The sequence below is a fragment of the Pelodiscus sinensis genome, chromosome 21, assembly GCF_052426305.1.
Source record: "Pelodiscus sinensis isolate ZL-2025 chromosome 21, ASM5242630v1, whole genome shotgun sequence".
Lineage (NCBI taxonomy): Eukaryota > Metazoa > Chordata > Testudines > Trionychidae > Pelodiscus > Pelodiscus sinensis.
In genome coordinates, this window is record NC_143072.1 from 18,096,220 (window position 1) to 18,205,834 (window position 109,615).

Sequence of the window (109,615 nt, forward strand, 5' to 3'; positions counted from 1 at the left end):
ACAAATTAATTAACATGAAGGGAAACACAAGGAGACAGTGAGCCATTTTTAGCTCTTCCAAGGAAGTGACTCAGATACCAGTGATGACTGAAGAAGGAGGCTTTGAGGAGGATGCCCGGACACTGTGAGGTACCTCGGACAGAAAGATTTAAACAGAGGAGCATATGTCCAGTTGTTAAAGGAGACTGAATCAGCGAATCCACCAGCCCAGAAGAGGACATGAAGTGAAGTGTTCTTTCCAAACTGGAGATGGGTGGGGGGAAAGGATGGGAGCTCCTTTATTTTGATACCCTCTGAATATTCCTGCTAGTCAGGGTATCACGTGCACTAGGGCAAAGTGGATTATTGTAATAACCTCGCCAACTGTGCAGTGAAAGGCTACGTCTACACGATGAGTTTTCTTGGCAAAAAATATGCTAATGAGGGACTCATTTGCATGAGTCATTATCTCATTTGCATATTTTCTGCCAATCCGTTTTTGCGCTGAGGTTTTTGCACAAAAACAAGCAGTGTGGACATTTTTTGTGCAAAACCCCCACAAGATCCTTATGCCCCCCAAAAGGAGGTATACCGATAGCATATTTTTTGCCGAGAACACTCGTAGTGTAGACGTAGCCTCAGAGCGCACACTAGCGTCCAAGTTCCCTCCAAGTCAGGGGTCTCAATCTCAATTTACCTTAGGGCCAGTGCCAGGCCTCAAATTCTCCTAGTGTGCCGGTGGGCACTTCTCTCTGGCAGGGCTCTGAGCGGGGGGGAGTGTCTCCTCGTGTTCACCCCCACACACACATCTCCTAGCCCTGCCTGCCAGCCCAGGCACTCCCCTCTCCCCCCCCCCGGTGTGTCCCCCAACCCCACTTGCTGCCCCCAAGTGATTTTAACATCCCACCAGGGACTCCCAGCACCACCCCCAGTAGGGCAAGAGCAGGTTCCAGTCACGAGCTCTGCCCCACATCCCTGTGTCCCGGGGGAGGTGTGTGCAGAACCATCCATAGGATGGTTGGGCATGGTCACTTTGGGGAGCCCGGCCGTGGCCACCCCAACCTATGAATGGGATGGTTCCCCATTCTCGGGTGAGGCGCTCTGCTTCCTGCCGCCGCTGGCCTGGGGGATGGCAGCGGAGCAGAGCCGAGGCTGCTGCGTCGCTCCACTTCCCCGCAGCTCCTGTTGCCATGGTGAGTGCGGGGGGCCCAATCCCTGCTGCTACCCCGCGCCAGGCCTCCTGTGATCCCCGAGGCCGCGTTCCTTAGGGGAGGAGGTTGGGGGAGAAGGAGCAAGGGTGGGAAGAGGCCTCGTGGGGGGTGAAGCAGAGACTGGACTTGAGGGAAAGGCTTGGACATTCTCTTCAGGGCTGCAGGGACTCACGTGCCAGCAGCCGTGTGAGGGCCAGGCCGTGGTACTGCTCGGGCCCCTGGGCCGTGAGTCCGAGCCCCCTGTTCTAAGCTGTGCAGCTGCCTATTAAATGACACACGGACATTCGCCTCGGACCTGCTGCTATGCGCCTTCCCCAGCCCTGCCATGGCAGGTGTGTGTGTAGGGCAACAGGCGCCCCTCCACCGACTCCATCCCTACTGTAACCAGGGGACAGGCACCCTGACCATGACCCAGCCCAAACCTGTTGTAGCCAGGGGAGGGGTCCCCTCCTCCCCGTCAGCCCCAGTCCTGCTACAAGGAGAGTTAGAGTGTGTGTGTCTTTACTCCCCACTGTAGCCTCAGGGCAGCCTGCACCCCAAACCTCTTCTCCCTAGCACCACTCAGCCTGCACCCTGAGCCAGAACCCTCCCCCCTGCACTCCAGTCCTCTGCCCCAGCCCTTCATCCCTGGCTCCACCTTGAATCCATAACCCTCCCCCCCCCTCACCCCGGCCAGAGCCATCACATTCCCCTCAACCAACATGCTGAATGCCTATTAAATGCCCCCCCCCCCTCCACAGGAATATTTTTAAGTGCACCAATATGGAGACGATGTGTCACACCATATTGGTGCACATAACAAAATTCATTCCTCATGTGGGTGGGAAAAATGAGAGGGAACACTTAGAGTGTCCACCCAGCCATCCGGCTGGGGCTAATTCCCAGCTCAAGGAGACGGACTGCTGCTGTCCTCCAGCTACTGCACTCAAAATAGAACATAGCCCTGGTCTGCCCTGGCAGCACCAGCTGTGGGATGGTCACGGGTCTCCCCAGGGCACATAGTACTTGAGAGGCTCAGGAGCTCAGCCCAGGGGTCTGGGTGAGTGATGGGGGGAGAGGAAGGGAGGTGTATATTGCCAAGATCTGGTGCCAGAATGGGGCATAAATTTCAGAACTCACGATGCAACTGGCACCCCCCCCTTCAGCTTGGTTTCTATCATATGCACCAGGGGTGGGGAATCTTTTTTGGGTCGAGGGGGCGGGGGCTGACCCACAGAAAAATCAGTCGGGGGCCACACACAAGTGAAAAGTGAAGCGGGTGCCACCCAGCTGATGAGCAGAGCACCCACAACGACCCGCAGCCAGCAGCATGTTGTTACTACTTGTAGTGCACATCCACGCGTGCCCTGGTGCACAGAACAAAATTTATTCCACGCATGGATCGGAAACAACTCAGAGGGCACATTGGTGGGAGATCGGGGCAAGGGATGGGGGGTTCAGAGGGGCAGGTCAGGGGTGGGGGCGGGGCGGAAGGTGAGGAGGGGCAGAGGGTGGGGGCCGGGTGCAGGAGCACAGACTCCACGTGCTCTCCCCTGTGCTGTACCCTTGGGGGAAAGGCGTGTCCCACAGGCGCATGCGCAGCTGCTTCCCGCTCCCCCTCCCCCACCGCCGCCAAGTAAGTCGGGGCCGGCTGAATGGCACTCGCCGGCAGGTCTCGCGAGATGTGGCTGCCTCGCGCCGGGGGGCGGGGCGTGCGGGCCTTAGTGTAGCGGTTGAATGTCTCAGTGTTCGGACGGGCCCGGTCGGGCAGCACGTGGGGGCAGCGCGGCTGGCGGGGAGCGGCCGGGGTGGGGGCAGGGCACGGCGCGCACGAGGGCTCTGCACCGGGGGCGGCGAGCACCGGACGGATCGTGAGTACCGGGGCCGGGCCGCGTTCTCCGGGGGGCGGCAGCCGGGCGTGGAGCCGCCGCCTTGTGTGGGCTGAGCGCCGGGGAGCAGGCGCCAGCGTGGTAGGGCAGCTGTCAGCTCTCGAGGGGCAGCCCCCTCCCTCCTGCGCCCTGTGCTGCCCGGCTGCTACCCCCGCCCGCCCGGGGTCACCCCTGCCCCCTGGGCTGCCAGACTGCCAGCCCCCCCTTGCCCGCCCGGGGTCACCCCTGCCCCCTGGGCTGCCAGACTGCCAGCCCCCCCTTGCCCGCCCGGGGTCACCCCTGCCCCCTGGGCTGCCAGACTGCCAGCCCCCCCTCGCCCGCCCGGGGTCACCCCTGCCCCCTGGGCTGCCAGACTGCCAGCCCCCCCTCGCCCGCCCGGGGTCACCCCTGCCCCCTGTGCTGCCAGACTGCCAGCCCCCCCTCGCCCGCCCGGGGTCACCCCTGCCCCCTGGGCTGCCAGACTGCCAGCCCCCCCTCGCCCGCCCGGGGTCACCCCTGCCCCCTGGGCTGCCAGACTGCCAGCCCCCCCTCGCCCGCCCGGGGTCACCCCTGCCCCCTGGGCTGCCAGACTGCCAGCCCCCCCTCGCCCGCCCGGGGTCACCCCTGCCCCCTGGGCTGCCAGACTGCCAGCCCCCCCCTTGCCCGCCCGGGGTCACCCCTGCCCCCTGGGCTGCCAGACTGCCAGCCCCCCCCTTGCCCGCCCGGGGTCACCCCTGCCCCCTGGGCTGCCAGACTGCCAGCCCCCCCCTTGCCCGCCCGGGGTCACCCCTGCCCCCTGGGCTGCCAGACTGCCAGCCCCCCCTTGCCCGCCCGGGGTCACCCCTGCCCCCTGGGCTGCCAGACTGCCAGCCCCCCCCTTGCCCGCCCGGGGTCACCCCTGCCCCCTGGGCTGCCAGACTGCCAGCCCCCCCCTTGCCCGCCCGGGGTCACCCCTGCCCCCTGGGCTGCCAGACTGCCAGCCCCCCCTTGCCCGCCCGGGGTCACCCCTGCCCCCTGGGCTGCCAGACTGCCAGCCCCCCCTTGCCCGCCCGGGGTCACCCCTGCCCTCTGTGCTGCCAGACTGCCCACGTGGTGTCACCCCAGCCCTCCCCCTTGCCCGCCCGGGGTCACCCCTGCCCCCTGGGCTGCCAGACTGCCCACGTGGTGTCACCCCAGCCCTCCCCCTTGCCCGTCCGGGGTCACCCCTGCCCCGTGTGCTGCTTGACTGCCCACGTGATGTCACCCCCGCGCCCCCCCCTTGCTCGCCCGGGGTCACCCCAGCCACGTGTGCTGCCAAACAGACTGCCCACCCCTGCCTGGAGTCACCTTTTCCCTGCTGCCCTGGGTGGTGCGACAAGATAGCCCCTTTGTCTTTGCTGCCTCATGTGCTGTCAGACTTTCCCTTCCCTTCTGCCCTGGGGCTGGCTCCTATCCAGCTGCCCTTTCTTAACTCCCCTCTCCCTGTCTGATTCTGCTGCGTACCCCCCCACTCCTAGGAGTGCAGCCCCCCTGGAGCTCCAGGCACTGGCTTGTTGCTCATGTGTCCCTTGTTGGTTTGGGGAACTTTTTCCCCACTCGCTTCTTGGCAGAGGTGCGATCAGCCCAGTATGGCCAGCGTGGTGCTTGTCATGGAATTACAGAACTGGAAGGAACCTTGGGAGGTCATTGAGGGGCCATTGAATGGTTCTTTTGCCCCATTTGTATCCCCTTTCCTAACTATCTGTAGCAGGTAGTGGCTTTGCTACTGTGAATGGGATAGCGTGCACAGTATACTGGTGCTGTGAGTTAATGGCACAGTATGTGTCCCGCTCAGGCAGCAAGTCTGGCATTGTTGTGCCAAGGGTGTATTATTAAGAGTCTTTTCTTTACCCTAAGAGGGTGACGGTGGTGTCAGCTTTGAACAGTCACAAGGTTGTGTGTGTAGTGACTCCCTGACCCTTGATACGGAGGCACCTATTAGTGGGATTGCATACCTGCAACAGGGCTGGCTGTGCCACTTGAAAAGAGTATGAGATGAGCTGTCCTTTATCTCTGGCAGTTAGAAGGTGTCAAGATGCTTTCTGTCCTGTTGGCATTTGCAGAGAAATGACCTGAGCTGCTTTTTCTCAAGGTCACTCACACTCCTATGGATTTATTCTTTCAAAGGTCATGTATACCCAGACTGAACAGGTAGTGTGCTGCAGGAAGCAACCTGAGCACCACATCAGGCCTAGCTCGAGGAGGGCTGGGGAGTTTGCTTCTTGTTCTAACTACTAGCATAGGTCACCCCTTTCTGCTCCGGAGCTGGTGGGTGAAATGGGAACTTCACCCATCTTCGTGCTGCCAAGTCTGTACACTTGGCTCCTTTGAGCTCAGATCACCTCCCTGTACTTGTTTCAACTAGAAAAGAAGTGCTTCTGGGCCTCTGGGTGCAGCCTTATTTAGGGAAAGTGAGTGACGGGGCAGGCATGTACCTGCTGCTGTTGCCGATGTGACATGGCAAACTAACCCACGCTGTCTGGCTTGATGGCGCTTACATGAGACGAGCTAATCAGTGTGCAATCTCAGTCAGGTCTTGTTCAGCGTGGCTTTGATGGCTCTTGAACCGCGGCTTTTGGACTTGCCCCTTGGAGAAAAAGAAGCCAGTCTTCCCTCCTAAGAGTTGCAGTGTTTGAGACATGCAGTAGCCCAGAGCAGGCAGAGTTGCTTTCCACGGAAAGTCCCTCCCTCAATAAAAACCCCTCAAAGCCCAACGTTCTTTAAACCGATTAAGGCCAAAAAGAAACCAGCAATGAAATCCTGACCCCGTTGAAGTTGGTGATAAAATTCCCATTGGATTCCACAGTCAGGATTTACCCTCTTGTCTGCTTGAACTGATCCATAGGTGAGCAAATTAAGTGAAGACACTCTTTTAAACCATTGCAGAGCTCTTACAACTCGTTAAAAGGCAGCTGGAAGACTGGTCTAAATTACATTAGCTGCTCAGCTGTAAAATTAATGGGTAGGTAGATGAGAATCAGTTGGTGTCAGTTGTCGTATATGCTGATTCAGAGTTTCCTACCAGTGTGTAGATCTATTTCTGTAATAGAAAGTGAATCTGTAATTTTTCAATATCTGCGTGTGTTAGCCACTATCTAACTGGCTTAACTCCACTGAAGTCTTAGCTCTCGATGTTTTGTTGGGGAAATACTAGCTGTTGGCTCTCAGAAATACGCTGTTGGGCAGACTGACAGTCTGTGGTTGATGTGATTTCAGGTTCGTTGGGAGCCGTGTTGCAACAATTTAAAACCGAAAGTGAGGGTTGACGTAAGTATTAGTTGTGGAATTGCTAGTGTAGTCTAGCCTATCTCTTCTGTTTGTACAGCACCTAGCATAATGGGGCCCTCCAGGCGCTACCAGAGAGTAAACAAACTATAATTAGCTGACTCTTCTCTCACTTGTGCAATCTAATGTTTATAGGTCTAATATATAGCTAGAGGATGCAGCGAGCAAGGGAGGAATTATGTTGTAGCATAATCCAGCAGTATTTTATTAGCCTGCATGCCGTGTTTCTTTCAACTCAAGTAAAAAATGTGAACGGGAGTTTTTCCAGTATCTGCATGAGCTTTGAACAAGTAGACTTGTGCCTGGAATGGTAAACAATCATGGCAGTTTTGCTAGGAGGCGGCTGCCATTCTCCATAGAGAACACAGGGTATCTGTAGGATGTATAATAGGGGAGTCTCTATCTTACTGCCCCCTCTTTTCCCCCCACTTCACTGGACACCTTTACAGCAACCAATCCATAGTACTATGAAATAGTAAAGGATAGGTGCGCTGTACCACAGGTCATATTGTTAAGGAAGAGTCAAGGACAGCTGAACAAAAGTGACTTACATGCTTTTGACTTTGTGTATCTAGGGCTTGGGTGACTTATGCTGCTGCTCCAACACCTACCAGGTGTTATCAGAATGCTGTGAACTTTGTCTTAGGGGAAAAGAAAGGACTTGTGGCTGAGGAAGGTGGTAGCAAGAGACGCTAACTTCACGTTTCTCCTGTTTGTTTTGTGCCAGTGAATGATCTACAGAGTTACAGCCAGGCAAGTGCCCAGAGTGGAATGGGAAAGAAAGCATATGACCTGGCAGAGCTTGGCACGGTGACTGCAGGATGATAGCTGGGAATTCTGAGGACCCGGCTGCAGCATTGCCCATCTTGTAGTGTTGGAGAGCCTGTATTGCATATGTTTCTTATTGCAATGGAAAGGTTTTTTCTGTTGCTGTGGATAATCCCCCTCCCCAAGTGGCAATGGAGTTCTTCCATCGAACTAGCTGCGCTACGTCAGGGGGATTGTGTTTTCACACCCCTAGCGCTGTAGCTATTTTGACCTAACTTTTAAATATAGGCCAGGCCATAGTTCTGTTCACAGCTCTGTCACTTGGTCACTGTGATCCTTGAGCAAATCACTCTGCTTTTTCCTCTGAGCTGTCTGCAGAATGGGCAAAATACTTACCAAACAGGCTCTGGCTGAATCCATGTTTGCTTTCAGTGCCGTTCATGAAATGGGCTTAAAATACTTCAGTGTTACTTTATTCTTAAATGGCTAGGGACCAGCCTGACGCCTGTTTATACGTTCGTTGACCATGGCTTAATTCTTAAGACTGGCACTTAAATGCCAGTTAGTCATGTTCTTGGTACTGTACAAAATTAAAAATGTTTTAGGTCATAAGGATCAAAACCCAGACCTCAACGCACGCAACGGGCTGCATTCCGAGCTTGCGACGGTGATAGGTTCGTACTGCTGGAAGTGTGATAACTGAATTGGGGAGTATAAGTATGTGTGCTAAGAAATCTTGGATGTTTGTCTGTTTCCTTGTTATAAAGTGCCGGGCCCCACGTTGGTCCATGTTTACTGCTCAGTACATGCCTGGAATATTGGTTGTATTAATCAGTATAGGGCATCTACGCTCCTCCATGGTCTCTTAAGGATGCCCGCTGTAGGCTCCTGGCCAGTCACCTCTCCTCTTGGGTAGGGATGTAACAGGTTAACTGGTAAGCCTCATCCTTGCTGGTTGAATCTTACCGGTTCTAGTTAATCGGTATGTCTGGAGCAGCTCTCGGCCTGCCCTGGGCAAGGGGATGCTCCGGGGCTGTTCTGGCCAGCTGGCGCATCCCCTGTCTGTGGTGGGCCAAGCGTGTGCCCTCCTCCCCCGCAGGTTACATGCTGTGGCTCTCCAGGAGCAGGGCCCGGAGCGGTTGCCAGACTTCTCTGGGAGAGGCTTCACTTGCAGGCTCTGTGGTATAAAGCGAGCGACTTTACATCCCTACTCTCAGGCAGAGACCTGCATCTCTCTCCCTTCTGTCTATTTTTCAGGCTGCTCAGTTCACTGCCTACACACAGATATCGTAGGCAGGCAGACTTGCTAAACAGGCCCCTTTCTTTCTCTCCAAAGGCTTATGAACAGCACGATTGCCAGCAGCTCTGAGACCCCACCGCCCTTTCTAAGCAAACAGGTTGAGTCTCACGGTGACAGCATTGTACAGAAAACCTATTCAAAACAGAAGAAACATGCAGGCTCAAAGGCTTACCAGAGGTCAGCCCACTTCCGACTTTGGGCTCAGGCAGGCCAGTCCCTACGAAGTGATCACAGGCACTACAGAAAGTTCTGCTTGTTTTCTGGATCAGAAGAAGGGCCCTGAAGCAGATTAAATTTAGGCTGTTGACCCTGTCTCTGTAGACTCTAGTTTGAACCAATGTATGTTACAACCTTGGTGGATTCCCTCCCCCCCCCCAGTATTACAGTAACGCCTCCCAAAGAGATTGCAAGACATTCCTCTATTTATCCCACTATCATCTCCTGGCTGCAGATTTTAAAATACCACTTCCTGTCCCCGCACCAGCTCTTCCAGGCAGCTCATCAATCTCTAGATGGGCAAAGAACATTTTCCATTTCCTGTGTTGTTGTGTTGCTTTTCTTCATCAGACTTTAAAAAAAAAATCCTCTCGTGATTCTAAAGCTTGTGACTGGGCCAAGTTTACAGCCCTGGGGACAAATGTTTAATCTGAACATAGGCAGGTTTCTTCCCAACCAATCGTCATTGTCAATGCCTTGCCCCTCTCGGCTTTTATTAGTGGGACAATGTCTGACTTCCATGTCCATTCAGTTTCTGGTGTCTGCTGCAGGTGGCCAGTTTGGTTGTATAAACTTTCGTGGGCTGGGACTGTTTCTAATATTTGTACAGCACCTAGCACAATAAGATGTTGGCCTGTGCATTCTACTACATTATAGCTATTATCCCAGTGAAAAACACAAACCCATTATTTTAGGTTCTGAGCAGACACATACAAGAAACAGTAACAGGCCTTTCAGGGCATCCTTATTTCTTTAATGCTTTGATTCTGTAGCCAGTGTCTCTCTCAGATTTCTATTCTGATTCTATTAGAAACCATTACAAAGGACTGGAAAGGACCTCGATAGATCTCGTACTCAGGTCCACTGCATTCACGACAAAGTATTACCTAAACCAGCTCTGACTGGTGTTTGTTAAAAATAGGTTAAACCATCTCCAATGATGGAGATTCCATAGCCTCCCTAGGCAATTTATTCACGTGCTTAACCACCCAGTTAGGAAGTTTTTCCTTATATCCAACCTAAAGCTCCCTTGCTGCAACTTAAGCTTGTTTTGTCTTGTCTTATCCTCTGAGGTTAAAGAGCAATTTTTCTCTTTCTTGTACCAATCTTTATGTACTTGAAAACTGAGAGAGGATAGAAGAGTTTTCTCTTCTCTGGACTGAAACCTAACCCTTTTCGATCTTCCCTCGTACGTCATGTTTCCTAGGCCTTTAATTCACTTTTGTTGCTGGACTTTCTCCAATTTGGCCGCATCTTTCCTGCAACACACTACTCCAGTTGAGGCCTAATTAGAAGAATTACTACTTGTGTCTTGCTTACAACACTGCTGCTGATATATCCCAGAATGTTTGCTTTTTTTGCAGTGGTCTTACACTGTTGACTCATATTTAGTTTGTGATCCATTCTGACTCCTCCTCCCAGATCCCTTTCTTCAGTACTCCTTCCTTGGCATTCATTTCCCATTGTGCATGTGTGCAACTGAGTGTTTCTTCCTAAGTGGAGTACTTTGCATTTGTCCTTACTGAATGTCATCCTATATTTACTTTAGACCATTCCAGTTGATTTAGAAGGATACAACTTTCAGAAGCGTCTAAGACTGAGGCACTTCTGAAAACATTAACCCTGAGGTGCTTTATTCATGTGAAGTGACTTAAACATTCTTTTAAATGACCCCATGTATCTGCAGCTCTCATCCTCCTGTGTTTTCTCTGACATGTGCCACTTACTTATCAAGGTATTTTTGACCATTGATCTCTCAAACTCCTGGATAAACAGGCTTGTACTATACCCTGAAGGACTCTTAATCTCAAGTAGTAATGAAATGATTAGACTTCAAGTACTACTTTCTAGACTTAACAGTAAGTCTTGTTCTAACTCGGGGTGAGGGATCTCTTTTGGGCTGGGGGCTGCTGACCCACAGAAAAATCAGTCGGGGGCCGATCCCACCCTCACTCCCAACTGGAAAGGAGAAAGATACTCTCCCCTCACACACCATAGCCTGGGCAGCCCAGGCTAGTAGATCTTGTGTGCTCCAGCCCTGCAGTGTGACATTGGCACACCAGCACGGTTTTCCCCAGTACTTGCCAAGGAGGAGAGAGCCTTGAGGGCCAAATCTGGCCCCTGGGCCTGAGCGTCTTTCCCCCCTCCTCCCCCGGTCTCACTGTAAGCATTCTAGGACACTTCTCCGTAATCCATCCAATTAAAAATTTAAGTGACTTGTGATATTAGGTGCCCATCTCAAGCTATGTCACAACCTGGCTTCCAGTGTGAGGCCCTTTAATCGTCATGTGGGAAAGCCAGGACTTGAGATACCAACTCACTACAGGTTGGACCTGCCTGGTCTGGCACCCTTAGGAGCTGAGCGGTACTGAACAAGTGAGTCGCTTGGACCAGGGAGGTCAAGGCTCCTTTCCCATGGTCAGCCCTGGGGTGTCTGGTCCCACAAAGTCCATTGTCCTACCCAGATCAGAGTGTGTCCGATTTCAGAGTTCGACCTGTAGTTGCTTCTAAAATCTTATGCTACCTTCTGTTTGCATTTCTGACAGCGATTAAGGAAAACAACAACAAAAACAACCACCCAGGGCCTCCATTTTGTAGGTTCTCTTTAATTTTTCACTGTCACAGCCAAATTTCTTAACCTTCATAGAAGATGGAAGCGCCATCTATAGGACCATGCGTCCTCATTAGCAAGATTAGAAGTTGCCTTTCGGTGAGCGATCCAAACAGTTCCTCAAAAAGCTGGTGAGAGAGGAGACTGTCTTTAACTTCTGCATCCTCCACTGTGTCCCGGCTGTGCAGCTAAGACGGGTCGGCAACCTATGGCGCGCGAGCCAAATATGGCTCAGCGCTCGAGCGCAGCCCTCTGCCCCCAAAACGTGGAGCCTGCGCTGGCGCTCCAGACTCGCGTCTCCTGCAAGATTGGAGCCAGCACTGACTTCCTGTGGGGGTTGAGATCCCTGCGTGATCAAGGAAGACGCATACACGCTCCCCTCCCTCCACCCCAGCTGGGGGAGCAGCTGTGCACAGATGCACTGCCTGGAAGTGTTTCGCACTGCTCCATTGGCCAGAACTCGGCCAGTGGAGCGCCAGGATACCATGCCTCAGGGTAGCGCAGGATGCAAAAGCAAGTAAGTGTCTCCCAGACACTGCACCCGCCCTGTGCTGAGACCCTTCCCCCCCCCCCAGCAAGAGACCCTACCCCCCAGTCTGTACCCTAACTTCCACCCAGATCCTTCACTCCTATCCCTAGCCCACTCATTGGCAGCTCTGTCCCACACACTAGACCGACCCCCTTATTGTTGGCACCACCTCTGAGCCTAGGGGCCCAAAATTTCACTAACTCTGGAACCCCAGAATCTGGCCTGAGGCCTTGAACCTCAGTCCTCCCTAGTGTCTTCCTTCCTTCCCCCCCCCCCCCCGCCCCTCCCAATATGGGCTGGAGCACCAGGGGGAGTGAGTTGTCTCAGGTGGGGGCCACACAAGTGAGGGTTGGGGAGTTTTGTAGAGGTGAGTTTCTTTGGGTTTTTTTGCTTCTCCCGTGTGGTCCCAGACTAATTTTTTTTTGAGGGTCACTGGTCCTCTGACCCCCAAAAATTCTCTCCCTTCCCCCTTGCCATAAATACGGTGTTGAAATCTGTTGTGTTGGTCATAATATTTTACTTAGTTTACAAACTTTAAAACAAACATGAGAAAGCAAAAGTGCCCAGCCCCCGTCTGGCTGCAGGCCCCATGGTTTGGCCCCCAACTGGCTGTAGGAAGGGCTGTTGCAGCACGGGTAGGAGGGGAGGCCACAATCCAGCTGTGGTGATCCTGGTCCGGCCATTGTCCAGTTACTGCTGCCCAAGTGCAGCAGCCCAGCCCTGGCCAGGTTCGTTAATCCAGCCCCAGGGCATCTTCTCTCCCCTACCCCCCCCCCCCATACTCTACTTCCTACCCCCAGCATGCTGCACCTCACACACCCCAACTCCCTGCCCATAGCCCCTCATGCCCTCCAGCCCTGATGCCTGCACCCCCAGCCACAAACTGCACCCCCAAGCAGCAGTCCCATTACATAAAGTCTGAGTGCAAAGTTTCATTCATGCTATTAATGTTCACCATGTCAGTTATCAGTAATATTGTGTATTTTCACTCATGCAAATGGGCATTTTTATACTTGCTTTCTCTGACCAGTTGTTCTGCATTTGGATGTAGTTTGGCTTAGGGATGTAAGTGACTAATCAATGAGCAAAAGCTTATCGGATAGTCAACGCACTAGTCAAGTAGTCACTTCCCCCCCCCCCCCCTTGCTCCATCTGTCTCAGAGGGGGCTAGCAACTTGTCCACAACGTCAGAGATGGATGTTTTTGTGGGCTTGTAAACAGTGACTTTTTCCCAAGCGAGGAGGGTGTGAAGGATGTCTTATGGCTAACGCACTGGCTGGGATGCAAGAAATCTGGGTCCAAGTCTTGGGGCTGCCACAGGCTTCCTGTGTGGTCCTAGGCATTGCTTCATGCCTCCCATTTTCTGTCTGTCAAATGGGTCTGGTGATGCTCTTTCTCCCTGCCTTCTCAGGGTAGGCAGTGTCTGTACACTACTGAGTACAGTGGACTCCCAATCTGGAACAGGGCCCTGTATCTGCTACCACAATACAAGTAATACGCGCAGAGCCTGTCCCTTGCTAATTCGTTCTCTGAAGCATGGAGCGTGGAGCTCTTGCAGGGAAGTGGTTTGCTCCATCAGTTGTCATCCCCTCTGGTGTTCAGTCATTGTAAGGTACTGTGGTTCTGGCTTCCTCTTCCTAGCCCGCGTGAATACAGCCTGCTTGCATTTATGCTACGTTTTTCCAGAAGCACTTGGCGGTGTTGTCTTTGTCCTCTTTGCGCTTTTCTGTGGCGCGGCGGCTTTCCAAGAACAAAATGCTGCTGCTGGTTGTGTCTCTTCTGAGTGGCCTCCATTCAGCCTTTGTCTCAAATGGCTGTTTGTTGAGGGTCTTGTTATCGGGCCGTGCATCTACTCAGTGGCTCTTGAGCAGGGCTACTCCACTTTGGAAGCTCCAGGGGCCACAGTGTTACAGCACATGCCGAGGGCCGCAACTGAAGTGTGGTTGCATATGCATGCAAATATGTATGCCAATAGCTTCTTTCACACTGACAGGCATGAACACAAGATTAAGGCAAGACTATACAACACACAGGCCCCGTTTAAGTCAGTTCTGTTGATATGAACAAAATGTAATATTTTCCCAACTTCCACCCATATGCCAGCACTTTCAATGAGCAATGACAGTCCAGAAATTAAACTGGTAAAACACATGTCAACAGAAGACAATCATATTGACTAGTTTTTTTTTTTTTTTTTTTTTTTTGATTCCCACCTGCGGGCTGTGTGCTGAGCCCTGTGTAAACCTAAACTGCACCGTGGGCTCAAGCAAATGGGCCGCATGTTGAGTAGCCCTGCTCTTGAGGCTGCTCCTGGCGGACCCCGGTTTGTCCAGCAGGGTTGCCGTTTGTGATCAAGGCCTCCTGCGGCACCTTTTCTCAACCATCTGTGTGTGTGTGTGTGTGTGTGTGTCTGGGGGCATCTTCTGCCGGGGCTCCGCCCCTTGCGTGTTGTGCTGTGTGCTTTCCTCTTCCTAGGGCACGTCTCTTCTGCAGGCTTTATGGGCACAAGAGGGCAAAGCACCCTACGGAGACAGCGAAAGTCTCTCCACATTCGGGAGGAGTGTGCCTGTCCCCCACGCAGACCCACATTCTGTTGATGGGAACTGATTCAGCCGACAGATGTTTGACTTCCTTGAAGTTGTTTGTTTATGCTGTTCTCGTGTTTATGAACTAAACAGTGTGGCACATGGAGTGCCTGCCCAAACCAGCATCCAGCAGAGTCAACGGAAGAGCCATGGTGGGGGAGGAGCAAGCCGAGGGCATCAATACTGGGAGTTGACTCGTAGCTGAATGGAAGTGCCCAAAAGAAGGCAGGAGCGGTGGATTGTAGAAATAGTTTCAGTCTAAAGACTTGTTCATAATACTGGTAAAAGTGTTTTTTTTTTTTTGTTTTTTTTTTTAAAGCAACTTTTTTTTTTAACCTCAGAGCGTAGCTCTGTTACTCGGTGACTTTAAAAGTGAGTAGTCCTGTAGCATCTTGGAGACTAACAAAGCTATGTAGACTCATGAGCTTTCATGGGCAAAACCCACTTCCTCAGATGAGCGAGGGGAGACCCTCCCAATGTGTAACAGAATAAGAAGGAAGTGGGTTTTGCCCACAAAAGCTCACAATACTGTCTATAATTCTTTTTTGTTAGTCTCTATGGGTATGTCTAGACTACATCCATCCCTCTGTTGCCAGAGGGATGTAAATTAGACATACCGATACTGCAAATGAAACAGGGATTGAAAGAGAGTCTTTGTTGGCCGATCCTGTAAGCCTCATTTTACGAGGCATAAGGGATCTGCCGACAGGCTTTCTTTGTCACCTGATCCCCGTCTTGACAGCTGCTTTTTGCCAACAAACAGCTGACTCGGCAAAACGTGGTGACCATTTTTATTCAAATGAAGCGCAGGAGATTTAAATCCCTGCTTTATTTGCAATGTCGGTATGTCTAATGTACCTCCCTTTGGTGACAGAGGGATGTAGTCTAGACATACCCTATGATGCTACAGTACTACTCAGGTTTTTTTAACCTGTGTAAGATGCTAGGTGCCATGCACAATGCTGCCGCCTTAATCTCTTACAAAACACTGTTAATATGGAGTCAAACTGTGATTCGTGGGTTAGGTCTACACTAGAGACCGGCATCGGTATAACTACATTGCTCAGGGGTGTGAAAAATCCATGTAGACAGCACTATGTTGAAGGGAAACAACTATGGCATCTCAGAGATGAAGTAACTACACCGACAGGAGACCGCCTCCTGGTAGCGTCCTTGTGAAAGTGATGCAGCTGCAACGCTGTACGTGAAGACAAGCCCCGAATGCCAGTGTTATCTGCTCATGGCTGTGGCAGGAGATGGACTTTGAAAGAGAGCAACAGTTTAGACTAGCCAGGAAATTATTTATACAAGAAATCCCGGCAATAAAGAAATAAAATATCTCTAAAGTCACTCTGACCATCTTGGGCTTTCCACTTCACGCCACTTCAGCCTTAGGAGCGCAAACTGCGTAAATCCTCTGCTCTACCAGTTTAGTTCTGTGTCCCCAGCCAGGGGAGGTCTCTGAAACCGTGTGATGTAACGTCTCCCTTCATTGATTGATGCCAGAGGCCATGGCATCCAGTCCCGAGTGAGGCTCAGGTGGTAGCGAGCGGTCACTGCTGCGAAGTAGTCTGGCTCATCCCCATGAGCCCCAGGGCCCTTCCCAGAAGGCTGACCGTGATCTTGAGTCGGAACAGCTGTGTCCAGAGCCTTTGTGAAGTCGTCCTTCTCCGTATAGGTTCCAGCTCTGCTGGCGGCGAAGAGCGGATGGGGAGTAGGGATGTTAAATTTAGATTAACGAATCGAATAGTTGATGGGATTTCCATCGGCTATTCAATTAGTGTATAAGGGCACTGGCAGATACTAGGAAGGCTGGGCTCTTGCTACAGTTCAAAAGTGCAGGGCTGGTGCAAGCAGAGACTGCTTCAGTCCCCACTCCCGCCGTTTCCCACTGCCTTGCTCTCCCCTGCATTGGCTCCTGCTCCCCTCCTTGCTGTCCCTTTCTGATGGAGGCAGCAAAGAGGGGGTGTGTGTGTGTGTGGCAAGTTGCATCACTAGTCAACTATCCAATAAGCTTCTGCTTATCGGATAGTCAACAAGTTGCTTACATCCCTAATGGAGAGGGAGCCTTTTGGACTCCGATGAGGAGTGGCACCAGCGCACAGTTAATGGTGCAAAGGGATGACTTTCCTTCCCCATTCAAGTCATCTACTCCTAGAGTACTTTGGATTCAAGCATTTCCCCCGCTCCCCCCGGGAAGTTGCAAACTCCAAAGAGAGGATGGTTTGTGTCTGGCTGCGCTCAGCTTCCTTACAGCAAGTCTACACTACAAACATGGCGTCCGCAGAGCTACACAGAAGCAGCTGAGCTGCTGTTGCGCTTTGAGACTCTAAGCGGATGACTTCCCCTCCAGGAGAGGCAGTAGCCATGTGCGGTGGCGGATGCTCTCCTGCAGATACAGTGCTGGCTGCAAAGGGGATTAAGTCTCAGAGGGGGGATCTGTGCTCGTCTCTAACGTAAGAATTAGGGGTCACCAAATGAAATCCATAGGTGGCAGGTTTAAAACAAAAGGAAGCTTTTCTTCATGCAGTGCACAGTCATCGTGTGGAACTCCTTATTGTGAAGACCGGGACTTGAACAGGGTTTAGAAAAGAGCTAGATAAATTCATGGAGGTTAGGTCCATTAATGCCTGTTAGCCAGGATGGGTAGGAATGGTGTCCCGAGCCTCTGTTTTAGAGGCTGGAAATGGATGACAGGAGAGAGATCGCTGGGTGATACCTGTTATAAGAATGGCCGTACTGGGTCAGACCAAAGGTCCATCTAGCCCAGTATCCTGTCTGCCGACAGTGGCCAGCACCAGGTGCCCCAGAGAGGGTGGACCAAAGACAAGGATCAAGCAATTTGTCTCCTGTCATCCTTCTCCAGCCTCTGACAGAGACCAAGGACACCAGGGACACTGTTCTGCTCACTCCCTCTGGGGCATGTGGCACTGGCCACTGTCAGAAGGCAGGATACTGGGCTAGGTGGGCCTTTGGTCTGACTCAGTGTGGCCGCCCTTAATTTACTGATTCTCGTTAACTGATGGGAGTTGGAGCAGCTCCCCACCTGCAGGGGGCCTGTGTTGGGGGGGTGGGGAGAGGGTTTCTTCAGCCTGGTTAACCAATTAAATTGGATTTCACATCCTTACTCCCGTGGCACCTTAAAGACTAACATTTATTTGGGCATAATAAAGCATATGCCTAAATAAATCTGTGGCTCTTTGAAGTGCCACAGGATTCCTCTTTGTTTTTCAGCAGTAGTTCTCAAAGCGTGGACCAGGAGCGGTTCATGACCATCTTGCAAGTGGGCTGTGGGCTAAGGACTGCCCCCCCCTTTCCGGGAGTCTGAGCTGGTGCTCCAGTTCCCTCTCCCCGAGGTCAGCTTCCTGCTGTGAGGGTGGGGGGATGGAGCCCCAAACCTTGTGGCCTGGATTTAGTTTGGGGGGTCAGGAAGCGGCTCTGCATGTTGCTCCCCCCCCCCCCCCCCCCCCCAAGCTGGGAAAATGGCAGTGCAGGAAACTGCTCATCTGGAGGCTTTTTCAGATGCTCCCATTTGGCCGGAATCCTGTCCAGACCTCCTTCCCCCCCAGCCTGCTCCTGCACCCAACCTCTCCCCCACCCCCCCAACCCCATTCCTACATGCTTTTTGTCGTCCTGGCTGGCTGATAGTTTGCAGAAAGGTCTGCATTGAGCAGGGTGGGCCTGCGGGCCAAAAAAATGTGAGAACCCCTGTTTTAGGGGGTTAAGATCTGTATAACTCTTCCTTAAGTGTGTGGCGCTTTCACCCAAGTAATTGTGTAGTAGACCTGGCCTTAGCCAAGTTAACTCCCCGCAGGGCTTTTGTACTAGGTGTGTCCTGCATACTTTCTAAACAGTCGCTGGCAAGCGAATGCCCGCTCATGTTGGGTGTGGCGGAGGGAGGTGTGTGAGCTTTTACTAACGTATTTTTTTTGGATTCTGTAAAAGTAACTGCCACAATAGCGCTGGCTAAAGCATCGAGGAATTATCTGTGTTGCCTGCTCCTGTGACTGCCAGTGGCTCTGAGTCAGGAGCGGAGGGAGGGAGCTGTAAATAATGAAGCAGTGTGTTGAGAGAGGAGGAAACAGGGACCTGTCTGTATAGGGCTAGGACAGTAATACAGTGAGCAGAGCAGGGGGAGTCTGTTGGTAGGACGGGGTTAACGATCGCTGGTGTGTGCATAGCGGGAGGAGTTGACTCATTGTGCAGGCAACCCCATCAAAGGAGCAGCACCTGCTACCAAGAGAGCAGTGAAAGAGTTAATGCTCTTGGGGTGCTGTTTGCATAGGTGGAAGCTTTGCAGCTGGCTGCGGCTGCAACTGGGCTGCTGCCTCGCTTTAAAGTCTCACTTTCATGTGTTGATAAAGGAACTGCTCTGAGCCCATCTGCTCTGGCCTGAAATCGGTGAGCGCGCAGCCCGAATTCAGAGAGGCTGCCGCTCGCCTCCCTAGCGCCCTGTCTGTTCGGCGGGTGCCAGAGCAGCTCTGCTACCACGTTGTCGCTGTTGTGTAGACGCTGCCGGAGTGACGGAAGGGGTTTGTCCATCACTAGTGACTCCACCTCCTCTGTGCGGTGGTAGGTAGGTGGCTAGACACATTCTCCCATCAGACTGCTTGTCTACCCTGCGGGTTAGGTTGGTATAACAGTGGCTGTCGGGATGAATTTTTTTTCCACACTCCTGAGCACTTGCCTATGTTTTAACTTATGTGCAGTCTGGGGACATAAGAGTGTAACCGCGTCAACGGTTAAGCAGTAAGCATCGGCTTATCAGTTTGTTATGGTCACATGCCAGCTCCCAGCCCTGTTCCTGGGAAATTGGGTGCTGCACCCTCTGCAGTATGAAGTTTATATACTATATTCTAAGCCAGCTCCTGGCCGCTGCACTGCAAAGCCTGCAGTGCAAGTTTTATACTGCAGAGCCTGCTGCACATGTAATCGTGGAACTGCTAGGATTTTTTTTTACCACTTTTTTTTTTTCCCCTGGTGTAGCCCAGGCCGAACTCCCAAATGGGAGGGAGAGATCCTTCTGAAGCATGATAGGCTGTGAAATGAAATGTGTATAGCGCCAAACCTAAGCGTGGCAGGTTTAAATGCAGAAGTGGGGAATGAGGTGAAAGTGTTGTCCACACTTTCAACTTTTAAGTGCAGTCAAGGCAGGAGGGCTGGGTTGGCGCTCTCCCAGCACTCTAGGTAAACCACTCTTGCCAGGGGAGGCGCTGACAGCGCTGTGGCCTGATTCACTCCAGGGATGTTAGAGTAACCGACTAACGTTTAGCTGATAAGCTCCTGGGGAGGAGGCTTCCCTGCAGGCTGTGTAGTATAAAGCTTATTTATACTTCATGCTGCAGAGCCCACTGTGTCTGGCCACAAAGATTCAGTGATTGCACAGTTACCTGTTTGTCTGACTTCTAACATCCCTAGTACACAGGAGTGCTTCACACCACTGATTTGCTGTGCTGGGGTATGAATGGGGGGTTTTTCTCCCACACCCCTGAGGATAGCAAGATACAGTGCTGTAAAGCGCCACTGTCGACATAGCTGTAGTACGAGCTTGTTGCATGGGATGAGAGAAGGACTTTCAGCTGCATCAGTGGTGTTGCTAAACACAGGACCACCCTGGTACCTGTGCAGCCCAGTTTCAGCTCCTGGATGCTGGTTTAGTGTTACACTTAGGTCAAGTCCCTTTACTTCTCTGTGCCTCTGTTTCTGCCCCCTGGAAAACATTTTTGCCTACTTCGAAGGCTCTGGGATGTTCTCTTCGCAGCACATGCTGGCTGAGGGGTGAAAGGTGCTGAGACAGGTTGATTATTCTTCATATGCTGAGCCCCCTTGTTGGCTTTGCTATAGGGCGCCAGGCTCTTCGTGTTAATGAGGTTTTGGCAGAGAAGAGCTGACGCCCATCAGGAATGGTAAGGGAGTGTTGCTTGCAGCCCTTTTCTGCTAGCCCTTAAGTTTGGGGATTAATGTGTACATGACGCAGGAATCTTTGCTTTGTGGGGATTTCAGTTCTGATTCCCACTCTTGCATTCCCATCATTCAGAGGTTGGTTTGATTTAGGGATGCGATAGTGTAGTCGATTAACTGATAAGCAAAAGCTTTTTAGGTGAATGCTGTAGACTACACGCATTACACATTCCCCACCCCCACCAGTAAAGTTTTTAGCTCTGCATTTGAAGTGTATTGGGGGCAGGCAGTCCAGCTTAGTTGCAGCTCACACTGGGTTCAGGAGCTCAGACCCCTGCCTCCAGGCAGGGTCTGCTGCTGCCTCTTCATCAGAAGCAGCAGCAGCACAGGTCTGCAGGCAGCTAGTCGGAGAGGGGAGCTGATTTTTAAACTGGCTCCCCTCCCGGACCAGCTTCCACCTGGCACCCCACGCTGCTGCCTCTGATACAGAGGCAGCAGCACGGAGTGGTGGGGGCTCCTTAGGAGTGAGGCCAGTGTGCACTGGCTGTTGGCCCCGCCCCTGGGGAGTATAAGCACGTCCATAGTGGGTCAGACTAATGGTCCATCTTCAGCCCAGTATCCTGTCTGCCAACAGTGGCCAATGCCAGATGCCCCAGAGGGAGGGAACACAACAGGCAATCATCACATGATCCTTCTCCTGTCACCCATTTCCGGACAAATAGAATAGTCGAGTAACCGATAACTCGTGAGGTTACTTGACAATTCAGTTTACCGATTTTTAACATCCCTAGTCTGACCATTTCATTTTTAAATCCCTCAGGCTGAGGTTTTGTCTGCCTGGATCTTTCATCTCCCGGAATTTTAATAGCTCTCTAGTCAACTCGTGTTTGAACTCACAACCCTGGGTGTCCTTTCATTTTAACTGTGTGTCGTAGGATGCACAGTGGGCAGGCAGGATGAGGAGAGGAGCCCTACCTGGGATGGGCATTTTGCAATGGAGTCTATTGTCTGGGGTTGAGGGGGAAAACCTAATTCGCGGTAGCGTTGCAGCCCGAACCCCAGGAGGCTACGGATCCCCATGCTAGCACCTCATCCTTCCTTGATTGCTCCGCGTGCTGCCTGCCAGTGTAGGACTGCTCGCCCCTCAATGGCTAGCCTCCCTTAGCAAGGCTCTGGGTCTGTGCCGCTGAAAGCAGAGGTTAGGCAGCAATTCCTGTGAGAAGTTGAATACAGCTGGTCCCTGTCAGCCATACACCTACCCTGGCTACCCCGAGAAAGGGTTGGAACAAATGCCTAGCTCCGTCGCTTGCTTTGATCTCTCAGGCGAATGGTGACTGTCGGACACTAGGGATGTAAAATCCTGTTTCTTAGCTGGTTAAGTTTTAAGTTAAAAAGTCGGGCTGGAGCAGCCTCCCCTGGTGGACCATGTCCCCTGCCACAAGTGGAGCTACTCCGGCCCGGTCTTGTCTTCGGCCGGTCCCCTATGGGACTGAAGTAGCCCCCTGCTCCAGCCTCTGCTGGTTAACTGGAATGGGTCAACCTTACCCATGAAGGATGAGGCTGATGGCTTAACTGGTTTCACACCCCTAGCTGACACTGAAGTGGGATGGGGCTGTTACCCCAAAAATTCCCACTGGAGACCACCCAGGGTTACACTAGCATGGGTTTATTGAATGAGGCATTAACACTCCACTGTATGGTTAAACTTAAGAGGGTAGAGCTGCCCCTAAAGGTTTAAACTAAAGGGGGAACTGGCTCTCTCTTTGTGTGTCTCTCTCACCTTCTTGCCCTCAGGCACTTACACAGGCATATGGGTTGCAGAAGGAGCCAGGGCATGTTGCCGCTGGGGGACCTGTCTGCTGATCATGGCTGTGGAGCTGGTCAGGAAAGAAACTGGCTGCAGAAAGAAGAACTTCTCAGAGGGCTTCTGCCACCTGCTCTCTCCTTTTATTGCCTCTGTACAACCCTTGTGACTCGTCCGCATTCATCACCAGGGAGCATGCCCAGACTTCCCTCCATCCAGCCAAGCAGCAGTGTCTCCTTTGTTGGCTCAGCCTTGATTGGTCTGACTCATCACCTGGCTCCCTGTGCTCAGCAATCGTTGACACACTCAGTGGTATCCAGGGGAGAATGCGGTTTAGGTCAGGTTACAAGCAGAGTGGATGGAAGTTCCGAAAAGATGACAAAGATGCAAGGCTCAATAATCACCAAGCTTACAGTAGGTTTCTGAATTTATACAGCCGAGAGTTACAGAGATGCAAAGTTGCCAAGAGTTACAGAGATGCAAGGTTTACCAGTTGCAGCGTTTAAAAGGCAATGCAGCTGAAACCATTACAGAGCTTCAGAGAATCATTTACAAAGCGTAATGATTAAGTGATTTAGAAAAAAACTCCTCTCTCTTCTCCCCCCCCCCCCCCAGCAATGCAGTCAGCAGGTTTTTGTCAGTCTCTAAATCATGTGTTGGCAGGACCTTACTGTTTAGTGTATTTCCAGAAAATCCATGTGTAAAATCAAGTAATTGCTTGGGCGGAGGCTTTAAGCAACAAGCTGAAGTTTTTCTTTGGACTAGTCCTTCTTGTCTTAATTTACTCTTAGCAACTGTGTGGGGGACTGAAGGCCCCTCCATCAGATTTGGTCATCTGCTGTTTCCATGTGGTGTGTGTAAGGCAGAGCATGTGCTATTGGCTATTTTTAGTGTGGAAAATTTCAAGAGTTCATGTGAGCCAGTTTAGTATAACTCTGCCAATCCTACCCAGCACTGTGGAACTAGGCAATAATGTAATTAAAGATTTGATAGGGAGGCAGCGTTGCCTAGTGAATGAGGCATGGGATTCGGTTGGGAGATCTGGGATCTATTTCCAGCTCTGTGGATGACTTGCTTTGTTTCCTAGGTCAGTCGCTTAGCTGCTCCATGCCTCAGTTTCCTTGCTTCCGCGTTCTGGAACATTGTCCATAAAATGCCATGAAGGAAAGAACTCAGTCCAAAGTGTGGTGTGAATGAACACACAGTAGCTGCGCTCTCTAATCTTATTCCCAAGTTTGCTGCTCTTGAGTCTCTTGAGTGATGCGTTTTAAAAACAAACCGTGATCGTAAAGTTGAAGGAGGCAGGCGTAGGGAAGTTTTGAAACACAGCAGGGGTAAACTTTTCCCCTAGGTTTCTCCTTCTCTAACCTTAAGACTGAATTCTCTGCTATGCCTGTAAACCTCATTCTGTTAACATTTTCAAGCCATATAAGGATGTGCATATCTAGGATTTTGTTCTGGCTGGGAAGCAGGCTGATGTAAAATGAGGATCATGTCAGAGACCATACCCCAAGCAAGGGGGATGAGTTTGTGGTCCTCAACTTGTTTTACACATGCAGTGCCCACACTCCATAGTGCTAACTCCAGCAAACCTACTTTTCTGTGGATGGGTTAAAGTTAGCCAGGCTGGGTAGGAATGGTACCTGTAGCCTCTGTTTGTCAGAAGCTGGGAATGGATCACTTCATGATTACCTATTCGGTTCATTACCTCTGGGGCACCTGGAGTTGTGCGCTGTTTGATACGGGATACTAGACTAGATGGATTTTTGGTCTGACCCAATATGGCCATTCCTGTGTTCTTATGTGGATTGCTTGGGCATCACAGCTGGCATACTAAATTCAGGGTACCACATGGTTCCTTCGCAGTCTGTTTGAGGGGACATCTGTTGGTGTCACACTGTCCCCTGGCCAGCTCTGTGTTTACATGCCTGTTTCCGTCTTGTGGTGTTATAAAAGCCCTGGCTTTTATATAATTTCTCAACTAGGAAAACTTGGAGGTGGGTCCTCTACTCTTATTTAAGCCTAGTGCCAACCAACAGTTCTCACTAAGCAGAAGACCCTAACCATTAAACTGCACATGTTCACAAGCAGTGTTCCCTGTAATCTGAGCGCTTGGACGGCCACCCAGGAGAGATTCATATGCTGCCCAGATAATTAACTGGCAGCATGTGTGTCTACTGGTGGTGCACATCCACACATGGCTCAGTGCACATAACACAATTTATTCCACATTAGATAGAACTCCGTTCACAAGGAACATTTGCTAAAGCAATAGTCCCGCCGTGAATGAAAAAATCACCGCAGAGTTAAGTTCCCGAGCAACTGAAATGATGGAACCATCAAGGGACTGGACCATAGCACTTGTATTTTTAGCTGCCTTGGGCTCAGGATACTGTCCGTGCAGCTATTGCTGCTGTCACAAAGCAGAGCAGAATGGAAGGGGGCTATTTGGTGCTTGGGCAGTTGGTGTCGCAGCCCAGGGAATGGACTGATGGGAGCCTTTAATCGGGAAGGCTCACTGGGGAGGTACTTATGCAAGCACATGTAATAGCGCTGTCGTGTAGGTTTGTGGTACACCCATGAGGCAGTTTGTGTGGTGGTTCTGCATTAATTATAATGCATAATTTAAGCACAGTGAATGAACTTCCGAGGCAGATTGCAGAGCACTACTGTCCTGTAGGGTGGAAGGCTAAGCTTTTCCTAAGGTGGAGGCTTTAATCCTTCCCACCTAAAAGGTGCCTTGGGGGCAAAGGGGAGGAACTAAAAACCTTCAACTTATTTTTTTCAAAAATTCTTTGAGCCTGCAAAATATGAATCTGTAGCTTGAAAAAAAATTTCATCCAGAGTAGGAATTTGTGATGTGAACGGCTAACTGGTAAGCATCACCGGCTCCCCACATGGACCGCCTGCTGCCCTGCGCTGCAGCCTCTGTGCGCTCTTTATTAAAAACTCGGACCGGTGGGCTGGGACTGAGCTAGCATTCCAGTCTGAGTTTTAAATGCAGAGCATGCAGCGGAGGGAGTGTTGTGGTTAACCGGGATGTTAGCCAATAACCATTTACCAGATAAGCTACAGGCAGTCCCCGACTTACGCGGATCCGACTTATGTCGGATCCGCACTTATGAACGGGGCTTTCTCGCCCCGGAGGTCGAGGTAGCGGATTGCTACCTGCGAGCTCCGGGGCGAGAGAGCCCCGTTCGTAAGCTGCTCTGGTGCCCCTGGTCTGCTGGAGACCGTCTCCAGCAGACCAGGGACACCGGGCGGGTTCCCGCGCTTCTGAGGCTTTGCCAGATCAAAGCCTCAGAAGCGCGGGAACCGCTGCTGCTGCCGCTTGAGACCCGGTGCCTGTGGTCTGCTGGAGACCGTCCCCAGCAGACCACAGGCACCGGGACTGAAGCCGCAGCCGCGGGGGGGAGGGGTCCCGCGCCTCTGAGACTTTGCCAGAGCAAAGCCTCAGAGGCGTGGCACCCCGCTGCCGCTGCTGCTCTGCTCCCCATGTCCCTGGTCTGCTGGGGGGGGGGGGGGCGTGGATAGTGTGGCCCCCCCCCTCCCCAGCAGACCAGGCTTTTGTTTTGGACCCTGGAGCAGAGCAGCTGGGGCGCTGCGGATTGGTCCTGCAGCACCCGCTCTGGGCACTACTGGACCAACCCGGCAGCACCCCAGCTGCTCTGCCCCAGGTCCTGATTCAGCCGCTGCTGGTCAGTTTCAGCAGTGGCTGAATCAGGACGCCTGGGGCAGAGCAGCTGGGATGCTGCTGGGTTGGTCCAGTAGCGCCAAGGGGTGCTACTGGAGCAACCCAGCAGCACCCCAGCTGCTCTGCCCCAGGCGTCCCCAAGTCAGCCGCTGCTGAAACTGACCAGTGCTGACTACAGGAAGCCCAGGCAGAGTTGCTCTGCCCCAGGCTTCCTGGAATCAGCGCTCATCAGTTTCAGCAGCAGCTGACTTGGGGAAGCTTGGGGTTCTTAAGTTGAATCTGTATGTAAGTCAGAACTGGCGGTCAGTTTCAGCAGCGGCTGAATCTGGACGCCGGTTCCGACTTACATACAGATTCAACTTAAGAACAAACCTACAGTCCCTATCTTGTACGTAACCCGGGGACTGCCTGTATTGCTTATCCGGCTAGTCATAGACATCCCTAGTAGAGACAGGCTTGGTGTTTTCCTCTTCAAGTTCAATAAATCCTGTGCTCTGAAAAACAAGATCTCACACCCGTTAAGCAATCCCAAACTCTTCTCCAGCGAGCTGTTCCCACTGGAGTGAAATTTACAGTCCCTGTAAAACAGTTAACTTCAGAGACGTGTGCAGCTAGGTAAAAGTTCTTAATGGATAAGGGTGTCGCCGAAGACACCCTGTCTTGCTTTAAATTCTGCTCGGTGCCAAGTGAAGTGTGAGAACTCTGTGCAGCTAGTCTATATAGTTGTAATGCACAATGGCTTAGCCAGTCCCATGTGGCAGCTGCAAGGCTGTAGATTTTTGTCTGTTAAGGAAAGGCATGTCCGCCCTGCCTTTTTATAACTCAGACAACGCTGGCAGAGCAACGCTGTGACAGTGAAGCACGTGGCGAGAGTTTCTCTACAGATTGTAAGTGTCTTTTGGCACGAGGGCCTTGAATCAGAAAGTGGAGCGAAGGAGAAAGTAGAGATTCAAATTTCCAGATTAATTCAAGTGAATGTTACCAACGAACACTGGGCTCCCCTTGTAGTCTCTAACTTGACATGCTAACTTGTGTGAAAACTACAGACCACCTTGTCTTTCATTTATGACCTCCAGTCATAAGCTGCATTTCAGGGTATGTCTAAACAACATCCCTTTTTCACTAAAGGGATATAAATTAGACATATCAAAATTGCAAATGAAGCCGGGATTTGAATTTTCCTGCTTCATTTGCATAATTGCAGCTGTGGCTTTTTTTCAAAGCTGCTTTTTTGGGGAAAAACCACGGTCAAGATGGGGATCTTTTAACAGAAATGCCCCGTTTCAAAAGATCCTGTAAACCTCATTTTTTGAGGGTTACAGGATCTTTTAAAATGGGGCATTTGTCAAAAGATCCCCGTCTTGATGACTTTTTCCCAAAAAGCGGCTTTTTGGGGGAAAAGCCGCAGCCACCATTATGCAAATGAAGCACAGGAAATTCAAATCCCCGCTTCATTTACAATTTCGATATGTCTAGTTTACATCCCTTTAGCGAAAAAGGGATGTCGTTTAGACATACCCACAGAGGGGTGTTTGGAAGCAGAGGTTAGGAAGCGCAAACAAATGTTTTAGGGGGTAGCATTGTGGGCTGCCCTTCCAGGGACTTGCCAGACCCAGGCAGCATGAAGTAGTTAGAAAGCAATTGTCTGAACTAGGGATGTAAAATCCCGTTTAATTGGTTAACCAGTTAAAGTGGGGAAGGTGTGTGGGGTGGGGCTAGAGTAGCCCCCCCCCCCCCCCCCCCGCAGAGAAGTACGGACTGAGCCATGAACTGTCTCTGCCTGCAGCATGCAGGCTGGGCCGGGCTTGCCACAGACAGGAGCTTGCATGGGCCTGGGAGGAACAGCTGCTCTAGGCCCTACCGGTTACTAAGAATCGGTAAGCCTCGCCCACTTACCGGTTACCCTTCACATCCCTCGTCCAAATCGTTCTCCAGTCTCTCCTCTTGGCAGGCCACCCAGCCATATTGCATGTGAAGGAAGCAGTCTCCCTGCCAAGCTGCTGAAGGAATTGGAAAGAGGAGGGCTGGTTTACACACAACGCCCTGCTTAAGCCAGGAAGAATGGCCCCGCTTTCTGTATCCTTGTATAAGTGAACACCCTGTGGGGAGAAGGCATGGCAGGCCTGTTACGCGGGGGGGGCTTGCGGGTTTTGCAGGCCTAATGCGGCAAGTCGCTAGGAATTCCAAAGCTGCTTATGTCAATTGAAGTTTACGCCGATGAATGTAAATAACAGCGCGGGAGGGAGCGGCTCTGTCTAGAGCTCAGAAGGAAGGGGGACTCCTTTCCCAAGAATATCTGACAGAGTTCTGCATGTCACGGACTAAGCTGAGGGCCTTTCCGTCTCCCCCGGGTACTCCTGTTGTGGTCCCAATTCAGCCACCGGTCTGCCTCAATAGCAGGTTGTGGCGGGGTGTGCGTGCCGCAGCCCTGCTATGCGTGTGGCGTGCATTCGCAGCTCTCGTGCCCTTGAAATGTGCTCGTGTGCTGAACTTAATCCATAGCGGAATCTGCCTTTCTCCAAGTAGCTCTCTGGTGTAGGGAATAGGAGACAAGCAGCCCTCCCTGTGCCACCATCCTACCAGCTTCTCTTGCCAGACATGAAAGCACACGCCTACTCTTCTCCCGTGTCTCCAGAGTAACCATTTAAAAAAAAAAAAAAAAAAGCTCTGCAATTAACTGGAGCTATATCTAGCTCAGCAGAAATCGTTTCCTTGTCCCGGATTCCAGACAGTCCTGGTGTGTGCATGCACAATATCCGCACGCTGCACTGTGGAAACAGCCTCATGCAGTGTGCGGATGCTGGGGAAAGACTGGCCCTGGTGGCTGATGTCTTGGGTCCCTTCTGAAAGAACAGGGTGACTTTCGCGGTAGTGCCCTGTCCATTCATTGCACTTTAAATTTCACCTGGAAGCACTACCTCTCTGGCTGGCTGCTTTCCCAGACACAGGCCTCCTCTGACGCTTCCCACGAGGATGCTGTCTTGGTCGGTATCCTGGGTGTCTCTTTAACGCTTGTCTTCTGGCTCGCCTTTCTTATTTCATTGAATGTTAATCGTGCTTCCATGGGTTCAGCTTTGGCTTCATGGCCAAATAACATAACGCCCATACTGGGTCAGACCAACGGTCTATCCAGCCCAGTATCCTGTCTGCCAACAGTGACCAATACCAGATGCTCCAGAGGGAGGGAACACAACAGATAATCCTCATGTGATCTCTCCCCTGTTTACCCCCATCCCAGAGAAACAGAGGCCAGGGACACCATTCCTACCCATCCTGGCTAATAGCCATTGATTGGACCTAACCTCCATGAATCTATATAGCTCTTTTTTTGAACCTGTTAAAGTCCTACCCTTTACCACATCCTCTGGCAAGGAGTTCCACAGGTTGATTGTGCACTGAGTGAAGAAAAAAACCCTCCATGTACAAGAGCATCTGTCTTTGAGTAGTTTTATTAGTTACCAATAAAGTGATAAATGGCACAGTGTGTACAATTCCTCAGGATCAGTACCATATGCCAGTTATACCTATGGACATCCTCCCTCTTAGATGGTGATAAGACTCTGTTGGTCTTCTAATGGATTGATCATCAACTTGGGAGTGATTCCTGCTGGAGTTTTGCAGAGGAAGCTCAAATTTCCTGTTCTGGGTGTGCACACCCCTTTTTTTGTATACTGAGTCTACCTGTACCTACATTCTGTGCGTGAACATAAGAGGGAGGACACTTTCTTGTATTAGTCTGTCCCCTGGAAACACAAGGGACCCCAAATGCTGAGTAGGTTCTTGCCGCCTTTGTCTTGCACGTGTTAGAAACCGTGTTTGTTACAGCATTTTATAATTTGAAATCTTCTAGCTATCCTTCTGCAATATTACCAGTGGGTACCTCTTCCTCTAATATTTTGGGTTATTTCTCTGTCATTAACTTACACCATCATTCTTGTCTCCAAGGCCTAAAATAGCTAAACTAACATCTTATAGGCCCTCAGCCCACAGTATCTTGCATTTCAGCTTGTTGTCTCATGTCTATACATAGTTCCTCTGAGTCTAAATGCTGATGAATTTTATACTTTTATAGTCTTACAAATTCACTCTGATTAACATACAATGGATATATAAATTGTGTGCGCGCACACATACACACAAACATTGCGCAAACCTACTATCACTCAATAAATGGATACTAAACTGAAATCACTGGCTGAATCAGGAAGCAGGCTGAGGCCTCCAATTCGTGAAACTTTGGGGCCACCAAACAGCTGCCAGCTAGCAACAGTTCTTGGCTGCTTCTGATTTTAAACCAGTGACCCAGAGACAAGAGACTGTGCATCCCATTGCCAGAACTCGGAGCCAGCTGGCTTGTAGACTGGTGATCTTGGTGGTCGCCCTGGCTGGAGAAATCCCAGCTACACTTAATTCTCCTTCCAGAGTCCCTTGTTAATGTGGCAAAGGCTGTAACTTAGAGACAAGCTAGGAATTGCAGAAATCTTACCATTGCTTTAGCCTCAGCACACTTCATTAGGGCCGGAATTCTGTGCTTATACCTGCTCCGATGCTCAGGGGGTGAATTAGGGACACTGGAAGTTGCCTTGATTTTTCTTTTTTTGGGGGGTCCCTTTAAATCAGTCTCATGACACAAATGTAACTATATATAGCTGGTAATTTTAAAAAAATCACAGTAATGTCCCCAGGCTAATCTCAGTCCCTGTTGAGACCAGGTGATGAAACTTTCATGTTCCCTGCTCCCCATCTCACTGCCTTCAAGTGTTAACCTCCAAAGCATCAGTTCTCCCTCAAGGCAGGAAGAGGGAGAGAGACTCTTACCTGCTAATTTATTCATAAACCAAGCAGTAACCTGATTTGTAGAGGAGCGTATCCTAGTGACAAAGGAAATCGCCTTTGGTTTTGCCACTAGGGCCTTGCAGTGATTCATCGCCATGCAAGCCAGTCCCATGGGAACCCCGGCATGTTTTGTTTTGGGTTTTTTAAACGGCCACAGCGTCCACTCTTGCTGTGGCCGGGAGAACCCAGCGTGAGAGATGAGGATTCCTGCTGTATGTTGATTCCTAAAGTAATGGTCTGATAGGAGGCTGAAATGATGGGGTGAGGGCAGATACTTGTGGCTCAAATAAAAACTCTTCTAGGACGTAAAGAGTGTTTCCTTCTCTAGTTAAATAATCTGTTTTGGGTTTGAATGCCAGTGAACTTGCAGTCTGTGGAAAATACTTTGGTCTGATGCAGCATCGAGATCCCTCTGTTCCCGTTGGCTCCTGGTACCCGATGCTCCAGACAGATGTGCGTGTAGCCCACGTTACGGAATGACCTGCCCTTAGGAAGCCCTGAACTGCACTGGAGACTGGTTTGAATTGGGCATGTTAAGTAGCGGTTAATTAGCTAATCGAATAGTCGATAGAAATTCCATCGACTACTTGATATGGAGGGGGGCGCTCGCAACCCCCGCTGTGGCTCTGTAGTTTAAAAGTAGTAGGAACCAGGCACGCAGGCAGCCCAGCTCTTACTATATTTTAACGCCAGAGCCACAGCGGGGTTAACTTCTGGGGGCGGCGCGAGTCGGGACTGAGCAGTCCCAGCTTGTCCCGGCTCCTGGACCACTGTGGCTCTGCATCCTCTGCCCTTCTCCCAAGCACTGCAGAGATAGCTCCTTCTTTCCCAGTGCACCCCCGCCTTCCCCACTGGCTCTGATAAATAGCTGGCACCCTCTCAAGCCGTCCTACCTTCTACGTTTTATTTGCATTACAAGCTGCCCCTGGAGTCCCAGTCTGAGACGACAGACCCTGTCGTGCTAGGTTCAGTGGAGGCTCCTAGCAAGACAGGCCCTCTACTGACGGGCTTGTGTCTTAAATAGAGGAGAGATGAAGGGTGTTAAGTGATTTGCCCAAGGTAATTAAGCCAGCCTGTGGCAGAGGCTGAAATAGAGCCCAGGTCTCCAAGCGCCTTGTGCTAGACTGTGCCAATGTAGCAGAGGGGCTCATGTAGTGAAACAGAAGTGCTTTTCATCAAAGTAGCCAGTGACTTGGGAAGACAGAGGTTAGTACATCTAGCTAGATTTGGCAAATCATTTAAAAAAAAAAAAAAGAGGACTCTGCAAAATCTTGACTTCTCCCTCATCTCCCATCCCCATGCAATTCCCCACTATCACTTCTCTGTCTTAAAAACCCCCCCAATACAGTTCCTAATGCTAGTTGCATCTTTCTCTCTCTCTCCTTCTCTCTAGGTATAACTGCTGAGGCTCCCTAAAATGGCTTTACGCTTCCGCACTTTCTTCCCATACGCCTTACCAGGAGTGCTGGCACTGATCGGCTGGTGGTGGTTTTTCTCTCGTAAAAAGGAGCGTGCAAGCAATCATGACAGACAAACGTTAGCTGGCGTGGAAGATCAGAGGTTTGAGCCTCCCATAAAGAAACCTCTGTCCAGAGAAGAAGCAAACGCTAATCAAGACCTGCCTGTGACGTCAGAAGAGGACTGTCCAGAGAATGAAACTGTAACTTCTCAGCTGTCCGTAGGGTTAACGACACCATCTCTAGCATGGGAAGCTCCACCAAGATTAGTTCCCTCCAGGGACCTTCCAGCCACAGCAGTAACGACCGTCGAATCGGGCACGTTTGAGGACGACGACAGTGAAAAACTGGAAGGTGCAGCGTCTGAAGATGAAACCGGGTCCCTTGCACAAGTATCTCCCCCTCCAGCCCCGAAGAGCGAAGGGTGCTGTGACAACTCTGTGGTTAGCGCCAAACCGGAGTCGACTTTCAGTGGAATCCCAGACCAGCAGCTGCTGAGTTCAGTGGTAGAGTCAGAACGAGAGTCTCTGGGAAAGACCAGGGAAAATAGTGCAGTAGAAATGACACACGACTCTTCGGAGAATCCGTCTAGGGAAATCCAGTGCCCAGAAGCGACATCCTCAGAGACTGACTGCTTGCCAGCCCTTGGCTCTGGACCAGAGAACTCGGCCACTGCCCAGCCTACTGTACTAGATGAAGATGATAGAGAGGACGTTGAAGGCACTGTCCCAGGGCAGGGAGAGTTGATAGTTGAGAAATCACCGAGTAATTGCGTAGAGTCTGCCTGCTCGGATCTATCTGGGGAAGAAGAGATATCAGAGATGACCATCAGTACTGTGCTTAAATGTCAGGGAAGAGAAGAGAAGTGCTACAGGGATACGCAAGCAAAAGGGGATAGTTTGGAAAGAGAGAGAATTGAAGGAGTGAGTTTGGACAAAAACGAAGTGGAGAAAATCGAGCAAGTAGCCATACAGATTATTTCCAAAGTAATTTTAGCAGCCACTGAGGAAGTGCTGTCTAATTCAGTCAGCGAGGTGTCTGGTAGGCTGTGTCAAGTCACAGCGAGCCGGGTTGAGACCCCGCTGGACAGAGTGAGCATTTCATCCAATGAGATGCTTGTCGTGGAATCGAGCCAAGGGAACAAAACTGTTCCCACCGAGAACGTTGCAGTGATGCCAGAAGAGAAACTCAATCGCTACGCGTCGTATTCCAGCTGTTTGAAATACGGGCGCTTATCTAACCCGGTGCCGGGAGACCCGAAAGACCGTCGGCCACAGAAATCTGCGCAGAGTGAAAGCCAAGGAGACAACCGGACTTTGGTGACAAACCACGGAGAGGCATTGGAAGAATCGCACGTGGCGACGGAGGATTCCGGGTGCAGCGCATGTACGTCTGAAGATGGGACGAGCGTCGAGGATCCTTTGCAAAGCACGTCGCTGTCTCGGCTCTCGAGCCAGCGTTCAGACTTGCTGAGCACGTCTGGGATCCAGGATGCTTCTATGGAGCAGGATATGGCACAGAGCGAGGAACTCCAGACCCCTATATTAGGGGACGAGGAAGTGCCATACAGCAATGGGATGCTGAAAGGGGACAGTGCCGATCTGAGACACGAAAAGCCCTGGACAGCAGAGACAGATGCAGACCACTCAGGAGGTAAGGGTTCAGATCTCTTTAAGAGCCTCACCGAAAACACAATGGGTGGGAGGTACGTTAGTACAGCACTGGGCAGGTTCTGCTTGGAGGACGCAGATTTGGATCTCCTCACAGTTTAGTAGGCCTGCTCATTGGTAGAGAGGTGAATGGTTAACCTCTCATTCGTATTAGAGAGGTGAATGGTTAACCTGTTAAGGGTGAGGCTTGCCAGTTAACCTGGAGCAGCTCCCTGCTTCAGAACCACAGGGCCCAGCCATGAGTCAGGGATGTTCTGACCAGAATACCAGAGCAGCCCCTGCACTGTGGGGTACCATGACCCGCCACTGGCAGTGGCTGCTCCAGTCCAACCAATGTAGCCCCTGCTTGCAGCGGGGGAGGGCACACCAGCCCAGCAGCAGTGGGGGATTGCACCAACCGGCCTGGAGTGCCCCTTCCCCCATCAGTTAAACAACATGTTTAACTGGTTAACCAATTAAATAGGATTTTACATCCCTAGTGGTTACCTGTTCCCAGGAAAGAGAACTCTGCCAAGTTAAGTGACCAGTTGTATGCTCAGCGGGGTAGAATGATGCCCCAGGGTTGCACTCCAGGGTGAGGGGAGGGCTAAGATAAGCTGTAGCTGGCCATGTGGTATCCCAGAACCTCGGCAAGGCACCGAGCATGCTGGCCCCCCTCCAGCAAGGCCTTACGCGCGTGATTCGTGTAAAGCACGAAAAGCCGTCCCATTGAAATCAGTGTGTGTTGGGTCGGAGAGCCCAGCACCCGGCAGGCAGGGGCCCCCAAAGCACAAGCCTGTTACGGCTGAGCAGCGGCCTGCTGGAGGTCCAGCAGCAAGCACTGGGCTCTTGCTTTTGGCTGAAGGGCTGTGCTAGGGCTGGTTTCTGAGGGGTGGGTGGGTGTGCGCGCGAAAGGCTGGAGCAGGGCAGCTGCATAAGACCCGCGGCGTTGCTGTCTGCACGGACCCTACGGATGTAAGCGCCTAGTCGCCCCGAGCATATTGGGCAGTCAAGTCACTACTCGCTAGTTGCTCCCCCCGCCCTCTTGCTGCCTCTGTGTCACAGGTGCCAAGGGGGAGGAGCTGGTGTTGGGGGGAGCTGGCTTAAAAGCAGGTTCCCTCCAGCACTGTCTTCGCAGCGGGGGAAATGATGCAAGCAGGGACCAAAGTAGTCCCCGCTCGTACCGATTTCCTGCTGCACCTCTCCCTCAGAAACATCCAAGAGCCGTAGAAATTCCATCAACTACTCGATTGGTTGAAATGTAACCTCTTTGACTCGGTCTGCCCGCTTGGAGAGTGGGTGCACGATGGAACCTCTCAGCCGCCCGTGTCCACACGTGTGTGGCTAGTGAGGGTTCTTCTCTTTCTTTGCTGCAACACCTCTCGCTAGCTGCTGAGTCGTGTTAAAGCCAGAGGTAGCTATTTCTTGTTAGTCTAGGGATGGGCAAAATATGGCCTGATGCCTCAGAGCAGCCCCGCACCTCTTTCAGCATCGGACTGCTCTGCTGCACTCCTACCCTCTGCTGGACCCTGCACCCCAATCCCCTGCCCCACGTCACAAACCCCCCCTTCGCCCTCAGACTCCATGCCCTCTCTTCCGTCTGTCCCCTACCCCGCGCCCCCTTCTGCACTCAACCTCCGTCCCAGACCCTGCGCCCCCTCCATAGAAAAGCGTGGCCCTTGACCACTTTCCGAAATCGTGGAGTGCCCTGTCAGCAAAAATTGTGGCCCCGGTTCCCTGTGTATTAGGCTAACAGGGTGTGGAGACACGCCCCTGAGCCGTAAAAGCTGCGTGTAGACATTCTTCATACAACCCTCTGGTGCAACCAGCTCCTCTAGGCAGGCTGCATTCTGCAGCTGCTACGGAGTAACAGGAGTGCTGCCCGCTGCTGACGAGCAGGCTTGGCAGCTTTTAATAAGACGCCTGGATTAGCCATTTTCCAGATGTCCCGTCTATAAGAAACGCTGCTTACTACTGTGGGCGGGAAGGAAGCAATTACGCCTGCCTTGCCACGTTTGCTTCTCCACACGACTAGCTGGAAAAACAAACACGTCGATACGGGGGGACTGAATTGAGACCTCACAATGAAGAGGCAACTCTCAGGCCAGAACAGACTGAGGAGCAGGGGTTCTCGCCTTTCTCTCGTTTTATTGAGTCCCTCCCCTCCCAAACAGGCTATAAATGCTCCATGGCCCTCCTGTGTCATACAAACTGGTTTTCTGCATATAAAAGACACAGGGCCGGTCTTGGGGGGTTATAAGCAGGCCTGTTGCCTGGGCCCCCATAAAGCTCCATTGTTTCAGCTTCAGTCCCAGGTGGCAAAACTCAGGACTGAGCTTCCTGTTCTATGATTCCACCCCAGGAGGCAGGGCTTTGGCTTTCTGCCCTAGGCCCCAGCGAGTCTAGTGCTGGCCCTGCTGGGTGACGTCCCTGAAACCTCTTCCCGGACCCCCACAGGGGCCTTGGGCCCCAGGTTGAGAACCACTGATGTACAGGGAGATGGAGGTTGCTTGGCACGTGCCCATAGCATGCTGAAGGGAAGGAAGGGGTTTAATAGGCGAAGCCGGTAGGGGGAGAGCGGATTAAAAAGTGTCCCCCACTCGTCACAGCTGAGTCTGGCTCAGAAAGCCTAAGTGGGGACTAAGACTGTGAAAGGGCACGAGCTCATCGGTTATCATAAGTTACACACCTGCTCCCGACCCGCTCACAGGGAGCCGGCTGCCACCCCGTGCTGCTGGCCCTGTATCCGAGCCAGCCTCAGGGCCGGGAGCTGGCTGCCACCCTGTACTGATGACTCTGTATCGGAGCCTCTGCAGGGGTAGGAGCCATCTTAAAAGCTGGCTCTTTGGGATCCGGCTGCCACCCTGTGCTGCTTGCTCTGTATCCGAGCCGCCGCAGGGCCGGGAAAGGAGCAGGAGCCGTCTTAAAAGCCAGCTCCCAGCATGCACTGGCTCCCAAGGAGCCAGCTGCCACGCCATGCCGCGGGTTCTGCCATTGATAAAGCTTGTACTGCAGAGCGCACAGTGGAGCCGGCTCCTGGCGCTCACTGGCTGCTGGCCATGCTCCTGGGAAGTGTGTAACCACTAGGATTTTTAGCAGTTAGGTGGTTACTAACTAACTACTCTTTAATATCCTGAGTTGGGTTCTGGCCACCTGGCTCCAATAGGTGAGGGCAGGTGAGGACTCTTAGAACCTTATCCCAGTAATGTATTAATAGGCTCTTTGCTTTTATTGTCCTTTTAATGCTCTCCTGGGCCTCTCCCTCATGCTGCCTCCTCAACTTGTAATTAGAAGTGTTGACTGAACGGAGTCTCGCTCTTCCCTTGCCTGATCGATTGATACGTAGCATTCGGATTACATGCGGGCTCCCAGTCAACGCTCTGAGGTTGGGTACCAGGCCCAGGAGTTGTTACAAGTACTGTTCGTTTGGGAGCTCCCTTATGCGGGTTCGCAACACACAGGTGGGGGGGGGGGGGGAAGCTTCTGAATTTGCCATGGTTTGTTAACCCAGGAAACACTAGGGATGTAAAAGATTAACCAGTAGGGGCTGGAACAGCGCCCCACCTGTCCTGGGCAGGGAACTGCTCCATCCCTACAGGGCCCACCTGAGTAGCCCCTGTCCATGGCCAGCCTGGCTTTGTCCCCTCCGGCTGCAGGTTCCACAAGCCGGCTGCAAAGCACTGGAGTCTCTGCTAGCCTCACCCCCACTGCAGCGCATGTAACCACGGTGACTTAGCAGTTACACGGTTATGTTTTTAACCACACTCTTACATCCTTAGTAAACACACCAACCAATCCAACCCAAACAGGTGGGCCTCAACAAGCTAGGCTGTGGTTAGCCCTGCTATGGGGTCTGGTAGCCACTGTGCATGTTCAGTCTCCTTTGTCCATAACTAAATCCCTCCCACCTAATAATGTTGGGGTCTCCTGATGCTGTAGGTCAGTATATTAATTCTCTCTGACTTGCAACCATCAGTCGGTTGCAGCAACATTCATGCAGTTGAAGGCGTGCTGGTGTTACGATCCTAAGATATCCCAACTGGTGTCAGCTGCATTCTTGTGGCTACAAGTCGATGGATTTGTTCATCAGAGTGGTCTTATGGTATTTTTGGGACATGAGGTCGCTGCTGGCTGACCTATGTATGGTAAAGCTTGTCGGCCACATAGTTTGTGTAAAGTGATTAAGCTAATTTCTTCCCTTGGGCCTGTAGATTTCTTGCATTACTGCTTGATAGACCTTGTAATGCTCATCCCTACAACTTACATCTGTAGGCTATCCTTCCCAGGTAGAAGATGCTACCTTAGTTTTGGGCCTCTGGGAGGCGAGGTTGCCTGACCAGGGGAATCATAACCCGGAATTGTAACCCTCAAAATTGCATCTGTTGGGCTGACAGGTGCTAAGCACCAGGTACCTCTGGATTCCCCATTCAAAAGTCAGGGCCCTCGACCTCTTGCATTCTAGGTAACTCCCTGTGCTAACTGCTAGGCTGCATGCCCGGCTCAGGAGTACCAAGGGAAGATCTGCTCTGGTGGCATGAATCCGATTTCCATGGAAGGAACGGCTCCTCTGAACATCAGCACGCTTAGAAGTTTTCAAACTAAACGCAGCTCAAAAAAAGAGGGCCTGTGTTTCTCTCTCTTGGAAGCTTACTTTTATTAAATCGCATGTGCCCAGATGAATCTCTGCTAGGAACTTGCATGGGAGAGATTTGTGGCTTGCATGCATCTCTTCCTTGGGTTCCCCCCAAATCCCATCCCTAAGGGTACGTCTAGACTAGAGGCTTTTGTGGACAAAGCTTCTGTTGACAGAGCATCTAGACTACATCCAGTTCTGTCGACAAAGCAAGCCGTTTTGTCGACATGACCATGTAGATGCAATAACACCTTCTGTCGACAGAACTCTGTCGACAAAAGGCGTTATTCCTTGTCGAATGAGGTTTACAGCCATCGACAAAACTGCTGAGTTCTGTCGATGTTATGTCAACAGAACTCAGCGGCAGAGTAGACCCAGGTATAGTTTTGTCGACAAAAGTCCACTTTTGTCGACAAAACCCTGTAGTCTAGGCACACCCTAAATGACTAACCTCTTCCTCCCCTTGGCCATTCGAGGCTTCCTCAACCCTAATAGCTGGAATGAGGAGCAGCATGCCTTAGCCTCAGCAGGACTCTGCCTCATGCAGTGGCTTGGGAGGTGCCTAGTTCGTGCTACACGGAAGCCCTTTCAGGAGAGTTTTCTTTGCAGCTGGAACGTTCCATGCGTCTTTGGAGGTGGTCCCTTGGATTGCTCTAAAGATGTCCTCCCCCTTCCAGCCACAGTGGGGAGGACTCAGGAGCGTCACAACCATGCCACATCCAGTTTACGCTGAGAGAAGGGTCTGTACTTTGCATCAAAGCGGCCAAAACTGCCCATAAAGAGCTTTCAGTCTGTCATCTGTTGATGTTTGTGGGGGGTGTCTCATTGATGTTTCCAAGCCCTATCTGCTGAATAGAGGGCTCTGAAGGGCTTGGGTGCTTCTCAGTAGGACACGTGTGGCCTGCAGCAAAGCCGTGGCTCTTCGGAGGTGGCTTATTCCTCTCTCTGCTTCTGTCCTGGTCCATGGCAGCCATAATGTGATGACAGGAGGCCTCCAATAAGAAAGACTCCATTTCCCTTTTCCCCCATAACCCGTAGGGAGTTTCAAGTTTGAAGAAGTCTCCTCACAGCTCGTATTCCAGCACCAGCCCTATTAATTCCAAGGGGACATAATTCAGATACTTCGGCTGTATGGGGTTTGTGTTCTACCAGTAATAACCCAGGGCTTCTGTATCTGACTCCGCACAAACTCTTGGGGTCTTGCCCTCAGCCCCTCGCATTACAGCGTATGCTTGTGCTTCCTAATTAGGTTCCAATTTCTTCTCACGTGGAATTCTTCTGGAGGTGTTAGGGCAGTGGTCTCCAACCTTTTTACACCCAAGATCACTTTTTAAGTCTCAGAACAGGCGAAGATCTACTGCCCCGCCCCTTCCTTGAAGCCCCGCCTACATTACATGAGGCAATCTAATGTAAATGTACTGCGCAGGTGTGCAGTTCAGCGAGGGCTCAAGAGCTACTCTTAGAGCCCCTGAGATCTACCGGTAGATCGCGATCTACTGGTTGGTGACCACGGTGTTAGGGGGATCACGAAATGGGTTTCTAGTGGCCTGTTCCCACAACTAGCTCAGAGCTAGTTTTTCCTCGAAGAGCTGAGAATGAATAGCAGACCCACAAGGTAGAGTACGAAGTGTGAACATGTATTAGGGATTCTGTTTGGGCATGTATGTGAAATGGGAGTTTTGACAGATTTCGTGTGGAGTCTGAGCTGGGTGATCCAGACTGTGTGAAAACTGGCGTGGTTTGTTTTCTTGTAGGTTCAGATGTAAATAGCATGGATTCTGTGGACAGTGGATGTGCCCTTGGGAAGACTGAAAGTTGCCTGAACTCCAAGCCAGGAGGAGAGTCCCATAAGTCTGAGCTCACTATCTGGGAGATAGAAGTGCCAAAGGTAACGAGCCAAATACTCTGCATCCGTAGCCCCCTGCACTGACCTTAGAGAGTGTTGGCTAGGTTAGAGGAAGATTGGGAACAGTAAGCTGAGTGCTTGGGTGACCACTCAGGAAAGATCAGGTGCTGCCTAGCTGATTAGCTGAGCACCCACAGCTGGCAGTATGTGTTTCTACTGGTGGTGCACACCCACACTGGGTGCACATAACCAGGGCTTGACAAATAATACAATCTACTCGCCCGGATTGTAACCCGGAAGAGCCGGGTTCGGGCAATCTGCGCATGCACAGAACGCTGGACAGCGCAACTGGCGAGCGGGTGTTGCCGCAGTTCAGCGAGCCCTGCACATAACAATGTCATCCCCCAAGGGATGGAAGAAATGAGAGGGAACGCTGACTGGGATGCATCTCCTGGATTGTAGTCTGTTACAGTATAGAGAGCGCCCCCCCCCGATATTAAAACGTGCACAGAACTAAACATTGCTAAAAATCCCCATCTCCAAATGAATAAGCCCTGAAAAACAGATACCATGATCCTTGGTAGAGCGTGTGGTTTGGCTTTTCTTGCATACAGGGGCTGTCCAAGTGGTTTTCCGTATGCTCTGCTGAGATTCTGAATGTCTAAGGGGCCAATTCCCATTAATGAGCTGAGAACTCCTCTCCAGAAAGAGAAACTTTCCCTGGGGCTGGGAAGGATGCTCTGTGTTGCCTCCAGTGCCAACAGCTTCCATGGGCCCCTGAGGGGGAATCTAGTGCTGCATTCCCGGAAGGGGAAGAGCCTCAAGTAGATGGTTGGCTGCTCCTGGCCCTCCCCCTAACTTCTGCACCACCTGGAGCGTGGTGCCCTCCACACCTCACACTCAAAGCTGCCCAGAACAGGCGTCATGGTGCTCTGGTCACCATAGGAATTAGCTCTGTAGTACAAGAATCCATATCCCTGGCCAGTGAGGGCAGGCTGTTAGTGTTTCTCCGAAGAAACTTGTAATTAGTTTTAGTTAGAGCACGAACTCAGGGAATTTTTTTAATGAAAAGCACAATGGCATAAGAAGAAATGGGGCCAGATTTACAGAAGGTGCCGTTCTATTCATGTCTGGAGTTGCGCTCACTGAATGGGCTGTTTCTGCAGACTGGAAAGATGGACTTAACAAAATGTGGGTAAATTGGAAACTGCTTTGGGTTGCTAAACAAGATCTCCCTAAGCTGTGCTGGGACAAAGTCCTGTTATGTTTGGTAGAAGCTCGCTCTGCACTGTGTTCTGATGGATTCCCCACTTGTTGCTTCTAGGAAAATGTTCATAGTAGCATCTCACATGTAGTTTAGATAATCAGAGGGGGAGTTATGAATATTAACTATAATAAATGGGGTTACACATGTTCCTGAAATAATTCACACTGACAGAAGTTAGAGGAATTCTGATGACATCCTCCTCTTATGTTCTCCCTTCTGAAGTTTCTGCATTTTAGAGCAGGGGTTGGGGCTTTTTTGGTCGACCAAGTGAGGTGGCTGGGGCTGCTTTTTGTTGTTGTCGTTGTTCTCGACAACTTTTTTCCCCCTCAGCTCTTTACGCTATGTGTCTCACTATTTTGGCTCTTTGCCTGTGATGAGTTGGCCACCCCTGCAGTAGAGACATTCCTTGTTTTGTGGGGAGATTTTACCACCTTTATAGAAGATAGCCTCTGAAGGACAGCACTGACAGTAGCTCACATTACTATTGATACAGGTCACCTTTCTAGTTTAAGTACTGAATGACGCTTGCTTAAAGAGTTGAGCTGGGTTGAATGCAGGGATTATCACACCAGCAAGTAGACTTTACCCACAGAAGTTCTGCCTAACTACAGGCAGATAAGGTTCTGTACAAGTAAACTGAAATCTATTCTAATAAATAATTGGGAAGAATTAAGACACTGCAGCTGGTTTCCTGCCTTTGTCCATCAGACCACTACGTTTGAGCCACTTGTGATCGCTATTCAGGCATCTAGTTCTGCCCCTTTTCATAAAGGGTACGATCGGTTGCGTTGCTTGTCAGTGCCATGGATGATTTAAAAATCCAACTGCTGGTCTCGCTCCTAATGGTGACTTTTCTCCATCTTTCCATCAAGCATTTGGTTGGCCGGCTGATTGGGAAGCAGGGGAGGTATGTGAGTTTTCTGAAGCAAACTTCGGGTGCCAAAATTTACATTTCAACACTACCTTACACCCAGGACGTCCAGATTTGTCACATAGAAGGTGAGCGAAATGATTGCAAGTTGTGTGTGGGTGTCTTGGGGTTTTTTGTGTTCGTTTTGTGGTGTTGGTCTGTTGTCTGACATCTAACCTCTGGGCGTTTAGATCTGTGAGCTGACTGCAACTTGGACATGGAACCTGTTCTCAAATTGCGACTGCTAATGCTTCCAATAGTATCAATACGAGGCCATCTCTGTGCTAGGAAGCTGAATTTTTAACACACTACAGTTGTGGGGGAGAGCATCTAGCTTACCTCAACCAGCTAATGGGCATTGTACAATGCCCACCTTTCCCTATTGCAGACAAGATTTACAGGATACCGTTTTCCCAAACCCTTCTACCACAAACGTGTACACACCTCAGGATATTAGTATTCTTTTCCTAATCATGTGTCTGCCCCAGGAGTGCCTCGGAGGTTACCGCTACACCAGTGTTTCTCAACCTTTTTTTATGAAGTATCCCTCTTTCAAAAGTACCCCCCTACAGTTTTCTCTCTCACACATTTTTTTTTTCTACCATTGCAACACATTTGTTTCAACAACTTAATCGGAGCCGGGCAGGCGACGAAGTTTTTGGGTGTAAAAAGTACAAAAATAATAAAGCGCTGTAAAATTTAAAACAAAAATTCAGTTTTCTCCAAAATTCAGTTGTTGACATCACCCCCTTCCCTCTCGACTTCTCTCGAGTATCCCTGAGGGTACTCACAGCACTGGTTGGGGGAGACTGGTCTACACTGCGGCTGGGGCTGTGATTTGCAGCACACGCAGGCATACCCACACAAGTTATAAGCTGGCTTGTCGGCTACGAAATAGCCATGAGGACACCTAGGTGAGTGCTTCAGCGCCAGCTGCATGAGCTTTCCCGACACTCTCACCTCGGATACGTACTGTCTTTAGTTGCTGTTTTTAGAAGCTAGCTAGAGCACTAGTGCAGGAATGTAGCCTACAATGTGTTAGAACCTAGCTAATCCCCTGCTGACAGGATTTAGGTGAAGACAAAGTGAAATGACTGTTTGCAGCCGTTGGGTCGTTCACTTCGCCTATATTTTATATCCCTTTTTGCCGTATAGGTTTAGACTCTTAGTCCCTGCCCTAGGGAGCTTATCTCCAGCATGGCCTATGCTGGAAGGTTATCCTGGCCTAAGTGCATCAGGCAGGCATGTATTTAAAAACAGAAACCGCCATGCTCCTGATGGGAAGAATCCTCTCTGACCAAACGTCTACACTGCAGGCTTTTTGCGCAAGAACTGCTTTGTGCAAGAGTTCTTGAGCAAAAGGTCTTGCACAAGAGCGCGTCCACACTGTCATGTGCTTTTGCGCAAGAGCATCCATGGCAGTGTGGACGCTCTCGCACAAGAAAGCTCTCATTGCCATTTTAGCCATAGGGGTTTCTTGCGCAAGAAACCCCTGTTGCCCGTCCACACTGCCTTCTCGCGCAAGAGCTCTTGTGCAACAGGGCTTATTCCTCATGGGGAGAGGAATAACTCTTGCGCAAGAAGCCCTTTTTTTCCTGATGTTTCACTGTACATTTACTTGCGCAAGAACACGCGTGCAGTGTAGACGCTCTGCAAATTTTTGCGCAAAAGCGGCCGTTCTTGTGCAAAAAGCCTGTAGTGTAGACGTAGCCTGGGGGTTTGGTCAGAGTAGATTTGTCCCGTCAGGAGCGTGGCGGTTTACATGCCTGCCTGATGCACTTATGCCAGGATAGCCTTCCAGCATAGGCCATGCCTGAAAGAGGTGTTGGTGGAAGAGGGCTTTGCTCATATACTTGATTCCAGGAGGCGCTGTTCCACTCTGCAAGGCCCTGCTGTGTCCACATAATCTCCACAGCGTAGGCATAGCCTTATGCTGCATTTGGACAGCCAACGGCAGAGCGGAACCCATTCTTAGCTGTGAACTCATCACCCCCGTAATACCTGTTAAGTTGCGTAGATTTGGACAAGAGAAACCACTGCAAATAAATGTGCTAAAATACTTTTGTAAATGATTGGGGGTGCTGAGAAGATTTTCCATTTACTGGAATCCTTGAAGGGCCACTCTACAAAGAAATATCACTTTAAAAAGTCTTGGTTACTTAGGCGCTGTATTAAAACGAAATTGTTTTTAAGAAACTTGTTGCCCTTTATGCTCGGTTCCTCTCTGCGCTGGGTTCATTGTGGACAGAGGCTGCGCTGGTCGGTGAAGCTTCCTCAGTGGAAAGGATGTTCCTTACGCTAGCACAATGCTGTTTTCGGTTTGGGTTGAGACTTTCAGAGCAGGATCCTAACCATGTCTCTTATTAAAGTTAATGGAAGGGATGTGGCTGGCTCTCCTGCGTGGCTTCACGAAATTAGCCGTCAGGATTTCACCACTGACATTTAAACACACAACAGAACCACTCCACTCTGGGGTTTCTGTAAAACTTTTCTAGCTTCCTAAATGGCCGCCTTTAGTGAAGCAGAAACCAGCGCACAGGGATCCCATGACAGCGAGTATTTTGGCCTAAGTTTTCCCTTGGCCACGCAGGGAACTGGGCTGCAGGGGGGATCTCTCCCCAAGCCCTGGAGGTGCTGGGGCTGGCAGAGGGGAGCCCCTCCGGTTGGCCCCAGCACTAAGCTTCTGCAGCCGGTGGAGGGGAGCCTTTTCCAGCCAGCCCCAGCAGGGAGCAATCCAGCTAAGACAAGCCCCAATCCCCTACTCCACCTTGAGCACCCCTTGCACCCCAAGTCCACAACTCCATCACAGAGCCTGTATACCCCACATCTTGACCCCGTCCCAGAGCCCTTGCACCTCTGCCCCAGCCCTGAACCCCTCACTCCTGCACCCCAACCCTCTGCCCCAGCCGTAAGTCCCCTCCTGCACGCTGAACCCCCTGGCTCCACTCCTGCCATGTGAATTTTACGTGCTCCAATAGGACAGTGGTGTGTTGCGCAGCCGCACCAGTGCGCGTAAGAAAATGGGAGCACTGATCTTCACCCTGTTTTATGTACTGCTTTGCATCCAGGCTCTTACCCACACACTATTTTTTGGTACAGACAGGAAATGTTTGTATTTACTCCCTTGGCTCAGAAGGGGTTCCAAGGTACTGCCAGTTGGGGGGGCTGGAACAGTTTGTATAGTGGGGGGGCTGAGAGTTGAACCCCTTTGTAAGCCCTGTGTAGGGGGGAAACCACTTGAAGCCAGAGGGTGGAGGAGCGCCCCTCGTTCCTGCCCCCATGCTGCAGGAGGGCACCCCGTGCACCCTCCTCCTTTGACTCTCAACTTATCTTTCAGGCTCTCAGCATCACGTCGACAAGGCGCTGAGTCTGATCGGGAAGAAGTTCAAGGAATTGAGCCTCACCAACATTTACGCTCCTCCCGCCCCGTCTCTGATGCTGCATTCCCTCCCTATGACTTCCTGGGTAAGCCCGTGGCAACGTGCTGGCAGGGTTAAGCGGCGTGGCTGTGCATCGGAGAGGTTTCCATAGAGTCATGTTGCGTTCTCCCTTCGTGTCGACTGTCCTATTTCCAGGAGCTTTTTTTTCCCCTATTAAGCAAATGCTAATGATGGCCTCAATGAGCAGGCCTTTTCCGCACTTACTGGACATCCTGAAAAATCCATCCTGTAGCTCTAGTGCCTGCTCAGCACAGACTAAATGGTGCCCTGGCCTCAGACCAAGAACCCTTTCTTGATCCATAGCAGTAAGCATACAACCATCTAGCCCCACTGAGATTCCTTCAAGAAGGCCTCTTACCAATGTGGTTGTTGCATGCCTGACTGATCCATCCGTCGTTGTGCTGCCCTGAGTTTAAGGTCCTGGAACACACTCCAGAAAATGGGCCTGCAGCCCAAACATGTTTAAACGCCAGCAAGCACCCCTTTGACGTCACTGACGTTTGCCGGCAGGCTCCAGGAAGTAGCTTTTGGTTTGTGGCTGCAGTGATATTCTGAGTCAGTTCTTACGAAAGATCTGCTATTGAGAGGATTGAATTCTGTGCCTGTTGAGTGCCATGTGACTTTTAGAATCATGCTGAGTTATTGCGTTCCAGTGGAATCACTTTCCCTCATACGCAGAGCCCTGTGCGGCTACAAAATTTGTATCCACATCTATAGCCACAAAAATGAGCCACGGATAGCTGCTTTTATATCCGTGGATATCCTCATCCATGGATGTCAAGTGGATATCCACGAATTTGCAGGGTTCTAGATACAGAATTTATATTTGCATCCATATCAGCAAAAATACTCTGTGGATGTCCACATCCGTGGATGCAGATACTCCTGGATGTAAAGCAGATCTCTGTAGATTTGCAGTTCAAATCTGGCATCAAAATTAACCTCAGCATTTTCTTCACATTATTTTACACCTTTCTCTTTTTCCAGATGTCTGTAAATAACAGTCCTCTTGATTATAGATCCTACCGGTTACGTGGTAGACTCTGACTTTGGAACAGCCACTATGTAGCCATCAGGCTTTTGAAGGCGTACTATAACTCAACAAAATTGAATGCACCTATCACAACCTGAGCTACAGGGAGTTTCTCTTTAAGGTTATAACCAGAGGCAGCAAGGAGGATGTTGCATGTTTCTCATTCTTGGCGCCTTCCCTTTTAGGCTTGTTATAACCTTAAAGAGAAACTCCTTGCGTCTCAGGTTGTGATGGGGTGTTTGATTTTGTTGAGTTACAGTAGGCCATCAAAAGCCGGATGGCTACACGGTGGCCTGCGTGAACTGACTTGGCAGGGAAACCAAGCGAAAGTGCCTTCATCGCAGAAACCTCCCTCACAAACTGCGGCTGCTACTTTGGCCATCTCTGTAGAGAGGCCAGGTGCTCAGACGAGCATGGAATTAAGCTATTTGACAAGAAGGGAACCTGCTAGATAAGGGCTGAGGGTCTTTTGTCGGGATGGCCCGAAAGGAGCGTGCGTTGTCGTTCCCTGCCTTGTGGATAAATAGCACCGACATTACACTTGCAGCTGCACACGGTGCTCAGTCGCTGCCCTACAAAAGAAACGCTGGGCATGGGTTTCTCAAGCTGTGGGTCGGGGCCCCAAAGTGGATGGGGACCTCATTTTAATGGGGGTGCCAGAGCTGGCTTAGGACGAACTGAAGCATGAACCCTGGGCAACAGGGCTGAGGTTATAGGCTCCCTGCCCAGGGTAGTGGGTCTCAGGCTTTGCCCTGGCTCCTGTGGGGCTTGGGCAGTCTTAGGCTTCACCTCTTTCTCTCCAGCCCCCCCCCCCCCCCAAAGGTCGTGGGTCATGGTTTCAGGGGCAGTCCAAGGCGGGCAGCTGGCACCCCAGGTGGAACACGCGATCAGCGCCCCCGCCTGCACAGCCCTCAATGGCGTGACGTCATCATTGGGAGCCCCGTTGAAGGAGACGGCCGAGTTGGCCTATACGCATGTGCTGCCCTGTGTGGTTTTTGTCCTCAAAAGAGGGGTGTGATGGAATGAAGTTTGAAACCCCCCCCACCCCGCCACACTCCAATCCAGTCCCCTTCATTGGGACATATGTCAACAATGACTCCCCCTGAGCCAGTGCTAAGTTCCAGTTGAGGCAAAGCTCTACAGATCCTGCTGCTAAACTCCTGAGCCATTCAGGCCCCTTGCTTTGTGTAAGGAGGAGGAGGGGGTATCCAAGGAACCAAGTTCTGTGCTAGCCTTTGGAAGGTGTGACACTCACCCTCTCGCTCTCTCTCCCTGTGGCAGCTCATGCTTCCAGACGGAGTCACCGTAGAAGTCATCGTCGTGAACCAAGTCAACGCAGGACACATGTTTGTGCAGCAACACACGCACCCCACCTTCCACGTGCTGCGCAGCCTGGACCAGCAGATGTTCGTCTGCTATTCGCAGCCTGGCATCCCAACGCTGCCGACTCCAGTAGAAGGCAAGTCCCGTCATTCCTCGTGCATCATCAGGCCGCAAGGCTCCTCCTGGGGTCTGTCCCTGATCTCTCCTAGTAGCAGCTAGCAGACTTTCTCTTCTGTGCTTCATGGTAACTTGAGTCCGGAGTGCCCAGGAAGGATTTTTTGGTGGTGGTGGTGGTGTTTTGTTTTTTACTGCCTCTTCTCTGCACTCCCTAATAAGTCAAACTACAGGTTGAACCTCTCTAGTCCGGCACCTCAGGAGCTGATCGGTGCTGAACCAGAAAATTTGCCGAACCACAGGGGTCAATATTGTCTCGCAGCATTACTGCTTTCCAGGCTCTTCGAAGACATTTAGGGGTAAATTAGAGCTAAAGAACAGCACAGAACACAGAGCCAGGACTGGGGGAAACTTGGCCACATCCATGAGACATGGACTTTCAGCTCACTAGAAGCCGGACCATGGATGTTGCCGGATTAGAGAGGTTCAAGCTGTACAAGTTTTCTCAAGTTTGCTCCCATTCAGCAGCGAAGCCAGAACCAGCCAGGGGTGAGACAACAGAGAACTTGTATAAAAATGGGACGTAATTATTTTTGCATAGCTTAATTCGTGTGTAAATAGCGTTTCTTCGAGGCATGTCCCTGTGCTTGGAATCGGAGATTGGTGGTAGCAGTGCCTAGTGTGGTTGTGCATGGGTGACCAGTCAGCCCTTGGTTCCTTATCTACTGCCTTTGGCTTGAGTTAAAGTGCCTAGCAGTGCCTCATTTACCTCTAGAAAACATACTTTATAGTAGTTATCAGACCAAGTTTTTAGATAACTATTATTCCCTGTACTGCTTAATTCAAAAAAAATAAGGCTTCTCTTCCCCCCCCCATTCCCTTAGAGTGGGTAGATAAGTTTTTACGTTCCTTTAGAGTTTACTGCTACCTTCTGCTGGCGATGGTCTCTCCGGCACCCCTGCACTGCTTGGCTCCAAACAGGATCCGACTTATTCGGAAAAGTAACGTGAAATAAACAGATTTTGCGGTGCCTACACATGGGTTAGAGGGCAGTGGAAGATGCGTTTTAAAAGCCGCGTTTAAAACGTCTAGCCAGGACCCTTATAGACTTTGTGGAAGGGGTCTCAAAGCTCCGGTTTCAGGACCTCATCAAATATCAGAACAGTAGGTCAGGTGGGCGGCAGCAGACAATGCCCCATCTGGCTACTGCAGGGCTTTCATGCTTCCCTTTTGAAGCCTCTGCTGATGGCCAGTCTCAGATGGGACACTGAACTAGATGCAGCTCTGTTCTGATCCGGTCTAGGGGTTTTGATCTTCCTCCCAAGGAAAATTGAAACCAGAACGCCTCTGGCCAATTCTAAACTACTCCACGAGCTTGGAACATGAAGCATGAATTAGGCTTCTCTGTAGGGACAGACGGGGCGTGTTTTATTTGCCTTTCCCATTGCGGGTGTTTTCATCTTGCCTTGTCAGTCAGGGAACTGCATTGCTGTGCGTTCCCGAGGATGTTTGCTGCCGGCCCCTTAATTATAACATCAGGATTATTTTCTTTGCTATCAGACACTGTCATTTTCTCCTATGTAGAGGTATAATTTCTGGCAATGCCTCCAGATTGTTGGCGTGCAGGGTAGGGTGGGGGAGAAGATTTCCCGACATAGCTGTTTCTGCTGTCGGGTGTAGGGGCTCAGCATGAGATATCCACCTTAAAATAAGGGGCTGTTTAGTGGAGCAAGAGGGCAGCGTGGGTGGGTCTGGATGGTTTCTTGGTGGTTCAGAAAAGTGCCAACTCATTTGGGTTTTTTTCCCTTGGAGGGCAGCTTCCAGAGAATAGATGCTCGTCCGCTTCCTAGAGCAGCACTGAGACTCGGCGTGCTCCCGTACGGGGCTGCTCGGCCGTTCGCTAAAGCTCTGAGGGCTCGTCAAGACTGCAGCCCTCTTCCGAAAGGGCCAATTGAAAGCCCAAATGAAGCGCAGTTTTAAATATCCCGTGCTTCATTTGCATATTTGTGTCCGGTCGCTGTTTCAAAAAAGGGTATTTCTAAAGTGAAACCGCAGTCTAAATGCAGTTCTTTTTTGGGGGAACCCCCTTTTTCGAAAGAACCCGTACTCATTTTTTCTGGAGTATGGGATCTTTCGAAAAAGGGTTTTTTTCTAAAGAACCGTGTCTAGACTACGGTTTCGCTTTCGAAATACCCTTTTTTGAAACAGCAACCGGACGCAAATATGCAAACGAAGTGCGGGATATTTAAATCTATGCTTCATTTGTGCTTTCGATCCAGGCTCATTTACATCCCTCTTTTGAAAGGGGGATGTAGTCTAGGCATAGCCTGAGTGTTTCTCTTGCCCAAGCTACTCGTGTTGAGCTACTTAAAAAAAAAAAAAAAAAAAAAAAACAGGTGAAATGCAGACGGTGTAGAGTGTGTTTAAAAGCGTCTTATTACTACAGGCAGGGTTAGTCCTACATATGCTTAACTTCACCGCGCAGAGCGGCGGAGATAGAGGTGTTACCACAGCTGCTAGTGGCTCTGGCCATACTTGTGCTAGGCCCAGTACACTCTCACAGTGAGAGACAGCCCTTCTCTGAAGACTTTGAGGTGAGAACACGAGACACAAGATGGGAGAGGAAACTGAGGCACAAAGGTTCACTGACTTGCCTATTCACCCAGTAGGTCATTGGCAGAGCTAGCAAGAGAAACCAGGACTCCTGAATTCCAGTCCAGTGCTCTGCTATATCGTGCCACCTCCTTGCTGCGGGTCCCCAAGGTGTCTCGTCCAAAAGCAGCACAGGCATCAGGGTGTCCTCCCTTGGGCAGCGCTTGTTCCGTTGTCTCCGTTGATCCAGTGGGATTTTGGGAACTGGGCACTAACGTTGGATCTTCTCCCTCTGCCTTGCTGTGCTTTGCAGTTGGCGTGATCTGTGCCGCTCCGGGCTTGGATGGCGCTTGGTGGCGGGCTCAGGTCGTCGGCTACTTCAAAGAGAACAGCGAAGTGGAGATCAGATACGTGGACTACGGCGGGTACGAGAGAGTTAAAATCGACACGCTCAGGCAAATCAGGTCAGGAGCTCTGTTTTTTCCTCCCTTGAGGGAACACAAATGGTTGAATTTTGATAACTGAGGCTACGTCTACACAGGGAAGGTTTGGCAACAAGTGATGTCGACATGCAGAAGTCGCCAGAAGTGAAAACTGGTCAAACCAGTTTTTCTGCCTCCCATTGTCGACATTTCCTGGCCATGTTGCGAACGCCCCTGTCGACAGATAGAGCGAAGCAGTGTGGGTAAACATCCCACAGGGCAGTGTTGTGGGAAGGCAAAGCTGATCCCTGTGCTTCTTGAGATTCCCTTGTAGCTCTTTGGATTCTTCGTGCTGAGTAATGTCCAAGCAGCACAGCCGTCTCTCCAGCCCTACCGTTGCAGCAGCACCCTGCCTGCCGCTGTGTTGCTAGCAGGGCAGAACAGGTGCTTCGCAATGATTTGTTCTCCGTTTGATCCCCAAACAGAGCAGCTCACTCAGCTGTCACGTTTCCTGGAGCTTTGGAAGGGCAGGGGAGGGAGGCAGCAGAGATCACAAAACACTGAGCAGAGCCCTCAGGCAAGGCATTGTTGGATACTGGCGGAAGCCAGTTCTCTCGACAACACAAACGGGAGTCCATGCTCCTTCCTTTGTCGACAGTAGAAGGAGTGGAAAAGACAAACGTCTCTTGCAGGGATGGAAATTTTTTATCGCCAGAAATGGGGGTGTGTTCCCAACAAAAGTCTCATTGGCGTGTAAACACTCTATTAGAGGCAGCAGGAGTGAGGTGGGAACTGGCACCAGCTACCATGGAGCACGCCCCCTCCCCCTGCTGCACGGTACTGCCTCTGTTGAGGGGGTTTGCATGTAACCGTGAAGATTAACCAATGGACCCAGGCTCATTGCTTAACCATTTACATGTTTACCCTATCACATCTCTGCTGTTTTGCTGCCAACAGGCAGGTTTGGGTAACACAAGCCAATGCAGACAAGACCTGAGGGTAATGGCTTAATAGGTGGATGTGTTTCTGCAGTATAAGGAAAGCATTGGGGGGATGGTTCTCTCTACAAGGTACAACTATGTGGGACACCACCTGGCTTCCTTACTGATGCGCCTAGCTCTTACGTAGTGCTATCCTCAGAAGTGTCTCAACACTCCCCAGAGAAGGGCAGATCAGTCGTGGGTAAACTGAGGAACAGAACAGTGACTTGTCTAATGGCACCCGTCAGCAAAACTAGGACTAGACCTTCCACCTACCTGCTGCTTCCAGTACCCAGTCCTCTGGGCCGGGCTGTTCTCCCATAAGCTGTGTCCCACTGAAGAGACATGCTGGGTGTATTGGGAGAGCGACTCACTTGTTCTCTGCCTGGTGGGGGACGATGGTGCGCAGAACATGTGGACAGCTGGAGCAGGGAGAGACATCGCCCTTTCAGAGAGCATTCTCCCCCTTCCCAGGGGGCACTGCTTGCCTGCTGACTTGTGGCCTGCCAGAGGAGATGGTACAGAGCCAGGGCAGGGGAAGACAACGGGGGAGAGCAAACAAATGGAGAAGCACTTGCGGGGGGGGGGGGGGTCCTTTATCTTCAGCTTCCTACCTCAGCAAGGGCAAGGTTTTCTAGCCTGTCTGGCCGTTGCTTGGCTGCTGCTAGACGAGGTGCCAGCGACTGTCGACTATTAGCAGTAGGGACGCACGATCCTGTTTGGTTTAACCAGTTAACTGATTGAAGGAGGCTTGGGGCGGGAGTTCCATCCCAGACAGCTGGAGCGGCTCTGCCTGCCACAGCCAGGCTGGAGCAGTCCATGGCCATGTCGGGCCAGAAACAGCAAGAGGAGTCGGGGGGAGGGCTACTGGCTTCCCTGCCTCACGAGGCTGCCGACTCCCAGTCCAGGTGGGCTAGGAACCAGCAACTCCATGGGGCTGGAGCAGACCTCCACCAGCAGCGGGCCATAGGCGGGAGGCTGCTCCCATGTAACCGCTACCCAGTAAGCATCATCCATTAAGGGTGATGCTTACTGGTTATCCGTCCCTGTCCCTATTTAACAGTGCTCGTCAGTGTGCCAAACATTGGTGCCTGGTCTGTGCTCCAGCTGCCAGTGGAGAAGCTGATAAGGTGGTAGGGAGACTGAGAATTCTCTGACACTGCATGTCGTAGGCCCTGGCTGAGACGAGGCAGCAATTTCAATATTGTGGTGATGCTGAGAGGGGCCCGGATGAGCTCAGGGCCCAGCGTGCCGGGCACTCAGTGTAACAAGCCCATTGTAAGCCATGTCCCTTCCTCAGAGTTGACCAAGGATGGGAGAAACCGAGCACTCCCTTTTCACATGGTGAATTGAGCTGAAGTGAAAGAACCCAGATCTCTCGTTCCCACGCCTTAGCACAAGAGGATCCTGTCCCCCTCGTATGCATTGTGCTCAAACTCCAGGGACGGGTACCGCATTGATTCGTCTGGCTGTCACTGATCGGAAGCAAATAATTCCTGTCCTAGCAGCCTTCACTGGTTTAAAAAGGAGTGAGAATTAGGGCAGAAGTGTGGTCTTCTACTCAAGTTGATTCTTTTTCTCTTTTAAGGTCTGATTTTGTAACACTACCTTTCCAAGGAGCAGAAGTTTTATTAGACAACGTGGTGCCGCTTCCAGGTAACGTCGATCACTGAAGAGAAACTAATAAGAGGAGCTCATGGTACTGAGTTAAACAAGGTGCTCTTAGTTTAGAAGCCAACCCTACTGGCCCCATGGTCCCCGCAGCACTTTCACAATTTGCATCGACTATTCAATTAGTCAGTTAATTTAAATGTAACATCCCTACAACAACACAGGTTACTAGAAAGTGGAGCTGAATTATTTTTTTTCTTGCTTTGTGTTTGCTTTTGCCAACACTGTGGGGACTAGTGACACTATCTTTCGTGTCTCCTGTGTGTGTCTTTTTTAGCTGTGCATGGAAAGCTAGGAAAAATAAGAGAATGTAACTTAAAACCACAAACTGGCAGAATTACCAGAGGGCAGCTGGGGAACTAGAACTACTTGATAAACTCCACTTTGCCAATGAACTAGATAACTAGATGCACTGTCCCTTTTAAAGTAACTGTAAATAAATGCAAGCAGATTAATTCTTCAGTCTCTAGAAAACCTCCTATATTTCCATACAGTCGCTTACATGGTGTTCAGCTAGTGCCTAAAAGGCTTTTCAGTTCTTGAGACTGACGGTTGTTACCCCTACCCATTCGTAGTGCCTTTTGATGTCAGCACTCTGGAAACCCAGCACTGGCAGTAAGCACAAGGTTTGCCTCTGCCAAGGCTGTAGAGCAGTGGTGGGCAACCCAGGGCCTGCGGGCCTCCTGTACCCCATTGGGGCTCCATTTGTGGCCTGCAAGACATTTTATTTACTGCTGCCCTCGCACAGGGTTGCCAGATTTGTCATACCTGTACAGTAATTCCTCATTTAACACATGCCCGCTTAACAAGTTTTTGCGATAGCATGGTTGTTTTTTTTAGGGAATGTTTTTGAATTACACGACCGTCCCCGGAATAACACGATTTCCCCAGCTGGCCTGTTGCCAGCGGCTGCATGGGGCTTCCCCTGCAAAGCGGCAGGGGGTTCGCCCCTCACTGCTCTGTTCCCTGCTGACTCCCCCTCGCCGGACGCCTTGCCCCCGCTTGCAGGCCGGTGGCTGGGTTTCCCCGGCCGGCCCATCGCTGGCAGCTGTGTGGGGTTTCCCCCGCCTCCCTGCAAAGCAGTGGAGAATTTGCCGTTCGCTGCGTCGTTCCCTGGCAACCCCTCGCCAGCTGCAGTGCAGGTCCAGGCAGACCCGTCACGGGCATACTCCCACCCCAGTCCCCCTCTCTTCCCCTCTCCTCTCCTCCCCTTCCCCAGAGCCAAACACCTCCCCTTCCTGCTGTAACCCAGTCCCCTTTCTCTCCCAACCTTATGTCCCGGTCCCAACAGACACCACCGCTTGAAACGCAACCCCCAATTTTCAATGGGAAAATTGACCCCGCAAACACGTTTTCACTTAACACAATCATTTTCTGAAACCTATTTATAGTGTTAAATGAGGAATTACTGTATTCAGGTGACACACCCATAATGCAGGGGCATGTGAGGTGCGTGCTGACTCCACACAACACTGACGGTCAGAGCTGTGCGCACCCTCTGCATCCAATGAAAGCGCTGCCCCGGTCCTCTTGCGCACCCTGCAAATTCTAGGTACGGAAATGCCACTAGCAAAACTACCCCATCCCAGGAGACCATCTTGGTTGTGACCATCTTGCAGCCCACTCGCTAGTCTAGATTGCCTGCTTCAGGGGGATGGCAGAAGCTGAACTTCTTTCCATCCCTAGCTGCCAGCAACAGAGTTCATGGTTTGCATGCACTCTGCAATAAGAGAACTCTTGCCACATCCTCAGCAGCATGGGGAGCGTCTTGGCCGATGATGCTGGAGATGTCTCAGGAGGGTGGATCAAAAGGGTAGGTGGACAAAAACCAAAGTTCATTTGGAAACAACTTGATCTTGCCACGTAAAGGCCCCAGGTAGTCTAAGCCCAAAACACAGAATTTTGTTTGTCCCACTTCCTCAAAACAGTGTTTTCCACGTCATGCCTGGAAATCTGACACATCCGTGTTCAGACATCCTTCAGCTTGGACAATGAAAAGTACGCAGACCATGTTAATGAAGAGCACCGCTTGCAATGTTAAAATTCCACCCACCCTGCAAGGGATTTCTTTACATTCCATTGACTAGTGCTGAGTTTCTGTTCAGATATTAAACTCCCCACAGGACGAGTGAGGTCCTGGAGCTTCCTGAACGTACAGCTGCCTGGTTAAAAACTGAAACATGAATGTAATTGATCGTATGTAAAGACACAATTGTCCTTAGGAATTCCTTTCACTCCCTTTATGCACATGTGGCTGCTGAGCCAGGATCCTTTTAAAAAGAGAACTTGTTCATCGTCTCCCCTTTGAGAAACATTTCTGCGTGATCTTGTTGGGCTTCATAGAGTGTATAGTCCTGTAGCGCCCATGAGTGAGGTTCTTGGGCTTGACTTATGCAGGAGACCAGACTAGATAATTGCAATAGGTTTTAAGGCCAGACGAAACAGAGCCAGTGAACGTCTGACTTGCCTTTTCTCTTTCTTTCCAAAGATGAGGATCACTTTTCATCAGAAGCTGACACATCTGTGAGTGAGATGACCAGAGGCACACCCCTGCTTGCACAGGTATGTCAGTCACTCTGGTTTTGGGACGAGTGCAGTGGCTGCTGCAATGCCGTGTCCAGTGGGGGCGTTAGTAATTCAGGACGGATGTTGATAAATCGGAGAGGGGTCAGAGAAAAGTCATGACGATCATAGAACACTAGAACGGGAAGGAACCTCAAGAGATCAAATCTAGTCCCCTGCGCGCATGGCAGAACCACGCACCTTCTAGATCATCCCTGATAGGTGTTTAACCTGCTCTTAAAAAATCTCCCATGATGGAGATTCCACAACCTCCCTAGGCAATTTATTCCAATGTTTAACCACCCTGACAATTAAGGTTTTCCTAATGTCCAACCTAACCACCCTCCTTGCTGCAATTTAAGCCCATTGCTTCTTGTCCTAGCATCAGAGGTCAAGGAGAACAATCTTTCTCCTTCCTCCTTGTAACACCCTTTTAGATGCTTGAAAACTGCTATCCTATCCCCTCTGTCTTCTCTTTTCTAAATTAAACAAGCCCAATTCTTTCATGAGTCTTCCCTCATAGCTCATGTTTTTTAGACCTTTATTCGTTTTTTGTTGCTTTTCTCTGGATCGTCTCCAATTTGTCCAGATTGTTTCTGAAATGTGGTGCCCAGAACTGGACCCAGTACTTTAAGATCTGGTTTCCAATTGTTTAAATCTTTAGAGTAACAGACTCAAGGAACTCTTGTGCTTATAAGAGAGGGTAAGGGGTGATTTGATCACCGTCTGTAAGCCCCAAGGTGGGAGAACAGATTTAATAGCAGGCTCTTTGATCTAGCAGAAGCAGGCATAACAAGATCCAACAGCTGGAAGTTGAAACTAAACAAATTCAGCCTAGAAATAGGCTTATATTTTTAGTGCAGAGGGCAAGTGAGCCTTACACCACTTTACTAATGGTTGTGGTGTATTCTTCATCACTGACAAAGCTGAACTCAAGATGGATCGCTTCTCTAAAAGTTGCACTTCTGTTCAAACTGGAATGAGTCCAGGGAAATGCTCTGTTAGATGATCACAAGTCACTTCATGTATTTAATAAGTTATAATGTTAGAATAGGAGATGTCAGAAAACCACCAATGCTGCTTATTCTGGGCCATGGGAGGCTCTTACCCTAAAGTAGCATAACTTCTGTAGTATTGTGATGAATCAAAAGTTAAATTAACCCCTCTGGAGACTCGAAACACTCAGCTAATACCTGCTCATGGAGCTTGTACAGGTGAAATCTTCTCTCCCAAGAACAGACCAAGTGTTCTTGAGGGGTAATACTTAGCTCTCATCTGTACTCTTAAAACAGTATACAGAGGAGACAAGTACAGGTTGAACCTTTCTAGTCCAGCACTTGCTGATCTGGCAACATCTTTGGTCCAGCATGACTTTACTTAGCCGGATGTCGTTTATAGGTGTGACCAAGTTTCCTAAAGTCCCGTAAAGTTAGTTTACAGCCGTCAGTCCTGGCTCTGTTCTGTGCTGTTGTTTAGCTCTAATTTACCCCAAATGTCTCCCTAAGAGCCCAGTGAGCAGTGGAAACGTTGGTAATGCTGCTAGACAATATTGACCTCCTGTGGTCCGGCAAATTCTCTGGTTCAGCACCGGTCAGGTTCCGCGGATGCCAGACTAGAGAGGTTCACCTTGTATCTTATTTTATAGGGGAGAGACTGCCCCACTGGTAACCCCCTTGTCCTCAGGAAGCGAGACTTGCTGTTGCTGAGCTGTCCTCAGCTCACTGTTATGCATATTTGTCTGCTGTGCCATATGCTAACACGCGTGTCTGCATTTTTCCAGGTCACAAACTATGACGGTGCAACAGGTCTGCCTCTTATCCAGCTGTGGAGTATGATGGGAGATGAGGTGCGTACACTTGCAAAAAGATGTAGAGTTCTGGTTTGTATAGACTCAGAAGTGGGTTGGAAAACTTGAGTCCTGGGGACTTCTTCCTGAAGTAAGATCCCAGCATTTTATGTTGCTCTCAGGTTGGTATTTCCTTCATGTGTCTTTTTTTATCGATTTTTCCTTAGGTGGTGTCAATAAACAGAGCTCTGGTGGAAAGAGGATTTGCTCAGTGGATTGACAGTTATTAATCAACTCTGAGAGGCCCTGGGTGACCCATTTTTCTAAAAAAAGAAAAAAAAAAAAGAAAGAAAACTTTAAAAATCCCTTTTTTTGCACTGTATTAGAATTGGGTTTGGCAATCCCATAGGGAAGACCTGTTTGTTTACACCACTGTGCAAACCTCCTGTGGTCCATTGAGATTTGTTTGCTTGACTGTTACCATTTCACTCGGAATACATACCTCATTTCAGTGAAAGGCAGGGACTTACTAAAAGCCATAAAAAAAAAATACTGTAGCTTTAAAACAAAACCCATCCCTGGCCTAGTTCTAAGTTACTTTTTTTAAAAAAAGTGGGGTTTGCTTGAAGCTAACAAAACCCCCCTCCCATGTGTTTAACTGTAGCTGCATGTCTATTGCGCAGATTTCCCTGGAGGTTCAATGACTGCTTTTTCTGAAAGCGATGTTGGCTGTTTCTTTAAAAAAATAAATTTGCTGAATAAACAAGCCAACACAAAATACGTAAAGGACTTGAAGTTCACTTGCGTGTTGACTTTTTCCATATTGTGCCACCAACTTGGCACAGGCTTCATGAATCTGATCTGTTACTGATGCTGGAGAAGAAATGCATTGCATTCATGGCACTTAACCCGGCATACATCCCATGGCAGAAATGTTTTAATCTTGTGCTGCATGGGAAGAAAACTGCATCTGTGGAGACCTTGAAAACGTAGGATGAATTACCACTACAACCATAGACGGTCAATCTATGTTCCAGATTATGTATTTAAAAAGAAAAAAAAGATTGCCAAGCCTAATTGTAATTTGTAATTTTCTAGCTGTGCAAGTCTGTGTAAATATATATAAAATCATTGTAATATTTTGTATAAGAGAAACACTGGAAATCATAAAGGGAACTTAAAAGATTTTTTTTCCACACCAAAATGTCCTCTGTAAGTAGAAACGGTTTGGAGGCTGTCACTACAGCTGACCAGCTTGGAGCATCCGAACGTCGGAGTGTTTCTGCTCTGCTGTGTACAGAATTAGCGTTCCTCTAGATCGCTGTATGGTATGATTTGTGATCACTGAATTCTTTGCTACTTTGCTGTACAGATCTGTTTAAAAAAAAAGTAACAATTTGGAATTGATATTGCAGTGGTGTTCTTTCTCTCGATTTATGTTGGTCCCTTTTAGATTGATATCAAATGTGGAATTTAAAATTTTGTTCAAATAATTTAAGATAACTTAATACTATTAAAAAAATATTGTAATGTACCTGCATTTAGACATGTGTATTGAGTTGGGATTTGTGGCTGGCTGGGAAGACACTTAACAGGAAAGCGCTGGTATAATCAACCCTTGGAAAATGAGAATCTTTCAGACCAATCCAGAGACTTTTTTTTTTTACTTCTGATGAACTGATATGCTGGTCCACCATGCAGATATGAATGTACCTGCCTACACCAGGACTCTTATCAGATCCATTCAGATATGGTTTGATTGTATTCTCTTTTATATGAATTCTCTCTATTTGGGGCGTACGGTTTAATGTTAGCAATAATGATGTCCAATGAAAACTAAATTGATAACTTGGTTAAATCTAAAAAAACCAAAAAATCCTCTTGGAATGTTTCCCATTTCAATTAAAGCTCAAATTTTAAGCCATCTTAATCAAAATGTGATGACTAAGAGCCTTCATTTCCAGGCCACTTGTGGTATGGGGGGGTGGTGGTAAGAGATCTTCAATTAAGAGTGGCAGGTGAGACCAAACAGTGAGGTTTTAAATGGGACACAAAACAATGACAAAAGCCCTGTTAGCTTGGTCTGATCGCTCCCTCAGGTTTTGAGAGAGACCTTGGACATTGCATTTCTACTCTCCTTTTTAAAAAATAAATTCTTTACAAAAAAACTTGCAGTGCAGTCTAGTAAGCAATGGTGCATGGGGGTGGGGGAGTATATTATGTACGGCTGCAATATGAGCTACGTTGTAGTTTGAAAGCGGTGACCTCCTGTGACAGCAAAGGTGTTCCTTACCTTCCGTTTTGTGCCTCTTCAAGTCAAATCCTATTGGATCGCGATTTGCAAGCTGTGTGGTTTCTTCTGAGGTTAGCAGGTATTCTTGTGTGATGAGCGATACAATGAGGTGCACTGGCACCTGTCCTTCATGGTCTAGGTCCTTGCATGGGCCTTGTCCCCCATCTCAGCACTGTACGGTTGTTAGTGGATTTTATCCCTGCAATGCCCCATTGAAGTAAGGCGATGCCTTTAGCACCATTTTACAGATGCACATTTGAGGCATGGAATAAGTGACTAGGGATCGCCAAATGAAATTAATAGGTAGTATAAAACAGGAGGAAGTACTTCAGGCAATGCATTGTCCACCTGTGGAACTCCTTGCCAGAGGATATTGTAAAGGCCAGGACTATAACTGGGTTAAAAAAAGAGCTAGATAAGTTAACTGAGGACAGGTCCATCAATACTTACTAGCCAGGATGGGCAGGGCCCTAGCCTGTTTGTCAGAAGCTGGGAATGGGCAAGAAGGGATGGATCACTTGATTCCCTATTCCAGTGGTCCCCAACCAGTTGGGGTTGCTGGGCGCCAGGGGGCGTGGCTGTTCGCCTGCCGGGGGGCGGGGCCCCGCCATAGCCGCATTCCTGGGGCTGGCGCTCTCCCCTCAAGCGCCGCGCACCCGGTGCTGGCGCTCTCTCCCCCCCCTCCCCTCTTGTCGTCGCCCCCCCCCCCCAAGCGCCGCGCGCCCGGGGCTGGCGCTCTCTCCCCCCCCTCCCCTCCCCTCCCAGCGCGCCCGGGGACGGCGCTGGCGCTCCCTCCCCTCCCCCATGCGCTGCGGGCGGTCAATCCATGGCGCCCCCGGGCCCGGCGCTCACCGTGCGCCACGCGCCCAGGGCCGGCACCGCGCATGCGCCACGTGCCCGGGGCCAGGCCAGCCCTGAGCACTTGGCGGGCGCAGACAAATGCCATGGCGCCCGCGGGCACCGTGTTGGGGACCACGGCCCTATTCTATTCATTCCTCTGGGGCATCTGGCATTGGTCACTGTCAGAAGACAGGACAGTGGGCTAGATGGACCTGTGGTCTGACCCAGTCTGGCCTTCCTTATGCTTATGGAGAAGTCGGACTGAGCTGGTACCTGAACTCTGATATCTTGGAGTCCCCTAGTAGCCTGTCCTCTAGGCCAGTCTTTCCTTCTCCAAGACCGATCTGTCCCGTGGAAAGCTGCCTGATCTACTGCATCTCAGCGGGATGAAGCTGGGTGTGGTCCATGCTGAGGGACTGGCCATACCTCTCAGACAGGTGGTAGTTTGGGTCCCTGCAGCTATGATCGCACAGTTTCTCTTCCCTGAGAGGGGAAATAACCCCCCGCCAGCCCTTCGTGTGTGCTGCACCTGTCTGCTCTGCTGCCCATCATCCATCCATAGGTGCCTTCTCAACCCTCACTGAGTTTGCCCAGAAGTAGCTGCTTTTAACTGAATAGCTAATCTTTTGAGGTACATGAGGAAATCCTGCCTGCTTTCTCAGGTCTGCCAGTTTCCCATTGCTTCATGGTCAGGGGAGCTATGAAAAACACAGTTGCTGAAAGCAGCTGCCCTCAGGCCTGAATCATCTTGGGTACAAACCCCCCCAGTGATGGTATGTCTACGTTTTAAGTGCTGCAGGGGCCTAGGCCTAGTGTAAACACGTATTACTGTGAGGAAGGGGCTCTTCCGTCGCTGTAGTAAATCCACCTCTGCAACACGCAGTAGCTAGGTCAAAGGGATGAAATATTCCATTGACCTCACCATGTCTACTCTGGGGCTGAGGGTAGCTTAAGGCTGTGACATTCTTCACAGCCCTGAGCAATGTACTCAAGCTGACGTAACTTTGGAGTGCAGGCCGGTCCTCTTCAAACTTCTCATGACCCACTTGATGAAAATGATCGATGCCTGCGACCCAGCATAATTTGACTAGTGTGTGGGCTCCGGGGTGGGGCTGAGGGTTTGAGCTTTGGAGTGTAGGAGGGGGCTCTGGCTTCAGGGTGGGAGAGACATGTCAGGGCTGGGGCAGGAGGGGTTCACCTTGAGTGGCTCCCAGTGAGTGGTGCAGTGCGGGGAGGTGCCTAAGGCAACTTCCGGCCTCTCTTGGCACCACAGACCATACTGCCCCCAGCAGCAGGTTCCCAGCCAGTGGGAGGGTGGAGCTAGTGCTCAGAGCAGGGGCAGTGCATGGAGCCCTGTGCACGCTCCTCCTCCCTCCATCTAGGAGCCAGGCCTGCTGCCAGCCACTTCTGAAGCGCAGCACAGTCTGTGGTGCCAGGACAGGCAGGGAGCTCCCTTAGCGCCCTGTAGTGAGTCAGCATGGCCCCCTGCTGACCCAGAGGAGGAAACTTCCACAAAAACACCTTGGTGGGCGGTGCCAAACCACCCAGCCCCGCCCACAGGAAACAGGAAGTGAGAGCTGGGGGTATAAGAAGGGAAGCTCCCAGCTCAGTCAGAGCCCAGCTGCTGAGTAGGGCAGAGGCTCTTTTCTAGCCCCAGCATAGGCAGGCCTTGCCATGCGGTGATCCGCTGGATGATTGGGTTGGACCGCCCTGGCCGCTACCAGGCCCTGGTCCCGGGCCTAGACTGCCCTGGCCACTGCTGGACCTGGATCCTAGGACACATCTGCGGAGGCCACCACCCAGGCCCACCAATCTACCCGGACTAGGCTTACTAGGTAGGTTTAGAAAAAATACTTGACACTCTTGAGGGGGCGGGGTGGGGGCAGTATGCCTAAGGGAGATTGGAGGGGCGAGTCGGGGGCAGCGTGGCTGGCTGGGAGAGATAGGGAGGAGGACTGACCCAGGCACATGCAGATCCTGGGGCACTGTCAGTCCCGCGCATGGTCCCGGTGAAGCGCAAGTGAGTTTGGCTGCAGCTCCACCACGCGCTCAGGAGCCGGGACAGGGCTTCTCCTCCTCCCCAAGGCATCAGATGCAGCCAGGGCTCCTAGCACTGATCACGCCCCACCTCCCAGCCACTCCTCCACCTGGCTTCCCTCTGGCGCCCAGCCAGAGAACCAGGAAATACCAGACATTGCACATGTCCGGTATTTTCTGAAATTTTCTACTGGACAGAGGGCCTGAAAACCAGACTGTTCAGTAGAAAACTGGACACCTGGCAAACCTAACCTGGACCCTCCAGACCTGTGGGAGGCCCAGCCAAGTGGACTGGACCTGTACCTGTCCCAGACCTCAAGCCTGTGGACATGCTGCTAGTGCCACCATCCACAGGTGACACCGAGGAGCAGCACCCGAGCCAGGTAGACCCCCAAGGGGAGAAGGGAAGTGGACCAGGGACAGCGAACCCCGGGATGGCTGAGGACATAGAGGTCAGCTGGGCAGCGCGCTGAGGCTTAGAGCTCCGCTGACCCAGATGGCACAGTACGGCTTGGAGTCCCGCTAATCCAGTGGCTGCGGCACTGCCACTAATAGGGCCCTGGGTTGGAATGTGGTGGAGTAGGGAGGTCCCGTGTCCCTCCCCGCCACCCTTTCCTTTGGGTGGCAGGTTCCCCCTGTGGGGCAAAAACCCCTGTGCTTGTCAGCTCTCTGCCACCAAGGAGACCCGACCCCTAGCCCCGTTGGCATAGAGGCTGGTGCCATTAACCCTTGTAGATTTACTGTTTGTTATTTATCTTGTGGACTACTTGCTAGACTGTTTATTGCCCCGCCCCAGGGCCGGGGCATATAGAGTGGCGACCGGCTTATTCAGACTGCTTGATTGCTTGTTTGTTTGCCCTGCCCTACACAAGGGCAAGGCCTTTACAACTGAGATTCGGCCTGGAGCCCCGGACTCCAGAGACCCATAGTGAGTCAATGTGGCCCCCCCATTGACCCAAACTACTACATGCTCCCACTGCTCACCGGATCCCCCTGCAGCAAGGAGACCCAGCACCTGATGTTCCAGCACCTGGTACTGGGTCACAACCCGTAGTTTGAAAACCGCTGGTGTCGACCAAGCACGAGAAGGTGCCAGTTCTCCTTAGCGACACTCAAGATTCCATCAGAGCACGCACACAATGCAGCCTCCTTCTCTATACATTACTGTGCCCTGCCAGGACAGCTTGGCTGTGTCTAGACTGGCCAGTTTTTCCGGAAAATCAGCCGCTTTTCTGGAAAAACTTGCCAGCTGTCTACACTGGCCGCTTGAATTTCCGCAAAAGCACTGACTTCCTCCTGTAAGAATCAGTGCTTCTTGGGGAAATGCTATGCTGCTCCCGTTCAGGCAAAAGTCGCTTTTGCGCAAAAGGGCCAGTGTAGACAGTTCAGATTTGTTTTCTGCAAAAAAAGCCCCAATCGTGAAAATGGCGATCGGGGCTTTTTTGCACAAAAGCGCGTCTAGATTGGCACGGACGCTTTTCCGCAAAAAGTGCTTTTGTGGAAAAGCGTCCGTGCCAATCTAGACGCTCTGTTCCGAAAATGCTTTTAACGGAAAACTTTTCTGTTAAAAGCATTTCCGGAAAATCATGCCAGTCTAGACGCAGCCCTCTTGTGCGCATTTTCTCCTCTGACCCCCAGCAGCACCGCCCAGATGGGAGAGTTCCACACACAGATTCCACACCCCTCAAAACACCTCTGCTTTTCAAACTTGCTTCCTTGTGTCAGTCTGAAAAATGTTGACGAGTCCTCCTTGTACTTGAGCCAGTGTGGTGCCCAGCAGTATGTGTCTGGGTTAAAGATGCATTGTAACAACTGCTGTCCTGAAACCATTGGTGGCTGGCTTGCTCTTGAAGTAACTTAGTTGCATGCACGTTCATTCTGTTGTGTCTGTGCCTGATGAGACTTGACTCCCCAGGAGGTGGGAGGTGCAGCAGTCTCTAGATCAGGGCTGCTCAACTTTGGAAGCCCCGGGGCCACAATGATACTCAGAGCACAAGCCAGGGGCCGTCACTTAAGTGTGGTTGCATATACATGCAAATATATGCAAATAGCTTTTCATGCTGACGGGCATGAGTACAAAGATTAAGGCAAGACTACACAACACACAGGTCCCATTTAAGTCAGTTCTGCTGATATTAATAAAATGCAATATTTACCCCATTTCCACCCATAGGACAGCACTTTTAATGAGCAATGACAGTCGAGGATTTTAACTACTGCAACACGTAAAAGAAGACCATTATATTGACTACTTTTTTTGGTTTGGCTCCCACCCACGGGCCGCGTGATGAACCCCATGTAAACCCAAACTGCACCGCAGGCCGCAAACAAGCAAACCACGGGTTGCGTAGCCCTGATCTAGGAACTGGAAATATAAGGCAGAGGAGGCTGGCTTGAGAAGCTGCAGCAAAACTAAAGTAAACATAATTGAGGTTGATAAAAGTGCACCAAAGGTGGGAGCTGACTTTTTTTTTTTTTTAAAAACAAGCTGGATGTTTAATTATTTATAAGAAAAACTTTGCTCTGGAGGGGACATGGTTTTTTTTTTTTCTCTCTCCTCTTTCCCAAAATCCAGTTCATTGTCATCAGCACCTTGTCAAACAAGCTAGTTGGTGATGTTTAGTTCTAAAAGCCCAGGGTCGATCCCCGTGTTCCTAGCATGCCTCTCCCGGGAGGAACTTGTTCTTCACTGTAATTGTTCATTACCAAGCTTAGTCATTCGTCTTAATGCCCATGTTTTCCCTGGCTACTGCAATAATGGGCTAAAAGTTTACAGCTACCAACAGCTATTGGCAGCTTAATAGGGGGAAAACGTCCTGTCTGGTGGTGTATCCCTTGTTACCTGGGAGAGAGAACCATAGGGGAGGGATTCCTCCTTTCCCTTAACTGGAAAGTGGGTGGGGGAATTCCCACCATTTACAGCTGTTGTCCTGTGTGTGAGAGGGTACGTCTACACTACAGCGCTAGTTCGAACTAACTTAGTTCGAATTAGTTCGAACTAGCTTAGTTCGAATTAACTAACGCATCTAGAACTAAAAACTAGTTCGAACTAGCGTTTTGCTAGTTCGAACTAGTAAGTCCACATTGAGTGGACTCTGAACAGGGCTTAAGGATGGCCGGAAGCAGTGCCGGCAGGGCATAAAAGGAGGACTTAGAGCATGGAGATACTGTCTCAGGCTAGCCGAGGGCTGCGCTTAAAGGGTCCCGACCCCCACTCCGGACACACAGTTCTAAGGGGTGCCCCGCTTGCAAAGAAGTTCTGGCTTGGAGTGCCCTGAGTGCCCACACTGGGCACATCACACCACTCGGCCATCAGCCCGGCTGCACTTGCCGCAGGCTGCCATCTGGGGAGAGGGAGTAATTGGGGGGCTGCAGGAGAGCTTCCACCCCCAGAAGCCCGCAGAGCCAGCCCAGTCCTCCCCATCGGGGGCTCGTACCCCATTCCTCCCTCACCTCCTTCCACTTACCCTTCCTTAGCCCCCCTTCTTCTTGATGTACAAAATAAAGATAACGTTTCTTCCAACATTGACTCTGTCTTTATTGAAAAAAACTGGGGGAGACTGGGAAAAGGAGGTGGGAGAGGGGAAGAGAAAGGCTGGGAGAGGGGAGGGCAACTAACATGATCAGGGGTTGGGAACAGGTCCCAGATGAAGAGAGGCTACAGAGACTGGGACTGTTCAGCTTAGAAAAGAGGAGACGGAGGGGGGACAGGATAGAAGTCTGTAAAAGCAGGGGTTGGGTGGAGAGGGTGCATTCAGAAAAGTTCTTCCTGAGATCCCATAAAGAAGGACTAGAGGACAGCAAAGGAAAGGAATGGGTAGCAGGCTTGAAACTAGTAAGAGAAAGTGGTTCTTGACAAAGCAAATAGTTAACCTGTGGAACTCCTTGCTGCAGGAGGCTGTGAAGGCTAGAACTAGAACAGAGTTTAAAGGGAAGTGAGATCAAGTCATGGAGGTTGGGTCCATGGAGTCCTATTAGCCAGAGGGTAGGAGTGGTGTCCCTGCCCAAAGTTTGTGGAAGGCTGGAGAGGGATGACACGAGACAAATGGCTTGGTCATTGTCTTCGGTCCATCCCCTCCAGGGTCCCTAGGGTTGGCCGCTGTGGGCAGACAGGCTACTGGGCTAGATGGACCTTTGGTCTGACCCAGGACGGCCATTGTAAGCTCAGGGCTCAGTGTCGGGGGTCTCAGTGGACCCCCTTGATTTTCATGCACACCTGGTCCTGGGTGGCCAGGCTGGCAGCTCTCCTGCCCTAGACGGCCACTTTCCTGTGCCTAGTGCGGAGATCGTGGACAAGGTCCATGATGTCCGCACTAGCCCAGGAAGGTGCCCGCCTCTTGCGGTCCAGGGCAAGCTCCCGGGAGCCGCCAGCCTGGTCCCGGCAAGAGGGGGTGGGCTGGGGGGCATCGGGTGGGTGGCTCTGTGCCGTGCCAGGTGCAGGGTCTGCTAGCTGGGTGCTGGCAGGCTTGCACCTGGCACGGGCACCGTAGCCAGCCCGTGCCCCTTTAAGGGGTCCGGGGCCGGGAGGGGGGCATAGAGTTTCCCTGGTGTTGGCCAGAGTGGCCACCAGGGAAACCTGGGGAGGGCTAGCCTCCCACTAGTTCGAACTAAAGGGCTACACAGCCCTTAGTTCGAACTAGCTAGTTCGAACTAGGCGTTAGTCCTCGTAAAATGAGGTTTACCTAGTTCGAACTAAGCGCTCCGCTAGTTCGATTCAAATTCAAGTTCGAACTAACTTTCTAGTGTAGACATACCCCTAGTTACAAAACTAAACATCTCAATGTTGGTGAAGTACAGAGAGGAAGATGGAGAAATGCTTTTAAGAAAAAAAAGTTGGCTTTATATAGGGGCTTTAGGAAGGCTTCTGCCACACCGGTTTGGACCTCCCGGGGATGGCACCCTGGGGACGTGACCAGTCCCAAATGAGGGAGTTTGCTAGACCAAGGAAGGTCAATTCTGGCCCCCTGCTGATGGCCTCCAGGCTTTCTTGGATCGCCAGCCTGGCAGCTGGCCCCAACTGTGCTTCAGGGCTCAAGGATCTAGCAACATACATGGCCCATGTTGCCGGACCAGAGTCCTGGACCAGAGAGGTCCTACCGATCTTAGAAATTGCTTTCTGAGCTGTTTAGATGCCAGCTGATTAACATGTAGCCCTTGCATGGTAGTCAACCCCTTTCTTTATGTGCATGTGCAGCTGCCTTCCAGTGCCTGGACTAGGCCCCTAAATATAGTACATGTCACAGCAGCCTGCTCAATACGTGCACTGCCCAGAAGGACCGTTGGGTCCCCTGCTGTGCACCTGGAACTCAGGAGCATTAGACTGAAAGCAGGGCTTGAGCCCAGCACAGCTACCATTGAGAAGCAATGTCCTCTCCCCTTGCTGGGCGGGGAAGCAGTAAGGGGAGGTAGCTGCAAAGAGGGTCAGTAAGTGGGGGGAGCTGCCACCTTTCCCACTGCTTGCAAGTTATTTACTTGGTCCCATAATACAAGAACTAGGGGCCACCAAATGAAATTAATGGGCAGCAGGTTTAAAACAAAAGGAAGTTCTTCACACAGCATGTTGTCAATCTGTGGAACTCCTTGCCTGAGGAGGTTGTGAAGGCTAAGACTATAACAGGGTTTAAAAGAGAACTAGATAAATTCATGGAGGTTAAGTCATTAATGTCTATTAGCCAGGATGGGTAAGGAATGGTGTCCCTGGCCTCTGTTTGTCAGAGGGTGGAGATGGATGGCAGGAGAGAGATGGCTTGATCATTACCTGTTCAGTTCATTCCCTCTGGGGCACCTGGTATTGGCCGCTGTCGACAGACAGGATACTGGGCTTGATGGACCTTTGGTCTGACCCAGTATGGCCATTATGTAATCCGAAAGCAGTTGGGAGGAGGGGAGCCCAGCCACGCCCCAGAAGGGGGGGGGCCTTGAGAAGGGTGGGAAGGGAGATGGGGAGGGAGCAGTTGCTAGATAGTGTAGACAACTGAGGTGCACAGAGACACACCCTGCAAATGGAGGGATAGAAAGGCTGAGATGTGCCCCGGATGGAAGAAGGAGAAGCCTGAGGAGTGGAAAAGGACGGTAAAGGAGCAGAATTCAGGGAAGGAAGCTGAGTGAGTACTTTGCCTCGGCGGTCTGAACATGAGCCTGTTCCAGTAATGCAAGCCATGCTGTGGAAACATCCTGCTAAGCCTTGAGCTGTAAGTGAATAGGGGCTTGACTAATTGCTCTGTGAGGGACCCCATGTTTTGGTTGCTAATAGGGACATTAAAGCTACGGTCTAGTTCTTGGCTTACAAACCTGGGCCTGAGCCTATTACCTGGGCCTTTGCCGAGGTTTAGACTGCAGAGCCATGCCACTCAGGTTACTTTGACTGTCCCTTCAAAGGGCTTCCCCTTTAAGGAGAAGTGGTGTTTTCTATTACGGGTAAAACGAGTGAGGCCTCTGGAGAGACCTAATTTTATAACTTCCGTCTGGATAGCTTCATACTCATAGCAAGGGAAACAGGGTGGGCTCTGGCTTTCCTCTGCCCATCAGCTGTCGCTGTCTGCAGCGAGACCAGAATGCAGCGCTCTGGGCTTTTCTTTAGAAGGGGGCAGTTTTTCTGTCAGCTCTCCTGCCCGACGCGCTTGCTGCAAGTTGTTGTGACAGACTCAGATCCCACTGTTCTTTCTGTTGCCGTTCATTCTGCCCACGTGTAGCTCTTGACTCCTGCGAAGTCACAACGGGGAGAAGTTTGGCTCTCTCTCAAACCCTCCATTCTTAGCCAAAGTGGCAGGATTGGTAGGGTCAGACTCCTGGGGCAGGGTTAAAAATAAAGTAAAATCTTGAGTGTTACTAGTAGCACACAATATCCCCCTCTTTGATATTAGCTTTCTGGGATGTGACCCCAGAGTTAGAAACTATATGCACAAAGAGCATTTCAACTTGTTCGCCTGCCGCGGCTACATCCAGAGCATCAGAAAACCGAAACCTCAGGTTGGAGGTGGAAACTTTTTATAAACAGACTTTGTTTCTCAAAAAAATTCCACCCCCGTGAGACACAATAGATGCACATAATATGCCTCCCCAGTGATGCCGATGAGTGCACCTAAATCCTTTCCCACAGCTACTCACTGCCTTCTGTCAAAAAAGCCCTTTCATCTTAGCTGCAGCTGGTTGTGGAAACACAGACAGTAGTTACACCAGTGCCCTTGCAGTCTGGCTTGTGCAGATGTGGGTGGAGGTAGAATTTGGTGCAGTTTCTTTGAAAGTCATCCAGGGGACTAGACAAAATACCAGATTAGGAAAAATATGTCCCAGTAAGGAAGCAAAATACAGCTGGTGCCAATACATCTACCCCTTCCTCCCTGCTCCTGCCAGCACTAGAGCGATCACCGACCCAGCTGTTGGGAGTGAGGCGGTTTCAAACTAAAGAACATGTTGAAAAGAAGGTGAGTGCCCTGTCCTGCCCGTATCGCCACAAGGAGTTCAGCTTCTGTCACCACTTCTCTAAGGGCAAAAGCAGAACGCCTTTGACTGTGTCTAGACTGACCAGTTTTTCCGGAAAATCAGCTGCTTTTCTGGAAAAACTTGCCAGCTGTCTTCACTGGCCGCTTGAATTTCCGCAAAAGCACTGACGATCTCATGTAAGATTGTCAGTGTTCTTACAGAAATACTATGCTGCTCCTGTTCGGGCAAAAGTCCTTTTGTGCAAAACTTTTGCGCAAAAGGGTCAGTGTAGACAGCTGAGATTTGTTTTGCGCAAAAAAGCCCCGATCGCGAAAATGGCGATCGGGGCTTTTTTGCGCAAAAGCGCGTCTAGATTGGCCACGGACGCTTTTCCGCAAAAAGTGCTTTTGCAGAAAAGCGTCCTGCCAATCTAGACGCTCTTTTGCGCAAATGCTTTTAACGGAAAACTTTTCCGTTGAAAGCATTTCCGGAAAATCATGCCAGTCTAGACGTAGCCCTTTTGAGAGCTGTGGGGCGTTTGGCTTGGAAAAAGGAAGACTAAATAGAAGCCTGGGAGTGGTATCTGGCATAAGCAATACAGGGAAGGCAGCTGTACAATAGGAGTGCTTGATGGCCCAATGAACACGCTATTTTGCAAAAACACTGGAAACACAGTGTGACGGGGGGCGGTCACAGACGACCTCTCGGAGTGCTGACATGGCCACTGCCGCTCGCCTTCCTGCTCTCTGGGGCTCCTCACGGCGTGGTCCTGCTGGGCCAGCTCTGCTGGTCTCCTCCAGCCAAGGCCCCGAGCTGAAGTCCCGGCCCCCACCGAGAAGTAGTATAGATACTGAACCACTCCGGGTCCAAGGAGAGTGCCCTTTAGGGCCCAGCCTCCTGAGAGAGCACTCCCCAGATGGGATCAAACCCCAAAGAATTAGGTAAGCCCCTTTAGCAATGAAAGGGGGAATGTGCACACCGGTTACCCCCCCCCCCCCCATAGCAATCACTTACACTGGGTTTGATAGAAAATAAAAATGGTTTTATTAACTTTGGAGCAGTAGGATTTAAGTAGCAATAAGTGAAAGCAGGCAAAGCAAAGTAGGTTACAAATCAAAAGAGACAAAACCGCTTGACTAATTCTACATGGACACCTCAGTACCAACTTAATCAAACTCACCCTAACATCTCTTTTCCAGCTGCCCCTCTAAACCAGGCCTCTCTTCCCCACCCTGGGCTCTCAGGCTCCTTGCTTCAGGTGCAGCCAGGCCAAAAGACCCAGGCCTCTGCTTTCCCATTCCTCTTGTCAAGGAGTTGAGGCCACTCCCTACCAGCCCTTGCTCAGACTGAAGGACAAAAGATTGTTTAACAGTGGCTCATCTATAAGTTGCAGGAAACACCCGCCATGTCTCCCCTTCACACACCTGAAACTCACCAAGTATTCCCCACTCCACGTGTCCAGTTCTACACACGCAAATTATACAGACAACAGAATATGATAAACAGAACCAGCAGACCATGCCATAACGATCGATGGGTTACATGAAATAATTCGCTTAAACCACCTTTGAGTTATGTATATTCATGTCCATGAGTCCATTTCATAAACCATGAGGGGGGGAGCGTCCATCACACACGGAGCCAGGGCCGGCGTTAGGCCAATTCGCCCGATTCTCCCGAATCGAGCCCCGTGCCTAAAATGTCCCTGCGCCCTAAAGCCAGAGGGCTCCATGCCCTAAACCCAGAAGTGTGCTGGCATGCCAGGCGCGCTGGGGGTGGGGGCGTCAGCCCTGGAGAAGGAGCACAGTGGCTTCTGGGTGCCGCGGGAGGGGGAGTCGGGCCCTAGGTTTGGCCAGAAGGCAGGACTCTGCCTTGTAGCTGGGGAATTAAAGGGGCTGTGACTTTTTTCTGTGTGTGCTGGTTTGTTTTTGGGTTTTTTTTGGTCAACAAAAATACCTTGGCTGCTGGGGCCCCGTCGAAATGGTTCGAATTGGGCCCCGCACTTCCTAAAGCCGACCCTGCATGGAGCATATGCTTTAAAGTCAGACGCGTCGTGCAAAGTGCCATGATGGCTCAAACACAAGGGGGGGGGGGGCTCGTAGACACCCTTCACACTGGCATAAGTTAAAAGGAAACATTCAAAATACCTAATGCCGCGCCTTCCTTCTGCAGAGGGTGGAATCGGGGTGTGGAACTCGCTCGTCCAGCTGGTGGCTGAGGCAAATATCTTGATGTCAAAAAGAGGGATCAGAAGTTGATATCAAAAAGCAAGTGTCTCTGCTCAAACGAGGAGGGTTAATACACCTCATGCTTCCAGCCGAATAGTGCTTGGGCAGGAGCCTTAAGGCAGCCTCTGAATCGTCCATCAAGGGAGAGCAGCTTGCACTAAATGGATTGTTGGTCAGCTCCGTTATGGCAATTTTTATGTCCCAAGTACAAAACTGTATTTGTCACACGGATCATTTTTTGATACTCGGCTCGACTGGCTCCTTGATTTAAGGACTTTGAACTGCTGTCTCATGCTGTTTCAATGGCCGTCCTCTCAGTGCAGGAAAATAACATGCTTTCAACATAATTTGTGGATCCTGATGTGTTTTTTTTGTTTTTTTTTTCCCCCCTTGTGGATGCAGGAAGCTGCTAGAAAGCCAACCTCTTTCTGAAAGCAGTTTGACTTGTATATTTGGGGTGTGGGAGGAAGCTCTAGTCTGGCCAATGGGGCTGCACATAGGGCAAATTCCACCACTGCCCGAGGCTTGCAGCTGAGGCAATGCCCCCCAACTACACCTAAATCTTTCCCCACAGCCACTGACTGTCCAGCTCCTGTTTAAAACAAAACAAAACAAAAAACACCTTTCATCTTAACTGCAGCTGGTTGTGTAAATCTGGGCAGTAGCAAGCCAGAGTGTGGGGGGGGGGGGGGAAGGGCAGAGGGGGGAGTGAAGGTAGAATTTGGTGCAGGGGGCCAAATGAAATACCAGCTTAGAAAAAGTATGTCTGAGCAAAGGAGCAAAATTATTCTCCTTACCAGACCCTGTGCCCTTCCTGTGCAATAGTGTCAAGACAATCTCTGCATCTGCAAAGAACAGAGGCGGTACAAGCCAGGAGGACTGGGTTCTGCCATTGCCATGGTCCTGCTGGGTAAATTTGGCCAAACTGCTGCACTTCTTCGTACCTCTTAGGTCTTTCCTTACAAATTGTTCTGTCATACATGGCCTAGCCTAATAGGGCCTTGATCTCAGCCTCTCTACAGGTAAAAGCCTCATAATGACCCAAGGTGGGCAAGGGATAGAGTCGGGTGTATTGCTCTCACACAATAACTTACCTGCAGGCATGGATTATGACGGAGAAACTGAGTGATTTAAAAAAAAAAAAAAAAAAAAAAGAAAATGTGCATCTCCCTCTTTGCTTAATTCAGCCACAGAGCTGGGGCGTTCTGAGCGAAAAATCTTCCCCTCTGAGAATTGCTTCACTTCTCTCTCTGACTGTGCCCTGGTTTGCTGACCTTTAGGCCACCTTGCAAATTTAATTTCTTTACTCAGTGGTTTCTTGAGGGCTTGATCGTCATGGTATTATGGTAGCAGCTGTAGGTCTTCTTTGCACCAGGTGCTGCGTGCACACTCAGAAGGCAATCCTTGTCCCAAAGGTCTGCGTCTCTTTCCTTGCAGTGTGGGAGAGTGGTTGGTCAGTGCACTGATTTGTGGCTCATTTTCATACTTGATGCTAGGATGAACCATAGCCATCCTCCCATCCATGACTGTAGACTGTTGCGCTAGCAACTCAGCACCAATGAGAGGTAACCAAGTAAACCAGGACGCACAGGTGATGAGAAATAGCTGCAGTGTGAGCAACAAGGATTTCAGGCAACAGGGATGTAAGGGTGAGTTTTCAGCCGATGCGGCATATGGTGGTCAGTTTGGTGCTGTTCATCAGCTTTTCTGTTCCTGGCTACTTCTGTAATATCTGTATCTCCTCTAACACTTGGAACTGCAGCGCCATGCTTCCTGCTTTCAGGAATGGGTGATTTTGGGGGGTTAAAATGCAGTGGCAGCCAATACCTCTGTATCAATACAACAGCTTCCCTAAAAGTACTGGGACAATGTCAGGCCAACAGCCCACAATGACTGAGGCAAGAGGCACAGTTAATAAACCAAATCTGCTACACCTTCCGCTCCCAGCGTCCTTTTCCTCTTTTACACCCTCTATTCCCAGACAGCTGTGCTCCTATGCCAGTCTCATCTCAAAGGATGCAGATCAAAAAAAGAGGGAACTCTTGGAACTAATCAGGCATGTTCCCCATCAGTGTGCAGTTGGCTTCCTGTTCTGACCCCTCCTTTTTCTGGGTTGCCATCTTCAACAGACTCTTAGGGCTGTGCCAACCAAATGTGCCCAGCTCAATGACACGCAAAGTTGTGTGGTTGTGTCGGCAGGGCTGGCCTTACCGTGAGGCGAACTGAGGTGGCCGCCTCAGGTGCCAGACTGTGGGGGAGGGGTGCCACTAGGACCCAGAGTTAGAAAATTGTGTCTGCTGCTGGTGCATATGGATTCTCTCTGCTCTAGATGCACAGAGATGGCAGAGCAGTATCATGAGAGGAGTAGAACAGGAAGAAGGCCGAATTGAGACCTTTCAAAGTTTTGGCCCAAGCGAGGGGGCGTAATTTGAGCTCCCCACTTCGGGCACCACAATGTTGTGGGCCGGCCCCGTGTGCCTGGACTGGGACTCATATGCTGCCTTCAGCACTTGATCCTTTCTTCTACTCTTGAGATGGCCAGACCGTTTCAGTAGATGGCGCTGTAGAACAAGCTACAGCGCGGTTTCAGCCAGGTGGCAGACAGCTGGCGTTTTTTTCCCCTACACTACAGTGTGTAACAGAAGCTCCACTCTCCAAGTTACCTGGAGAAGGGGTGAAGACACATCATCACGAGCTGCAGGACCCCAGTGATTTCCAGAGGTGGGACTGCATCTTGTCTTGCAGAGACTAAAATTGCATTGCCACTCTTGAGTTTAACGCAGGGGTGGGGAACCGTTTTTGGGTCGGGGGCCGCCAACCCACAGAAAAATCAGTCGTGGGCCGGACAATGAGAAGCAAAAAAAACCAGACAAACCCTCGCTGATGAGGCCCCTGACTGAGAAGCAGAAAGACACTCCCCACATTCCCCTCACACATCAGAGCCGGGAGGGAGGGGCCCCCAGACTAGTCGATTTTGTGTGTGCCAGCCCCATGGGGGAAGCTGGGGGACACGTGCACCAGCACAGACTCCCTAATACTGGGGGGGAGCAGGACAGATCCGGGGAAGCTGAGAAGCCTGATTCCCAATTGCTTTAATGCCCAATGGGTGGCAGGGAGAATAGGCCAAGGGAGGCTAAGCAGACACCTGGGCTGTGGTGGCCCTGCCTCTTCACTTCCCCTCTCCCCCACTTCCCCCGGGCTCCTCGCTGCCTGCTGCCTGGTGAGTCTTCCTCCACTCCCCCCTTCGGTGGGGTCCCTCCCCCTCAGACCTTCTCCACTGTGGGGGTGGGAGAGGTGAGGAGGGAGATGGTGAGTGGCCGATCAGGGGGTGGGTAGGGGCGGGTCTCGGTCTCGCAGTGGGCAGGCAGCGGGGTGAGGAGGCGGGCGGGGGGGTTAGGAGGGATGCAGTGAGTGGCATTGGGGACACCCGGCAGGGAGGGGGCAGGGCTCGGGGCGAAGCTGGGTCGGGGCTTGGGACAGAGCAGGGGTGGAGAGTGGGCAGGGCCACAGGCAGGAGAGGCAGGACAGAAGAGGCCTCTGCCAAGGGGCGCTTCAGGAGCTGCCCACGTTATTGCCCCTTTACGCTGTTCTGACCCCAGGTTTCTAAGGCACGTCCTTGAAACCGCTGCCCCTTGACCTACTGTCAACCCCTCACTAGGGCTGTAATCTCGTCACTTCCCTTTTGCACCGGGCTGCTGGCAGCCACTGGCCTCACAGCCACTCAGGCCTGCACTGTGGGGTCTGGAGTGTAGGAAGGCCCCCTGCTCACATCACATTTGGAGACGACAGTGCTGCCAACCTCCTGACACGTGCGGCACCAGCCAGGGTGGCTCCTTAGGCAACTTCACTTAATGGACTCTACAAAGGAATGAAATCAAGGGACTAACCCCAGCTCTGGCATTTACTTTCTTTACAGCCTGGCTCAGGTCATGTAGGCCAGAAATTTCAATCCCAAATGCCTCCCATTAGGCACCTGAAGCTAGACATACCCAGTCCACCTGAGCCCCTGTCTATTGGGCACTGTTGTTCCCATCCCTCGACGCAGGTTCGAAAATGTTTGCCTGACTGGCTCTGTGCCTCAGTTTCTACAGGGGTGAGAAGCAGAGGTGCCTTTCAGCCGGCTCGTGTGGGCTCAGGTTTGGGAAAGGCGCTGTAAATTGTAAACTCAGCCGTGGCAAAGCATCTTCCCTATCTGTATTGGGGCAGCAGGGTGGGAGAGAATTACACCCTGAGAAACCTCTTTTCAATAATGACAGGTAGACAGAACCCCCTACAGGAACCTTAGCCTGCTCTATACACACATTAAGTAACTATTTCGCTTAGGGGATGTGATTATATATATATATTTTTTTTTAATTCAGAAAATATCCAGACATTTGCAAATTCTATTCTGGCCTATTCAGTCCTTCAATTTATCTCTGGTGTTACAATGTTGAGTTTTTTTCATTTGGGGGCTTCTCTTCCTTTTTTATATAAATAGAAACATGGAAAACATTTACTAATCCAATAACCCCAATATACCCTTATGATGCACCACAGTTTTCAAGTTCGTATGGATTTTAGATAACTTATAAAAAAAAAATCCAAACCATCCTGTAATTTAACAGTAAGAAACCTTGTGTCCACACTGTAAAAACAGGTGTGTTCTTAATTCAGATTAGTTTACCCATGTTGGTTAACTTTGGGTTAAAATGGTAGACACAGCAACTCAACTTTTAACATGGGTTAGCAAGTTGAGTTCAAATCTCTAGACTCTAAAGCAAATCTTCACTGTTACTTTAACCCAAGCGAGTTAACACTGCTATTATAGGCCCTATCAACAGCGGAGAAACTTTCTAAAACTTTCAGCGTCACCACTGTCAGTGTAGCTAGATTGCCTGGCAGAGGCATTTGAAATATCAAGCTGATTAGCCTTGCTTTGAATAGGGGAAAGAGACAGTGTGTTGAACATGCTTCTGGTAGCTGGCAGACAATTTAGGGGTCCCAGTGTTGATAACATTGAACCCAACATTTCCCTAATGTAATCAGGTTGGTTGCACGAGTGTTCTACTCCCGGTACTGCCACAAAATTGTTGCGTGACCTTGGATGAGTCCTTTAAAACAGATCATCAAATTTGCAAAATCCAGTCTTCATCTCTCTGTGCCTCATTCACCCACTTGGAACTGCCTTTGCAGGACTGCCGGGAGGCTCCATTTGTATTTTGTGGGAAAGGTGCTGTATAAATGCACATTTTTATTAGTAATGTGACCTCTTGCTAGTGTTTCCTCTTCGGATATAAAAAGGTGTCCTCATCCGTCTCCTTGCTCATCTTCTGGGTAATAGAAGCAATAAGTGTTTATTGGTATATTTCTATCCTTTTACAGCTGTCGGTCAAATGTCTGGGTTGGGGGGGAGAGTTGGTTTGTGGTTGTATTTTTTTTTTTTTTGTGCTGTCACTATTCAGGAGGTCCGAGCTGTCTGCAATTATGGGTCTATCATTGTCTTGGCATGAAAACATCTGCTGTCTCCCTGCGGTGCCCACTTCTTCCCAAAGCTCCTATTTCTTTTGAGACTTTCATGGATCATGTTGACCTTCTGTTTCCCACAACGTCTCATGCATCTCGGTGTACACAGCTGTTTCTCTCTCATTCCCATCTCGCGCCATCCACCTCTTTTTCCATCAGCATCTCCAATGCATTCAAAATTTCACTCATCTGCTTATCAAATCAATATCTTGCCTGCCACCTTCTCTGTGTCACTAATCACTGTAAACATACTGGCTTTGCATCCAGCTGCCAAGCCTGTTTTCTCCTGTTGCTGGAATTCATTTTCCAGCTCACGGCTGAAGTCTTTGTTCTTCTAATTTAACATTTTTAAGTTCATTTTCCAAGGCTTTTTATGTTGATTGGGTGGCACTCTCTGCTAGCCTTGGATTTAGCTCTCTCCATCCTGTGACTCTTTCTGTATTGTGCTGGCTGTCTGGCCTTTTGGGACAAGTACAGAAGTTAGCATTCAAGGTGAAATCGCTTCTGTTTGCTTGCCATTTGACGTCGTCAGTTCTGGAGTTTTCCCAGAGTAGACGGTTGAGATTTTTAGCCTCTGACTGATATCAGAAAATCTTTATAGCCAAGTTACAATGCAGTTTCCAAAAGGAAAGATGATCTTATTGCTAAGGCACTTGGATGGAGACTACTGGAAGGTGTTTGGAGACTAGGGTACTGCAGAGAACAGAGACTTGGGAAATATGGGTTCAAATTCCAGTTGTGCCACAGATTTCTTTTGTGACCTTCGGTGAGACACTTAAGGTTTGTCTCCACACACAAACTCTACTACTTTAACTCTGTCAGTGTTTGCACAGTGTCTAGCACAATGTGGCCTGATCTAGTTTCAATCTCTAGATCAGGGGTGGGCAAAAGGGCCTCCATGAGCCGGATTCGGCCCGCCAAGCAAATTGATCTGGCCTGCGGAGGCCCTGCCACTCCCCCCACCCCCAGGCCAATCAGGGCTTGGGGACAGGGAGAGCACGTGAAGTCTCCTCCTGCCCTGTAAAGGGCTTAGAGAGCACGTGAAGTCTCCTCCTGCCCTGTAAAGGGCTTAGCACTTAAGTTGCTCTGATTGACCTGGAGGCGGCAGCGAGGAGCACGTGAAGTCTTCTCCTACCACTCATGGTTCTCTGGGGGGGGGGAGACTTTGCATGCTCCCCCACCCCCCGACCAATCAGGGTCTGTGGGTGGGGAAGCACAGACGTGTCCTGGCCCCGCCCCTTCTGCCTGAGGCCCCGCCCCTTCTAGGGCGGTCTGGGGCTACTTCAAAAATTTCTGAAGTAACCCCTGGTCAAAAATTATTGCCCACCCTTGCTCTAGTCTAGATGCTACCGTAGCAAAACTAATAAATGGAAAATAAAAGGCTTTTATTCACATTAAGTCCATGGTTTTCGTAGGTCTGACTTGAGACTGTGCCCACAGCTTGCCTATTACACACCGTTTTGGTCCTCTGATCTCAAAAAAGATATATTAGCATTGGAGAAAGTACAGAGAAGGGATATAAAAATGATTAGGGGTACAGACCAAGGATGATTAGGGGTACAAGGAGAAATTAAAAAGACTGGGATTGCTCGGCTCAGTAAAGAGAGGACTCTGGGTTTTGGGGAGAGAGACGATTCATGTCTATAAAATCATGCCTAGTGTGGAGAAAGCGAACAGAGACATGTTATTTACCCCTTGACATAACCCAAGAACTGGTGGCCACCGGTTTAAAACAAACATAAGGAAGTAAGGAAGTTCTTCTTCACACCACAGAGTCAGGGGATACTGTGCAATCCAAAATAGAATTGGATTCAAAAAAAGAATTGGATAAATTCACACAGGATAGGTCCATCAATGGCTGTTAGCAAAGTGCCTCAGAGATGTCCCTAAATCTCTGCCAGAACCTGGCACTAGATGACGGGAGGGTCACTTTGATCATCACTTTTCCCTGCTCACTCCCTCAGAAGCTTCTAGAACCAGCTACAGTCAGAGACAGGATTTGGGGCTAGATAGGCCACAGGTCTGACCCTGTAAGGGCATTTTTAAGTCCTGATGTTAATGGCCCGTTCTTGAATGACTTTGCAGAAGTTTGGTTCCTGGAGCATGTGACTGAGAAATTGATTTTTTTTATATATTGACAAGACAGACGGGGGGTGGTGGTTGGTAGGGAATAACGGAGGGGTTTGATAGACCCTGCAATCATTTTTTAGATGGGAGAAAAGAGTCATGTCTCCCCCCCCCCCCCATTCATCATATTTTTTCCCCTCTCAGGAGTATAATATTTATGCAGAAATGGCTTGGGGTCTTTGAATACAGATCCATTCTGTCTGTGGATGTGTGTAATATGAATAAAAATAGGGCTATAAAAATCAGCGTTGTGAATCTGTCAGAGTGCCTAGTGACTGCCCTCTTTCGAGACAAAAAACACCCTCCCAAAGGCACAAAGCAACATGGGGCTAAGGATTTAACACTGAAATCCTGACATGCTCATGCAGGCAAAGCTGCCACTGAAGTTACCGTAGGCCAGCCTGGAAACCTCCTCTTGAGCTGACTGGCTCCTCTTTTGACTGGCACCTGCATGGACAGCAAAATAGCACAGCCAGTGCATTGCGCGTCACAGGAATGTGATCAGATCCGTCCCGCGGCTCCTGTGTTCCTAAGCCATGTGCGCATTTTGCCGGAATGAGGACGGAGATGAGTGGGGGCAGGACTGGGTGGGACTGGAGTTCTCTGTGGGCCATGCATAGGTGGAGAATGATGGCAGGAAGGGGGCACTAATATTTAAACACAGGGTTGCCTCCCAGTGCAAAATAATATACCAGCAAGGTCCAGTTGGGAAAGAAAACATCACCAGGTCCCCTTCCCAGATTGTGCTCGAGTGGGGCGGGTTTACCCAGCTGCAGCTGCACCTGCCCCACCTGTGTGACTCACCTGGTGGAGGGGGCTCCTCCCAGAATTCAGAGCCCCCAAGGTCTGTTGGAAGTGAGGGCCAAAAGCCCTGAATGTCTCTCCAGCACCCAATCGGCTCAGCTCAGTCAGAGACCCGCTGCCGGGCTGCTCTACTGACTCGCAACGTGGAGACGTTAATACTGGCTCAGGAGTATTAACTTGGAACCAGACAGCCCGTTGGGTCGGCAAGGGAGGGTGCAGTTCCCCTTTCTAAGCTGCACTCAGGGCTCTGCTAGTGGAGCACGCATGTCATGGAGACAGTGGCTTCTGTGGGAAAGAGATGGACGGCAGTCCAGCCGCAGTGGGATCTGTCAGAGTGCTGCGTGGGGTAGGGATGGTGCATGTATTTGTGTAAACATGTAATTTTTCAGCAGTTACACATCTACCGGGGGGGTGAGGGGAGAAGAGGGAGCAGTGGGGGGAGAGGGCAGGTGGGAGCTGGTACACATGGGGAGCCAGCTTTTAAGTGCTCCCACATGGGCAGCAGCGGGGGAGGGGACAGGCTAGCAGGCTTAAAAGCTGGCTCCCTGCGCATACCGGCTCCCGCCTCCGCCCTGCACTCCTGCCTTCAATGCATAGGCAGCAGCGTGGCAGGAGGGGAGGAGGTGCATGTAACCGAGACAGTTAACTAGTGAGCCCAGGCTCATCGATTAACCATAGCACAGTCCAATAACTGAGTCAAGAGATTTTGGGTTCGGTTCTCGGCTCTGGCATGCACCTGCTGTGTGATCTTGGACAGGTCACTTTGCCTCGGTGTTACCCCATCTCTAAAATGGGAATAAATGTGACCTTTTTGTAACGAAGTGCTCTGAGATCCATAAATGTCAGTGTGATATAAAAGCATGGCATTATTGTTATTTATTATTGCATGCATTTGGAGGTGGGGGACGGGGATTTGTCCATTTAATTAGCAGTGGGGCTTGGTTTGTCTTCAATCTGTTGTATGGGTTTCTGTCTGTCTGGGACAGGTCAAGCATGAGCCAAAAAAAGGGAAACAAGTGAGGGAAAATATTTTGATGAATATTTTCCCTCCAATAAATTTCAATGACTTTGAAATAATTGCATGTTTTTCTGAAAACATCCACTTCCCACCATTCTCTCCTGGTTAATTTTTCTAGCTCTGATTATACGGAAATGGGTTCTTCCCTTCTCCTGGCTTCTTAATCCCCTCCCTCCACCCCCATTATCCATTTAAGTTTACATTTTCCCCCAACAATGTCTCCAAAGAATCACAAATGTGTAATATGTGTCCCGACGCTTGTATTTTAATAGCGCAGAGCAAAACCACATCAGCACAGTCAATTTCACATTCAACACATTATTGCTATTTAAAGCACAGAGGTATAAAAATGATTGGCAATCCAGCTCTTCCAGAAATCACAGGCTGCTGCTGCTTGCCAGATTGTGATTTTTTAATATTGGCTGCTTTGTGCTGTCATTCCCTCACCTTCGACTTGTAGATTTCCCAGCGTCCAAATAGCAAAATCTTTTTTGGTCATAACGGACACATCGCTCGCTGCTGAAAAGAAGTAATTACCATTTGAAAAACATAAATCTGCTGAGTGGCTGGTCAGTTTGCCCCAGTCTGAGGAGCGGTTCGCATTTCCCCAGAAAAGGCAACACACAGAAACCTGTTGGGGAACATTTTAACTTGCCCGGGCACTCATTAATGGATCTCGGAGTCACTGTATTGTTTCAGGCCAATTCCACAAGCCTACTACACAGGGAAGCCTTGGAACAAGGCTACTCAACTTTGTGGCCCCCGGGGGCTTCCAATGATACTCCCAGCACATGCCTGAGGGCACAATTTAAGTGTGGTTGCATGTACATGCAAATATAGATGCAAATTTATGCAAACAGCTTCTTTCACACAATGCCCCGGCACTCCTGGCACCTCCTCCCTGGGGGCTAGAAACGCTGACACCCTGTACCCGTCTGTCCCAGCCAGCCCAGCCGCTTGCATCGTTCAATGCTCACTCCACCTGGGAGACGCCTCGCTGTTGTGGAGCGTGTTCTCAGCGGAGGCCGTGTTCAAAGGATCCTACCCGCGGGCTGCGGGCCACAAACAAATGGGCTGCAGGCCGCATGTGGCCCACGGGCCATGTGTTGAGTGGCTCTGCCTTGGAGCTTAACTTCATTTACAAGTTTGATCCCTATCACAGATGACCTGCTACGTTCCACATCCTAATGACATAAAAAACCAAACAATGGGCACTTAGGAACAATTTGCACCTTCTCAGTCGGCTTCATGTAGCATGGACACACTGACTGTTTCTTCCCCCTCTCCCTGCCATTCCCTATTTATTTAGAAACTGGACCTTTAATAACTCCATTCATCTGAAGAAGTGGATTGTGCCCACGAAAGCTCATGATCCGGGTTTTGTTAGCCTCTGGTGCTGCAGGACTATTGATTGCTTTTAAGGGGTTTTTTCAGCTAGGCTGCGTCTCCGGAAAATCAGCCGCTTTTGCGGAAAAACTTGCCAGCTGTCTACACTGGCCGCTTGAATTTCTGCAAAAGCACTGAGGGTATGTCTACACTACCCCCCTAGTTCGAACTAGCGGGGTAATGTAGGCATACCGCACTTGCAAATGAAGCCCGGGATTTGAATTTCCCGGGCTTCATTTGCATAAGCGGGGAGCCGCCATTTTTAAAACCCCGCTGGTTCGAACCCAGTGCAGCGTTCCACGAGGTGTACCGGTAGTTCGGAATAGGAAGCCTAGTCCGAACTACCTAGTTCGAGCCCCGTGTAGCCGCGCTGCACGGGGTTCGAACCAGCGGGGTTTTAAAAATGGCGGCTCCTGCTTATGCAAATGAAGCCCGGGAAATTCAAATCCCGGGCTTCATTTGCAAGTGCGGTATGCCTACATTACCCCGCTAGTTCGAACTAGCAGGGTAGTGTAGACATACCCTGACTTCCTACTGTAAGAAATCAGTGCTGTTTGAGGAAATACTATGCTGCTCCCGTTCGGGCAAAAGCCCCTTTTGCGCAAAACTTTTGCGCAAAAGGGCCAGTGTAGACAGCCCAGATTTGTTTTCCGCAAAAAAGCCCCGATCGCAAAAATGGTGATCGGGACTTTTTTGCGGAAAAACGCGTCTATATTGGCTCGGACGCTTTTCCGCAAAAAGTGCTTTTGCGGAAAAGCGTCTGTGCCAATCTAGACACTCTTTTGCAAAAATGCGTTTAACGGAAAACTTTTCCGTTAAAAGCATTTCCGGAAAATCATGCCAGTCTAGACGTAGCCCTACAGACTATCCCTCTGAAGCTTGCAAAATCCATTTCACCTGGGGTAAGCTACTTTTTTGGATGGGCAAATATAATATCCTTTGTTTTCTTCCCTCCTTGTCATCATGGTAAAGGGATAACAAGCTGATTTTTTTTTTTTTTTTGTCCTTGGGCTGCTAGCTTACAAACGTGTTACAACAAATAGTCCTGCAGCACCTTCGAGACTAACAAAACATGGAGATGGGATCATGAGCTTTCGTGGGCACAACCCACTTCTTCAGGTTGTGCCCACAAAATCTCACAGATGGCTTACAAACGTCATTCAAGACTTTGCTTCCTCTTTGGTATCACAGAGCTCTACATCTGAGCGCTGAGCTAAAAGGGGTTAGGAATGTGTCAGGGCTGTAAAACATGAGACAGTTGCCAGCTCCGATTAAAATCACACCTTAGGCTAAAGCAGTGCTAAACCTGTGCAAGACCCCATGTGGACGCACTTATTTCTGTTTAAACCAGGGTTATTTTGGTTTACTTCAAGCTGATTAGGAATCAGTTTGAGCTGAACAGAAACAGCCAATTTTCTACCAAAAGAAGGCGCTGTCTTCATGGCAAAAAGGGGGTATTTATGTTCTGATAGCCAACTCATGTACCATCCTAGTGGAGACAAGTCACAGATAGCTTTCACCACAATACCTCTAAGTCAGTGGTGGACAATAAAACGGTGACGATTTGCCAGGGCTAGTCCCTGGTGGGCCAATGCCACTCTACTGACTACTGCCTCCACAGGTACGGATGACTGCAGCTCCCATTGACCACGATCGCTGTTCCCAGACAATGGGAGCTGCAGGAAACGATGCAGGCCAGGACACCACTTCCCGCAGCTCCCATTGGCCAGGAACGGTGATCCGCAACCAACAGGAGCTGTATCGCCCAGACCTGTGGAGGCGCAGGTAAATATAGTGGTGGCAGCCCTCCAGGGGTATTGCTGGGGAACCTGAACTGGCTCACAGATGGGTATTTGCCCGCCTCTGATCTAAGTCAAGGAAACTCCGTATCCTGCACCTGGGAGTTGCAAACCAACATCAACCCAATGCCTACTACCGTGATGTAAAAAGTTTGCCAATTTCTGCAGTGAAGATCCAGACTGGGAACATCCACACAGGAGTTTGCACCGGCTTTATTGAATCAATTGAAAATGACACCTTTAGTGAAACCAGTGGACCCTGCCCAGGTTGACAAGGTCTCCCTGCTTTCATCTTCCTTGGGAGAAGAAAAAAAAGGGAATTGTTTCAATAACGACCCCTCTGGATCAAGGAAGGGGGCAGCCTGGCCAATTAGTGCTCTTCATAATATTCTGTTATTGCGTAATGACCATTATCTTGATCTTCACTGGAGATTTGAACCTGAGATGATCTAGACTAAAGCATGAGCCAGATGTCCCGTGGCAGGCTGCTCTCACAGATTCACATGCTTTGTGTATTGTATGCACAGAGGGTCTTACATGGTCCATTATCCATGGACATGGTCCACAGTGGCATTATCACTAGAAATATCATCTTACAAGATGGCAGGAACTAAATCTTGCCAGACCCCTGCTGCAAAAGTCCCTAGCTATGGAGGAAATTTGCATAGCTATTAAAGCTGTCTTCATCTGAAAAGTGAGCAAAGACTCAGTGTGGTCCAAGACACTGGGGTAGCAACTGGGAGAGTTGGGTTGCATTCCTGGCCCTGCCACTGATTCACTTCATGATCTTGGGCATGTCACTTTGCTGCCAAATGCCTCGGTTTCCCCATTTGCAATATTAACATTATTATGTGACTTTCAAATGTGAAGGTTTCTTTGGCTGAAGGGGAACATTTAGCTTCCTTTCTTATTACAGGGGCTCTGCTATTAAACATCAACAGGAAGGGAGCTGTTGTGTAAGTTTAGGGAGGCCCAATGCTAAAAAGGAAGTGCCTTCCGGCCCCTGACTCAGAGTTTGTAAAAGCAACTCAGAACACAAGGTATGTTTCTGCCCATGCTGTCCACCTGTGTTTACTGCAGGGAGCGCCGGGACTGATCAGACACACTTAGCAAAGTGACATTAAACAGCAGCCTCTTCCTTTTCTAAAAATACCCTTTCTCTCTTGTTTCCAACAAACAAGAAAGGGGCTAGCACAAGGGAGCCAAGCACTGTTGGGTGTGATTTGCTTGCTCTCATTAAAAGCCATAAAGGGCCTTCCCGGTTAGCCTGCTAACAATGCCCCCCACTCTTTCCTTAGAGCTACAACTCTTGGCATCACAAATTCCCATGCCGCTCCTGGAGTTCGCTTCTGCTCCTGCTCCTGCTCCAATTCCTGGCAGCCTTTCCCACTTCCCAAGGGGGCTAAACTAATTCTGAGCCAGGCAATCTGATGGCAGAAGAAGGGCGGCCACACATGGAGCTGTTCTGAAATAGCTATTCCGAAATAACTCCGTGTGCAGATAAGCCTTGCTAGATGAGTTTTTGGGCTGGGTTTCCGGGTGCCACTGTCGCCATGGTGCACACAGCACCCTGCAAAGTTACAGAGCAGCCCAAGCCACATGCAAGTTAGATGCACAGCTGAATGGCAGGCAGCAGACACAAGCTGTCCCAGCTGAAGGCTTGGTCTGTGGATAGATTGGTCCCGTTACCCAAAGGGGTTGGGAAGCCCGGCTCCAGCGTGACGCCAAGGGCAACTGAAACGTCAGTTTCTTCTGCATTGTTGCATGCTGGAGCGCACGCATGTGTGTATTTCCCCGGTGGTATTTCCAATCCATTGCCAAAACTCTGCTGATCCACGGTGGCTCTGCAGGAGACAAGGACAATCTATGCAACAGCTCAGGGGTCAGCAGTCTATGGCTCGCGGGCGAAATATGGCTCACTTAAGAGCGAAATCTAGCCCACAGCTCAAGCTCTGCCCTCTTCCCCCGCAATGGGGAGCCCGAGCTGGTGCCCCAGCCTTGCTTGCCCCCCGCAAGATTGGAGCCAGCACCAAGCCTCGCTGTGCGATCAGAGAAAAAGCCCAGTGGAGCAGCGGGGAGCCGTGCCACGGACAGGGAGCCTGAGAGCAGCGCGGGACACCAAAGCAAGTAAGTGCCGCCCAAACCCTGCACCCCCCACTCCTCCTGGGCCAAGACCCTGCACTCCCAGTCTGCTCCTGCACCCTCCCCCTGGCCAGAGACCAAGCCCCAGCCTGCTCCTGCACTTCCCCCCTGGCCACACACCCACCTGCACCGTGCTCCTGCACCCTACCTCCCGCGTCTCACCCAGATCCTGTGCCTCATCCCTATCCCACGCACTGGCAGTTCTGTCTTGCACACTGGACCCCCCTCCTCCATTTTTCCCTCTCCCCCCCGAGCCTGGGGGGGCACAAAATCCACTAACCCTGGAACCCCAGAAGAGTTAATCTGGCTTGAGGACTTGAACCTCAGTCCTCCCTGCCCCTCCCTCTCCCGCCGTGGGGCTGGAGCACCAGGGGAGTGAGGTGTCTCAATTGGGGGCCACATAGGTGAGGGTTGGGGTTCTTTGGAGGGGTTTTTTTTTTTTGCTTCTCACGTGTGTGGTCCCCGACTGAATTTTCTGTGGGTCAGTGGCCCCCTGACCCAAAAAAGGTTCCCTGCCCCGGCCATAAATAAAAACAATGTTGAACCCTTGTGTGTTGGACACGCTATTTTCCTTTATTTAAAACGAAGTTTGGTAAACGAACATGAGGAAGTAAAAGTGCCCAGCCCTTATCTGGCCACAGCATCCTGTCCCCAGCCCCGATCCTGAGACAGGCCCCATGGTCTGGCCCCCATCTGGCCCCAGGAAGGGCTGGTGGTGGCAGCGCCCCTCCGGCTGCATCATGGGTAGGAGGAGAGGCCACGATCTGGCTGTGGGGATCCTGGCCCAGCCCTGCCCTTGTCCAACTACTACTGCCCAAATGCAGCAGCCCAGCCCTAGCCAGGTTCGGTAATCCAGCCCCAGGCTCCCTCCCCCCCACATATTCTACTTCCCACCCCCCAGCGCCCTGCCCTGCCCTGCCTCCTGCACCTCGCACCCCCCCCGCAAGCCCCTGCCCTGAGCCCCTCATATCCCCCAACTCTGACTCCTGCACCCCCCCTGCCACAAACTGCACCCCCAGCAGCATAAAGTCTGTGAGTGCAAAGTTTCATTCATGCTCTTATTAATCAAGTATCAATAACATTAAGTTGTGTGTTTTCAGCCGTGCAAAGGGGCATTCTTATACTGGCTCCTTGCTGACCTCTTGTTCTGAATTCGGATGTGGTTTGGCTCTTCGGTTTGAAAAGGCTGCCGTCTGCTGCGATAGCCCCTTGTCTGTGGATGACTGGCTGCCCGCCCATCCCCCAACATCTGCGCCTTCAAGTCCCTGCCAACATATTCCCCCAGCCACAACTGCCCCTGGGGAGGAGACGCAGGGAGGACACTGGTCCCTGAGTGACGGGGGGAGGCCGCAAGTGACACTCAGCCGGAAGGTCCTGTCACTCGCCCCTACAACTGGGGGAGGCCCGTCCCTGCAGTCAATGGAGCGGTGCTGGGTGAGTGGGAGCAGAGGCAGCCTTCTGTCTGCAATAACGGGCGTGGGTCTGCCCCAGCTACCTGGTGTGGGCAGAGTGGCACATGACGGGGCAGAGCTGCTCCCAGCGTCTTTGTCCGCAACGATGGGTCTGGATTCCTGCAGAGCCTCCGCAGCAGGCTGCCTGGCGGGCTGAAGGCGGGTTGGATGGAGAGTCTGGAGGGGGGAGCGGTCCCCCTATTTGCACTTCTCCTGGCTTGATCTGAGACGCTGGCTCCCCTCCACTTGCGGAAGGGATTAGCTACTTCATAACTTCCAGCCAAGATAATCTCTCCAATTTTGCTTGGGAAAAGTCCCCGATAAAGAGCAGCAATGCTACAGTAATGCCAGATGCTGAAACTCTGAGCAAGTTTGCCTTCCTCTTTATTTCTCAGCTCTGTGTGGGTGGGAGTTTCTTTTCTCCATGTTCTTTCGGTTGGGACACAAAGGGTTAAAGCAGGGTGGGGAACCTCAGGCCCAGGGGGTGGGTGCGGCCCCCAAAATGCCTGGATCCAGCCCCTGCAGCTTGGAGATCCTCCCCAGCATTGGGGAGCCTGCACTAGTGTTCCCCTGCAGGGCTGGCGCACAAAATCTACTAGGCTAGGCCTCTAGGTTCTGGTGTACAAGGGGAAGGTGGGGAGTGTCTCGGCGGTCAGGAGCCACGTCAGTGAGGCTTTGATTGTGTTTTTTTTTTTTGCTTCTCGCTTTTCTGTGGGTCCCCGGGAATTTGTTTTGAAAACGTTTCCCTCTAAAATATTTTTCAAGGGAAAAGTCCTTCATTTTCAGCAGTGCTGCGCATTTGTGACTCAACGGGACCGGTGGGCCCTGAGCCCTGGAAATCAGGGCCATCTTGGGTGGAGAGGGCAGAGTGCTCATCAAAATAGTCCGAACACAAATGGCCCGTGGTGAGTTTCTGGTTCTTCGCTACTGTAGGATTAGTAGTAGTACAGGTTGTACCTCCCTAACCTGGGACTCTGGTCCAGCCGGAGCACAGATGTTCCTGGACCAGAGAGCTCCAGTGGGACCAGTGGTGGGGCTGGCGGTATGGGGGAGCCCCAGGACAATGGGGCTGGCAGTGCAGCTGGAAGCCTTATGGCAGGGGGCAATCTGGCGGTGGCAGGGAGCCCCACGGTAGGGAGCCCGGTGTATGGCAAAGCCGGCAGCACAGATGGCTGGAGGCAGGGAGGCCCGATGAAGCCGGAAGCAGAGCCAGCCACAGACCAAGGGGGGAGAGGGTGATGGCAGGGGAGATCCCCTGCCCCAACAAATTCCCTCATGTAGGTCCTAAGGGTGCCAGGCCAGGGAGGTCCAACTTGTAGCTCTTAGCCTCTAGCACAGTGGGGCTTCTATGCAAAGACATAGCAAGAAACAGTCCTTGCCCCAAGTTGCTAAATAGACCAGACAGACACCGTCCGAGGGATGAAGTGACGTCCCCAAGATCATGTAACCGTTAAGTGCCCCAGTGGCAGCACGCTCAGCCCAGTGCCACTATCCATTGGATCACACTGCCTCTCATTGATGCCCTGTTTCTAGGCCTCTTCGTTCACGTGACGCTTTGCGATTGGCCTCTGCAGCCAGGCCGTCTGCAGTGTTCGCATGTGGCTGACTGTTGTGCCCAGGCCTGCTGACGGGGGGAGCAAAAGGACCAACTGCCTCGGGGCCCAGCAATACAAATGGGCCCAGAGCTTCCAGCCACCGCTGCCGCTACTGTTGCTGGCGCCCTGGGCTCTTTAAATGGTCACGAGCGCAGTACATGTTCTCTGGGCAGCTCTGCTACCTGTCTCAGCCCTCTCCTGGGGCTGGGTTTAACCATTACCTCATCTGGAGTAGGGTTACCACCCGCTACAGGCCCCAGTCCCAGGGTGGATGTCTGAGTCCTGTGCCCTCTTGTTGTTGGTACCAGAAGAGCTTAGAGAGCAGAAAGAATTCAGGAAAAATCCCCCTCCCCCCCTTAGCTTTTAGGGAAGTCTAGGCTTGCTTGCGTCCACCCTCTGCCCAACAGGAAAAGTGAATCGAAGCCACTGAACCACCCTTTAGATACCAACCAAGCTAGGGATGTTAAAACAGTTAACTGGTTCGACGCCAGCACTGAACCAGTTAACCATTTTACATTAGGCCCGCAGCGGTTCCCAGCCTTTTCCAGATGGGGACCCATTTTGAGAATTCAGGAAGACTTGGTGACCCAGGGCAATTCAAAAAATGTGTTAATGGCTCCTTAAGAGCCACCTGAGGAAGACACTTGGCGACCATTTTGAAATGTAATGGAGATCCATATTTGGGTCCTGACCCATAGGTTGGGAAACCCTGCATTAGGGCCTGTCACCTGGCCCCACTACCTCCACGGCCAGGAGGTCCCGTGCGGTCCTTGCACAGCTTGGGCCGGGGCTGGCTGCCACTGGAGTTCACCAGTCATCATATCGGTAGGCCTCATGTTCACCGGCAAACCGTTTAACATGCCTATACCAATATGGCTGCCACATCTAGCTGATTCACTAGTACTAGTGTGGGTCAGGCCTTTATTGTAAGGAGAAAGAGAAAGTTCAGAAATTTGCCTCAAAAATACTATGGTGGGCTTGAGGAGGTGTTATTAATCTTTCAAGTGAAATTTCCCAGACAGATTGAACCTAAAATAGTCTCTCCAGTATCCTCACTGTAGCTTATTTACCCTGATAATAGATACATGAAGAAATCCCATGAACGCCTCAGTGCCTGCATAGACCTCAATATGTTTGTAATGCTTCCTTCACACAGGTGATTAAACTATTTTTCAGCGGGGTAGAGTAGCGCCGGCCTGAGCGCCTCCAGAGAGATGAGCGATAGTGGTGGGTCAGGACAATACAAATCATTTTTACACGCTGTCCCTCATTCAACGCCAACGTGTGACAAAGGGTCAGAAATGAGGGTGTGAGGTGGAGGTGGGGGGAGGAGGGGAAGAGCGCTGCTAACAAAGTGAAAGCTCTAAGATCTCTCTTTGCTTCAGAAGGAAGGAAAGATGCCATGAGGGAAAGATCCGCTTCTGTAGCATCCGGGGGCAGCCCCGGTGTGAAGGTTATAGACCAGCCAAGAAGCTGGCGGGTTAGGCTGCTGCAAATCTGCCTTTACAATGATACAGCCAGAGTCTCCGTTCCATTCCCTTTGCACTGCCCGAGGGGGCACAAAGCAGATGGATTACACGTGGAAATGGCCCAGAAAGAATATCTACTGTTGGTATAAAGAGATTCAGACCTTGCACTAGTCACCTCTCTCCCCAGCACAGTCATAGAGTATGTCTATACACGGCAGTGAGTTCGGCTAGTGAAATGGCGACCGGACAGGAACATGCAAATAAAGCTCACGATATTTAAATCTCGGGCTTCATTTGCAACTCCGGTCACCTCATTTGCCTACCTCACTCGAATTAACGAGCTAGTGTAGACATACCCATAGAGGGTTGGAAGAGACCTCAGAAGGCCATCGAGTCCAACCCCCTGCTCAAAGCAGGACCAACCCTAACTAAATCATCCCAGCCAGGGCTTTGTCCAGCCTTAAAAACCTCTAAGGATGGAGATTCTGCCCCCTCCCCAGGAACCCATTCCAGTGCTTCCCCACCCTCCCAGGGAAATAGTTTTTCCTAATATCCAGCTTAGAACTCCCCCACTGCAACTTGAGACCATTGCTCCTTGTTCTGCCATGCATCATCACTGAGAACAGCCTCTTTGGAACCCCCCTTCAGGGAGTTGAAGGCTGCTATCAGATGGATGGGACAGGCTGGAGAAAAAGAGGAACGTGGGCAGGAAGCCGGGAAGGTGGAGGGGAGGTGGAGAGATGTTCTAACCACTGGTGGGGAGGGCAGGGCACGATCCAGGAGCTGTCTCCCTGTACTAGGGAAATGAGGCCTGATTTTGGAGCAGAGGTTTGGGATTGTCCTTCATGGGTGTTGATGTCTGATCCCGACCCATCCCTGCACCTTTTGGGAGGCACAGGTCCAGGTGCTCTGATTGCCCGCATGCTGGGTGGCTACTCTCCTGTGGCCAGGGTTACTGTGCTGGGCAGTTGGCCTGAGCCCATCCCCCAGTGACATCACTCATGCCGGGACACGCAGAATCGGTGGCCACTCCGTCTCCGGCATGAGTGACCCCGCCATGACTGCTGTGCCCCAAGGAACAAAAGGAGCAATATGTACTGTGACAAGCTCTGAGGCCTTTCAACCCCCCACCCTCCAAGAGCTACTCTCAAGAGCAGACCTACCCAGCTACCATGCAAAGCCGGAACACGTTTTGCCAGCCCTGCCAAAGCCAGCATCTCCACTACCAGTACGCTCACTATTTACATCAGGGGTGGACAATCATTTTTCCACTTAGCGAAGTTTGCCATGTGGTCATGGGCTGGCTCCACCCCCTAAAAGGGGCAGGGCCTGAGGTGGAAGGGGCAGAGCTGGGGACGAGCCTCCCCTCCGAGGGGTCTGGGGCTGCAGGCTTTGAATTAAAATCTCAGCAAAGGGCTCATGGCGCTTGGCCCTGCCGCTACCGGGTTGCCTGGCAGCTGCCCTGGGTTGCTGCAGCTATTGCAAGGCTCACAGCTCTGGTCCCTGCAAAGCTAGTGCTGCAACTGGGAGTCGAGAGCCATTTAAATAGGATCCTCCTGCCTGAGCCACTGCCTGGAAATTCGGTGGCATGGGCAGTAGGATATAAATAGAAAGCAGCCAGATGCCGTCCGGGGGCTGGATCTGGCCCCTGGGTTGCATCTTGCCCTGCCCTGATTTACATGCATGCAGCTGCAGAAACTGATGCAGGCTCTTGCTGGGGGGAAGGGGGGTAGCTTTGTGTGGGTGGTCTGCTTGCTGAGATCCGTAGCAGGATTAGTTCTTTATTTTCACACAGGAAAAGATAGATGCTCCTCACTCCTAGGTGCAATTCGCTCCAATAGAGAGGCTCAGCGCCAGGCACCAAAGCAGGGTTTAAGGGTCGGGTAGGCTTTGTGCTGCAGCTTTGCACAGGGATACATTTCAATCTGCTACCTGTGTACTCCTAGATACACATGGACATGCTGAAATAGGGGGTGGGCGTAGTTCTGAGTGGACAGGCATTGAATGGCAGCCTTCTGCAGTTTCAGCATATGAGGAATAAACAGGCCTTGGAAAAGGAGGATAAGACTGAAAAATTAGAGCCCTAAAGTTACAGTCCTAAATCTGTAGGTAGGCACGTTGGCCCGAACATAAGAACAAGCCCAGTATCCTGTCTTCTGACAGTAACCAATGCCAGGTACCCCTGAGTGAGTGAACAGAACAGGGTAATCATCACGAGATCCCTCTCCATTTCCAGCCTCTGACAAACAGAGGCTAGAGACACCATTCCTACCCATCCTGGCTAAAAAGTACTGATGGGCCTAAGATCCAGGGGTTTATCTAGTTCTTTTTTGAATCCTGTTAAAGTCCTGGTCTTCATGACATCCTCTAGCGAGGAGTTCCACAGGTAGATTGCACGCTGCCTGAAGAAAAACTTCCTTTCAGTTGTTTTAAACCTGCTGCCTAATCATTTCATTTGGTGACCCCTAGGCTATGTCTAGACTGCAAGCCTCTTTCGAAAGAGGCTCTTTCGAAAGCATCTTTCGAAAGAGCCTCTTTCGAAAGAGAGCGTCTAGACTGCACGGAGAAATTTCGAAAAAGCGGCTTGCTTTTTCGAAAGAAAGCATCCAGTGAGTCTGGATGCTCTCTTTCGAAGAAGCCCTATTTACATTGAAGAACGCCTTCTTTCGAAAGAGGAACTTTCGAAAGAAGGCGTTCTTCCTTGTAAATTGAGGTTTACCGCCATCGAAAGAAAAGCCACGTACTTTCGAATTAATTTCGAAAGAACGCGGCTTGAGTCTGGACGCAGGGGAAGTTTTTTCGAAAAAAGGCTACTTTTTTCGAAAAAACCCCTGAGTCTGGACACAGCCCTAGTTCTTATGTTATGGGAACAAGTAAATAACTTTTCCTTATTCACTTTCTCCATAACTGTCATGGTTTTATAGGCCTCTGTCATATTCCCCCTTCGTCTCCTCTTTTCTAAGCTGAAAAGTCCCAGTCTTTTTAATCTCTCTGCATATGGTACCCATTCCAAACCCCTAATCATTTTTTTTGCCCTTTTCTGAGTGAGTCCATTTTGGCTCAGCAATGCTATCTAAAAGTTTACAAGGTATGAAGCATTTCTTGCACTGGATATGCTGAGAAATATGTATGAAGATAAAAGTGGCTACTTTAAATCTAGTTTCATGTAATAAGAAACATTCCCAAAACAAATGTGGGAGAAAGTACACATCTGGCTAAATATGTTCTGCACCTGGGTCCTGACACTGTCAGAACCCTGCCAGGCACCTGGGTCCTGACTAAATGGCCAAAAGCTCCCATTCCAGTCCCAGGGTATGCTCAGTACTTTTGAAAATGAGGCCACCTGCCTATGCTCCTAACTCCATATGTAGGTACCTTTGGCTCCTACTTTTGAAAATTTCAGCCTGAGCCTTCCTGACACTGCATGGTCCTACTGGCAAGGTGGTGCATTGAGGACGTTTGCACTGTTTTAATCCATGCCTCCCTCACCTCTCCTGCCAATAAACAGAGGTCACCCCTTTTCCAGGAGGTCGGTCCCGTGGCTGTATTTGCACTACAAAATTGAAAACACCCCAGTAGGGCGGTTTATTGTCTTCAGTCTACTCCCGAGATCATCCCCACCTTTTACATAACACAAACGGTAAAGCTCGCCAAGCCTGCCTGGTGAATAACAACCGTTCCCTGGAGTTCTAATAATGACACTGCTGATCCTAACCATGTGTGGGGGGAAGAATCCACTAAATTTGAAAATAAATAAGGTAAAGTTTCCAAAACTGTAAAAAATAATAAATTAAAATGTACTGGCTGTCCTGCACATGTTCTTGCTGGTGGACGTGACGCTAGCAATTGGCTGACATTATGCGAGAAGAGCAATGGATCATCAGAGCAGGGCTGTGCCAGTGATGCACAGGGCTAATACATCAGCAGATCAACAGAGCTTTCATGATGTATGACTTGAAAATGGCCCCAGCCCAGTCGAAAAGTCCAGCACACTGTCCGTTTCCATTTATTATTTCGCAAAACTTTCCATTTTTTCCCTCTGTTTTCTTCCCCAAAACAGCTCTGCGGCGGAGTGCTGAGCTGAGCTGAGGAACAGCCTCTAAGAATCCCAGAGGCCCAAGACAGGGAGCTTGAATGATGTGGAGACGTGGATTTGAGAAAAAAACCTGTGTGCGCAGAGAGTGTCCTTGTCTGCCAATTCACTGAATGCTTAGGTGCTGTCTATGTGCACAAGTGGCACCGGTTTCATTTAAGGAGGTTTTCAAGCCAATCGACTTAAACAGGGGCTAAGCCCAAGCATTCAAAAACAATGAATCAGGTCTCAGAAAACCCATCAGATTGGTTCAAAATCATGATTTTTTTTTAAATGTCCTTTGCGTTTCTTTTTATTTGTCTTCTAGTGTCATAGCCACTGGGGTTTGCATGTTCAAGCTTCTCTCCATCACCACAAAGACTAGAAACTTAACACTGGAGAGTCTCACATAATAACTTGACTCCAGGCAACCGGGCTTTGTGAGAAACACCAGCTATCACAAGAGTTAGGGTATGTCTACACTGCACAATTATTTCAAAATAAGCTATTCCGGAAGTTATTCCAAAATAGCTTATTTTGAAATAGCACGTCTATGCTGCAGGAAGCCTCAAAATTAGTCTGAGGCAGGCTCCCCTAATGTAGACGTGCTATCTCGATTTAGCGTCCCAGAAGGCACTGGGGAGGAATAACTTAGAATGGTCCTGGCGAGGGGTATTTTGAAATAGCAGCAGTGGAGCGTCTACACACACCTAATTTCAAAATAGCTATTTCGGAATAGGCGTTATTCCTTGTAGAATGAGGTTTACAGATTTCAGAATAAGCTGTCTGTTATTTTGAAATAATTTTGAAATAACAGACTGGCTGTGTAGACGCTCACATGATTATTTTGAAATAATGCTAGTTATCTCAAAATAACGGTGCAGAGTAGACACACCCTTAGAATCAAATCTTGAGAGTTGCCAACACTGAATTCACTTTTAATTTGGTTTAACCATGACTTGCTTAGTTTAGTTTAGTTTTAACCTATTCCTAAGGGTTTGTCTAAACACAGAAGTTGCATCGGTCTAACTTCTGTTTGTTAGGGGCTGGAAATGGATGAAATGAGAGGGATCACGTGATGTTTCTCTGTTTTGTTCACTCCCTCAGCAGCATCTGGCATTGGCCACTGTCGGAAGACAGGACACTGGGCTAGATGGACCTTTAGGGTATGTCTACACTGCAGCACTATTTTGGGATACTTCTGGCATCCTGAAATAGCTATTCTGCATCTTGACAGCACACCTGTTATTTCGAAATAGCTTTCAAAATAACGGGTGCGCTATTCCGATTTCCCTGTAAACCTCGATCCACAAGGATCAAGGGACATTTCAAAATAGCGCTCTACTTTGAAATGCATTAGAAATAAGCTACGCAATTTGCATAGCTCAAATTGCTTAGCTTATTTCGAGCTATGGGTGCAGTCTACACGCACCCATGGTCTGACTTAGTATGGCCGTTCTTATGTTCTTAACTTCCACTTGTTTTTTAAAATTAATTTTTCGTTTACACTTAAAGTTGTGCTGATTGTTTGCCCAGCCTACCACATGTCAATGCACAGATACAGAGAACTTGGGTTTTGGTCTTGGATCTGAAGCCCAATGTTTAGCATGTATTAAATTACCTTAAATAAGTTTTCCTTTAAAATAAAACAATTACAATTATTTCTATTGCTTGATTTAAAAACTTATAATGACTGCAGCTGAACTTTGGCCAAGAAAGTACAAATATGCTATGCCCGGTTGCGTAATTATGTTTACATCTAAATTACAGCTGCAGATCTTTGCTTTCTTGAAATTGATTTCCCTTTCACATTTAATTTCATAGAACAATATGAAAAACATGAATCTTTGTAAACCTCTCCATGTTCCCTAATACAACACAGATTCCATAATGATAGCCTCTGTTTGTTTTTATCCCAGAGAACCTCAGGGGAGCGTTAAGGTAGGATCTTTGCCATCACAGGAAGCCAAATACACTCGTTAAGTCAGCATTTGAATTTGTTCAGAATTAGTTCAATCTTTTGTCATTGAAATTTTAACTCCAGCATCAGGCTCTGGAAGAAAAGAGTTAATAATTTGCTAGCTCAAAAGTCTAAGTGAGATCAGGGTTCTGGGATGAGAGTTTAAACATCTCAGTTGTGAAACTGAAATGATGTTTTAAATAATGATGTAAAAAAAAAAAGAATTGATGAGGAGAGGAAAGATTGTCCAGTGGTTAATGCACTACCCCCAGGACTTGGGAACTTTTGTTCAAATCACTCCTCTGCCACAGAGTTCCTCTTAGGGATGTTAAAAAGCAGGTAATTGTGTAACCACTGAAACTCGTACCCGGCAGCCAGCTCCCTAGGAGCCAGTGCATGGTGGAAACCAGTTTTTAAGCCAGCTCCTGGCACACACCGGCTCCCACCTGCTGCCTCACTTCCAGGGAGCTGGCTGCCATCCCACGCTGCTGCCTCTGATACACAGCCAGCAGCACAGTTAATCGTTTAAATGGTTATACAGGCAGTCCCCGGGTTACATGGATCCGACTTACATCGGATCCCTACTTAAAACGGGGTGAGGCAAGCCCGCACTAGCTGCTTCCCCCCAGCAGACCAGGGAGACGCGAAGCTAGCGCTCCCCCCCCCAGCAGACCAGGGAGACGCGGAGCGGCTTTTCTCAGCAGACACCTCAGCTTGAGAATAAAGGACTGAGGAAAGTGAGGTGTGGGAGAATAAAACTGAGCTCTGGAGAAATGTTTGGCTAGAGTTTCCCCTACAATATGTACCAGTTCCGACTTACATACAAATTCAACTTAAGAACAAACCTACCGTCCCTATCTTGTACGTAACCCGGGGACTGCCTGTACTTTTACATCCCTTCTGTGTGAACTTAGACAAACCACTTAGGCCTAGATCCTCAAAGGTACCTAACTCCCTTTGGTTTTGAAAACCATGTATCTGTGAGGATCTGGGCCTTAGTCTTTCTGAGGTGCGTAAATATTGTGGGGATGGAGGGGACAGACACAGGTAGATAAAAGATGCCACAAGTAATGAGCAAGGCTTTTCCCAGATTCTGCTGGGAAAATGGAGTGGAATGGGCCAAAGCGTGTATAAATATGGAAAATGTAGAGTGGCCATTCCATAGATTCTGACAGACTCTGTCCACAGGCAGCTGCCATAAAAATCCCACCCCTTCCAATTCCGATGCCAAACTCTCTCAAATGAGCAGAGACACCGGTTCATTGTCCACCTACCCCAGGGGTTTTCTGGGGTCAGGCCTAGATGGCAAGGGGTGGAACCTTTACATTTATGGGGGTATACCTCTGACCTAGCACAAACCTTCTTTGGGCAAGGAAAACGGTGCTTACTGCAGCCCAAACCCGGGATGCTCATAGGCGTAACTAGCGCACGTGGGGTGCTACAGAATGAATAAATAATAGATGTTTTCCCACTTTAGGAGCCATTGCCTTTTGAACCTCAGCCTGTAGGGGCCGGGTGACAGAAAAGATCGAAGTCTCTTAGACAGAATGGGAGCATTCCGCAGACACGCTCCAACTCACGAAGGGAAAAGACCTGAAATTCTTAATGCATGAAACCCGATTAAGTTTTGTGCATGTTGTGCTGCCCAGCTTGGTATCTGCTGAGCTGGAATTGTACATGAACAGGGCACTAATAACGTAGCCAGCGTGGGTAAACACTGGGGTTTTGTCTCGCCACCGCTCTTATTGCTTATCTAATCTACATTTTTATAATGATGCGGTTAGAATTAAATTATGGTGTTTTAATCTAGTTATGGCTGCATTTACCAGGCACATTTCATCTTGACTTATAATGCTGGAATTTAAAATATGGCCAGAGGCTGCATGTGCCTCCTTGTCTCACTGGCTCCTTGCAGCTTTCCCATTTATTTACTGCCTCATGCCTGGTGACATAGGAAAACTGAGAAGTCAAACTCATCCCTGGTGGGGGAGGGGGGGCTCTATTGACTCCTTGGAGTTAGCTGAGGGGGGAATTTGCCTCCATATTTCCAGACTCTACTATGCTTGGTTCTTTTTTATCTTTCTCTCTATTACCGCCATGTAAATGGGAAGCAATTACACTGAAACTATCACCAGTTTATATGGTGTAAATTGACATCGCTCCAATTGACTCCAATGGGCCTCTGCTGATTTACACCAAAATGAGAATGAGGCCCAGTTCTCGTACAGAAGAGTAAAATCAATGGGAGAGGAAACTCAGGCCTAGTTCACATTAAAAAAAAGTTTTACCAGCATAAATATGTTGTTAATAGGGATGTTTTTTTTTACCAACATAACTATACTGATAAAAGCCCTAGTGCTGATATAATCATAAGGTGCTTTATATTATTATACATTATTTCACTGTGCTGAACTGGAATGAGCTATACCAGTCTCAGACTATGTCTACATTTAAAACACAACTGTAGCATAGCTGCAGCATCACCATTGTAGTGCATCAGGGCACATTTACATAACAAAATTAAGGCGACCTAATTTACATCACCTGTATGTGTTTGCACATCACTCCTTGTGTCAGCAGTGCATGTCCTCACCAGGGTCATGTCTACACCGGGGGGTTACTTCAAATTAACTCCCCTTATTTCAAAATAACAAGGTGAGAGTCCACACTGCCACACCTGTTATTTCAAAATAATGACTCCTGCTTGTGAAGAGGAATAAGCTTATTGTGAAATAGTTATTTTGGGTGTTATTATTTGGAAATAACCTGGTTGTGTAAGCCATAGCCCAGTAGAACGTGCACCGACTGCATTGCCAGTGTGGGACTTTGTGGGACGGCTCTCGAAAGCCAGCAACGGATGTAAGAAACCAGTGTCTACAACACTGCTGCGTTGACCTAATTACATTGACCAGGACTCTATGCTGAACTGGGAAGTAATATTGCTAAGTAAGCGTAGAAAAGCATTTATATCAGTGGAGCCAAATGTAAATAGCTACTTCCCCCAGCTGCAGGAGCCAGCTAGTGTTGAGGGGCCTAGAATAAAAGAGAATCAGGTGCATTTGTGTGGTGGAGTTTGCAGGATCAGGCCCCTCTTTGACGTGCCCCTGAGTTGCATGGAAAGACAATGATGCTGTACCCCCTTACATCACCACCTAAAAACTCTCAAACATCACGGACGATTTCATAGTGACATTTTCCTTCATGTACAGGAACTGGGTTTGTGACGCAGGCCGGATCAGCAACAGAAAACATGTTTAATTAAAAAACGAGAAGCAAATAATAAACTAGTTAAACTCTCTGAGCTCATTCAATAAATACCCACAGTGGAAGCGGTTGTCATTTCTATAGTTGAACCTCTCTAGTCTGGCACTGTGTGCCAAAACAAAGAATTTGCCGAACCACAGGAGGTCAGTATTGTCTAGCGGCATTCCCAACACTTCCACTGCTTCCTGGGGTCTTAGAAGACATTTAGGGGTAAATTAGAGCTAAATAACAGCACAGAACACTCAGAGCTGGGACGGGTGGCTGTAAATAAGCTTTATGGGACAACAGGAAACTTGGCCACACCCATGACAAGTGGGCATCCAGCTAACTAAAATCATGCCGAACCACATTTGTTGCTGGACTAGAGTATGCCTGGCAAGGGAAATTCAACCTGTGCTTCTGATTGTGCAACCAAATGGCTGAATGAGACTTTAACTGTATTCTTCTGACTCACCAGAATTCTCAACTCTCTCATTTCTAAGAACAAACTCCTTTTAATTCCGCGATTTCCTACTTTCTACAGAAAGGTGGTATCACCCTCACTTTCACGATTGAGAAGCTATCTATCTATCTATCTATCTATCTATCTATCTTAGAGTGCATTTGTCTGTCTGTGAGTACATTAGTTCAAGAACTCCTTCTTAACAGTAAGAGCTAAGGCCACCAAATTTGGCAGGCAGTTTCCTATTCTCCTAACTTAATGCAAGGTCAAGGTTTGGTTGTGCCAGGACAACTGGAAGCTCTGGAAAAAGGACTGTTTTCCATAACATGCAAAGAGAGGGGCTGGTGGCGGGATGTGATATGAGAGTGGCGAGTGGGGGCAGTGACTCTACAGGGGAGAGCTATCCTGCAGACTGTCCGCTGGGGGCAGCTGTACCACCAAGGGGATCTGTACCTTGCTTGTGAGCACACTGGTAAATAGCCCTCCTGCCCAAACCTTTTCCTCCATCTTGGCCCTTGGCCCCAGTAGCGGTGGGGGGAGAAGGGAGAAGGGATAAAAAAGGCTATGGGTTGCTATGGGAACCATGGGCAGTGGGAGAGAACAGGCCCCTGGAGGGCCCAGGGAAGGAGAGATCACACCCGTGGCCCCCAGCCTCCTGCACCACCACCTCCCCACATCCCCAAGGCTCTTCCCTGAAGGACCTAGGCAATGCTGGGTAAGTTTGCTTGTTATTTACATAAATAAAGAACGAGGACACAAGGCATATGGAGAGAGATTTACACTGATTGAATGGCCCTCGCACCATTTTAAGTTTCCTGCATGATTAATTTTAATTTTTGCAGCCCTTATATTGGGTGCCTCTCACACATACTATCCCACGTTGGGTTCTGGCAGCTTGAGAGGTGTTCCTGAAGCTCATTACAGGTCCTCTCACTTCCCAGCCAGTCTCGTTAGAGGAGGGGAGCTTGCATAACTACTAGGATCCCAACAACCTGCCAAGTGTTGTTCTTGGTTCTGAATCATTCGGGTTGTCGCATGTCTCTTTTGACCCTATTATTGGAAAAAACATTCTTTTGATGTCCACTAGAGATTGACGAATTTTTTCTTCACCAATACACCTCCAAGTGTGTAAATTAAAAATATATCTACACACATAAATGTGTGTATTTATATACCTATTGCATGTGCATACCCTCGCATACATTTTTCAAAAATCCATTACGGCGGCTCTCGCCTTCACTTGCAGTCAATTTTTAGAATGACATCAAGTTGATAATGAATGTGACTTCAGTACCAAATGATTGGGCTTGCTCATTTCATTCCAGCTTTCTAAGGTCGGTTTTGAGCAAGAATGTAAAACTTGCTGTATCTATTTTAGATTCCATCATGAAAGGAATAATTGAGATTGAGATTCTTAGTCACTTGATGCAGAAGGTCAGGGAATTAATGCTATATTATATCCACACCATTTGTTTACCAGGCCTTATTTTTTTGCTGTCTGTAGGGGAAAACAAATGTGCCCTGGAGAAGGTAACACATCTTTGATGCTGCACACATCACCCGAGCTGTGAGTACCAACACAATTTGTCTTTATTTTGGGGGTGTTCCAGGATAGTTTTGTCATTGTAATGGATTGATAGCAAGACAAAAATCAGTATTAATATGGAAAAATAATTCCAGTGGATTCATTGATGGAGTTGTGTCATTAGTTTGATTTTGAGGAGAACTTACGGAAGAAGATCCTGCTCTAATTGTATTAGTTTGTGCTCCTGGAGCATCTGAGGCTCTCAAAGTGCATTGCTAATGTTAATTAACAAGGTGGATAAACGAGACAGATCAGTACTGGTATTCCCATTTTGGAGGGGGAGGTCATTAGACTCCTGAGATAAATGCTGCTCACAAATAATTTGAGTGAAAAAACTGCACCTTCATCACTGGTAGCAATTGTGTGTGCTAACATAGAGCCTGACCTGTCAATTCACTTTAGCATATACCTTCAGTGGGATTACTCATGTGCTTAAATGTGTCATTATAGCAAGGTCATAGATTAGGTACAGAAAACCATTTCACCCCCTTGTTCTCTAGACCTGAGCAAGGTAATAGTTATAATAATAATAATTAACCATAGTAGTAACTTCTAGTTTTTAATACAGTGCTTTTCACCAGTAGAGCTTCAAAGTGCTCTATAAAGGTCGGTATCACTATCCCCATTTCATAGATGGGAAAACTGAGGCACTCAGAGGGTAAATGACTTGACTCACTCAGAAGGCCAATGGCAGTGCACACGTGCGTGCCCCCCCTCCCCCATACACATACTCTGTGCCTCTGCACCTTCCATAGTCATTTAGACTAGTACATGGTGGGCATACAACTGTGCCAAGTTCAAACAACACTTTGCATTCAGGTAGATCAGCTTACTTCACAGGTGCAAGACAAAGGAGGCTGTGGTCCTCCCAGTTTAGCCAATAACTTCTCAAAAGTGACCATCTCACAGAAAGATGGTGGTGGTGTTTTTTACTGAGCAATATCCTCATTTAGTGTAAACTGGCTGTGTTAACAACCACCACCACCACCCACTCTCCCCTTCTCTCTGTGAGATGGTCACCTAAACCTAATCAAATGACAAGACCTGAGAAGCAACACCGCAAAACAAACAACCCTTCCGTCCCCCTGTTTTTTAATTTCATTGATCTGGATCCTGAAATCCTACCCGGAGGAGAAAAGACACATTTGAGAAAACAAGAGGATCTGTTTAAAGCTCATTTTTTAAAAAAATATATAGAATTGCCTGAAAGTAGTAAATAGAATTATGCACTGTAGTGCTGAAAAACAAAATTACCAGGGCTGTCTGTTGATTTCAAAGCTGATGAAAACAAAGCAGGCTTTGAAATCTCTCTTCACAGCGTTTCTCCCCCTTATCTTGTAAGAGATGGTCCTGATGCTGTTTATTTTAGTCTCCTTTGTGAAACAGTTGAAAGTGCTGTTTTCTCAATTAAAACTGAAGTCCTGATTTTTAATAAGGTCAAGATAATGTATCCATTAGGCATTGTCTGAAATCTTCCAACCCAGATGATCTCAAACCTTCCATAAGGACAAAACTTCAGTGTCCAAATTAAAAAATAAGGCAAGGTCCTTAGCAAATTGAACCCAGCATGGCTCCATTGAGATCCAGGGCTTTGTGTCAATTTATTACAGCTACAAATCAGGCCTGTGTTTTCATTCAATTACTTCATTGGTATCCACCACCAAATCCAGACAGTTCTTTCCAAAACACATGGGAGAACTTGATAAACAATCCCCACAATCATAGGCAGCAGGTAATATAGGCAAGGGAAGACATTGCCTTTCCAAACCTGCCTACACTGCCCAGCTGCCTGGGAGGGGCTAGGGCTGTGCTGTGCAGTTCCTGGTGGCCGGGGAAGGCTGGGGCCACGCCGCGCTGCAGCCCCAGCCTTCAGCTGGAGTTGGGTGGAGCGTTGCTGGGGCGGGGGGAAGGTTGTTGAAGGGGCATGGTCTCAGAGGAAGGGGTGTGGCTTTGGGCAGAAGGGGTGGGGCTTTGGCTTCCCTTCCCCAGCTGGGCCTTCACCTGCTGCTCCTGCTCCCAACTCAGTCAGATTCTGATCTCAGCTGCATTGCTGTAAATCTTCTATAACTCCATTGGGATTAGAATTGGCTGTACGTGTCACGTCTTTTAATGTGATTTAGCTGCGGGAAATAAGGAGAAAAAAACCAGCAACATGGGAAGTTTTTCATAAGTACTCAGGACCCAACACTGGGTTTGGAGACTCCAAAGAGCCCAATGCACTAAATGTACATTGAATAATTAGCCCTTCAGAAAATTTGCCCGTATTTTCACAGTATGAACTATTGGTTACTGACCTCTCTTGCCAAACCATCAATAAGGGTTCAATAACCAGTGCCCTAGCACTGACACTGTCCATACTGCATCTGCCTCGCGACAGGGTTGGCAGACCTCATCCCATGCCCTGCTTTGGCAGGTGGTAAACCCAGAGGGCAACACCAAAGGTGGGCCATCAGCAAGACCAATTGTTCAGAATAACACACTCCTAAAAGGTTTGAAAAGACCTTTTATTTCTTTGGAGCACCAAGATCTATTGTTCCTCATTGATACTAGCCAAATATTTGTCAGGTGAAACAGCGGCTGTGAACGGGCAAGCCAGCCCACTGCTCAGTGTTGGTGATCGGGGATTTCTGAAAGCCACCAGCCAATCAATCTCAAGAACTTACTAAGTGAGAGGTGGAATATAACGGAAGGCATTATTTCTTTCCTATGCATGAAAATGAATTATTCAGTAAAGATGTAGACCTCTTTTTATTACACTGTCAAATTTAAACAGCATACAAAACATAAATGCAGATTTCTTTATGACTCTTGCACCAGAAAGACAAAGTCTCACCGCTCCCGGAAGCTAGCGTTAGATTGGTTTGAACAGTAAACATCAGGGCTGTGTCTAGACTGGCAAGTTTTTCCACAAAATCATCTGCTTTTGCGGAAAAACTTGCCAGCTGTCTACACTGGCCGCTTGAATTTCCGCATGACGATCTCATGTAAGATTGTCAGTGCTTTTGCGGAAATACTATGCTGCTCCCGTTTGGGCAAAAGTCTATTTCCAAAAAACTTTTGCGCAAAAGGGCCAGTGTAGACAGCAGAGATTTGTTTTGCGCTAAAAAGCCCCGATCGCAAAAATTGCCATCGGGGCTTTTTTGCGGAAAAGCGCGTCTAGATGGGCCACGGACGCTTTTCTGCCAAAAAAAAAGCATTTCCGGAAAATCATGCCAGTGTAGACGTAGCCCAGATGTGGCTGTGACTCCAATAGGGATGGTATAGTGGATAGAGCCCTGGATTGGAACTTAGGAGTGTGGAAGTTCCACTTTGAAAAGTGATTTAGGCACTTTGGTACCATTGACAACCAATGGGTCTTTGGCTCCTAAGTCACTTGGGATACGTCTAGACTACAGGCTTTTCTCGACAGAAGTTTTGTCAACAGATACTGTCGACAAAGCTTCTGTCGACAAAGAGCGTCTAGACTACATCCAGTTCTGTCGACAAAGCAAGCCACTTTGTCGACATGACAGTGTAGATGCAAAGGACAGTGTAGATGCAATAATGCCTTCTGTCGACAGAACTCTGTCAACAAAAGGCGTTATTCCTCCTAGAATGAGGTTTACAGCTGTCGACAAAACTACTGAGTTCTGTCGACGTTCTGTCGACAGAACTCAGCGGCAGTGTAGATGCAGGTATAGTTTTGTCAACAAAAGTCCACTTTTGTGGACAAAACCCTGTAGTCTAGACACGCCCTTGGGTGCTTTTATGGATTTTATCCTTAATCTAGTCTGGAGGTGGGGAATCTTTTTTTAATCGGGGGGCCACTGACCCACAGAAGAAATAAGTTGAGGGCTACACACAAGTGAGAAGCAAAAAAAACCACCCCTCAGCCTTGGTCTACACTAGGACTTTATTTCAAAATAACCCCCTTGAGGTCGAATTGCGTGTGGAGTAGCCACACTACCAAGCTTGTTATTTCAAAATAACAGGAGTAACGCTAATTCCAAAACAGTTTTTTCAAAATAATGGCAGTGTGGATGCGCCGGTGCCGCTATTTCAAAATAACGACTTCTGAGAGTGATTCGAACTAATCACTCCCCAGTGCTTCCTGGGACTCTAAGTCAAGGGATCACATCCACATTAACGGAGCCTACCTCGGACTAATTTCAAGGCTTCCCTGTAATGTGGACATGCTAGTTTGATTTTGTTAAATTGCGAGTTAAGTCAAATTTACTAGTTTTGAAATAGCTTCCTAGCGTCGACATGGCCTCACTGACCTGACCCCTGGCTAAGAAGCAACACCTCCCTCCCCAAAACAAACAAAAAACCCTTTCACTGACCAGGCTCCCACTCAGCCCCGTGAGGGTGGGGCACCGTGGACTGAGACTTCCCTGCACAGCAGGGTGCGTTGGCACTCACACTCCAGCCCCAAGGGAGATGAAGAGGTTCAGAGTCTTGTTACAAGGCCTGCCCCATTGTGGGGAGAAGTTCCAAGTCTTTCCGTGGGCCGGGTCAAGGTAAGCTGGGGACTGGACCTGGCCTGTTTCCCCATTCGTGATCTAGTCTGTCTCTCAATTCCCCCTCTGTAAAATGGGGGTGACAGATCCAAGGCTAATAGGAATGTGTGAGACTAAAATCCACAAGGGACAACAAGGTGTTCAGAGACTGAGGGATGGAGGAGACATGTAGCTAGGTACACCATCGGCGGTGTAAAATTTCCTAAAGTTTAGCAGTGCTCTGATGCAGCTTGGATTGCGCCCGTGGCAGGAACTTTCCTCGACTTTGGACTTAACGCACCAACGTTTTTTCTTGGCATAACAAGGGAGAATATTACGACTGAGCAGAGGTGCCAACTTCACAGGTTAAGATTTTTCCTGAAGTCCAGGGTGACTTCTGTTTGTTTGTTGTTGTTTTTTTTAAACCGGAACATTTAAAGTCCATAGAGACAAGTGCAAAACACATTGTTCAAAGCAACCCTCTTGCCGTTAGCAGGCATGCGGGGCGATGGGGGTGCAGTGCGAGAGAGGAGGCTGGGTGTCGGATTGTGAAACAAAGTGTCATTTTGATGGGTGGTGCTCCTGGGAGGCAGGCAGGCACTGCTGGGTGAGGGCTGTGGCTGTGTTAAAAGTTTGGGGGGGGGGAGTTAGATAACATGGTCTCACCTCATTCCTTTGGATACCCCGGTGGCCATAACGTTGTTTCTGGGGCAAACTGTCAAGCGTGCTTAATCTTCTATACTGTATTTATCTGTAACAACAGTAGGGCTATCCCAGAGGTGTGCACAAGAGAGGGCAGGCAGGAGGGGCACAGACCCCCCCAAATCATTTTTGGGGTCACAGAATGTGAGCGCCAGGGCAGTGGGTAGGGGGGTGAGCAAATTCCTACAGCCAAAAGGGATCCAGTTTAAATTTCTGCACATGCTCCTGTACTATGCTACACTTGAACCTTCTTAATCCAGGTGTCCCTGATCCAGGAACACTCATGGTTCAGCCCATGGGTTCCCAAACTGGGGGACGTGCCCCCCGGGGGGGCATGAAGAAATTCCAGGGGGGGAGTGTGAGGCACTTCTTTGGAGGCTTTTTCCCCTGCTGCTCCCATAGTGGTGAGGGGCCGTGTCTGGGAGAGACAGGGGTTGTGAAGTCATGTGTGCCCATGGGAGCAGGGTGTCAGGTAAGTGTCCCACCTCCATTCCTTTCACGCCCAGATCCTGCACCTCCATCTCCCTTACACACCCTCTCAGACCCCCATTCCCAAACACGCTCCTGCACCCTCCCTCTCTTCCTTCCTCCCAGATCCTGCATCTCCACCCCCAGCGTGCTTCTGCACCCTCCTTTCTGCAAAGGTAGACTTTGTGACACATCATGGTGAACACCCATGGTCCGGAAAATTCTATAACCCAGCCTAGTCTATTTCCCAAGGTTGCCA

At 49.9% G+C, this 109,615-nt stretch overlaps 1 protein-coding gene across 1 annotated transcript; it reads left to right on the forward strand.

Annotated features, from left to right (window-relative positions):
- Positions 1-2,882: 2,882 nt before the first annotated feature.
- On the forward strand, positions 2,883-60,205 carry AKAP1 (A-kinase anchoring protein 1). The gene is made up of 11 exons (XM_075904828.2): positions 2,883-3,040; positions 31,978-33,694; positions 40,078-40,211; positions 42,309-42,435; positions 45,684-45,811; positions 48,101-48,278; positions 51,162-51,312; positions 53,839-53,906; positions 56,410-56,483; positions 58,264-58,329; positions 58,497-60,205. Exons 2-11 carry the CDS (start codon positions 32,002-32,004, stop codon positions 58,557-58,559), a joined length of 2,682 nt encoding a protein of 893 aa, XP_075760943.2. The 5' UTR covers positions 2,883-3,040; positions 31,978-32,001; the 3' UTR covers positions 58,560-60,205.
- The last annotated feature ends 49,410 nt before the right edge of the window (positions 60,206-109,615 follow it).

Excerpts from the sequence above, each read along its gene's own strand:
- AKAP1 (XM_075904828.2), top strand. The coding sequence starts at position 32,002 with ATGGCTTTACGCTTCCGCACTTTCTTCCCATACGCCTTACCAGGAGTG. Across the intron at positions 42,436-45,683 it reads CCAGATTTGTCACATAGAAG|GCTCTCAGCATCACGTCGAC; the intron begins GTGAGCGAAATG and ends CTTATCTTTCAG. Across the intron at positions 56,484-58,263 it reads GCACACCCCTGCTTGCACAG|GTCACAAACTATGACGGTGC; the intron begins GTATGTCAGTCA and ends GCATTTTTCCAG.